We start from the raw sequence: 144,179 nt of genomic DNA on the forward strand, positions 1-144,179 counted from the left end.
CTCGCATTTGCGAGGTCTGGCTCGCAAATGCGAGCCTCAAATTTGTGAAGGAAACTTCATATTTGCGAGCATGGGAAGGGGAGGACTGATCTCGTATTTGCAAGGTCTATGTTTGCATTTGCGAGGTCCATGTTCCCCTTTGCGAATTTTTAGAATTCCTGTCTGGTTCTCATTTGCGAACCACTTTCTCGCATTTGCGAACCACTTCCTCGCATTTGCGAAAAAGGGCGAGGGAGCAAGGGATCACATTTGCGATTGATAGGTCGTATTTTCGAGGGGGCACAGTTCGCATTTGCAAACAAATCATCGCAAATGCGATGATAGCAGAGATGAAGCTTCTTCACAATTGCGAAGTATGTCTCACATTTGCGGGGTTCGCAATTGCGAACCCCAGGTCGCAATTGCGACATCTGCGCCTGGTCAAAGGCTGAGTTGGATGGGATGTTTTTTCCTTCTTTCAAATATTCAACCCTAGAAACCTTAGAGGCGATTTTTCCAAATGCTCTTCTTCCCCAATTCATTGGTAAATGATTCTAAACTACTTTCTTTCAATCACCCATTACATTTCATAAGATTCCAACCTAAATTCTAGGATTTTCATCGTAGAAAATTGGGGATTTGGGTAGAATTAGGGATTTTAGTAAAATAGGAATTTAGACCTCAAATTGAGGTCGGATTTCAAAACAAATTACATAACAGGGCTCGAGGGTGAATGGGTAATCGAGTTTTGGTCCGAATTGCGGGTTTTGACCAAGCACGCCCGGGAGTTGACTTTTGTTCACTTTTTCAATAATGACCTAAATTGAATCCATTTCATTGTTGGGTAGTTCCCAAGGTTTATTTTGAATCATTTGGTTGTTAAATTGCTAGATTTCATTGGTTCAGAGGTTTGTTCAAAAGGTAAAGTTGTGGTTGAGCTTTTTGTCGGTTTTGGAGCATGGTAAGTGTTAAGTTTAACCTTGATCTGAGGGAATTAGGAACCCTCGGACTATGTTCTATGTGAAATTCATGTGTTGCGGCGTATATGCAAGGTGACGAGTGCTTATATGCCACCAAATTAGTTGTTTCCCTGATTTTCCGTTTTTCCTTAATTATTTCCTTCCATGCCTTAAAATCCATTTGAGTTTACTTCGGTCAACATTTTAAGCAAACAGACCCGGATCTGTATTTTTGGAGGTCCCTAGCTCAGGTTATCGCATTTTCTCAAAAATTGGAGTTTAAAGTTTTAAAGAGTATAAAAATTTGACCAAGGTTTGACTTTATTACTATCGGGTCCGGAGTTTAGTTCCAGATCTTGGTATATGTTCATTACTATATTTATGACTTTTTTGCAAAATTTTGTGAAAAAATGGGGTTGGTTTGACGTGATTCAGACGTCCGGTTATTAAAATAGAAATTGTTAAGTTTCAACAATAATTTCATTTGGTTTGGTGTCCGATTCGTAGTTCTAGGTGTTATTTTGGCGATTTGATCGTGCGAGCGAGTTCGTATGATGTTGTTGGACTTATGTACATGTTTTGTTTGAAGCCCCGGGGGTTCGGGTGAGTTTCGCATAGGCTACGGAGTGGATTTGGACTTAGAATCATAGCTGAAGCCTTTTTGCTTCTGGTGTCTACTGCATTTCTCGCATTTGCGAGGTGTGGCTCGCAATTGCGAGCCTCAAATTTGTGAAGGAAACTTCATATTTGCGAGCATGGGAAGGGGAGGAATGATCTCGTATTTGCAAGTTCTATGTTCGCATTTGCGAGGTCCACGTTCGAATTTGCAAACTGTTAGAATTCCTGTCAGGTTTGCATTTGCGAACCACTTCCTCGCATTTGCGAAAAAGGGCCAGGCAGCAAGGGATCACATTTGCGATCGATACGTCGCGTTTTCAAGGGGGCACAGTTCGCATTTGCAAACAAATCCTCGCAAATGGGATGATAGCAGAGATGAAGCTTCTTCACAATTGCGAAGTATGTTTCACATTTGCGGGGTTCGCAATTACGAACCCCAGGTCGCAATTGCGACATCTGCGCCTGGTCAAAGGCTGAGTTGGCCGGGATTTTTGTTCCTGCTTTCAAATATTCAACCCTAGAAACCTTAGAGGCTATTTTTCCAAGAGCTCTTCTTCCCCAATTCATTGGTAAGTGATTCTAACCTACTTTCTTTCAATCTTCCATTACATTTCATAAGATTCCAACCTAAATTCTAGGATTTTCATGGTAGAAAATTGGGGATTTGGGTAGAATTAGGGATTTTTGTAAAATAGGAATTTAGACCTCAAATTGAGGTCGGATTTCAAAACAAATTACATAACCGGGCTCGGGGGTGAATGGGTAATCGAGGTTTGGTCCAAATTTCGGGTTTTGACCAAGTGGTCCCGGGAGTTGACCTTTTTTCACTTTTTCAATAATGACCTAAATTGAATCCATTTCATTGTTGGGTAGTTCCCATGGTTTATTTTGAATCATTTGGTTGTTAACTTGCTAGATTTCTGTGGTTCAGAGGTTTATTCAAAAGGTAAAGTTGTGGTTGAGCTTTTTGTCAGTTTTGGAGCGAGGTAAGTGTTATGTTTAACCTTGATTTGTATGAATTAGGAACCCTCGGACTATGTGCTATGTGGTCCAAATTCATGTGTTGCGGCGTATATGCAAGGTGACGAGTGCTTATACGTCACCGAATTAGTTGTTTCCCTGATTTTCCGCTTTTCCTTAATTATTTCCTTCCATGCCTTAAAATCCATTTGAGTTGACTTCGGTCAACATTTTAAGAAAACAGACCCGGATCCATATTTTCGGAGGTCCCTAGCTCGGGTTATCGCATTTTCTAAAAAAATTGGTGTTTAAAGGTTTAAAAAGTATAAAAATTTGACCAAGGTTTGACTTTGTTGCTATCGGGTCCGGAGTTTGGTTCCAGATCTTGGTATATGTTTTATTACTATATTTATGACTTTTTTGAAAAACTTTGGTGAAAAAAACGGGGTTGGTTTGACGTGATTCAAATGTCCGGTTATTAAAATAGAAATTGTTAAGTTTCAACAAAAATTTCATTCGGTTTGGTATCCGATTCGTAGTTCTAGGTGTTAGTTTGGCGATTTGATCGTGCGAGCGAGTTCGTATGATGTTGTTGGACTTATGTACATGTTTGGTTTGAAGCCCCGAGGGTTCGGGTGAGTTTCGTATAGGCTACAGAGTGGATTTGGACATAGAATCATAGCTGAAGCCTTTGTGCTTCTGGTGTCTACTTCATATCTCGCATTTGCGAGGTCTGGCTCGCAATTGCGAGCCTCAAATTTGCGAAGGAAACTTCGTATTTGCGAGCATGGGAAGAGGAGGAATGATCTCGTATTTACAAGTTCTATGTTCGCATTTGCGAGGTCCATGTTCGAATTTGCGAACTGTTAGAATTCCTGTCAGGTTCTCATTTGCGAACCACTTCCTCGCATTTGCGAAAAAGGGCTAGGCAGCAAAGGATCACATTTGCGATCGATAGGTCGCTTTATCGAGAGGGCACAGTTTGCATTTTCAAACAAATCATCGCAAATGCGATGATAGCAGGGATGAAGCTTCTTCACGATTGCGAAGTATGTCTCACATTTGCGGGGTTCGCAATTGCGAACCCTAGGTTGCAATTGCGACATATGCGCCTGGTCAAAGGCTGAGTTGGACGGGATTTTTGTTCCTTCTTTCAAATATTCATCCCTAGAAACCTTAGAGGCAGTTTTTCCAAGAGCTCTTCTTCCCCAATTCATTGGCAAGTGATTCTAACCTACTTTCTTTCAATCATCCATTACATTTCATAAGATTCCAACTTAAATTCTAGGATTTTCACGATAGAAAATTGGGGATTTGCATAGAATTAGGGATTTTTGTAAAATAGGAATTTAGACCTCAAATTAAGGTCAGATTTCAAAACAAATTACATAGCCGGGCTCGGGGGTGAATGGGTAATCGTTTTTTTGTTAGAATTTCGGGTTTGGACCAAGCGGGCACGGGAGTTGACTTTTGTTCACTTTTTCAATAATGACCTAAATTGAATCCATTTCTTTGTTGGGTAGTTCGCAAGGTTTATTTTGAATCATTTGGTTGTTAAATTTCTAGATTTCATTGGTTTAGAGGTTTGTTCAAAAGGTAAAGTTGTGGTTGAGCATTTTCTCGATTTTGGAGCGAGGTAAGTGTTAAGTTTAACCTTGATTTAAGGGAATTAGGAATCCTCGGACTATGTGCTATGTGAAATTCATGTGTTGCGGCGTATATGCGAGGTGACGAGTGCTTATACGCCGCCGAATTAGTTGTTTCCCTGAATTTCCGCTTTTCCTTAATTATTTCCTTCCATGCCTTAAAATCCATTTGAGTTGACTTCGGTCAACATTTTGGGCAAACAGACCCGGATCCATATTTTCGGAGGTCCCTAGCTCGGGTTATCTCATTTTCTCAAATATTTGAGTTTAAAGGTTTAAAGAGTATAAATATTTGACCAAGGTTTGACTTTATTGCTATCGGATCCGGAGTTTGGTTCCAGATCTTGGTATATGTTCATTACTATATTTATGACTTTTTTGCAAAATTTGGTGAAACTAATGTGGTTGGTTTGACGTGATTCAAACGTCCGGTTATTAAAATAGAAATTGTTAAGTTTCAACAAAAATTTCACTTGGTTTGGTGTCCGATTCATAGTTCTAGGTATTATTTTAGCGATTTGATCGTGCGAGCGAGTTCGTATGATGTTGTTGGACTTATGTACATATTTGGTTTGAAGCCCCGGGTGTTCGGGTGAGTTTCATATAGGTTACGTAGTGGATTTGGACTTAGAATCATAGCTGAAGCCTTTGTGCTTCTGGTGTCTACTGCAGATCTCGCATTTGCAAGGTCTGGCTCGCAATTGCGAGCCTCAAATTTAAGAATGAAACTTCGTATTTGCGAGCATGGGAAAGGGTGGAATGATCTCGTATTTGCAAGGTCTATGTTCGCATTTGCGAGGTCCATGTTCGAATTTGTGAACTATTAGAATTCCTGTCAGGTTTGCATTTGCGAACCACTTCCTCGCATTTGCGAAAAAGGGCTAGGCAGCAAGGGATCACATTTGCGATCGATAGGTCGAATTTTCGAGGGGGCACAGTTTGCATTTGCAAACAAATCATCGCTAATGCGATGATAGCAGAGGTGAAGCTTCTTCACGATTGCGATGTATGTCTCACATTTGCGGGGTTCGCAATTGCGAACCCCTTGTCGTAATTGCGACATCTGCGCCTGGTCAAAGGTTGAGTTGGACGGGATTTTTGTTCCTTCTTTCAAATATTCAACCCTAGAAACCTTAGAGGCTATTTTTCCAAGAGCTCTTCTTCCCCAATTCATTGGTAAGTGATTCTAACCTACTTTCTTTCAATCATCCATTACATTTCATAAGATTCCAACCTAAATTCTAGGATTTTCATGGTAGAAAATTTTGGATTTGGGTAGAATTAGGGATTTTTATAAAAATAGGAATTTAGACCTCAAATTGAGGTCGGATTTCAAAACAAATTACATAACCGGGCACGGGGGTGAATGGGTAATCGATTTTTGGTCCAAATTTCGTGTTTGGACCAAGCGATCCCGGGAGTTGACTATTGTTCACTTTTTCAATAATGGCCTAAATTGAATCCATTTGTTCAAAAGGTAAAGTTGTGGTTGAGCATTTTCTCGATTTTGGAGCGAGGTAAGTGTTAAGTTTAACCTTGATTTAAGGGAATTAGGAATCCTCGGACTATGTGCTATGTGAAATTCATGTGTTGCGGCGTATATGCGAGGTGACGAGTGCTTATACGCCGCCGAATTAGTTGTTTCCCTAATTTTTCGCTTTTCCTTAATTATTTCCTTCCATGCCTTAAAATCCATTTGAGTGGACTTCGGTCAACATTTTAAGCAAACAGACCTGAATCCGTATTTTCGGAGGTCCCTAGCTCGGGTTATCGCATTTTCTCAAAAATTGGAGTTTAAAGGTTTAAAGAGTTTAAAAATTGGCCAAGGTTTGACTTTATTGCTATAGGGTCCGGAGTTTGGTTCCAGATCTTGGTATATGTTCATTACTATATTTATAACTTGTTTGCAAAATTTGGTGAAAAAACGGGGTTGGTTTGACGTGATTCAGACGTCCGGTTATTAAAATAGAAATTGTTAAGTTTCAACGAAAATTTCATTTGGTTTGGTGTCCGATTCATAGTTCTAGGTGTTATTTTGGCGATTTGATCGTGCGAGCAAGTTCGTATGATATTTTGGGACTTATGTGCATATTTGGTTTGAAGCCTCGAGGGCTCGGGTGAGTTTCTTATAGGCTGCGGAGTGGATTTGGACTTAGAATCATAGCTGAAGCCTTTGTGCTTCTGGTGTCTACTGCAGATCTCGCATTTGCGAGGTCTGGCTCGCAAATGCGAGCCTCAAATTTGCGAAGGAAACTTCGTATTTGTGAGCATGGGAAGGGGAGGACTGATCTCGTATTTGCAAGGTCTATGTTCGCATTTGCGAGGTCCATGTTCGCATTTGCAAACTGTTAGAATTCCTGTCTGGTTCTCATTTGCGAACCACTTCCTCGCATTTGCGAACCACTTCCTCGCATTTGCGAAAAAGGGCTAGGAAGCAAGGGATCACATTTGCGATCGATAGGTCGCATTTTTGAGGGGGCACAGTTCGCATTTGCAAAAAAAATCATCGCAAATGCGATGATAGCAGAGATAAAGCTTCTTCACAATTGCGAAGTATATCTCACATTTGTAGGGTTCGCAATTGCGAACCCCAGGTCGCAACTGCGACATCTGCGCCTGGTCTAAGGCTGAGTTGGACGGGATTTTTGTTCCTTCTTTCAAATATTCAACCCTAGAAACCTTAGAGGCGATTTTTCCAAGAGCTTTTCTTCCCCAATTCATTGGTAAGTGATTCTAACCTACTTTCTTTCAATCACCCTTTACATTTCATAAGATTCCAACCTAAATTCTAGGATTTTAATAGTAGAAAATTGGGGATTTGGGTAGAATTGGTCCGAATTTTGGGTTTGGACCAAGTGGGCCCGGGAGTTAACTTTTGTTCACTTTTTCAATAATGACCTAAATTGAATCCATTTCATTGTTGGGTAGTTCCCAAGGTTTTGAATCATTTGGTTGTTAAATTGCTAGATTTCATTGGTTCAGAGGTTTGTTCAAAAGGTAAAGTTGTGGTTGATCTTTTTGTCGGTTTTGGATCGAGATAAGTGTTAAGTTTAACCTTGATTTAAGCGAATAAGGAACCCTCGGACTATGTGCTATGTGAAATTCATGTGTTGCGGTGTATATGCGAGGTGACGAGTGCTTATACGCCGCCAAATTAGTTGTTTCCCTGATTTTCCGCTTTTCCTTAATTATTTCCTTCCATGCCTTAACCGGTATTTGCTTTAAATGCCTCGCATGCTTTATTTGCAACTTGTAAATCATTGTTTCTCGTTTTAAAAATTTTAGACCTTTCCATGCATTCATGACTCGTTGCTATTTGCTTTAATTGACTTACTTGCACCGTTTAGTTGTCATCTGCTGGACTTGCCTTGCCGTGTAATAATACATATGTTCATTCTCAAGTTGGTACGAGACTTCCTTTCCGATTCAGCTTCATATTCATCAATCGTAGAGGTTTTTGTGATTTGAGTTATTGATTTTATTGTACTCATTGAATTTTTGATACTGATATGGTTGGATCGGGTTGCACGCCGCAATAGGTGAAATAACGGTGGATTGATATGGTGAAATAAGGGTGAATTTGTACTGATATGGTAGGATCGGGTTGCACGCCGCAACAGGTGTAATAGGGGTGGATTGATATGGTGAAATAAGGGTGAATTTGTACTGATATAATAGAATCGGGTTGCACGCCACAACAGGTGTACTAGGGGTGGATTGATATGGTGAAATAAGGGTGAATTTGTACTGATATGGTGGAATCGGGTTGCACGCCGCAATAGATGAAATAAGGGTGGATTGATATGGTCAAATAAAGGTGAATTATGATATTGATTTTGTTATACGATGCGCTCGGGTAGCGCGCCGCAACATATATTTATTTATGATTGTTGATATTGGTATGGTGGAATAAGGGAGGATTGTGTTATACGGTGGGATAGGGTTGCGCGCTACAACAATCTATGTGTTTCTATTTCCTTGTGGTGTGTTGGTTTTCGGTATTTATTTCATACAAAACTCTAAGGATTGATAATTCTGACCTTCATTGGTTTTCTTTGAGGATTTAGCTATTTTCTTCATTTAAATGCCTTATTTTGCTATGGAGTTTCCTTTCCTGTCTTTATTTTATATTGCGTACAAGTTATAGTGTAAATGACCCGCCTTAGCCTTGTCACTACTTCGATGAGGTTAGGCTTGGCACTTACAGAGTACATGGGATCGGTTGTACTCATACTACACTCTGCACTTCTTGTGCAAATTTTGGAGTCAGTCCCAGTGGCAGTCATTAGCATGCTTGGGTTGGCTAGCGGTGTGGAGACTTGAGGTACAACTGCTCGACGTCCGCATCCCCTAGAGTCCCCTTCCCCTTTTATTAGCTGTGTATTTTCCCTCAGACAACTTCATGTTTTGCCCAGACCTTTATTTGTACTATTCTAGTAGCTCGTGCACTTGTGCCACCGGGTCAAGGGTTGTATTAGATATTTTAGTTGTTATGATTTTCCGCACTATATTTTAGATTATGGTAGTTATTTCAGTTTCTTTCTTATTATTTAATTTGAATTGTTGAAAATGGATAAACTGTTCTAATGATGGCTTGCCTAGCAAGTGAAATATTAGGTGCCATCATGATCCCGAAGGCGGGAATTCCGAGTCGTGACATCTTGACCAAGCGAGTGCGGGGTTAACGTTTATTGACTTTTTCCAAAATCAGTAAAGATTGAATCTTTTTCCCTTGTGGGTAGTTTCAAAAGCTTATTTCGAATTGTTTGAACAATATTTGGCTCGATTCGATTGGTTTGGAGGAGAAGTTTAAAGGAAAGGCCCTGGTTGAGCTTTGACTTAGTTGCGGAGTGAGGTAAGTATTAGATCTAACCTTGACTTGAGGAAATTAGGAACTTGGGAACTATGTGTTGTGTGGATTATTTGAGAAAACGGCGTATATGCGAGGTAACGAGTGTATATATGCCTTCAAATTATTGGTTTCCATGTTTTCTCATATTTCATGAATTATCCCATTCCATGCCTTAATTGTTACATGATATAATTAATTTCTATGCCGCAATTTTGTTATTTGTCATTTAATTATTCTTGTACTGAATTGTTCGTCCCTTCCATTACTCCGTGTTTATTTGCTACTTACCCTAACTGTTTACTTGCACAACTTAAGTGTCACGTGCTTTACTTCTCCCGTTGTTTTTTTTTTTTTGTAATATTTGTTACATTCCTCTGATTACTACGTGGTTCCTTTATTGCCTTGCGTTCATACCCTTTAATTGTAGAAATTCTTGTAAATTGAGTTATTGGATTGTTTATGTTTATAAAAATTATTTGTGGATCGGGTTGCACGCCGCAATTGGAGTAAAAGGACAATAAATTGAAATGGTGGAACAAGGGATAATTATGATATAGATAAATAATGATATGATGGGATCGGGTTGCACGTCGCAACATTTTGTGTACGTAATACTTGATATTAATAAATGATGATATGGTGGAATAAGGGAGGATTATGATATTGATTATAATGATACGGTGGGATCAAGTTGCGCATCGCAACGGTCTGTATACGTGATTCTTGATATTGATAAATGATGCTATGGTGAAATAAGGAAGGATCGTGTGTGTACGGTGGGATCAGGTTGCGCGCCGCAACGAATTGTGTGTTGTACTTGTTGTTGTTGTTGTTGTTGTTGTTGTGTTAGTTTCAGTATTTTTATATAAGATGACGAGGTTTGTTATCTAGGCTTTTTGATGGTGAGGTTTGAGTTCATTTTCGTAAATTAACTGCTTACTTTCATTTTCTATTTCTTTTACTTGGTATTATTACTATTACTGCGTACAGGTTATTGTAAGTGGCCCTCTTTAGCCTCGTCACTACTTAGTCGAGGTTAGGCTCAGCACTTACAAAGTACAGAGGGTCGGGTGTACTCATACTGTACTCTGCACTTCTTGTCCAGTTACAGGAGTTGGTCCCGACAACGTTCAGTGAGGTCGCCCGAATTTGACTATAGGCGGAAACTTGAGGTATAGTTGCATGATGTTCACATCCCTGAAGTCCCCTTTCCTATCCTTTGAGTTGTTCAATTAATTCAGATAGTTATTCCTTTATTTAGACTATTATTTATAGTATTCTAGACGCTCGTGTATTCGTGATGTCATTCTTGGGAATTGTATTTGGATTACGTCATTTAATAATTTATTCACTCCATTTAAGACTATTCAGCTTTATTGTTTTTATTTGATTTGAATTGTTAAAAATGGTTAATAATTATATCTAACGTTGGTTTGCCTAGCTAGTGAAATATTAGACACCATCACGGTCCTGAGGGTGGAAATTTCGGGTCGTGACAAGTTTGTATGAGAGGCATACACCATCACGGTCCTTAGGTCTCACGAGTCATAAGCAAGTTTAGTAGAGTATGGAGGATAGGTACGGAGATGTGTGTACTTATCTTCTAGAGGCTATGGAGTTTTAGGAAAGAATTTCACTTCCTTCTTTCTCTATCGTTGATAATTGAACTATTCTACTCTTATCCTCTCGTAGATGGTGAGAACACACAAAACATCTACAGCCAGGCAGGAGCTGAAGCCCCTATCGTAGCAACTACCAGGGGTAGAGGCCGAGGTCGAGCCAAAGGCCGAGGCAGAGCTCAGCTTAGAGCTCGAGAAACATCACCCGCAGTGGAGCCTCAGATTGATCATGAGGACGAGGTTCCAACCCAGACCATACCCGTTGGACCAGCTCAGGTCTTGGAGGGATTCATAGCCACTCCAGTGCTTCAGGACGCTCTAGTGTGCTTGGTAGGTCTTATGGAGAGTGGTTCCCAGATCGGTGTATATTCGGTGGCACCAGCCGTCTCTCAGGCTGGGGAAAGAGCTTAGACTCCTACTACCCACACTTCAGAGCAGGTTGCTCATATATATCAGACTCCACCAGCCCAGCCAGTTGGGGTAGTTCAGCTGGTTGTTACGACATAGGCTAGGGATAGGCCCGCTATGTGTTTTGAATCCTTAATGAGGTTGGATAAATTTACCAAGATCTTTCCTGTTTATTTTAGTGGTGCACCTTCCGAGGACCGATATGATTACTTGGACCTTTTCCATGTGCTGATGTGCAACATGAGTATTGTTGAAACCAATGGGGTCAACTTTGTAGTGTTTCATATGACCGGTTCTGCCAAGGGATGGTGGAGGGATTATGTGTTGTCTAGACCAGCTGGTTCACCTTTACTTACCTGGGATCTTTTTTCATAGCTATTTATCGAGAAGTTCATTCCTTTCACTCTCAGAGAGGAGTATCACAAGCAGTTTGAGGGCGTTCAGCAGGGTGGCATGACCGTCATCCAGTATGAGACCCGATTTGTGTACCTAGCTCGCCATGCCATTGTCTTGCTCCCTACTGAGAAGGAGAGGGTGAGGATATTCATTGATGGACTCAATTTCAGTATCAGGCTACATATGACCAAGGAGACCGGAGATGATATTTCTTTCTAGAGGGACGTACAGATTGCTAGATGGATCGAGATGGTTCATGGTCATGAGAGGGAGCCGATATCTAATAAGAGGTCTCGTCATTCTAGGGGTTTCATTGGTGCCTCATTTGGAGCCAAGGGTACTTTTGGTAGAGGCCATCCTCCTAGGCCCTTCCAGTCAGCATTTCAGGCATCCCACGGTGCTTCGGGTAGTCGTGGTCCTTATGTATCTCCTATTGGGAAGCTAGACTACAGTGCATCATCAGCTCCTATTAGTGTGCCTCCGATCCAGAGCTACCACCGAGGTTATCCGGCCCGTTTGGGTCAGTTTCAGCTTCAGCAACCACAACAGCTGAAAGAGTGTTTTTAGTGTGGGGGTGCAGGTCATATCAGGAGGTACTTCGCTAGATTCTTGAGCATCATGCCACAATAGAGTTCTCGTGCCATGGTTCCGATACCGATTGCTTCACCACCCGCTCAACCAGCCAGAGGTGGAGGTCAGGCCATTAGAGGTGAAGGCCAGTGAGCTAGAGGTCGTCCTAAGGTGAAGGTCAGGGTGGAGGGTCCCAACCCCATTTTATGCATTCCCAGCTAGGCTCGAGGCCGAGTCATCTAACGTCGTTATGAAACATATTGTTCCAGTTTGCCATAGATATGCCTTAGTTCTATTTGATCCAGACTCTACTTATTCATATGTGTCCTCCTATGTTGCTTCAAATCTGGTTGTGCCTCGTGATTCTTTGAGTGCTCCTGTGTATGTGTCCATGCCCGTAGGAGATTATATTATTGTAAATCATGTTTATCGCTCGTGTTTTTTTTTTCGGTAGTCTTGAGACTAGGATAGATCTCCTACTTCTTGATATGGTAGACTTTGATGTTATTTTGCGCATAGATTGGTTGTCACATTATCATTCTATATTAGATTGTCATGCCAAGACGGTGACCTTAGCCATGCCGACCAGCCTAATTTCGATGGATTAAAGTCGGTCAAAAATCGATTGGTTTTTCTAGTTTTTTGACTGATTTCAGTCGGTATTTCTGGACGTTTTTAGGCAGTTTTCTAGTAGTGGGTATTCCCTATAGATCTTTCGGGAATGCCGCCCAACAAAGATATTGTGTCACGACCCAAACCGATAGGCCATGACGAGTGCCCGAGTTCTACCTGTCGAACACCCCTAAGCATACATCAAAGATATAAACATTAAATAACTGTAGTAACTACATAATGTCTATCAGTAAATTATTGAATCATATGAATAACATACGCGAGAAAACATGCCCAAAAGACATATATAAATATATATACGGAATACGACAGGGCGAGTCGACAAGGCCACATAGTATCCAACTATACATGACTATCTACAGGACTCTAATAGAGTGTAAAACTGTATAAAGGACGGGACTGGGCCCCATCATACCCTTATATGTATACAAAAGTATCGTACCAAAACCCAATAGCAGCTCCGTATCAAATGGAGCACACCAACTCTCGTTGAGCTAGGATCCTAAGGAGGGGGACCATAAGCCTGTCTACCTGCACATGCGAGCATGAAACGCAGGCCCCCAGGCAATAGGGGCGTCAGTACGAATAATGTACTGAGTATGTAATGCATAAAAATCTGTATATAAAAGACATGAATGAACGCAGTAAAGGACTCAGCCTGTAAGTATGAATATCTATGTGAATCATGAAACATTTATAATGTCATGCATATGCGTATAAATGTTATATCATGCATAGGTATACGCATGCATAATATCATCAAGCCTCTGAGGGCATCCCATTATATCATTTCGGCCTCAGTGGGCGAAATCATCAACGTATACACCTTGATCAGGTGGTGGAGTGTACATAATGCCTTAACCTTTCCCCATACCCTATATACATATAATATACGCGTATATAAGTCCATCTATTCATGGGTCAATGTACATGTATAAATTAATGCAATGCATAAGAAGTAAGTCAATAATATCGCTCGGGATGTCATAAGATCAATATGCCTTCGATTAATATCCCGAAATAAACTTTATCACTTATTTATTTTTTAAGATCCATGAATAGACGATATAATAATAGGGCATATAGGGAATCAAGAACATACGCAACCCTAGTACATCTAAGAATAGAGCCATTTATCAAAGTTGCGTGTTTGCTCGTTTTTATGTATCATGTGGATCATGCCAAAAGGAAAGAAGGGATAGACTTAACATACCTTATAGAAATCTGTCCAATAACAATGCTAAACTTATCTCACTACACCTTAATCTACAACAATGACAGTGAAGCTATTGTCAAGTTATAAATGACTCTCTCATTTATATAACTAAAGTAACTTAATCTTTAAAAAAAAAATGGGCAGCATTTCCCTTGATTTTATTTATCCCTCAAGACTACTATTGGTGAGAAAACAACACAATACAATCAGCAACTCAAAAACAACCTAACTACGATTCGGGACATTTAATACAACAAAAACCCCAAATATACCATAACACACTCAATCAACCAGTTATCAAGTAGCCCGAACCTGCAATGAAGAGCGACCAGACCATTACCCTATCACATGTGGCGTTTCTACATGCCTTTTACCCTTCAAAACTCCATAAATCAGCAAAACAATAGGCCAACACAAGTGGATTACAATACAATCCACTAAAAGGGGAATAAATCAAACTCACGACTGCCGATCACCGTCCCGTGAGTTCTAACTATTAGGAAATGAATTTATCAACCTTCCCTAATATTTAAAAGATTAAATACAGAAATTAGGCATTTTCTTTACTATGAATTACCTTCCAAAACTCAAACAACAAATAAAAAGAGAGGCGGTATAATGATACTTACGTCGTAGGGATCGTTCTAATATTATCGCTTCTTGATTTCGTACCCGGGATGTTAATTTTCTTTGAAACCCTTGTAGAGAGCATAAGGATAGGTTTATGGGAGAAGAGACCACAGCATTGGCCCTTCTTCATACTCTCTTATCGTTTTATCCAGACGTCGTATGAATGAACGGTTGAGAGTTTTGGCAACTAAATTACAAGACCTTCAATTTGGTATATAATATGTCCCAAAAGGACATTATATAACACACAAAATTTATTTCTCAAAAAGCTTCGTTACAAGGCAAATCCTTAGTCGATATTTCCCAAACTTTATAGTTTATATCCAAACATCATATATAATCATATTATGACTTTTCACTCATTTCAATCATGATTAACATGTCTCCTATTCATTATACGTCAGCTTAGGACGCACAAGGTCTACCAATCTTCCCCCCTTAGAAACATTCGTCCTTGAATGTTAAACTCATAGATATCTATAGAAATGTTTTGCAAAGTCTCCTTTGTAATGCTACTACTAATAATATGTCATGCAGCAAACCCAACAATACAAAGCCACATGGGGCTATAATCATTAATAATACCAATGGCCTCACACGACCAATGACAGTAATTAACATAAGAATCCAGTATCATATACGTACCTAAAGGCTGTGATGTATCAGTCTACTCCTCCTCCGGAAGTAGAAACAAGTGAGGATACATAGCCTTCATGTCTTCTTCAGCAACCCAAGTCATCTCGTCCACATTCTTATTTCTCCAAAGTACTTTAACCGAAGCTACGTCCTTAGTTCTCAATCTCCGAACTTGTTTATCTAGTATAGCAATGGGAGCTTCTTCATATGATAGCTGCTCTGTGACCAAGACATCGTCAACTGGAATGACTCTAGAAGGATCTCTGATACACTTACGGAGCATAGACACATGAAAGAGTAGACGTACTGACTCCAAGTTGGAAAACAAGTCTAACTCATATGCTACCTGCCTACTCTGTGTATGATCTTATAAGGTCCAATGTACTGAGGGATAATATTTCCTTTCTTACCAAATCTCACAATGCCTTTCATCAATGATACCTTTAGGAATACCCAATCGTCTACCTAAAACTCCAAGTATCGTCGTCGATTATCTTCATAGGACTTCTGAAAACTCTAAGCTACTAATAGCCTTTCCAGTATAAGCTTAATCTTCTCAACTGCCTGTTGTACCAAATCTGGTCCTACTAACTTAGTTTACCTAACATCGAACCATCCAATAGGTGACCTATACTTTCGTCCTTTAAGAGCTTCGTATGGATCCATCTGAATGCTGGAATGATAACTATTATTATATACAAACTCAATAAGCGGAAGATGATCATCCCTGCTACCCGTGAAGTCTATCACAGAAGCCCATAGCATATCCTCAAGTGTATGAATAGTACGCTCAGTCTGACCGTCTGTCTGGGCATGAAATGTTGTACTAATACTTACCTGAGTCCCCAATACTTTTTGGAAGGACATACAGAAATTAGTTGTAAACTGAGCACCTCTATCTGAGATAATAGATATAGGGACACCATGAAGTCATATTATCTCCTCAATGTAAAGCCTTGCATAATCCTCTGCTGAATACATAGTCCGACAGGCAGAAAATGGTATGATTTTGTAAGTCTATCAACAATCACCCATATAGAATCGAACTTACGCTGAGTACGAGGTAAGACTATGAAATGATCCATATTAATTACTTCCCATTGCCAAGACGGAATCTCTATAGACTATAATAATTCACCGGGTTTCTGATGCTCAATATTAACCTGCTGAGAATTAGGGCACAGAGCAACAAACTCTGCTATATCCTTCTTTATTTTGTCCCACCAGTATATTTTCCTAATATCATGGTACATCTTCGCCGCTCCTGGATGAACAGAATAACGAGAATAGTGAGTTTCTCTTATAACCTATCGGCACATCTCTGCCATATTAGGAACACATAATCGACCTCGGTATCTAAGGACTCCATCTCCTATAATCTCTAATGGTGTCTTCTCCTTTTGAGGGGTTGTATCTCTGTAATGAGCTACACAGGATCCTCAAACTGCGTTCCTTCACTTTAGTTACTAAAGAGGATGTTGTCGTGTCTTGAATGGTAACTCTGGTATCACCTTAATCTAGTAATCAAATTCCACGATTAGCTAGTTTATGAAGCTCACATGCTATTTCACTCTTCTCAAGCTGCAAATATGATAGGCTACCCATAGATATACGATTGAGGGTGTCGGCTACTACATTCACCTTCCCCCGATGGTAAAAAATATCAGCATCATAGTCTTTCAGTAGCTCCAACCATCGCTTCTGACAAAAATTCAATTCTTTTTGCTTGAAGACATACTGAAGGCTCTTATGATCCATAGAGATATCAACATGAATTCCATACAAATAGTGCCTCCACATCTTTAGTGCATGAATCACCGAGTCTAACTGTAAATAGTGGGTCGGGTAATTCTTCTCATGTTTTTTTAGTTGTCTAGAAGCATAAGCTACAATCTTACCATGTTGCATCAGTACACAACCCAATCCAATGCCAGAAATATCACAATAGATAGCATAACCATCGGTTCCCTCTAGGAGAGTCAAAACCGGTATTGAAGTCAATTTGTCCTTCAATGCCTTGAAACTTCCCTCAAAGCATCAGTCCACTGAAACTTAGTTTCCTTCTGAGTCAACTTTGTCAATGGTGGTGAAAGAGAAGAAAATCCCTCTACAAATCTCATGTAATAACCTGCCAAACCCATGAAGCTACGAACCACAGTCGGTGTTGTGGGTCTAGTCTAAGTCTTCACTACCTCAATCTTCTGTGTATCAACATAGATACCATCACCTGAAATAATATGACCAAGGAAAGCTACAGAATTCAACCAGAATTCTCATTTAGAGAATTTTGCGTACAACTTCCTTCCTTATAGAACTCTGAGCACAGTACGCAAATGATCTGCATGCTCAACATCTAAACGGAAATAAACCAAAATATCATCTATAAATACAATCCCGAACAGATCTAGAAAGGGTCTGAACACACGGTTCATCAAATCCATGAATATTGTTGGGGCAATGGTCAAACTGAACGAGATAACAAGAAAATCAAAGTGCCCATATCTGGTCCTGAATGCTGTCTTCGGAATATCTTTCTCTTTAACCCTTATCTGATGGTACCCAGACCTCAAGTCTATCTTCGAGAAACATATGGCACCCTGTAATTGATCAAATAAATCATCAAACGTCATGAGCGGGTACTTATTCTTGATCGTCACCTTATTTAACTGCCTGTAATTAATACATATCTGCAAGGAACCATCTTTATTTCTCATAAATAATACAGGTTCTCCCCATAATGATGTACTAGGCCTGTAAAACCTTTGTCAAGCAATCCCTCTGTTGTTCTTTCAACTCTCTGAGCTCTGCAGGTGCCATTCCATAAAAAGGAATAAATATTGGTTGAGTATCTGGTAATATGTCAATACCAAACTCAATCTCCCCCTCTGGCATAAGGCTTGGAATATCATCGGGAACAACATCGGGAAAATGATTAACCACCGGGATAGACTGAAGGGTAGGTGACTCTACTTTCACATCCTGTACCCAAACTAAGTGATAAATATAGCCCTTTCTGATCATCTTCCTTGCCTTGAGATAGGAAATAAACCTACCTCTTGGTGAAGCCCTTTCTAATTATCTTCTTTGCCTTGAGACAGGAAATAAACCTTCCTCTCGGCGATGCACTATTACCTTTCCACTCCAGAATAGGCTACCCTAGAAATTAGAACTGAACCATCTTTGATCTACAATCAATGTTAGCATAACAATAAGCCAACTAATCCATACCCATTATAACATCACATTTTATAATATCTAACTCAATCAGGTCTGCTACTGTAGAATGACTATGAACTACTACTATACAATCTCTATATACCCGTCTAGCTATCACTGGATCCCCAACAGGTGTAGATACCTCAAAAGGTTTAATCAACTCATGTTATATACAATCTAACTAGAAACCAACAGAGTGACATATGATAAGGTGGAACTTGGATTAATAAATGCATATACATCATATGAGGAGACTGATAATATTCTTATGACAACATCAGTTGACGACTCCTAATACTATTGACCCGCTAAGGCATAAATGCGGTTCTGAGGACCGTTAGAGCTAGATGATCCACTTGTGCCTCTAACACGACCAGATATTCCCTATGAACCATGCCTAGGGGCATAATAATGATGATAAACCCGCTACAGATCCCTCTGGTTGAGCTATACCTGCACCACCTCTCGTCGGACAATCTCTCATAACATGTCCTGGATAACCACAAGTATAACAAACACCCAACCCCACAAGGCACTACACGTCATGCTGCTTACCACACTTAGCACATCATGGCAAGGACGGCCTTATCTGACTTGGCTTAACCCTATACTGAGAACTAAAGGCCCTGGAACTCTGACTGGGCCCTGAATATATGGAACGATCAAATCTCCTATCGATAAATAGAGGGGGTGCACTAGCCGATGGCTGGGATGGATACCTAGGGTACTTTTGTCTCTGACCACCTCGAAACTTACCCAAGGACTTGGAGATCTTGTTCTCTTTACTCTGGCCCCTGTGATGCTCACGGTCGGCCCTCTTCTTTTGCTTACGCTCCTCTACACCCTGAGTGTACGCTTGAATATGAGAAATATCCATGCTTGGCTTAAGTGATACCGACATACAATCATTAAGAAGGTGCACCCATCACGAACCGGTGAACCCAATCCTTGATCTTAGCTACAATAGTGGGAGCATACCTAGCCAAAGAATCAAACTGAAGGTTGTACTCCCGAACACTCATATTACCCTGCCGAAGGGTCAAGAACCTATCAACTCTGGCCCATCTAAGCTCTGGTGGAAAATAATGATGAAGAAAAGCCTCTTTAACCTCTGTCATACGTCTGGAGGGGCATCATCACCTCTGGACAACTCCCAAGGCTCGTACCAATTAACTGCAACATCCTAAAGTCTATAAGAGTCTAGCTCAACTGACTTAGTCGCCGTGGCCTTCATTACCCTCAAAGTCCTCTACATGCTATCGATAAATACCTCAGGATCCTCGTTTAGATCTGCTCCAGTGAATACCGTAGGTCAAAATTAATGAAATCACGAACGCTCGCACTAATGGCCCTATCTACATGTCCAATACCTACCTCCCGGTGATGAGCCTGTATGGACACTAATCGAGTCAATAGTTGAATAGCATTTCTCATCTCCTGACCTGGTGCATCTGGATGAGGAGCTGGGGTACTGGGGCGGGCGCTGGAGCTTCTGCCCCTCGGATCTCCTCTAAGGGGAAGGGTATGTGAAGTCTGAGATAGATTCTCACTCTGAGACTCTCCCCGAGCCCTGGTAACTCGTGGCACTCGACTTGTAGTCTCATCAACCACGAACTTGTCTTTCTGGGCAGTTGTAGCCTTCTCGGGCATCGCTGAAAATAAAACATATCGTTAGGAAAATGAATCTTTTTATCGCACGATCTAAGATAAGAAGGGAGGATAACATCCTATAAGTCATGCAGCCTCCTGATTATAAGTATGGTGCACAACAGACTCATAAACAAGACTCTACTAGACATGGTCGGTAGACACCCTAAGGATGGAACTGCTCTGATACCATTTTTTTCACGACCCAAACCGATGGGCCATGGCGAATGCTTGAGCACTACCTGTCGAACACCCCTAAGCATTCATCTAAGATATAAACATGAAATAAGTGTAGTTTATTCATAATATCTGGAAATAAACTATTGAATCATGCGAGCCAACAAAGCCACATACTATCAAACTATACATGACTGTCTATAGACCTCTAATAGAGAGTACAACTGTATAAAGGACGGGCATGAAACGCAGGCCCCCAGGCAATAGGGGAATCAGTACGAATAATATACCGAGTATGTAAGGCATAAACATCAGTATATAAAAAATAATAAAGAAACATGGAGTAAAGGAGACAACCTGTAAGTCTGAATAGCTATGTGAATCATGAAATATTTATAATGGCATGCATATGTATTTAAATGTCATATCATGCATAGGTATATGCGTACATAATATCATCATGCCTCTTGAGGGAATCCCATCATATCATCTCGGCCTCAGTGGGTGAAATCATCAACGTACACCAATTGATCAGGTGGTGGTGTTTATATAACGCCGTAACCTTTCCCCAAACCCTATATATATAATATACACGTATAAAATGCCATATGGTCATGTGTCAATGTACTTGTATAAATGAATGCAATGCATAAGAATTAAGTCAATAAGATCAATATGTCTTCGATTAATATCCCGAAATAAACTTTATCACTTAGGTATTTTCTGAGACCCATGAACAGATAATATAATAATAGGACATATGGGGAATCAAGAACATAGGCAACCCTAATACTTCTAAGAGTAGAGCCATTTGTGAAAGTTTCATGTTTGCTCGTTTCGTTGTATCATATGGATCATACCAAAAGAAAATAAAGGATAGCATACGCGAGAAAACATGCCCAAAAGACATATATAAATATATATATGGAATACAACAGGGCGAGTCGACAAGGCCACATAGTGTCCAACTATACATGACTATCTACAGGCCTTTAATAGAGTGTGCAACTATATAAAGGACGGGACTGGGCCCCATCATACCCATATATGTATAAAAAAGTATCGTACCAAAACCTAATGGCAGCTCTGGATGAAATGGAGCACACAAATTCTCGCAGAGCAAGGATCCTGAGAAGGGGGGGGGGGGGCATCAAGTTGTCTACCTGCACATATGGGCATGAAACGAATGCCCCAGGAAATAGGAGCGTCAGTACGAATAATGTACCGAGTATGTAATGCATAAAAATCGGTATATAAAAGACATGAATGAACAGAGTAAAGGACTCAGCCTGTAAGTCTGAATATCTATGTGAATCATGAAACATTTATAATGTCATGCATATGCGTATAAATGTTATATCATGCATAGGTATAGGCGTGCATAATATCATCAAGCCTCTGAGGGCATCCCATCATATCATCTCGGCCTCAGTGGGCGAAATCATCAACGTATACACCTTGATCAGGTGGCGGAGTGTACATAACGCCTTAACCTTTCCCCATACCTTATATACATATAATATACGCGTATATAATTCCATCTATTCATGGGTCAATGTACATGTATAAATTAATGCAATGCATAAGAAGTAAGTCAATAAGATCTCTAGGGATGTCATAAGATCAATATGCCTTCGATTAATATCCCGAAATAAACTTTATCACTTATTTATTTTCTAAGATCCATGAATAGACGATATAATAATAGGACATATAGGGAATCAAGAACATACGCAACCCTAGTACATCTAAGAATAGAGCCATTTGTCAAAGTTGCGTGTTTGCTCGTTTCTATATATCATGTGGATCATGCCAAAAGAAAAGAAGGGATAGACTTAACATGCCTTATAGAAATCTGTCCAATAACAATACTAAACTTATCTCACTACACCTTAATCTACAACAATGACAGTGAAGCTATTGTCAAGTTATAAATGACTCTCATTTATATAACTAAAGTAACTTAATCTTTAACAAAAAAACGGGCAGCATTTCCCTTGATTTTATTTCTGCCTCAAGACTACTATTGGTGAGAAAACAACACAATACAATCAGCAACTCAAAAACAACCTAACTACGATTCGGGACCTTTAATACAACAAAAACCCCAAATATACCATAACACACTCAATCAACAAGTTATCAAGTAGCCCGAACCTGCAATGAAGAGCGACCAGACCATTACCCTACCACATGTGGTGTTTCTACATGCCTTTTCCCCTTCAAAACTCCATAAATCAGCAAAACAATAGGCCAACACAAGTGGATTACAATACAATCCAATAAAAGGGGAATAAATCAAAACTCATGACTTCCGATCACCATCCCGTGAGTTCTAACTATTAGGAAATGAATCTATCAACCTTCCCTAATATTTAAAAGATTAAATATAGAAATTAGGCATTTTCTTAACTATGAATTACCTTCCAAAACTCAAACTACAAATAAAAAGAGAGGCGGTATAATGATACTTACGTCGTAGGGATCGTTCTAATATCATCGCTTCTTGATTTCGTACTCGGGATGTTAATTTTCTTTGAAACCCTCGTAGAGAGCTTAAGGATAGGTTTATAGGGGTTCTCTATTCATGTTCTATGATAAATTAAGAGAAAAACGACTTAAGACTTATATATATCAACTTTTAAAAAGTTAAAGAGGAGCTAGCTTGGCACCATAGCATTGGCCCTTCTTCATATTCTCGTATCGTTTTATCCAGACGCCGTATGAATGAACGGTTAAGAGTTTTGGAAACTAAATTACAAGACCTTCAATTTGGTATATAGTATGTCCCAAAAAGACATCATATAACACACGAAATGTATTTCTCAAAAAGCTTCGTTACAAGGCAAATCCTTAGTCGATTTTTCCGCAACTTAAATCCAATTTTTCCCAAACTTTATATTTTATATCCAAACATCATATATAATCATATTATGAATTTCCACTCATTTCAATGATGATTAACAAGTCTTGTGTTCATTATACGTCAGCTTGGGACGCACAGGGTGTACCAATCTTCCCCCCTTAGAAACATTCGTCGTTGAATGTTAAACTCACAGATATCTATAGAAATGTTTTGCATAGTCTCCTCTGTAATGCTACTACTAACAACATGTCATGCAGAAAACCCAAAAATACAAAGCCACATGGGGCCAGAATCATTAATAATACCAATGGCCTCACACGACCAATGACAGTAATTAACATAAGAATCCAGTATCATATACGTACCTAAAGGCTGTGATGTATCAGTCTACTCCTCCTCCGGAAGAAAAACCAAGTAAGGCTACCTAGACTTCATGTCTTCTTCAGCAACCCAAGTCATCTCGTCCACATTCTTATTTCTCCAAAGTACTTTAACCGAAGCTACGTCCTTAGTTCTCAATCTCCGAACTTGTTTATCTAGTATAGCAATGGGAGCTTCTTCATATGATAGCTGCTCTGTGACCAAGACATCGTCATCTGGAACGACTCTAGAAGGATCTCTGATACACTTACGGAGCATAGACACATGAAAGACTAGATGTACTGACTCTAAGTTGGAAAATAAGTCTAACTCATATGCTACCTGGCCTACTCTGTGTATGATCTTATAAGGTCCAATGTACCGATGGATTATATTTCCTTTCTTACCAAATCTCATAACGCCTTTCATCAATGATACTTTTAGGAATACCCAATCGTCTACCTAAAACTCCAAGTATCGTTGTCGATTATCTTCATAGGACTTCTGACAACTCTAAGCTACTAATAGCCTTTCCAGTATAAGCTTAATCTTCTCAATTGCTTGTTGTACCAACTCTGGTCCTACTAACTTAGTTTACCCAACATCGAACCATCCAATAGGTGACCTACACTTCCGTCCTTTTAGAGCTTCGTATGGACCCATCTAAATGCTAGAATGATAACTATTATTATATACAAACTCAATAAGCGGAAGATGATCATCCCTACAACCCCTGAATTCTGTCACACAAGCCCGTAGCATATCCTCAAGTGTATGAATAGTAAGCTCAGCCTGACCGTTTGTCTGGGGATGAAATGTTGTACTAATACTTACATGAGTGCCCAATTCTTTTTGGAAGGACATCCAAAAATTAGCTGTAAACTGAGCACCTCTATCTGAGATAATAGATATAGGGACACCATAAAGTCATATTATCTCCTTAATGTAAAGCCTTGCATAATCCTCTGCTGAATACATAGTCCGACAGGCAGAAAATGGTATGATTTTGTAAGTCTATCAACAATCACCCATATTGAATTGAACTTACGCTGAGTACGAGGTAAGACTATGATAAGTTCCATATTAATTACTTCCCATTTCCAAGTCAGAATCTCTATAGAGATAAATAATGCACCGGGTTTCTCATGCTCAATATTTACCTGCTGAGAATTAGGGCAATGAGCAACAAACTCTGCTATATCCTTCTTTATTTTGTCCCACCAGTATATTTTCCTGATATTATGATACATCTTCGCCGCTCCTGCATGAAAAGAATAACGAGAATAGTGATTTTCTCTTATAACCTGTCAGCGCAGACCTAGCATATTAGGAACACATAATCGACCTCGGTATCTGAGGACTACATCTCCTGTAATCTCAAATGGTGTCTTCTCCTTTTGAGGGGTTGTATCTCTGTAATGAGCTACACAGGATCCTCATACTGTGTTCCTTCACTTTAGTTACTAAAGAGGATGTTGTCCTCTCCTGAATAGTAACTCTGGTATCACCTGAATATAGTAATCAAACTCCAACATTAGCTAGTTTATGAATCTCACGGGTTATTTCACTCTTCTCTAGCTGCAAATATGATAGGCTAAAATATAAGCATCATAGTCTTTCAGCAGCTCCAATCATCGCTTCTGACGCAAATTCAATTCCTTTTGCTTGAAGACATACTGAAGGCTCTTATGATCCATAGAGATATCAACATGAATGCCATACAAATAGTGCCTCCACATCTTTAGTGCATGAATCACCGAGGCTAACTGTAAATAGTGGGTCAGGTATTTCTTCTTGTGCTTTTTTAGTTGTCTAGAAGCATAAGCTACAACCTTACCATGTTGCATCAGTACATAACCCAATCCAACGCCAGATTCATCCCAATAGATAGCATAACCATCGGTTCCCTCTAGGAGAGTCAGAACCGGTATTGAAGTCAATCTGTCCTTCAATGCCTAAAAACTTTGCTCAAAGCATCAGTCCACTGAAACTTGGTTACCTTCTGAGTTCACTTTGTCAATGTTGCTGAAAGAGGAGAAAAGCCCTCTACAAATATCCTGTAATAACCTGCCAAACCCATGAAGGTACGAACCATAGTCGGTTTCATAGGTCTAGTCCAAGTCTTCACCACCTCGATCTTCTGTGTATCAACATGAATACCATTACCTGAAATAATATTCCCAAGGAAAGCTACAAAATTAAACTAGAATTCACATTTAGAGAATTTTGCATACAACTTCCTTCCTTGTAGAACTCTGACCATAGTACGCAAATGATCTGCATGCTCAGCATCTGAACGGGAATAAAACAAAATATCATCTATAAATACAATCCTAAACAGATCTAGAAAGGGTCTGAACACACGGTTCATCAAATCCATGAATATTGTTGGGGCATTGGTCAAACCGAACGACATAACACTAAACTCAAAGTGCCCGTACCTTGTCCTGAATGTTGTCTTCGAAATATCTTTCTCTTTAACCCTTACCTGATGGTACCCACACCTCAAGTCTATCTTCGAGAAACATATGGCACCCTGCAATTGATCAAATAAATCATCAATCCTCGTGAACGGGTACTTATTCTTGATTGTCGCCTTATTCAACTGCTTGTAATCAATACATATCCTCATGGAACCATCTTTACTTCTCACAAATAATACAGGTTCTCCCCGCAATGATGTACTAGGTCTGATAAAACCTTTTTCAAGCAAATCCCTCAGTTGTTCTTTCAACTCTCTGAGCTCTGCAGGAGCCATTCTATAAAGAGGAATAAATATCGGCTGAGTATCTGGTAATATGTCAATAGCAAACTCAATCTCCCCCTTTGGCGAAAGGCCTGGAATCTCATCGGGAATAACATCGGGAAAGTCATTAACCACCGGGAAAGACTGAAGGGTAGGTGACTCTACTTTCACATCCTGTACCCAAACTAACTGATAAATATAGCCCTTTCTGATCATCTTCCTTGCCTTGAGATAGGATATAAACCTACCTCTTGGCGAAGCCCTTTCTGATCATCTTCTTTGCCTTGAGATAGGAAATAAACCTACCTCTCGACGATGCAGTATTACCTTTCCACTCCAGAATTGGCTACCCTAGAAATTGGAACTGAACCATCTTCGATCTACAATAAATGTTAGCATTATAAGAAGCCAACTAATCCATACCAATTATAAACATCACATTCTACCATATCTAACTCAATCAGGTCTGCTACTATAGAATGACTATGAACTACTACTATACAATCTCTATATACCCGTCTAGCTATCACTGGATCCCCAACAGGTGTAGACACCTCAAAAGGTTCAATCAACTCATGTTATATCCTAATCTAACTAGAAACCAACAGAGTGAAATATGATAAGGTGGAACTTGGATCAATCAATGCATATACATCATATGAGGAGACTGATAATATTCATGTGACAACATCAGTTGACGACTCCTAATACTGTTGACCCGCTAAGGCATAAATGCGGTTCTGAGGACCGCTGGAGCTAGATAGTCAACTTATGCCTCTACCACGACCAGATGTTCCCTATGAACCATGCCAAGGGGCGTAATGATGATGATAAACTGGCTACAGATCCCTCTAGCTGAGCTATACCTGCACCACCTCTACGGACAATCTCTCATAACATGTCCTGGATAACCACAAGTATAACAAACACCCAACACCACAAGGCACTGCATGTCATGTTGCTTACCACATTTAGCACATCGTGGCAAGGGCAGCCTTATCTGACTTGGCTTACCCCTATACTGAGAACTAAAGGCCCTGAAACTATGGCTGGGCCTTGAATATGTGGAATGATCAAATCTCCTACTAGCAAACTGAGGGGGTGCACTAGCTGATGGCTGGGATGGATACCTAGGATAATGCTGTCTCTAACCACCTCGAAACTCACCATAAGGACTTGGAGATCTTGTTTTCTTACTCTGGCCCCTATCATGCTCACGATCGGCCTTCTGCTTTTGCTTACGCTCCTCTACACCCTGAGCGTACGCTTGAATATGAGAAATATCCATCCTTGGCTTAAGTGAGACCAAGTGAGACCAACATACAGTCATTAAGCAGGTGCAACTCCATCCCATCACGAACCGGTGAACCCGATCCTCCATCTTAGCTACAATAATGGGAGCATACCTAGCCAAAGAATAAAACTGAAGGTTGTACTCTCGAACACTCATATTACCCTGCCGAAGGGTCAAGAACCTATCAACTCTTGCCCGTCTAAGCTTTGGTGGAAAATAATGATGAAGAAAAGCCTCTTTAAACTCCTGTCATACTTCTGAAGGGGCATCCTCACCTCTGGACAACTCCCATGACTCGTACCAATTAACTACAACATCCTGAAGTCTATAAGAGGCTAGCTCAACTGACTTAGTCACAGTGGCCTTCATTACCTTCAAAGTCCTCTACATGATATCGATAAATACTTGAGTATCCTCGTTTAGATCTTCTCTAGTGAATCTCGTAGGTCAAAATTAATGAAATCATGAACGCTCGCACTATTGGCCCTATCTACATGACCAATACCTACCTCCCGGTGGCGAGCCTGTACGGCCACTAATCGAGTCAATAGTTGAATAGCATTTCTCATCTCCTGACCTGGTGCATCTGGCTGAAGAGCTAGGGGTATTGGGGCGGGCGCTGGAGTTGCTGCCCCTCAAATCTTCTCTAAGGGGGAAGGGTATGTAAAGTTTGTGATGGAGTCTCACTCTAAGACTTTCCCCGAGCCCTGGGAACTCGTGGCGCTCGACTTGTAGTCTCATCAACCACGAACTTGTCTTTCTGGGCGACTATAGCCTTCTCGGGCATCGCAAAAAATAAAACATATCATTAGGAAAATGAATCTTTATATCACACGATCTAAGATAAGAAGGGAGGATAACATCCTATATGTCCTGCAGACTCCTGATTATAAGTGTGGTGCACAACAGACTGATAAACAAGACTCTACTAGACATGGTCTGTAGACACCCTAAGAATGGAACTGCTCTGATACCATTTTTGTCATGACCCAAACCGATGGGCCATGACGAGTACTTGAGTACTACCTGTCGAACTCCCCTAAGCATACATCTAAGATATAAACATGAAATAAGTGTAGGTCATACATAATATCTGGAAATAAACTACTGAATCATGTAAATAACATACACGAGAAAACATGCCCAAAAGACACACACACACACACACACACACACACACACTATATATATATATATATATATATATATATATATATATATATATATATATACACACACACACATGGAATTCGGTAGGGAGAGCCGACAAGGACACACACTATCCAACTATACATGACTATCGACAGACCTCTAATAGAGTGTATAACTGTATAAAGGACGGGATTGGGCCCCGTCATACCCATAATGTATACAAAAGTATCGTACCAAAACCCAATAGCAGCTCCGGATCAAATGGAGCATACAACCTCTCGCTGAGCAAGGATCCTAAGAAAGGGGACCGTCAACCTGTCTACCTGCACCTGCGGGCATGAAACGCAGGCCCCCAGGCAATAGGTGCACCAGTACGAATTATGTACCGAGTATGTAAGGCATAAATATCAGTATATAAAAGACAATAAAGAAACATGGAGTAAAGGAGCCAACCTGTAAGTCTGAATAGCTATGTGAATCATGAAACATTTATAATGTCATGCATATGTATTTAAATGTCAAATCATGCATAGGTATATGCGTACATAATATCATCATACCTCTGAGGGCATCCCATCATATCATGTCAGCCTTAGTGGGTGAAATCATCAACGTATACCAACTGATCAGGTGGTGGTGCGTATATAAAGCCGTAACCTTTTCCCATACCCCATATATATAATATACACGTATAAAATTCCATATGGTCATGTATCAATGTACTTGTATAAATGAATGTAATACATAAGAATTAAGTCAATAAGATTAATAGGTCTTCGATTAATATCCCGAAATAAACTTTATCACTTATGTATTTTTTGAGACCCACGAATAGATAATATAATAATAGGACATATGGGGAATCAAGAACATAAGCAACCCTAGTACTTCTAAGAATAGAGCCATTTGTGAAAATTGTATGTTTGCTCATTTCGTTGTATCATATTGATCATGCCAAAAGGAAATAAGGGATAGCCTTAACAAACCTTATAGAAATCTTTCCAATAACAATGCTAAATTCGGCTCACTACTCCTTAATCTACAACAACGACAGTGAAGCTATTGTCAAGTTACAAATGACTCTCCCATTTATATAACGAAAGTAAGTTAATCTTTAACAAAAACAACAGGCAACATTTCCCCTTGATTTTACTGCTCCCTCAATCCTACTATAGGCAAGACAACAAAATACAATCAGCAACTCAAAAATAACCTAAATACAACTCGGGACCTTTAATACAACAAAAAATCCAAATATACCATAACACACCCAATAAACAAGTTTTCAAGTTGCCCGAAACTGCAATGACAAGCGACCATCCCACTACCCTGCCACATGTGGCGTTTCTCCATGACTTTTATCCTTCCAAACTCCATAAATCAGTAGCCCAATAGGCTAACACGTATGGACTACAAAATAGTCCACTAAAAAGGGAATAAATCGAACTCACGACTTTTGATCACCGTCCTGTGAGTTCTAACTATTAGGAAACAAATTTATCAACCATCCTTGACATTTAAAAGCTTAAATACAGAAATTAGGAGTTTTTTAACAATGAATTAACTTGAAAAACTCAAGCTACAAAGAAAAAGAGAGGCGGTATAATGATACTTACGTCATTGGGATCGTTCTAATATTATCGCTTCTTGATTTCGTACCTGGGATGTTAATCTTCTTTGAAACACTTGTAGGGAGCTTAAGGATAGGATTATAGGGGTTCTCTATTCGTGTTCTATGAAAAATGAAGAGAAAAACGAGTTAAGACCTATATATATCAACTTTTGAAAAGTCAAAGAGGTGCTAGCTTGGCACCCTACCATTGGCTTTTCTTCAGACGCTCGTATCGTATTATCCGGATGTCATATGAATTAACGGTTAAAAGTGTTGGAAACTAAATTCCAGGACCTTCAATTTGGTATATAATATGTCCCAAAAAGACCTCATATAACACACTAAATGTATTGCTCAAAAAGCTTCTTTACTAGGCAAATCCTTAGTTGGTTTTTTGGCAACTAAAATATGATTTTCCCAAACTTTATATTTTATATTCAAACATGATATATAGTCATATTATGTCTTTACACTTATTTAAATAATGATTAACAAGTCTCATATTAATTATACGTCATCTTGGGACGCACAGGGTGTAACATATTGACTTCTTTATTGATTTGGCTCCGGACACTCAGCCCATTTCTATCACTCCATACCATATGGACTCGCCATATTTTAAGAAATGAAGGATCAGTGTGATGATTTACTTAATAAATGATTCATTAGATCAAGTGTCTTGGCTTTGGGTGCGCGCGTGTTTTTCGTGAGGAAGAATGATGGTTCGATGAGAATGTGCATAGACTATCAATAGTTGAACAAACTCACTATAAAGAACAAGGATCCATTACCGAGGATTGATGACTTATTTGATCATCTTCAGGGTTCCAAAATACTTCTGAACATTAATTTAAGATCTAGCTACCATCAGTTTAAGATTAGGGTATCGGATGTCCCTAAGACAACTTTCTGGACTCGGTATGGGCATTATGAGTTTCTAGTGATGTCATTGGGCTTGACAAATACCCCATCAATATTTATGGATTTGATGAACAGGGTATTTATGACTTATCTGGATTCTTTTGTGATTGTATTCATGGATGATGTCTTGATCTACTTTTGCAGTCGAGAGGAGTATGGGGAGCATCTCCAAGTTGTACTTCGAACTTTGGGACATGTTGTATCGGCCGAGGAAATTAAAGTGGATCCTAAGAAGATTGAGGAAATTCAGACTTTCGTGGGTTTGGCTGGTTTTATCGCCGATTTGTGGAAGGGTTTTCATCCATAGCAGCCCCACTGACTAGATTGACCTAGAAGGGTGCTCCATCCAGGTGGTCCGATGAGTGTTAGTTGAGCTTTCAGAAGCTCAAGACCTCCTTGACTAGAGCCCCAATATTGGTGTTGATCACAGGTTCAGGATCCTACATAGTGTATTACGATGCATCACGTATTGGGTTCGGTGCAGTATTGATGCAGGATGGCAGGGTGATTGCATATACGTCGCGGCAATTAAAGGTTCCTGACAAGAATTACACTATTCATGACTTAGAGTTGGCGGCCATTGTTCATGTGTTGAATATTTGGAGGAATTACCTCTACGGTATGTCGTGTAAAGTATTCACGGACCATCGGAGTCTACAATATTTGTTCAATAAAAATGATCTAAACTTGAGGAAAAGGAGGTGGTTAGAGTTGTTGAAAGACTATGATATCACCATTTTGCATCATTCCGGGAAGGCCAATGTGGTGGTCGATGCCTTGAGTAGAAACACGGTGAGTATGGGTAGCGTAGCATATATTCTTGTTGGTGAGAGGCTGCTAGCATCAGATTTTCAGGTCTTGGCCAATCAGTTTGTGAGGTTAATTGCTTCAGAGCCTAGTCGTGTTCAAGCTTGCACGATTTCTCGATCTTCTTTATACAAGTGCATCAGAGAGCGTCAATATGACGACCCCCATTTTCTTGTCCTTAAGGACACAGTGCGACATGGTGGTGCCAAGAAGTTTACTATTATAGATGATGTGATGTTGCATATATAGGGTCGGATGTGTGTGCCTAATGAGGATGGGCTTTGTGAGTTGATTATTGAGGAGGCCCACAGTTCGTGGTATTCCATTCATCCGAGTTTCACCAAGATGTATCATGATTTGAGGCAGCATAATAATTGGAGAAGAATAAAGAAGGATATAGTTGCATATGTGGCCCGGTGTTTGAATTATCAGCAGGCAAAGTATGAGCATCAGAGGCCTGGCGAATTGCTTCAGAAACAAGAGATTCCCGAGTAGAAATTGGAGCGTATTACCATGTATTTCGTTGTTGGGATCCCACGGACATAGAAGAAGTTCGACTCAATATGGGTCATTGTGGACAGGTTCACCAAGTCGGCACATTTCATTCCAGTAGCAGTTACCTATTCTTCAGAGTGGTTAGTTGAGATTTGTATCTGCAAGATCATTTGTCTTCATGGTGTGCCGGTGTACATCATTTCTGATCGGGGTACGTAGTATGTATCGCACTTCTAGAGGGCCGTACAATATGAGTTAGGCACACGGGTTGAGTTGAGTACATCATTCCACCCCCAGACAGACGGTTAGTCTGAGCGCACCATTCACATATTGGAGGATATACTTCGCGCCTGCGTTATGGAAATTAGGGTTCTTGGAATCAGTTCTTGCCGCTTGCAAAGTTTGCCTACAACAATAACTACCAATCAAGTATTTAGATGGCTCCTTATAAGGCATTATATGGGAGGCAGTGTCATTCACCAGTTGGTTGGTTTTAGCCGGGAGAGGCTCGGTTGTTGGGTACCGATTTGGTTCAGGATGCCTTGGAAAAGGTCAAGATTGTTCAGGATCGACTTCGCACAACTTAGTCTAGGTTGAAGAGTTATTCCGATCCTATAGTTCGTGATGTTGCATTCATGGTTGGAGAGATGGTTTTTAGCTTCAGGTTTCATCCATGAAGGGTGTGATGAGTTTCGGAAAGAAGGACAAGTTGAGCCCTAGGTATATCGGACCCTTTGAGATTTTTGAGAGAGAGGGTGAGGTATCCTACAAGCTTGCATTGCCAGCAGCCCACCTGGTGTTCCATGTCTTCATGCTCCGGAAGTATCACAGTGATCCGTCTCATGTGTTAGATTTCAACTCAGTCCAATTGGACAAGGATTTGACTTATGAGGAGGAGTCAGTGGCCATTTTAGCCTAGCAGGTCCGGAAGTGGAGGTTTAAGAGTTGTCCTTTTGTTTGAATGCAGTGGAGAGGTCAGCTGATCGAGGTAGCCACGTGGTAGTTCGAGTCCGACATGCGGAGTAGATGCCTACACCTTTTCACCAGTCTAGTTACTTTTCTATGTCCGTTCGAGGACGAACGTTTGTTTTATAGGTAGAGAATATGATGACACGATAGGCCATTTTAGAGTTTTAGCCTTTATTTCTGTATTCTGAAACCTCGATTAGCTCCGTTTAGTTATTCTTAATTTGCCTGCGTAGTCCGTGTCTTTTTCTAGAAAATGTTTATGTGAGAAATTGAGGAAAATGTGTATTTTTGCATTAAAATGATTTGAGTTGATTACAGTTAACATTTTGTGTAAACGGACCCGGATCAATATTGTTATAAGCCATCTCGATACTGGATTGGTAATTATTGTTATAAGCAAACTTGGCCAAAGGCAAGAAACGATCCCACTAACCTACAAAGTCAATCACACATGCCCTGAGCATATCCTCCAAAATCTGAATTGTCCATTCTGAATGCCCCTCGGTCTGCGGATGAAAAGCTGTGCTAAGCTCTACACGGGTCCCCAACTCACTTTGTGCTGCTCTCCAGAAATGTGAAGTAAACTGAGGACCTCTATCTAATATGATGAAAATTGGCACACCATGCAACCGAACTATCTCCTGAATATAAATTTGGGCCAATTTCTCTGAAGTTTACGTAGTCACAACCAAAATGAAATGTACTGACTTGGTCAACCTGTCGACAATGACCCAAACTGCATCAAACTTCCGCAAGGTCCGCGGCAACCGAACTAGAAAGTCCATAATGATGTGTCCATTTCCACTCCGGTATAGTCATCTGCTGAAGTAGGCCACCTGGCCTCTGGTGCTCATATTTAACTTGCTAACAATTTAGACACCTAGCTACATGCTCAACAATGTCCTTTTTCATTTGTCGCCACTAATAATACTGCCTCAGGTCACGATACATCTTCGTAGCACCTGGATGAATAGAATACCGAGAACTATGTACCTCCTCTAGTATCTTTTTCCTCAGTCCATCAACATTAGGAACACATAGACGACCCTAGAGTCGCAGAACACCATTCACACCAATAGTAACTTCCTTGGCACCCTGCCCATCCAGCCTCGATCTTTATCCTCGTCTATACTCGAGAATAGAACCTTGGTAGCTTGACGTTGGAGATTTATTAACCCTCCTCGAAAAAGGCGAGGACGGTATATTCGGACAAGATGATCGAGGGTGAAAGGCATCCCCTCGATTTTCTCAAAAAATATCGGATCAAAATAACGATTCACCAAAGGGACAGATGTATCTAGCCTAGGGTTATTAGGTATTTATGACAAAAAGCTATGACAACAGGGTCGAGGGGACCTAACGTAAAAGGGTAAGTATACACACTTAAAAACCCTCTCACGTGAGTAGTAATATCCTCTTCAGGAGATGGCACTACCACTTCTTTGTTCTCCCAGTTACAATCTTTCTTTATCCGCTCGATGTGATCCCAGGTTATCGAACAAATATATCTCGATACGGGCTCATATCGGCCAGGAACCGGCAAACCTTTATCGAGTTTGAAATCAGAGGTAAGAACGCACGCCGCCGAAACGCACTCCTCAGGACGAGGATCCACCGGTGTTTTGTCAGCGGCGGATTGGGAAGAAAAAGCTTTTTCTTTTTGGGGGACGGTTTTAGATGTCTTCACTATTTTGGATTTAAAGAAGGTGACAAAGATATGGTAATTTGGAAGAAGAATTTTGCAAAGAGGAATCACAGATTTGCGAATAAACTCAGAGAATACGAAAAAGAACTTGGGAAATCTGGAAGATTGAAGATGTAAAAGTAATAAATGATAAAAGGAAGGGTTATTTATAGGTTAAAGCAATGGCGGTTCAGTATCAGCAGTGGCCGACCACCGTCTGACATGCATTAAATACCTTGAAAGACTAAATAGACGGGACAGCTATCACGTGCGTCATTGTTGAGCCCAATGTAAACGTTAGCTTATAATCCGATCGAGCCGTTGAAAAATCATATCGTTTCTCACCACATTATTCGTGAGAAAAGAGGTGACTATCTGTATACGGTCGAAATTAATTTCGGCCTTCGTACGATTGATCGAGTTTGAAATATAATGGATCGAAGTAAGACTTCGAGATGGGTTCCAAAGATGGTACAAACAAGCTTCGATCTAGAGGGGCCGATCAATGTCGAGCTCGATATCATTATCAAGCTCGAATCCAAATCGAACTATGATGCAAAATAAAGTTATCGAGCTGATGATCAATTGGCCAACCAACATTGACCCCGAATCAATTCAAGGATCCAAGTCAGACTCGAGCTCAAGCGAAGATCGAGAGCTCGAGTCAAGACCGAAAACTCTAGTCAATATTGAGCTCATAGACAAGAGTCGTTGCAATCCAACTAGAGGAGAGAATCTTGGCAGGAATTGTTGAAAAATTGATTTATCATGGGTCTCCCACTATGTATTTTTAATTATTTCTAAAGTAAGATCCCTCTACTATAAAGGGATGGTTATCATTTTTGTGGAGGAAAAGTTTTTACTTACATTGTAATTCAGGCACCATATTCTTCCATATTCGAGAACTGTTCTTTTAAGCTTTATTGGTTGATTCATTGTGTTGCGTCCTAAAAATTATTTTCTTTCCTACCTTGTTTATATCGCATTCTTTACAATCCATATTTGATAATTCTATTTATCCCTACTGTTTGTATCAAGTTATATCATATATCTTTAGAAGTACGTACAAATTCAACTCTATCCGTTTTTCGAGTAAACAATATCAATTTTGCTTTAATATAAAAGATGGATAATATATTACCACATTTTCTTTATGCAATTATAACATGGTAAAATGCAAAATTTTATTTTTCTAGAAAAAATGTTGAAGCGTTCTCTACTTAAAAAATCTACTCCTGTGTGATTGTTAGGGGAAGCCTTTGGTCCATGCATCGTCGTACATGCTCAGAAAATGACTTAAAGAATTGAAATATTTAGATCTCGCCATTTTTTTCCAGTCCTGCCCCAACCTCCTCCTTTATCTGCCTCATTTATTTCACTTTTACATTGGAGGATCATCAAGAGAAAGGAGGAAGGACTAGGACACTAATAATTGAACCCACGCCAATTATGTGATAGTTTCACATCGGTTATACTAACAGTATTCTAATTAGATAGTATGTAGAGGCTATTTAACAAATTTCTATGCTTTCTTCTTATAAATTTAGACCAATTCCTTCCCAAAATATTTGTATCCCATTTTCAAATGAAATAAAGTTGTTTAAGGAAAATTTTTAGTAGCTTGGAAGTTACTTAAATAACCTTGGAACATATTCACATCCGCATGCTCAAGAAAATAAAAGGACATTAATTAGTTTACAATATATAAGGTCAAGAAAAGTATGCTATTGAAGCTTGGAGCAATTGTAGTTATAGCTAGCTAGGGTGACCACTCCCAAAATGACATCTAATATAGCGATGAACTGTACGGTAACTTACATTTGATAAGAAAGCTAATTTTCAACTTACAGACAAAAAAATCAAATTGCAAGCTAATTCTCAACACAGACAAAACCAAGCCAAATTGCCTCTCCTGACTTCAATTTAGTTCATTCATATATACATGCAAAGGCATATAAGCCACTTCCACAAGTGGATTAGGGTTTTGAAATGTCAGCCACTAAATTTACTATCACTTCTCCAATAAATTGGTCATACAAACACCTAAGTTGAGCAACGCAATTTCCTACAACAACAGCTTAGTTATCACTTGTCAAAAAAATTGCCATGGCTTTCGCAAAAAATGTAATGATTTCTTTTTTGGTGACATAAATTGCAACCCTTGTTGCAGTAGCCCAGCTAGGAGGACTTCTCAGTGGCCTTCTTGGTCCAATACATATAGAAGGGGTTCTATTTTGCAGCCTTGACGGCAAATTAGATATCATTAATGGAACTACCACCCCAGTTTTCCCTAATAAGTTCATTATTTTGTACATAGATATGTACCAAATAGTAGATGCTAGTATTGTCACGACCCGGAATTTCCACCGTCGGAACCGTGATGGCGCCTAACATTTCACTTGTTAGGCAAGCCGACGTTAGAACAATTTATCCATTTACAACAGTTCAAGTAAATGATAAGAAAGAACTGAAATAACTGTAATAATCTAAAATAAAGTGTAGAAGCTATAAAAACTAAAATATCTGATACAACCCTGGATCCGGTATCACAAGTGCACGAGCTACTAGAATGGTACAAATGAAGGTCTAAATAAAACATAAAGCTGACTGAAGGAAAGTACACAACTAAATAAAAAGGAAAGAGGACTCTAGGAGTTGCGGACGCTGAGCAGCTGTACCTCAAGTCTCCACAAAGCTGGCCAATCCGAGCATGCTAATAACCGCCGATGTGACCGACTCCAAAATCTGCACAAGAAGTGCATAATGTAGTATGAGTACAACCGACCCCATATACTTTGTAAGTGCCGAGCCTAACCTCGATGAATTAGTGACGAGGCTAAGGAAGTTCACTTACACTATAGCCTGTACGCTGTATATAGTAAAGACAGGAGGAGAAAATACGGAACGAAATAAGACAGTTAAGTGAAGAAATTAGATAAATCGTCAAAAAAAAATCAGTGACGATCAGAATTACCAATCCTTAGAGTTCCGTAAGAAAATACCGAAAACCAACATAGCTCAAGGAAATAGAAACACATAGATTATTGCGGCGCGCAACCCAATCCCACCGTACAATACAATCCTTCCTTATTCTACCGTAATAATATAAATAATCATAAATAAATATATGTTACGGCACGTAACCCGATCCCACCATATAATAAAATAAGTATCACAATTCACCCTGATTTTACTGTATCAATCCACCCTTATTTCACATGTTACAGAGTGTAACCCGATCCCACCTATGATGACCTAAAATATCATCTTTAAATATAATAATTAATTATGTATTCTAAGACCTCAAAAAATATTATTTATCATTCCTTGACTTGCGTGCGCAGTCCGTTAAATTTTCCGAAAAGTTTTTACGTGAAAAATGGATTAAAATATGAATTATAGCTTTAAAACTCAACTGAGTTGACTTTGGTCAACATTTAGAGCAAACAGACTCAGATCAGTATTTTGACAGTTCCGGTAGGTTTGTATCGTGATTTGGGATTTGGGCGTATGCCCAGAATTAAATTCCGAGGTCCCTAGCCCGAGATATGGAAATTTGATAAAAAAAATTAAAAGTTTAAGTTTAAATAGTGACCGGATGTTGAATTAGGAGCAAACGACCCCTGAATAGAATTTTGATGATTCCAACAGCTCTGTATAGTGATTTTGGACTTAGGAGCATGATCGAAAATTTATTTGAAAGTCCGTAGTGAAATTAGGCTTGAAATGGCTAAAATGGGAATCTAAAGTTTGGAAGTTTGACCGGGGAGTTGACTTTTTGATATCGGGGTCGAAATCAAGTTTCAAAAATTTTTACAACTCCGTTATGTCATTTATGACTTGTTTGCATAAATTTAGGTCAATCGGACTTGATTTGATAGGTTTCGGCATCGAATGTAGAAGTTGAAAATTCTTAGTTTCATTAAGCTTGAATTGAGGTATGATTCGTGATTTTAGCCTTGTTTTGATGTGATTTAGAGGTTCGACTAAGTTCGTATGATATTTTAGGACTTGTTGGTTTATTTGGTTGAGGTCCCGAGGGCCTCGGGTGAGTTTCGAATGGTTAACGGATCAAAAATTTGACCTAAACAGCCGCTGCAATTTTTCTTTTGTGCTGGAAATTCTGGGATGTGATAGAGCCCAAGATCGAGCTCCCAAAATCGAGCTCCCAAGATCGAGCTTCCTGATCAGACTCCTTGATCGAACTCTCTGATCGAGCTCCCTGATCGAGCTCCCTGATCGGACTGGACAGATCTGTAAGTTATAAAAAACAGAGGCATTCGACCTATTTGCCATTTTTGACAAACTTGAGCTTGAGCAGAGGCGACTTTTGACAGATTTTCAAGGAAAGACAATTGGGGTAAGTGATTTCAACTCGGATTTGGTCTATATACACAAATATATCATTGTTTTCACCATTTAATTAGTGTTTTGAGATTGAAATTTGGAAAATTTTAGAAATATCAGAGAAATGAATTTTTGAGATTTCGGTATCGATTCGGAGTCGGATTTGAGTGAAACTGGTATGGTTGGACTCGTAATTGAATACGTTATCGGAATTCATAACTTTCGCTGGATTCTAAGATGTGGGCCCCAAAGACAAATTTTTAATTAATTTTGAGATTTTTATTGAAAATGTAGTATTTTTTATAGAATCGATTCCTATAAATTTTAGTGATTGTATCAAATTATTTATTGTTAGATTCTAGCCAATCAAAGTTGGATAATCGAGGAAAGGGCCTTCTAGTGGATTAAATTGGAGCAAATTGAGGTAAGTCTCTTGTCTAATCTTGTGAGGCGGAAATTTACCCCATAGGTGATTAAATTAAATAATTATTGCTAATTGCGGGGGCTACGTATGCACGAGGTGACCAAAGTCCGTACGTAACTACTATTAATGCTAAAGTCCGGGTAGTTTAGGACTCAAAGCATGAATTGCTTGTGTAAATTGTACTCTTTAAAAATATGAAATTTTCATATGCTTAATTGTTTTTTAATTTAATTAATTGTTGAAATAAATTATTATCCACTCGAATAAATTTAACAATAAATACTCTTATTACGGAGGTACATAAGAAAATGTCCTCCTTTCTTGTGGAACGGCCGAACGCCTCGGCATGATAGATGCATCTATGGATCATGCCGCACATCCCTCGGCAGTGTACATAATATTCTGGATTGGGCCGAACGACCTCGGCAGAAATCGTGCTTAATAATAATAATTACACTATACTTTGATAGTTTATTGTAGCTTGTGAAACTAATTGATAAATTTGGAAATCTTTGGAATTTAATGGTTATTATCCCTGTTAGCTAAGGAATTTTTGTTATTCCTGTAAATAAGATTAATTGATAAACTGAAAATTTATTGGAATTGAAGGAATTTAGTTAATATACTGAGAATTGTTGCATTTGAAATAATTTAATTATTTCTGTTGGTTAAATAAATTATTGTTATATTATGTGAATTATGTTGAATTATATATTTTAGTTTTATTTCAATTATTATTATTGACACGTAGTGAATGTCAAAGTTGGTCATCACGTCTCTACCACTTTGAGATTAGTCTTGATACTTACTGGGTACACGTTGTTTACGTACTCATACTACACTTGCTGCACTTTTTGTGCAGGACCTGAGGCAAGTACTAGTGGGGGACCTACCATCTTACACCCACGTTATCCAGGGGCATAGTGGTGACCTACCTTTCTGAGCCGTTCTGTAGCTACCAGTGTCTCTCCTTGTATTTTTTTTCATTCTGTCTATTTTTATTTCAAACAGTATTTGAGGTTTTGTATAATCTACTAGATGCTCATACACTTGTGACACCACGTCTTAGCACACACATTGGTAAAATTTGGTATTTTATTATTTTCTTGGATTAAATGTTTAATCAATATAGGTTTAATTTATCAGTTGGTTTGCCTAGCTGTAGTGTTGGGTGCAATCATGATCTATAGGTGAAATTGGCTAGTGACAACATGGTATCAGAGCACTAGGTTCACTTAGGTCTCATAAGTTATGAGCAGACCTAATAGAGTCTTGCGGATCGGTACGGAGACATCCGTACTTATCTTCGAGATGCTATAGGGTGTTAGGAAACTACCTTTCTTCATATTCCATTGTGCAGTTAATGTAATACTAAATATCCTTCTCTTATTCTCTCACAGATGGTGAGAACGCGCTCTAATGAGGTTCCAGACCAGGGAAGGGCTACCCCCCAAGTTGCTAGAGGTCGAGGGAGGGCTCCAGCCCATGGTAGAAGACGAAGACGTCCCCGGACTGTTCCAGTTATGCCACCAGTGGGTCTAGCAGAGAATCCCATTATTGAGGAACAGGGTGAGGTGCCAGTAGCAGAGCCAGCTCTGGTGGATTTCACATATGCACCAGGATTTCAGGATGTCATGGGTCATATGCTGCAGTTCATGGACAATATGACTCAGGCCGATTTATTTTTGGCAGACCCAGCCACATCTCAGGCGGGCGGGGGAGCACAGACCCCTACCGCATAGGCCCATGGATAGGCAGTTGCTGTATATCAGACCCAGGGTACACTACCCGTGGGTGGAGCCCAGCCAGTGGCAGCAGCTACACCTGAGCCCAGGCCAGTTGTAGCCGCTGACCCTCAGAAACTATTGGACAGATGGACTAGACTACATCCTCCTGTCTTTGGGGGTGAGTGACACGAGGATCCCCAGGATTTCATTGATCGGTACAAGGATAGACTGTAAAACATAAGGATATTGGAGTCTCATGAGGTAGACTTTTCTACTTTTCAGCTAGAGGGCAGAGCCTGTAGATGGTGGCAGTCTTATGTTCTTGGCAGACCAGCAGATTCTCCTCCCATTACTTGGGACAAGTTCACCCATATCTTCCTTGACAGGTATATTCCACCCTCCCAGAGGGAAAAGTTGAGGTTTCAGTTTGAGCAGCTCTAGCAGGGTCAGATGTCAGTGACCGATTATAAGGCGAGGTTTTCTGAGTTATCTCGCCATGCACTTATGATACTCCTTAGTGAGGTGAAGAGAGTGCGGAGGTTTGTTGCGGGTTTACATAGTGGCATTCAGGCCACTATGGATCTAGAGTTTGAGATGGGTAGTTCTTACGAGCTACTCATGAAGATAGCCCGCAGGATTGAGGGTCTACGTCAGCGGAGCCGAGAGCAGGGTACGAGAGATAAGCGGTTCAGGTATTCTAGAGAGTTTAGAGGTGCTCCGTTTGGGGGCAGAGGTCAGTTCGTGAGAGGGCAGTCCAGCAAGCCCCCATATGTAGCATCATCACCTCCTCGGGGTGCTCCAGTATGACTTTATTTCAGTGCTATACCAGAGAGTTCTTATCGCCCACCAACTATTCAGGGTTCTTCCCGTGGGTATTCAGGTCGCTAGGGCCAGACCTCTAGTTAGCGGCTTATTGCACCGCAGCGTTATTACGAGTACGGTGATCCCAGTCACATACGGAGATTTTGCCCTAGGCTTCGGGGTAAACTAGTGCAATAGGGTCAGCAGCCTATGATTACCGGACCAGTTGCTCCACCAGTCATCTGACCACCTAGAGGTGGAGGACAGGTGGGTAGAGGCCGTCCTAGAGGTGGAGGTCAGCCAGTTGGCGCTCCAGCTCGGTTCTATGCTTTTCGGGCCAGACCAAATGCAGAGGCCTCAGATGCCGTGATTACAGGTATTATTTCTGTTTGCGACAAAGATGTCTCGGTATTATTCAATCCAGGATCTACGCATTCATATGTGTCATCTATATTTTCTCCATTCCTGGGTGTTTCTTGTGAGTCCTTGAGTACTCCTGTTTCTGTGTCCACTCCTGTGGGAGATTCTGTTATTGTGAACCGGATCTATCGGTCCTGTATTATTACATTCTGTGGTTATGAAACTAGAGCAAATATTCTACTGCTTGAGATGACCGATTTTGAAATTATTCTGGGTGTGGACTGGTTATCTCCATATCATGTTATTCTAGATTGCCATGCCAAGACTATTACCTTGGCTCTTCCAGCATTTCCTAAGCTGGAGTGTAAGGGTTCGTATGTTAGTTCATTTAATCGATTTATTTCTTTTATAAAGGCTCACCATATGGTTAATAAGGGTTGTTTGGATTATCTAGCATATGTTTGGGATACTACTACAGAGAATCCGGCAATTGATTCAGTGCCTGTATTTCGGGAGTTCTCCGATGTATTTCCTTCAGATCTTCCAGGTATGCCACATGATCGTGATATTGATTTTTGTATTGACTTGGCTCTAGATACCCAGCCTATATCTATCCCACCGTATTGCATGGCTCGGAATGGATTGAAAGAACAACTTGAAGAGTTACTAGCCAAAGGGTTCGTCAGATTGAGTGTATCGCTTTGGGGTGCACCGGTATTATTTGTGAAAAAGAAGGATGGAACAATGCGGATGTGTACCTGATCCCAACCAAAAAGATGCCTTTTCCCGATGAGTGGAACATGAAGCGTAAGTGTATTTCTGTTGTTATCTCCTATTATTTTGTTCTTTCATTTCTTTTCTCACCAATATTCTCCTTTTGTGATGCAGCAGTTCCCTGGATGCCCAACGCAGTGCCCGATCTCAATAACTGGGTACGTGATCTGGTTTCGACCTCCTCATACGCCGAGCGCTCATGGCACGACTTGTCAAAGGGCCGATGGGAGGCTAAAAATCATGGTAAGCACCTCTCTCTTATCTTTTGGTAAATCGAATAAGATACTCTTCACACACTTCAATAAAATTTTCCGTATGTAGGTGTGAGCAAGGATGTAGTTTTGAGGCCTTCATCCGTCGAGGAAGAGGCTTCGGCCTCTATCCCAAAGCCGGTGAAATATAATAAGAGGAAAAGGGCCCCCGTGAAAACCGAAGAAGAGGACAGCTCATAAGCCGAACAAGAATACCATTCTTTTGACCCTAGAATTAGTTCTGTGTTTGAGGGATGATGAAGAAGAAGAGAACGATGGGTCGGCACTGGCGGTCCGAACAAAGAAGACCACCGACGTTCCACAGGCAGCTGGATCGATGGTGGTTATAAGGCTCCGCCTCGAACTGAGGATATATCGGAGAGAGATTCGGGCAGAGTCCCCAAATTACTGGAGATCAAAGCCGACAGATGGGGAATATGTCCGAAGGGGCTCTTCCCGAATCTTTTCAAACCGAAGAGAATGCCCCAGGTGATTCATTTGGGACAGTAGCAATTGAAGACTCGCCCACCTTCCCTGCTTTTTCCGCAGGGGCGATTCGGGAAGCCCAAGCTTTGGGGGGCCTCGAATTAGATAGGCCTCATGATAGAGAGGATCCTTTTTGGGACCTGTTTATCGGCGTCGAAGACACTACCAGTACGAGTGATGCATCCGATCTTTTTCACAGAGTGCAGTAGGCTTTGAATCAGGTAGACCTTAAATCATATGGCGTTACCTTTAAGTTTGCTTTTCTTTTCTGACTTTGTTTCTTCTTTTTTTGCAGGCCACGATAGTTCATCGAGAATCATGTTCTCGATCCCGAACCGAGCTGCGTGGATACGAGGCCGAGCTTCAACGGGTTACGGAGGAGAGGAACTCCTTAAAACTCCTCTTGGGACAAAGGGAGAGGAAATAAAAGACCTCCAAGCTAAGTTGGCCAGGGCTCACCAAGATCAGATCGATCTATCCGAGCAGGTAATAATGCTTTTAAAAGCCTATGGGATTGATACCAGAACGATGGCCAATTTTTCGGTCTCACAGCTGCAGCATAAAATCGAGATGATCAAAAAACTCTGTGAAGAAGTCGATGTGATAAGAGCGGAGTCTTTGAAGTGGAAAGAAGGAATGGACCGCTTTGCTGCAGAGAAAGAAACTGCTCGAGCCCAATTGTCATCGGCCGAAAACCAACTTCAAAAAATGAAGGAGAAAAGCTCGGTCCAAGCAAGAAGGATAGAGTATCTCGAGGCTCGGTTGGCCTCTGAACTTGCCAAGGCTGAATCTAACGCCGAAAAGGCAAAGGCCGATGCGGATGCACTCGTAGCCGTCTATCAGGCCGATGCTGAAGCTGCCTAGGTCCAAGCAAGAGAGGCAGCCGAGACCGGCGATATTCGAGCACATTCGGTCGCTGGACTTGCTTAGTGCCGATCTCGTAGGGAGACCCTCGAGGAGATCCATGCTCGAGGTTTCGACCTCGCTGAAGAGATAAAAAGGGCCAAAGAGCTCGAAGCCGATGATGATGACAATGATGATGATGGGAGTAAGAGAAGATTCGAGAATGGGGGGAGCCCGATAGAGAAGAGACCGCTCTTAGGGATAACCAGGAAGCTTAGTCCTTAATTTTTATGTTGTAATCAATCATGTAAATAATTTTGTATATAACAAATATCCCTTTTTGCCGACTTGCTTCTGTTTTGTTTCCTGTCTTGTGAAGATTTTATTCACGCCTTATGAGTATTTTCACAAGGATTTAAGCAACATAATCAAATTTGGACTTCGTAGCCTCTATAACCGAGTGAGCGCTTACTCAAACTTGAAATAAGGTAGGTCGTATGATTAGAGGTCGAGTTGAGTGATTATCTGAATATAGGCTTACTCAAACTTGAAGTGATGTAGCCTTTAGGCTTATTAGTTGTCAGTGATTCGAGATTGAAGTAATGTAGCCCATAGGCATGATGGTCGAGTGAGTGCTTGCTCAAACTCAAAATAAAAGTGGCCCGTAGGCTTAGTAGTCGAGTGAATGTTTTGAACTCAAAGTAATGTAGCCCATAGGCATAATGGTCAAGGGAGTTCTTGCTCGAACTCGAAATAAAAGTGGCCCGTAGGCTTAGTAGTCGAGTGAATGTTTCAAACTCGAAGTAATGTAGCCCATAGGCGTAATGGTCGAGTGAGTGCTTGCTCGAACTCGCAATAAAAGTGGCCTGTAGTCTTAGTAGTTGAGTGAATGATTCGAACTCGAAGTAATGTAGCCCGTGGGAGTATGGTCGAGTGAGTGCTTGCTCAAACTCGAAATAAAAGTAGCCCGTAGGCTTAGTAGTCGAGTGAATGTTTCGAAATCGAAGTAATGTAGCCCGTAGGTGTAATAGTCGAGTGAGTGCTTGCTCGAACTCGAGTAATAAAAGTGGCCCGTAGGCTTAGCAGCCGAGCGAGTGATTCAAAGTTGATGTAATGTAGTCCATAGGCATAATGGTCGAGTGAGTGCTTGCTCGAACTCGAAATAAAAGTAGCCCGTAGGCTTAGTAGTCGAGTGAATGATTCGAACTCGATGTAATGTAGCCCGTAGGGCATAATGGTCGAGTGAGTGCTTGCTCGAACTAGAAATAAAAGTGGCCCGTGGGCTTAGTAGTCGAGTGAATGTTTCGAACTCGAAGTAATGTAGCCCACAGGCATAATGGTCGAGTGAGTGCTTGCTCGAACTCAAAATCAAAGTGGCCTATAGGCTTAATAGTCCAGTGAATGATTCGAACTCGAAGTAATATAGCCCGTGGGTGTAATGGTCGAGTGAGTGCTTTCTCGAACTCGAAATAAAAGTGGCCCGTAGGCTTAGTAGTCGAGTGAATGATTAGAACTCAAAGTAATGTAACCCGTGGGCGTCATGGTCGAGTGAGAGTGCTTACTCGAACTCAGAGATTTATCTCAATCCTGTTTGCATAATAAATCTCAAAATAGAGGAATCGTTCTTGGATATAAGATATCGGTAAAGAGGAGAACTTTCTTTTCAAGTCATTATACATGTGTTCACGTTTTTCATCAGGGCTCGGGCCAACTACATGAGCATCGTTCGTTTTGACCATTTGGCTCATACAGCTTTTCCTATTGGAACCCTGTTGTTACGAAATAACTCTCTTGCATTAGAACTTGATATATTTAAGGGCTAATGTCCCCTCCAGTATTCGAGGTCGATTGTAAAGAGGCCTCGGATACTGTCGAATTGTTTCCAAGTACATCACGATCATTGTTTGCCTCATTAAAAACCTTACCAAAAAACCGATTTGGGATAAAACCTGTCTAAGGAAAAAAGAGTGCAACGCGTGCTTTCAGACTTAGGGCTTCGTATTGAAGAATCTATCCTAGCTCCTGATCGAGACTCCTGCAGGGGTTAATTTCGAAATGTAAATGAATGTGGGATGGTCGTACCTTAACAGTAATATCATTTTAGGTATGACACATTCCAATTGCTTGATAGTTGTTTGCCGTTTGTAATACCGAGCTTGTATGATCCCTTTCCGACGTTTTTGAGAACCAGATACGGTCCTTCCCAGTTCCATCCTAGTTTTCCTTCATTTGGATTTCGGGTACTGGGGGTGACTTTCCTTAGCACAAAGTCCCCGGGTTTAAAATGGCGAAGCTTGGTTCTTCGATTGTAGTATCTTTCGATTCGTTGCTTTTGGGCGGCCAATTGGACGAGAGCAGCTTCTCGCTTTTCATCCGATAATTCGAGGCTAGTGTTCATAGCCTCGTTATTTGACTCTTCTATTGTATATCAAAACATGGCACTGGGTTCCCCGATTTTAACTAGAATCAAGGCTTCGAAGCCATATACTAAGGAGAATGGGGTCGCCCCCGTACTATATTTTGATGTTATTCGATATGCCCAAAGAACTTCGGGTAGGATTTCTGTCCATTTTCCTTTAGCGTCGTTCAGCCTCTTCCTTAGGTTTTGAATGATAGTTTTGTTTGTTGATTCAGCTTGTCCGTTCCCACTGAGATGATATGGTGTTGATAATATCCTCTTTATTTTATGGTCTTCGAGAAATTTCATCACTTTGCTGCCTACAAACTGTTTACCATTTTCACACACTATTTCGGCGGGTACCCCGAATCGACATACGATATGATCCCAGATAAAGTCTATAACCTCTTTCTTTCTTACTTTTACGAAAGCCTGTGCTTCAACCCATTTAGAGAAATAGTCAGTCATAAATAAAATGAATTTAGCTTTACCTGGGGTCGATGGCAGAGGGCCGACGATATCCATTCCCCATTTCATGTCCATGGGGATAGGACGGAGTGAAGTTGCTCTCCTGGTTGATGGAGCATTGGTGCAAACCTTTGACATTTGTCACATTTCCGAACAAACTCCTTTGCATCTTTGCCCATATCGATCCAAAAATATCCTGCCCTGATTACTTTTCGGACTAACGAATCGGCATCGTAGTGATTCCCACAAGTTCCCTCGTGCACCTCACGTAGGATGTAATTAGTGTCTCCTGGACCTAAGCATACTGCCAATGGTCCATCGAATGTACTTCGGTATAGTGTTCCATCTGTGGTTAAGGTGAATCGAGTAGCTTTGGTTCGTAGGGCCCTCGAATCTTTAGGGTCCGATGGGAGCTTTCCATTATTTAAGTATTCAATATACTTATTTCTCCAATCCCAGGTTAAGCTCGAAGAATTTATCTCGGCATGACCTTCTTCGATCACAGATCTCGAGAGTCGAACGACAGTCCCCGAGCTTAACTCACCTTCTTCGACCGATGATCCCAAATTCGCAAGTGTATCAGCCTCACTGTTTTGCTGTCGGGGAACATGTTGTAAAGTCTATTCTTTAAATTCGTGCAAAGTGACCTGTAGTTTGTCCAAATACCTTTGCATTCTATATTCTAGAATTTCAAAGGTTTTGTTCACATGATTACCACCAGCAAAGAGTCCCACTTGGCTTCAATGAATTCTGCTCCCAAGATTTTAGCTAGCTCGAGACGTGCACTCATTGTTAGTCAATCTAGTAGTTTTGATAGATTGCCTAATAGTGCTACCCGTAGGCGGCTTTAAAACGATGCCTAGCCCGGACCCCTTCACGTTCGAAGCCCCGTCTGTGAAAATTATCCATACCCCTGATGATGTACTCGATTTCAGCAAGAGTTCCTTTTCGACTTCGGGTACGAGGGTTGGCGTGAAATCGGCCACGAAGTCCGCTAAAATTTGAGACTTGATGGCCGTACGGGGTTGATATATGATATCGTACCCACTGAGTTTGATGGCCCATTTGGCCAATCGGCCTGATAGTTCGGGCTTGTGCAAAATACTACGAAGTGGGTAAGTGGTTAATACGCATACGGGGTGAGATTGAAAGTATGGTCTTAACTTTCCAGAGGCACTTATTAGTGCAAGTGCCGATTTTTCTAAGTGTGGATATCTAGTTTCTGCTTCTCCTAAGGTTCGACTTATATAATAAACGGTAAATTGCGTACCTTGCTCTTCTAGAACTAGGACACCACTTACTGCAATTTTCGATACTGCCAAGTACACGAAAAAATTTTCGTCTGTTTTTGTAGTATGAAGTAGTGGTGGGCTCGATAGATATCATTTTAATTCCTCTAATGCTTGTTGGCATTCCGGCATCCAAACGAAATCGTTCTTTTTTAGTAGAGAGAAAAATTTGTGACTTCGATCTGACGATCTCGAAGTGAATCGGCCTAAGGATGCAATCCATATCGTTAGCCTCTGTACAGCTTTCACGTTGTCCACGATGATGATGTCTTCAATGGCCTTGATTTTATTAGAGTTAATCTCAATTCCCTGATTTGACACCATGAAGCCGAGCAACTTGCCCGAACCAACCCCGAAAGCACATTTCTTGGGGTTGAGTTTCATGTTGTATTTCTTTAAAATCTAGAACGTTTCCTGCAAATGGGTTAAATGGTCCTCTGTGCGCAGGGACTTAGCTAGCATGTCATCAGTATAAACTTCCATTAATTTACCTATTTGTTCTTCGAACATTTTATTTACTAGGCGTTGGTAAGTAGCTCCTGCATTTTTTAGCCCAAAGGGCATCACATTATAACAATATTTTCCATACTTGGTGACAAATGAAGTCTTTTCCTGGTCTTCCGGGTTCATCTGCATTTGATTATACCCGGAATAGGCATCGAGAAAAGTAAGGATCTCATAGTCGGCCGTGGCATCGATCATGCGATCGATGTTGGGTAGCGGAAAGGAATCTTTGGGGCATGCTTTGTTCAACACCTTATAATCCACACACATTCTATGTTTGTTCCCTTTTTTAGGCACTACAACTACATTGGCTAACCATTCGGGATATTTCACCTCCCGAATGGACCCTATCTCGAGACGTTTGGTTACCTCGTCCTTTATGAATGCGTGTTTTACCTTGGACTGGGGTCTTCTCTTTTGCTTCACTAGTCTGAACCTAGGGTCCAAGATTAGCCAAAGCATCGTTATGTCCGGTGGGATACCTGTTATATCTAAATGGTACCAGGCAAAGCAATCAATGTTATCGATAAGAAATTGATTAAGTTTCTTCCTGAATTCGAGGGTCAACCCCGTTCACAGGTATACCTTCCATTTGGGGCAGTGCTCGATTAGTGTGACTTGCTACAATTCCTCAATCATTGATTTGGTAGCGTCGGAATCATCGGGAATCACGAAGGATCGAAGGATTTTTTGATCATCATCTTCTTCGATCTTCTAGTTATCTGGTTGGGTTAAACCCGATGTCTGCGATTGTTATTTGGTATCTCGTTCCCCTTCTCACCCCGATCCCTTTACTGGCGAAGGCGAGGATATCGGTTTTGCTTCCTCGACAGAGAACATTTCTCTTGTGGCCGGTTCGTACACTGCTTTGACTCCTCTCGATATTGGGAATTGAAGGACCTGGTGTATGGTCGAAGGTACAACTCTCATGTTGTGGATCCATGGTCTTCCAAAAAGGGCGTTGTACCTCATGTCTCCTTCGGTTATGTGGAACTTCGTTTCTTGGTTGGTCCCGTCCACATTTGTTGATTGAACTATCTCGCCTTTGGTTGTTTCACATGCCATATTGAATCCCTTTAGAACCAGGGTTACAGGTATGAACTAGTCCCGTAAACCGAGCTGTTCTACGACCTTCAATCTAATGATGTTGGCCGAGCTACCTGGATCAATTAACACACGCTTAACTTTAGTTTTATTCATGAGTACGGATATTACCAGTGCATCGTTATGAGGTTGTATGACTCCTTATACATCTTCATCATTGAAGGACAAAGTTCCTTGGGTGTGTAATCCTGAGTTCGAGACCACTTTTCTCTCACAATCGATGTCTTAGTGCGTTTAAGCACCAGTCCCTGAGGGGTACCGGTGCCGCCGCCGATCATGTGAATGATGTGTTGGTTCTTCTTGTTCGTTTTGCTTGCCGAAATCCCTATTTTTAAATGGTTCTTCGCCCTATCGCTTACAAATTCTTGAAGGTGACCTTTGTTGAATAACCAGGCTACTTCCTCTCCTAGTTGCTTGCAATCTTCCGTTCTGTGGCCATGGGTGCCATGAAATTTCATATTTGATTGGAATTCCTCTAGGAAGGATCGGTCTACATGGGTCGAGGCCATTTAGTGTCTTTGATGAGTCCGATAGCTGACACGAGGCGCTTCCTTAGATTCGGCAGGCCTGTCAAACCTACTTTTGTTCATCAGTCCTCGGGATCCTTGACCTCGATCACTTCTCTTGTTATTTTATCCGAGGTTATGTCTCGATTCACTGATTCTATGATTTCCATTATACGGCCGGTATTTGTCCCCGATCAGACCTTATTCTCGATTAATATCCCTTCGAACAACGGATTCAGACCCCAATTGATCATCTTCGACCCTAATTTTTGATTGGTACTGATTGTGCACGTCGGCCCACGTGATGGCTGGGTATTTTATTAGGTTATGCTTCCACCACCGTGAAGTTGTTGAACTTCGTTCGTTCAAACCTTGAGTGAAAGCCTGAACAACCCAATCATCTATGACTGGTGGCAGGTCCATTCGTTCCATTTGAAAAATGAGATACGAACTACCTCAGCATATCGTTATCCTTTTGTCATACCTTGAAGTAGGTCAGATTTTCTTGTTGCAACTTTTATGGCGCCGGCATGTGCTTTCCCAAAAGAATCTGCTAACATGGCGAACGAGTCGATGGAATTTGGTAGTAGGTTATGATACCAAATCATTGCTCCCTTCGAGAGGGTCTCTCTGATTTTTTTTTAACAACACAGATTCGATTTCAGCATCTTCTACATCATTGCCCTTGATGGCACATGTGTAAGAAGTGACGTGCTCGTTGGGATCGGTCATTCCGTTATATTTGGGAATTTCGGGTTTGGGGATTGGTTTTGGGGCTGCGCTCAAGGAAAACGTTTTTGCACGAATATTTTTGAATCCAACCCTTTTATCATTGGTGGAGCTCCCGGGATCTGATCGACCCTATAGTTATACATTTGTAATTTTTTATCGTTGGCTTCGACTCCCTTTGTGAGTTCCTTGAGCAATTTAGCAATTTCGGGAGTAGTCCCCGATTCTTGCTCGTTTGACTTCACTATGGCTGGCTCCATTCTATGGGTGATTTCTCGAGGTGGATTGGGCTCCGGCCTGCTTTGTAGCTGGGTTTGGCTCTGCAATTGAGCTATTGCTTCCTGTTGAGCTTGCAACATTTTGAAAATCATACACAAGCTGATGCCGTTTTCCTCGATGTTATGGGTACCTTGAGCTGCAGACCGAGTGCCACCATGAATACTATTTTTGGGTTCAGAATGTAGGTTCGCCTCAATGGCCACATGCGAATTGATATCCATCAGCGCTCCTATTCGAGCTCCAACGGCGTTGACAAGTGGTCTTTCGATACTGGGTGTCAAGTTATTGTTCTCATCTTGAAGGGCGGCTTCGTTGTCGATTGGTGAGGCCATTTGATTGGTAGTTAGTCATTGCTAATCTGAAATCAAAGATATCTTCGAAACAAGCACAAAACACAATGGTGTGTTTTTGCAGATTCGTATCAAATAACCATTGTTATCCTTAGCCCCACGGTGGGCGCCAAACTTTTTAGCTGAAAAACGGATAGAGTTGAATTTATACGTAGTTCTAAAGATATGTGACATAACTTGATACAAATAGTAGGGATAAATAGAATTATCAACTATGGATTGTAAAGAATGCGATATAAACAAGGCAGGAAAGAAAATGATTTTTAGGACTCAACGCAATGGATCAATCAATAAAGCTTAAAAGAATAGTTCTTGAATATGGAAGAATATGGTGCCTGAATTACAATGTAAGTAAAAACTTGCCCTCCACAGAAATGATAACCATCCCCTTTATAGTAGAGGGATCTTACTTTAGATATAATTAAAAATACATAGCGGGAGACCCATGATAAATAAGTTTTTCTACAATTCCTGCCAAGATTCTCTCCTCTAGTGGGATTGCAACGGCTCTTGTCTATGAGCTCGATATTGACTGGAGATTTTGGTCTTGACTGGAGCTCTCGATCTTGGCTTGAGCTTGAGTCTTAGTTGGATCCTTGAATTGATTCGGGGCCAATGTTGGTCGGTCTCTGGATTATCAACTCGATAACTTTACTTTGCATCATAGTTCGATTTGGATTCGAGCTTGATAATGATATGGAGCTCGACATTGATTGGCCCCTCAATCTTGAAGCTTGTTTGTACCAGCTTCGGAACCCATCTCGAAGTCTTATTTCGATCCATTCTGTTTCGAACTCGATCAATCGTACGAAGGCCAAAATCTATTTCGACCGTATACAGATAAGTTTTATCAGACCGACTTAACTGTCTAAATGCCTTGTTATAGAATGAATGGCCATGTCAATTTTGTTATTTGCTAGGGATCTACCTGATATTTATGTCGAAAATGCAGGATTTGGGGGGAAAAAGAAAATAAATGTTTTTTGAAAGGTGTTTACCCGAAAAATTGGATAACGTTAAATTTAGATATGATTCTAAGGGTATGCAAATTTTTTTGATAAAAAATGACAATACAGGTATTTTTTGGTATGAAATGGGAAATGATGGATGGGGAGACTGAAAAATATTAGAAGAACAAGCACAATGAAATCTTAATGTATCTTGGAGGACCTCCTTCTATTGCAGTCTATCTCCCTTTTTATAGTAAAAGGTCACTACTTTGTCTATAACAACATAATAAAATAATACATATAGTGGAGAACCCATGATGGTTTGTCTCTCCCTTGATTATCGCCAAGATTCTCTCCCTCGGTGCGGTTGTAACGGCTCTTGTCTGCGAGCTTGGCACTGACTCGAGCTCGGTGCTAGATCGAATCCCCAGTCTTAGTTCGAGCTCAGTTCTGCCTTGGAGCATCGATATTCGGGGCCTGTGTCGATCGGCATTGCCCCGTAGTCCGATTCGGATACAGGCTCAATAATGATATCGAGTTTTGCCGTTGATTAGTCTTATACTTCGAAACTCGACGTCTCTACTTCGGAATTCATCCGAGCTTGCCATGTGGATACCCTTCGATTGAAACATCATTGGCTCGACCGGTCTTTATGACTGAGAATCGGTTTTGACCGTACATAGATAGTCCCCTCATTTCTCAGAAAGGATGTGGTGAGGAACGATATGATTCCCCTGCAGCTTGATCAAATTTATGCCGACATTTCTATTGAACCCGATCTCGATGTATGTGATAGCTGTCCCATCGGCTCAGTTTTATTGAGGTATTTAATGTGTGTCAGACGGTGGTCGGCCACCGCTGATACCGAACTGTCAAGCCTTATTCTATAAATAGTCTTTCCACACAACTTTTACCACTTTTGCGCCTTCTCTTCTTCCAAACTTTGCTATTTATCCTCTCTACTTCGCTGCTACGGGGCCGTCCATACTAGAATTTTGGTGCTGTCTATTTCTTTCTTTGCACTCTTTCCTTTCATATCAATGGCAAAAACTTCTAAAACCGTACCTCAGAAGGAAAAAGCCTCTTCCTCACGGCCGTCTGAAGATAAGGCCTCGGTGAAGCCATCAGTTCATGACTATGTTCCTGGCCTTTGCATTTTGAAAACCGATTTTAAGGTGGAGAACCCTTCCTCCGTTCCGGGTCGATGCAACACGTATCGATGTATACATGCTTTATAATGGAGGATAACCTCGAGGCCGTCCGAAAAGACTGCAACTGGGGTTCTGAGGTCGTATTGCAAATTCCGTCTTCCGATGAGGATGTTACCACTTACGTGGAGGGGTTTTTAAGTGCTTACACTTATCCCTTCATACTGGACCCGTCGACCCGGTGATTATTGATTTCTGCAAAAGGTATCAAGTCACCCTTGGCCAAATCCATCCCTCTTTATGGCGTATAGTGATCTTATTGCGCTTCTTCTCTATCAAAGCCGGGGGGTTGGATTTTTCTCTGAACCAACTCGGGGACTGTATCGGCCTCAGATCTTTCGAGGAGTAATCAGACTTCATCGCCATCGATGGCATTGATGTCGAGTATCGATGAAGACAAGGATCGAGGTTGGATGGGTCGTTATATCCGAGTGAGGACCCGTGATCTCATTTCGGAGGAGAAGATGTCATTCCCTGAAGAATGGAATTTTGACCGTAAGTGATTTTTGTTCACTTTTCAGGTGCTTTTCTGATTTTTCATATGTCCTTCCCTGATGTTCAGCTACCCCTTGGATGCCACAATCGGTGCCCGACCTCGAGGACTGGGTTCGGAAGTTGGCCTCGACCTCCTCTTACGCCGAGCGTGCTTGGCGTGATTTGGCAAAAGGCAGATGGGAGACCAAGAACCATGGTGAGGTTTGCTATTCGTTATCGATTTCTTCTTGTGCAGGCGTAACCAGGGATGCCGTTTTGAGGCCTTCGAGCGGCGAAGAAGGAAACAAGTCCCTAGTCCCTAAATAGGGGGAAGATAAGAAGCGAAAAGCTTCCTCTCGGTCAGAGGATCCCAAGCCCAAAACTCGCAGGGTGAAGAGAAAAACAATTGCCTTTTCGATTGACTTGGTCCAACGACTGAGAGAAGAAGAAGAAGAAGAAAATAGCTCCTCGGCTTTGGTAGTTCGGTCTACGGAGGCCATCGAGGTTGCCAGATCTTCCGAGCTGATGGCGGTTGTGCCTGTCGGGGCTGTTTCCAAAGACGAGAATCTCGACCGAAGTACTCCGAGAAATTTTCTCGGGGCTATGACAATGGGTGATTCGCCTTCTCTTCCATCTTTTTCTGAGGAGGCGCTGAAGGAAGCTCAAGAATTGACGACTCCCGATATCGGCGCAGGCTCTGGTGCATGGGATCCTTTTAGGGATGGTTTTACTAGAGTCGATGATGGTTGCGATATCGGTGACGTTTCTCTTTTATTAGAGGAGGCTCAGCGTTTCATTACTCGGGTAATGATTCTTCCATACTTGGTTTCTTTGTTCTTTTCCATACTTGACTCGTGTTTCTTACTGTGCAGGCCATTAGTAGGTTTCGAGTCGATCTTAGCCAGTGTGAGGCCGAGCTCCGGAAGGTCTCAGGTGAGAGAGATGCCATGCGGCTTCTTTGCAGCCAAAAAGACGAGGCTATAAAGGACCTCCAAGCGGATTTGGCTAAGGTCCGTGAAGAAGGGGTCGAGCTCGATAAGTAGGTGAGCCTCGTTCTGTTAAAGTATGGGTCTGACTCAATCGTGGAAGTTATCCCTTCGTTGTCTCAGTTGCAGCAAAAGATCGAAAAGATCGGGTTACTTCGAGAAGAAGTCGATCAAATCCGAGCTGAATGCAATCGGTGGAAGGAAACCCTCGACCGCTTGGCAGCGGAAAAAGAAACCATCATAACAAAATTATTATCGGCCGACGTTCAACTTCGAAGTGTCAAGAAAAAGGGGTCGGTTCAAGCTAAGAAGATTGAGGAGCTTGAAACACGACTTGCTGAGGCTAAGGCGGAGGTTGAGTCATCGAAAGTCTTGGCGGATAAGTCCATTGCTGTATATCGGGCTGATGCTGAAGCTGCTCAGATGGAGGCCCGGGTAGCGGCGAAGGTTGCCGATACTCGAGCTCATTGGGTTGCCGAACTTGCTAAGTGTAGGTCTCGGAGGGAGACCCTCGAGGAGATACATGCTCGAGGTTTTGACCTTACCGAAGAGATAAAAAAAGGCGAAACAGCTCGAAGCGGAAGCTGAAGCCTTGGCTTCTGATGATGATGATGATGATGATGGTAGCGAAAGCGGATCCGAGGACGGGGAAGAGCTCGACCAGGAAGCTTAGTTTCTAATTCTTCATGTTTGTACATTAATCGCGTATGCAATTTTCGTATATATATGTATAATCAGGTCGACTTGTTTTTGTTGTGTGAAGACTTTTAATCGAATGTTGACCTTGTAGTCTCTTTGATCGATCAGATTTGTAGCCCCTGGGATTGCTTGTTGAGTCGATGATTCAAACTTTGAAGGAACATAATCCGTAGGTGTAATGTAATGGTTGATTAGTCGTCGGGTGAATGTTTGGGACTTGAAATATTGTAGCTCGTAGGCGTAATGGTCGAGTACGTGCTTGCTCGAACTTGAGATAAAGGTAGCCCGTAGGCTTAATATTCGAGTGATTATTTCGAACACGGAATGTAAGTAGCCCATAGGCATGATGGTCGAGTGAGTGCTTTCTCAAACTCGGAATAACTGTAGCCCGTAGGCTTTAATAGTCGAGTGAATGTTTCGAACTCGAAATGTAAGTAGCCCGTAGGCATTGTAGAGTGAGTGCCCTATTCGAACTCGGAATAATAGTATCCCGTAGGCTTAATAGTCGAGTGAATGTTTTGAACTTGAAATTTAAGTAGCCCGTAGGCTTAAATGGTAGAGTTAGTGCTTTGCTCGAACTCGGAATAACAGTAGCCCGTAGGCTTAATAGTCGAGTAAATGTTTCAAACTCGAATTTTAAGTAGCCCGTAGGCTTAAATGGTAGAGTGAGTGATTTGCTCGAACTCGGAATAATAGTAGCCCGTAGGCTTAATAGTCGAGTGAATGTTTCGAACTCGAAATTTAAGTAGCCCGTAGGCTTAAATGGTCGAGTGAATGCTTTGCTCGAACTCGGAATAACAGTAGCCCGTAGGCTTAATAGTCGAGTAAATATTTCGAACTCGAAATTTAAGTAGCCCGTAGGCTTAAATGGTTGAGTAAGTGCTTTGCTCGAACTCGGAATAACAGTAGCCCGTAGGCTTAATAGTCGAGTGAATGTTTCGAACTCGTAATTTAAGTAGCCCGTAGGCTTAAATGGTAGAGTTAGTGATTTGCTCGAACTCGGAATAATAGTAGCCCGTAGGCTTAATAGTCGAGTGAATGTTTCGAACTCGAAATTTAAGTAGCCCATAGGCTTAAATGGTCGAGTGAATGCTTTGCTCGAACTCGGAATAACAGTAGCCCGTAGGCTTAATAGTCGAGTAAATGTTTCAAACTCGAAATTTAAGTAGCCCGTAGGCTTAAATGGTTGAGTAAGTGCTTTGCTCGAACTCGGAATAACAGTAGCCCGTAGGCTTAATAGTCGAGTGAATGTTTCGAACTCGTAATTTAAGTAGCCCGTAGGCTTAAATGGTAGAGTGAGTGCTTTGCTCGAACTCAGAAGAACAGTAGCCTGTAGGCTTAATATTCGAGCGAATGTTTCGAACTCGAAATTTAAGTAGCCCGTAGGCTTAAATGGTAGAGTGAGTGTTTTTCTCGAACTCGGAATAACAGTAGCCCGTAGGCTAAATAGTCTAGTGAATGTTTCGAACTCGAAATTTAAGTAGTCTGTAGGCTTAAATGGTAGAGTGAGTGCTTTGCTCAAACTCGGAATAATAGTAGCCCGTAGGCTTAATAGTCGAATGAATGTTTCGAACTCGAAATTTAAGTAGCCCGTAGGCTTAAATGGTAGAGTGAGTGCTTTGCTCGAACTCGGAATAATAGTAGCCCATAGGCTTAATAGTCGAGTGAATGTTTCAAACTCGAAATTTAAGTAGCCCGTAGGCTTAAATGGTAGAGTAAGTGCTTTGCTCGAACTTGGAATAACAGTAGCCCGTAGGCTTGATAGTTGAGTGAATCTTAATTCTGGTTCCACAATAAATCTCAAGTCATTGCACATGTGTTTATGTTTGGGCCGATCTATATGAGCATGGTTCATTTTGACCATTTGGCTCTTACAATATTTCCTGTTGGAACCTTGTTGTGAGATGACTTTCTTGCATCTGAACTCGATGTATTTTAGGGCCTTGATGTTCCCCCGGTATTCGAGGTCTGTCGGAAAGAGTCCTCGGATATTGTTGAAAGTGCAGCACGATCGGTGGTTGCCTCACTAAAAACCTTGCCGAAAACCCCATTTGGGAGAAAACCGGTCTAAGGGAAAAATAGTGCAACGCATGCTCTTGATAGAAAGATCTTCTTCAGCTCTTGTTCGTACTTCTGCATGGGTTAGTTACATGAATATGGAAAGGTCGTACCTTAGCAGTAGTACCGTTTTAGATGTGATACATTCCAACTGCTTGATAGCTATTTACCGTTTATGATGCTAAGCCTGTATGATCCTTTTCCAACGTTCTCGAGCACCTGGTAGGTCCTTCCCAATTTGGTCCGAATTTTCCTTCATTTGGATTCCGAGTATTGATGATGACTTTTCTTAACACTAAGTCCCCGTGCTTGAAATGGCGAAGTTTAGTTCTTCGATTATAGTACCTTTCGATTCGTTGCTTTTGGGCGGCCAATCAGATGAGGGCAGCTTCTCGTCCTTCGTCCGATAATTCAAAACTGGTGTTCATAGCCTCGTTATTTGATTCTTCCATCATGAATCAAAATCTGGGACTAGGTTCACCGACTTCGACTGGTATCAATGCTTCGGAACCATATACTAAGGAGAATGGGGTCGCCCCCATACTGGATTTTGACGTTGTTTGGTATGCCCAAAGGACTTCGGGCAGGATTTCTCTCCATTTTCCCTTTGTGTCGTTCAATCTATTCTTCAGGTTTTGAAGAATAGTCTTGTTCGTTGATTCGGCCTGACCGTTCCCACTGGGGTGGTATGGTGTTGATAATATCCTTCTTATTTTGTGATCTTCGAAGAATTTAGTGATTTTGCTGCCAATGAATTGCTTCCCATTGTCGCATACTATTTCGACAGGTATCCCGAATCGGCATATGATATGATCCCAAATAAAGTCTATAACTTCTTTATCTCTTATTTTCTCGAACGCCTACGCTTCAACCCACTTAGAAAAATAGTCAGTCTTAAATAAAATAAATCTGGCTTTACCTGGGGTCAACGGCAGAGGGCCGACAATGTCCATCCCCCATTTCATGAATGGCCACGAGGATAGGACCGAGTGAAGTTACTCCCCGGCTTGATGGATCATTGGCGCAAAACTCTGACATTTATCACATTTACGAACAAATTCTTTCGCATCTTTGCCCATATCGATCCAATAATACCCCGCTCTGATCACTTTTCGAACTAATGTGTAGGCACCAGAGTGATTGCCACAAGTGCCCTCGTGTACTTCTCGGAGGATGTAATTGGTATCTCCCGGACCCACGCATACCGCCATCGGTCCATCGAATGTTCTTCGATATAGTGTTCCGTCCGCAGCTAACGTAAATCAAGCAGCTTTAGTCTGTAGGCCCCTGGAATCTTAAGGGTCCGAAGGGAGCTTTCCATTTTTTAAGTATTCAATATACTTGTTTCTCCAATCCCAGGTTAAGCTAGTAGAATTTATTTCGGCGTGCCCATCTTCGATTACCGATCTTGAAAGTTGGACGACAGTCCCCGAGCTCAAATCACCTACCTCGACTGACGATCCCAAATTTGCGAGAGCATCAGCCTCATTATTTCGTTCTCGTGGAACATGTCTTAGGGTCCATTGTTTGAAATGGTGTAAGGTGATAAGCAGTTTGTCTAGATACCTTTGCATCCTACCTTCTCGGACTTCGAAGGTTTTGTTTACTTGACTCACTACTAGCAAAGAGTCACTGTGCACCTCAATGACTTCTGCTCCCAAGTTTTGAGCTAGTTCGAGACCTGTAATCATGGCTTCATACTCGACCTCATTGTTAGTTAACCTGATAGTTTTAATAGCTTGCCAAATAATGTTACCCGTAGGGGGTTTCAAAACTATGCCTAACCCGGACCCCTTTATATTCGAAGCACCGTCCGTAAAAAGGATCCATACCCCGGACGATATACCTGATTTCAAAAGGAGTTCCTTTTCAACTTCGGGTATGAGGGTTGGCGTGAAGTCAGCCACGAAGTCTGCCAAAATATGAGACTTGATGGCCGTGTGGGGTTGATATTCGATATCGTACCCACTGAGTTCGATGGCCCATTTGGCCAATCGGCCTGATAGTTCGGGCCTATGTAAAATATTACGGAGTGGGCAGGTAGTTAATACGCTTATGGGGTGACATTGAAAGTACGGCCTTAACTTTCTAGATGTGCTTACCAGGGCAAGTGCCAATTTTTCTAAGTGCGGATACCTAGTTTCCGCTTCTCCTAAGGTCCGACTTACGTAATAAATGGAAAATTGCGTACCTTGCTCATCTCGCACTAGGACGCTGCTTACGGCGAATTCTTTTACCGCCAAGTACAGGTAGAGCTGCTTGTCTGCTTTCGGAGTATGAAGTAGTGGCGGGCTCGAGAGGTATCGTTTCAATTCCTGTAACGCTTGTTGGCATTCCGGTGTCCAAGTGAAGTCGTTCTTCTTTTTGAGTAGGGGGGAAATTTGTGACTTCGATCCGATGATCTTGAAATGAACCAGCCTAAGGCTGCAATTCTTCCCGTTAACCTTTGTATAGCTTTCACGCTGTCCACGATGGTGATGTCTTCGATGGCCTTGATTTTGTCGGGGTTGATCTCAATTCCCCAGATTGAGACCATGAAGCCGAGGAACATGCCCGAACCGACCCCGAAAGCACATTTTTCGGGGTTGAGCTTCATGTTGTTTTTCCTTAGAATCTTGAATATTTCCTGTAAATCGGCCAAATGGTCCTCTGCGCGCAGGGACTTAACTAGCATGTCATCAATATAGACTTCCATCGTTTTACCTATTTGTTCTTCGAACATTCTATTTACTAGGCGTTGATAAGTAGCTCCTGCATTTTTTAGCCCGAAGAGCATTACGTTATAACAATATGTTCCATATCGGGTCACAAATGAAGTCTTTTCCCGGTCGTCCGAGTTCATCTGAATTTGATTATACCCAGAATAGCCATCGAGAAAGGTGAGGATCTCGTTGCCGGCCATGGCATCGATCATACGATCGATGTTGGGCAGTGAAAAGGAATATTTGGGGCATGCTTTGTTCAAATCCTTATAGTCCACACACATTCTAAGTTTGTTTCCTTTTTTAGGTACAACAACCACATTGGCTAACCATTCAGGGTATTTTACTTCCCGAATGGACCTTATCTTGAGAAGTTTGGTTACCTTGTCCATTATGAATGCGTGCTTTTCCTCAGACTGGGGCCTTCTTTTTTGCTTCACTGGTTTGAACTTAGGGTTCAAGCTTAACTGGTGTGTCGTTATGTCCGGCGGGATCCCTGTTATATCTATATGGGACCAGGCAAAACAATCAATGTTATTAATAAGAAATTGAATGAGTTTCTTCCTGAGTTAGGGGCTCAAACCCGTTCCCAGGTATACCTTTTGTTCGGGCCAGTGTTCGATTAGTACGATTTGCCCTAGTTCCTCAATTGTTGATTTGGTGGCTTCGAAATCATAAGGGGTTACGAAGGATCAAGGGATCCATCGATCATCATCGTCTTCTTCAACTTTCTGCTTACCTGGCTGGGTCGAAGCCGATGTCTGTGATTGCTATTTGGCGCTCTACTTTGAACCTCATCCTTTTATCGGTGAAGGCGAGGATATTGATTTTGCTTCTTCGACGGAGAACATTTCCTTTGCGGCCGGTTGTTCCCTGTACACTATTTTGACACCTCCCGATGTTGGGAATATGAGGACCTGGTGTAGGGTCGAGGGTACGGCTCTCATGTTGTGGATCCACGGCCTTCCGAAGAGGGCGTTGTATCTCATATCACCTTTGATCACGTGAAACTTTGTTTTCTGGATGGTTTCGGCTACGTTTATCGGTAGGGTAATCTCGCCTTTAGTAGTTTCACAAGCCATATTGAATCTGTTTAGAACCGGAGTTGCGGGTACGACCTGATCTTGCTGGTCGAGCTGTTCTACAACCCTCGATCTGATGATATTGGCCGAGCTACCTGGATCAATTAACACACGCTTAATCTTAGTTTTATTCATGAGTAAGGATATTACCAGTGCATCATTATAGGGTTGGATGTTTTCCTCTGTATCTTCATCACTGAAGGATAAAGTACATGTGGGTGTATAATCTTAAGTTCGAGATCGCTTCACAATCGACATTTTAGTGTGTTTAAGCATCGGTCCCTGGGGGTCATCGACGCCACTGACGATCATGTGAATGACGTGTTGTGGTTCTTCTAGTTCGTTTTGCTTGCCGAATTCCTTGTCTCTAAAATGGTTCTTCACCCTATCGCTCAGAAATTCCCCAAGGTGCCCTTTGTTAAATAAGCGGGCCACTTCCTCTCTTAGTTGCCTGCAATCTTCTGTTCTGTGACCATGGGTGCCATGATATTCACACATTCGATTGGGATTCCTTTGGGCAGGATCGGTTTGCATGGGTCGAGGCCATCTGGTGTCTTTGATGCGTCTGATGGCCGATAAGATGGCGGATGTACCAATGTTGAAGTTATACTCTGATTGTCGAGGCACTTCTATAGGATCTGTATATTTATCAAAGCCTCTCTTCCTCATAAGTCCCTGAGAATTTTGCCTCCGATCAATCTTTCGGTTGTTCCGAACCGTATCACGTGCTGAACCGTTGTTCATCCGATCTGTGCCATACGGTTGGTATCGATCTCTGTTGGACCTTTGTTCTCTGTTGGTTTCCCTTTGATTTTTAGTGGTTGTGTGGTTCTGATGTACGGGCCCATACAGAGCTCCCAATTGATCATCTTCGACCCTGATTTTTGATTGGTACCGGTTGTGTACACATGCCCAAGTTATGGCTGGGGACTCGATCAAATTTTGTTTCATCCGACGTGATGCTGTCGAACTTAGCCCGTTCAGCCCTTGGGTGAAATCTTGTATGGCCCAATCGTCTGTGACCGGTGGAAAGTCCATACGCTCCATTTGAAATTGGGATACGAATTCCCTCAGCATTTCGTTACCCCTTTGTTTTACTTTGAAGAGGTCCGATTTCCTTGTTTCAACCTTTATGGCACCAGCATGTGCTTTTACTAACGAGTCTGCTAACATGATGAACGAATCAATGGAATTTAGTGGTAAGTTGTGATACCAGATCATTGCTCACTTTGCGAGGGTCTCTCCGAACTTTTTCAACAACACGGATTCGATCTCATCATCCTCCAAATCATTGCCTTTGATGGCATATGTGTAGGAGGTGACGTGTTCGTTAGGATTGGTTGTACCATTGTATTTGGGAATTTCGGGCATACGGACTTGTTTGGGGATTGGTTTTTGGGCCGCGCTCGAGGGAAAAGGCTTTTGTATGAATTTTTTCGAATCGAGCCCTTTTATCATTGGCGGAGCCCCCGGAATTTGATCGACCCTAGCATTATACGTTTCCACTTTTTTGTCGTTAGCTTCGACTCGCTTTGTGAGTTCCTCGAGCAATTTAGCAATTTCAGGAGAGGTCCCCGATTCCTGCTCGTTTGATTTCACTACGGCAGGTTCCGTTCTGGGGGTGACTTCTCGAAGAAGTGGATTGGAGTTCGGCCCGCTTTGCGTATGAGTTCGGCTCTGCAACTGAGCTATCACTGCTTGTTGGGTTTGTAACATTTCGAAGATCATACGCAAGCTGACCCCGATTTCCCCCGTGCTGCAGGTGTCTCGGGCTATGGATCGAGCACCGCCATGAACGTTTCTCTCCGGTTCAGAACGCTGATTCGCTTCTAGAGCTATTTGCGAATTGATATCCAGTGGTACTTCGGCTTGAATTTCGGATTCTTCGATTCGAGCCTCGTTGCCGTTGTCAGGTAGCCTTCCGGCCCCGGGCACCAACTTGTTGGTTTCATCTTGAAGGCCGGCTTCGAGGTCGATAGGTAGAGCCATTGCTGATTCGAAGTTGTAAGCTGGAGTGTACTGTAAATTTATATCAAACAATCACTGTTACCCTTAGCCCCACGGTGGGCGCCAAACTGTTTACCCGAAAAATCGGATAACGTTAAATTTAGATATGGTTCTAAGGGTATGCAAATTTCTTTAATACAAAATGACAATACAGGTATTTTTTGCTATGAAATGGAAAATGATGGACGGGGAGACTGAAAAATATTAGAAGAACAAGCACAATAAAATCTTAATGTATCTTGGAGGACCTCCTTCTATTGCAGTCTATCTCCCTTTTAATAGTAGAGGGTCACTACTTTATCTATAACAACATAATAAAATAATACATATAGTAGAGAACCCATGATGGTTTGTCTCTCCCTTGATTCTCGCCAAGATTCTCTCCCTTGGTGCGGTTGTAATGGCTCTTGTCTGCGAGCTTGGCACTGACTCGAGCTCGGTACTAGATTGAATCCCCAGTCTTAGTTCGAGCTCGGTTCTGCCTTGGAGCATCGATATTCGGGGCCTGTGTCGATCAGCGTTGCCCCGTAGTCTGATTCGTACACGGGCTCGATAATGATATCGAGTTTTACCGTTGATTGGTCTTATAGCTCGAAACTCGACGTCTCTACTTCGGAATTCGTCTGAGCTTGCCATGTGGATACCCTTCGATTGAAACATCATTGGCTCGACCGATCTTTATGACTGAGAATCGGTTTTGACCGTACACAAAAGGACAGTAAGTATTCGTGTGGTCCATCGAGATCTTGACCTTGGATTAAATACCCGTAATGATTTGAGTAAACACATGCCTTATATGGTGGAGTACTAAATAACTTATTCTTATGAAAAGATGAGTATATGATACATAAGTTTTCATACCTTTGGACATGATACTTGTTCAATTGGAAAAATGTTACTACTATGTTTCAATTTATGTGAATCTATTTTCGTTTTAGTCCGTGCCAAAAAGAATGACCTCTTTCTTTATTTGGAAAAAATTTACCTTTATGCAATGATTTATAGCCACACAAAATATATGTGTTTACACCACAAGTTCAAAAGTCTTCTCTCTCCTTTCTTAAACTCCGTGCCCAGTCAAATGTGTTCACATAAATTGAAACATAGAGAGTATTTAACTAGAACAAGTGTCACAAATCCAAATAAGAACTTGAGAATAAGGAGAGAACTAAAAATGGAGAGGAGCCTCGTCCGGAAAGATGAGAGTACCTTTTGGGAACCTTTTCTATGAAAAAAGAAAAGGTTGCTAGCAAGACTGAATGGCGTCTAGAATTCTAGTAATATTCCTATTATTATATTCATTCAACAATTAAAAAAATCGATTTAGTATATTACAGTAATATCCTTAAGAAGAAGATTACTAGAGTATTAGATCTAAAATCATTTGGCTTAATAATAGTGATCTTAACATTGAAATTTTTCACATCACGGCCACCAATAGAAAAGAAGAAACAATATCACTTTCTTTAAAGTCGACCAAAAAAACTGAATTGATAACTAATCATCGATAATGTCTCAAACCTTAAGTTTTATTCAAGATACTAGATGTGTGCTGCCCGGGCTGAGCCCGTGCCCGACATATTGGTCCATGAAATATGAAATATATTGGTACATTTTATTTTTACTTAATAAAAAGTGAAGAAACCATGTAAATCCAAGTACGACAAAGCAATACAAGAACGTCGAAAAGTAATAAAGGAATGTCAGAAACATGAGATTTTCTTCAAGGAATGTGCGTCGGTAAAGAGATGCGGCACCCAAAGTATATGTTCAGCAATTCTTGATTTACGTGGACAATACGTATCTTTTTTCTCGAAAAGTTTTTAAGTGAAAACCTGAAGATAAAGTGAATTTTAGCCTTAAAAAAATAATTTTAGCTTACTACGATCAATATTTTAATGTAAACGGACCCTGATCGGTATTTTGATGATTATAGTGGGTATGTATCCTGATTTGTGAGTTGGGCGTATTTTCAAAATTGGATTCGGAAGTCCCTAACATGATTTGTTGAAAACTAGTAATTTGAAGGTTTAAAGAATTCCTAAGTTTGACCGTATGTTGACTTTGTTGCTACCAGATTTGAATTTCAGTTTCGAAACTTGGTATAGGTTCATTTTACTATTTATAACTTGTCTGAAAAATTTGGTGTAAAACGGAGTTGATTTGGTATGATTCGGATGTTCGGTTGTGAATTTGAAAGTTCTTGAGTTCTTTGAAAATTTCATGCATTAATTTTGATGTCCGATTTGTAGTTCTAGATGTTATTTTGGTATTTTGATCGTACGAACGAGTTTGTTTGATGTTATTACATTCATGTGCATGTTTGGTTTGGAGCTCGAGGGGCTCGGGTGAGTTTCAGACGTCTTTCAGATGAGTTTGGTTGAGGTTGGAATAGCTGGTGCACTCCCGTTGCTGGTGTTTTGTTACAAATCTCGCAATTGCGAGCCTCGCTTTTGCAAACAAGTGTTCGCATTTTCGAGCATAGGTAACCTCGCATTTGCGAGAAAGATGTTCGCATTTGTAAACTATCAAAGGCCGCATTTGCGATCTCAGAGTCGCATTTGCGTTTTCAGAGTCGCATTTGCGACTCAGTGTGTTCATGAGTTATCTTCGCATTTGCGAAGGCTGGGAGTTTGCTTTTAAGAGCTAAATATCGCAATTGCGACATCTAGGGCCTCTGTGACAGGGTTCACATTTGCGACCCTTGTCTCGCATTTGCAGTGTTCGCAATTGCGACACATGCAACGGTGTAATAGAGGGAAAAACATGACTTAGCTCATTTCACACCATTTCTCAACCCTAAATACTTTAGAGGCAATTTTTCAAGAGACTTTTCTTCCCAAATTCATTGGTAAGTGACTTTAATCTATTTATTTTCAATTACTCGTTAAATTTCATGAGATTTCAACATCAAATCTAGGATTTTCATGGTAGAAATTAGGGATTTGATAGAATTGGAAGTTTTTGTAAAATTGCTATTTAGACCTCGAATTGAGGTTGGATTTCGAAATAAATTACATAATCGGGCTCGGGGGTGAATGGGTAATTGGATTTTGGTACGAATCTCAGCTTTTGATCAAGCGAGCCCAGGGTTGACTCGTTACAAAGTCAGGTAAGTATTGGATCTAACCTTGATTTGAGAAAATTATGAATTTTTTAACTATGTGTTGTATGGATTATGTTAGAAAATATCGTATAAGCGAGTTAACGAGTGTATATACGCATCAAGATATTTGTTTTCATGCTTCTCGTTATCTCATGAATTATCTTGTTCCATGCCTTAATTGCTACATGCTTTATTTGACTTCTATGTCGTAATTGTTATTTGTCATTAATATTCTTGTATTAAATTGATCGTCCCTTCCATGACTCCATGCTTATTTGCTACTCGACTTTAATTATTTTACTTGCATACCTTGATTGTCACATGTTTTAATTATCCTACATGTTTCATTTGCGTGAGTTGTTGAGTTTGTTGGACTGATAAACTTGTAAAGTAGAAACTTCAAATTTTAAAGATTATTTTATTATTAGGTGGTCCTTTATTGCCTTGTACTTTTACATTATTGATGTAGTAATTCTTGTAAATAGAGTTATTGGAATTGTTTATATTAAGCAAGTAGGTAACACACCTACTTGTCACCTAGCAGTCTGCATAGTCTCGCAAAAATGCATATATCTCTCTACTCTTACGTCGTATTGATAAACGGTTTAATGCGTTGGAAAATAGACTCATAGATCTTCTATTTTATGGGTGGAACACCCCGTAATTAAAAGTATATTGGGATAAAAATGCATTTACACTTGACCCAAATTTGAATAAAACTTATGAACGTAACATATGATGACTTTCATCGACTTTTGTTCCACAACTCGCTTGACCTCAAAATTTAATGCATGACTATTATAAAACTAAAATAAATCACAGCATAACCCTCTTATCATATTAAGATCCCTAGTCTTATACCAAAGGTACGGGTTATAACATTCTCAATTTGTCGACTATCGACGAACCATTATTTTTTTCAATTTCTTTAGCTTCTGAACCTTCAAACCCTCTTTTTATTTGTTTTTCATGATCTTCAATATTTGTAACCTCCGAGGTAGCATTATAACTTAATTTATTGTGGCGCTCCGAACCTGGGGGGCGAGACCGGCACCCGGTGCCTTACCTATCCTTGCGTACCAACTTGCGACTGAGGGACTCTGAACATATAATGTCGTACTTTGGCCATGGGCCACATTGAAAAACAATTACGAATGCTGACTAAACATCAATATAAAGCTGGGACGACAAGGCCGTCATAACTATTACGGCTGGCAAACCAACAAAATATACATAAAAGGCCTATAAGCCCAACATGCTGCGCTAACGGACAGGATATGTCTACAAGACTCTACTGATGGATATACTATGATCGGAACAGGGCCTCGACGTATACATAACATATATACATATATAAACAAGATGCACATAAAGCTTTAGACACGGCAACTCCGAAGGGCATGGAGCTTACCGATCAAGCTGAACTCAGGCAACACCTAATGAGGAGGTCTACCCGTCTATATGTATGAACCTGCACGAATGAAATGTACCGCCCTAAGAAAAGGGACGTCAGTACGAAATAATGTATCGAGTATGTAAGGCAATATACTGAAAGCTGAAACTGAACTGATAATATAATAACTGAAAGTAACTAGGAGTCAAAGATAATCTAAAGATATGCTCACCTGCTGATACTGACTCAACTTTCTCAATATAGTAAGTAAAATAGTTGTCCGGCCTTACAAGGCTCGGTATATATATGACTGATCTTCCGTAGTAGGCTCGCTCATAGGCGCTCGTCAATACTAGGCTCTGTATCTCGGCCAACAAGGCTTGCTCATAGGCGCTCGGCCACAGTAGGCTCGGTATATAACTTACCATATGATCAGAGGTTGCCCAATAGGGGCCTGCCCATCAATTATAGCTCGATGGTAATGAAAATACTATAATACTGTATATATAGGCTCTCTGCTCTCTTGACTGGAAGAAAATAATACTCAATTGAATATGAAGTCCAGATAAGGAGAATACTGTAATTTAAGAGACTAGGATATATATATATAAATTCGGGAGTATGAACTTCTCTTTATGCCTCGTTATCAAATACATGTAATTACGAGATCATGCCAAAATGAAGGAAGGACTTAGCCTTAACATACCTGAGCCGATTCTCTTGACACCCCTCTAACACACAACAATTGCGATAACACGTAATGGTGGATCAAAGTAGGGAAACATCCGTACGATATTCTTGAGAAGGATTGCACCGTACTTCCTTAGAATTGCAAAATTCCGTTGCTACATTTTCATACGAATTTGTTGAGCATTTATCCGTTACTTTTTGTAGTGTAGTATGAACTTGATGAAGTAATTCACATTACTATTGAAAAATATGATCATTGTAAGTGTGACCCTTCTTTATTTGATGATATTAGAAAAGATTTTTGTATTAGTGGGTGTGGACCCCACTTGTGGCTTAGTTGGCCGAAGACATCTCCATGTTTTGCCACCTTTTATTTGAATTCAAGAGTCATGTTTATGTAAGGTATTTGGATGCCACGTTAATCTCCATTAGGCTTATCCAAAATATTTTAATTAATTACCAATCCCTTAATTAACTTGATAATTTCTCACTAATCTAATAATTAACCAATTACCCACATAATTAATAATTATCTCAAATTACTTAAAATACTACTCACTTTTGATACACTTTGTACACCTTACTATTATGGTCATGTGGTACCTTGTATCGCACTAGTCCATAAATATCGAATATTATTGCTTGGACCGTATTTTATCTCAAAATGACAAACTTCGACAAAACTCATTTTTCTTCAATCCGCTTACCTTCTCACCTTCACGAACTTACTAATCACATGTTTGAAATTGCATAATGCTTATAATCTCACAATAATCACATTCCTGAGCTTACGTCGATTTAAAACGAAACTTTAACATGCAAAAATACGGGATGTAACATCTCATTTCCGAGCTTCTATCAATTTACTTATGGCGTACTTTCACGTATGAAAATATGCGGTGTAACATCATTCCCCCCTTTGGAACATTCGTCCTCGAATGTTGACTAATGCACTTATCATTATCATAACCTATAGCTCTTGCAAATATTTTAATACTCTCCTTGCCATCTAGGCAATTGTTCTGTGAATAAATCCAAAGTCCAGGGTATTCCCACCTGTAGGCCTCTTTGTCACACCACGGCCTGTGGTCGGAATTCTTCCAATTTCGTAACTCTTGCTACTTCGGTCATGTAGCCTGTACGACTTTTTCCTTATATGTGCGCCTATGTGACTCTCCACTCCATCTTTTAGCCAATCTCTAGGCCTCACTTTGTAAACATATATAGAGCTTGATAAGATGTCCCTCTGGGCATCTATAGGTATACTAAATTTCTTCTCAGTACTTTGTCGAACTTACGAATATTGCTATATATTATTTCATAGGCCCGGTTATCTATCCGTATGATTTACTGCATCTATGTAGGTCATAATATACCATAACTCTTATGTCAATTTATTGTTACTGAGGTCTACTACCAAACTCCAACTTACGTTCGTTGTTCGTCCCATATGTATAAATCTATGTCCTTTAATGCTTCCTCATGACTGTTAATCTTAAGAATGATAGCCTAATCTCACCTCATACTTTGTGACTTTTTTTCATTCATTGTTGATTCACTTTAATGTTGATCTATCATCTACCATTGCTAACTTGATCTCTTATGTAGCACTGCCGCTAGGGCTCATGTCTCATCATGTAAGGGCGATACTATACTTTCATAACCGTATTTTATAGAATCCCAATATGACTCACCTTATAGGGGTATTTTAATCCCGTACAATTCATGAAATCCTCTTCAAGTCATTACTCAATCGAAGGCCCAACTTCATCCTTTATCTATCACAATCACACCCTCACATTACTACCAGGGAAACATTCCATTTCTTCTAGATGCTATTAGTCTTAGATTCTTTTTGAGTTCATTCAGGCTATACTAAACTTTCTATAACTTAGAGAAATCATTAGCACTCTTGTTTTCATGGGCTTAATCCTGAGGACTTATCCATTCTCGTCCCCTTCTCACTCGCCCTTTCTCATCCTTACTCCTGTCATAAAACCTTGTCGCTTTACTATACGTTATCTTGCGACCTATACGTATCTATTTATACTATTCGCAACCTTCCTTCAACTTGCTTGCACCATAGATTTCCTTATCTTATTTTGGAACATCAAGCGAGACATCACATCGTCTCTAATTCTTCTTTACTTTCTTGGCTAGATCTCTCGTCACCTAGAAACCATAGGCTGGAAGATATGCTACTGACGATGCCGCTATTATTCCTGGATACTGAATCCCTGCGCTTCTAGCCTTTTATCCGAAGTATCGACTATTCACAACCTTCTGCATCTGAGTATTTTGTACGTTGTTCACCTTTACCTTACTACCTTAAAATCTTGCATCGTATCTTCTATTTCTTTCATGACCTCTCTTCCACATAGGTATAATTAACGTCCATAACATGAAGCTCTATTATAATACTTGCAACTTTAGTGCATACACAATCCGGTGGAAGCTTCGTACTAACTTCCTATAAGGCTGAAACTTTTCTAACTGGCTTTATCGTAGGGCCGTTATGGAATATGGTTGTTGTACTTTCTCTCTTGTACCTCTGATATTAAGAATGATCCTGCAATGTTCTCATTCACGATTTCCATAATTTTTTGGGTCCAATAATTAGACTCCTGATTTACTTGGTTGATGTAATTTTTTAGTTTCCTCTTCCTTTTGATCAGCCTTTATGTAGGCTTAAGCTTCTTCCGATCTGCGGCTCCTGGTATTAGTTATTACTTTAGCCTTTCATGAGCGTTATGGAATATTCATGATACAATCTTCTAACAACTCAATCCTGTATCTATGCCCTGGGCTCAATTCTTTCTTTTAACTTATACCGAAGTCTTCTATGTCTGTATAATTGTAACATATATGCTGCATGTATAAAATTCCGAACTCTTAATTGCGTTCATAACGTACTCTGGGTCATTAATGGAATAATTCTTTCTGTTCCTTCTCGGATTTTTTTTAAAAAGAAAGCAATTACTTTTTTTGGTCTTTCTGCCCCCTTGTTGTGTGCATACTTAGCTTACCTTAGTGCCCACACACATTGTAATTCCATACAACTCATATGATCTTGAATATCACTTCAAATTTTACTTCTCGTTCATTATCCATGGTAGGTGCCATTTTCTTATAGAGTGCATACAATGTTGTTGTGGCACTGTTGTTATACAACCATTTCCTCCTTAGGTTACTGTACTTAGGTTGAAGCCTTCTTCCTTATTTCCTCAGCTAGTCTTTCGATATAGTACTTAGGGAGACCTTCTGCCTCTTGTAAATTTACAAGATTATTATATCGTTTACCCGACAAAATGTTTTTGATGTTTCTACTCACCTATAATCATCCTTGGTTACTTACCTCCACATTCATGTGCTCGTATGGTTGCTTCTGTAATGAAGTTTTGACTGTCTTCCCAGTGGGACTCTCTTTTATTCCCATAACACACATACGGTATCCTTAACTACCCCAACTCCTATCCGAATATTTCTCAAGGATCACGATATCATATCTGCGAGATTGAATTCCCCATGTTGGGGTTTACTATGTTTATTTTGCACGATCTGTTGATTTGTCCGTATCCTCTTATCTAGCCATGACTATGCTTTTCCTAGATCAACTAGTAACTACTCGTTGGCCCATTCTTATATCAATATTTCGTGTAATCCTTCTTGGGTCATTTCCTTTGTCTTAACTTACATCCCGCCCTGGCTCCTTATCTATCAAGAACATCTCAGGCAGGAACCCTTAATTCCTCTCCTTGACATCATGTTTGCATAATGTTCTGGAGTCGTAGCATATCCGTAGGATTTAAATAAGTGCAATATCATTCCTTTCTCATATTTATCGCATTCTTCCTTTACCATTCCATAGTCACTAGAATCACTTAATTCTAACTTAATGCCACATCACACCATATTCCCTCATTTAGGGGAGTACTAAGATTTAGAGCCACGACGATCTACCTAAAGATGTTTTACCTCTTCCTCTTTGGCATCTTTTCACATCATCAATGACCTTTTCCTGGCTTGCGGTAATCCTTCTATACTAAGGATAACAAAATTCTTTATCCAGGAGGGTGACACTTAGTGTAACTGGCACATATAGTCCCTTAAGCTTAACTTTGCTCGCATTGCTTGCTTTAGGGAAGCGTCTTCCTGAATGACCTTTAAAGGTTATTCTTCTATCGTCCATTCTATTATCGCCGGAACGCAATCTCTGAAACTTTCACGATGCCGACTATTATCAAATCACTCAGTCCCTAATTCATGCTTAGTTTATCTTGTTCACCAGTCCATACTGATTTCTATTACTCTAGGGTCTAACTTTTCTTCCTGGTAATCACGTTAGAGTCACGAACTTATTTCTCAAAATGAGGATATGACATTATGGCCTATACTCTTTTGTTGTCTCAAAGACTAGTTCCTCTCGTCTTTTCCTTCACTTGACTATATATTCTGTAATACTGTCATTTTGTCTCTACCGTTGTCATCCATACATCACATCTTACTCATAATGCTTCATTAACTCTCTTCTCATTTCCTGCTAATATTTCTGTCTATCACTTTAGTTTGAAAATTTCAACAAGACATTCTTTTGCTTTAAGCTCCCCTTGCTACATCTACTGGCTCTTCGGGTTGCCTAACATTCTTTCTTTACTAGGGATGGGAGCCACACTAAGATAATATTTATCCCTTCCAGGCTTTCAGTGCCTATCTTTGTAATATCCTTCAAAAATGTCAACTAACACAAACAATCCATCCACCATTTTGGGTTACTCTAACCCCAGCCGGATCCTGATATCCTGTCCTTTTCATAAACTACACCTATTAGCCTCCATAGGGCATAACTGAGATAGGTGTAGCCAATTATACATACCTCTATTACTGTTGAAGGTAACTCACAATGCTTATATTTTTCTGCCTGAGTTGTAAATACCGATAATCTTCATTAACTGGGAACCTCGTACCCTTCTCATCTTGCTCCTTTTACTTGTTGAAGCTTGTATCTACCTTCTGAATCTCTCATTGCTTTTTACCATATGGGTGGATAGATATTCATGCCTTAGGGCTCCTTTTCTAGAAGCTCACACGTCTTAGTACACACATGATCTGCTGGAGACCCTACATTTACTCATCATAAGCATGATGCAAATTCGAGTTCCTCCAACTCAACTCTGCCACAGCCGCATTCAATCCCCTACCAACTGTCCTTCTGGATGTAGGTATCATTGTATTACGAATAAAATAGAATTTAGGAATGTGAATTCTTATAAGTGAGCTCTACCACACGATCTAGAGCAAGAAGAAAAAGTGAGTCCTAAATGCCCTATAGCCTCCTGCTTATAAATGTGGTGCATGACATACCCATAAACAAGACTCTACTAGACAAGGCTTGTAGACTCCCTAGGATAGAACTGCTCTGATACCACTTTTTTCACGCCCCAAACTTGGGGGGCGAGACCGGAACCCGGTGCCTCACCTATCCTTGTGTACCATCTTGTGACTAAGGGACTCTGAACATATAATGTCATACTTTGGCCATGGGCCACATTGCAAGACAACTGCGAATGCTAACTAAACTTCAATATAAAGCTGGGCCGACAAGGCCGTCATAACTACCACGGCTGGAAAACCAACGGAATATACATAAAAGTCCTACAAGCCCAACATACTGTACTAACTAACATGATATGTCTACAAGCCTCTACTGATGGATATACTGTGATCGGAATAGGGCCTCGACCTACTCATAACATATATACATATATACACAAGATGTACATAAAGCTCTAGACCCGACAACGCTGAAGGCATGGAGCTTACCGATAAAGATGAACTCGGGCAACACCTAATGAGAAGATCTACCCGTCTGTCTGTCTGAACCTGCACGCATGAAATGCAGTGCCCCCAAAAAAGGGACATCAATACAAAATAATATGCCAAGTATGTAAGGCAATATACTGAAAGCTGAAACTGAGCTGATTATATAACAACTGAAAGTAACTGGGGGTCAAAAATAATCTGAAAATATGCTCACCTGCTGATACTGACTCAACTTTCTCAATATAGTAAGTAAAATAGTTGCCCGACCTTATAAGGCTCGATATATATATATATAACTGCTTTGCCGTAGTAGGCTCGCTCATAGGCGCTCGGTCATACTAGGCTCTAAATCTCAGCCAACTGGGCTCGCTCATAGGCGCTCGGCCACAGTAGGCTGGGGATATAACTTACCATCTGATCAGAGGTTGCCCAATAGGGGCCTGCCCATCGATTATAGCTCGATGGTAATAAAAATACTATAATACTGTATATATAGGCTCTCTGCTCTCTTGACTGGAAGAAGACAATACTCAATTGAATATGAATTCTGGATAAGAAGAATACTGTAATTTATGAGACTAGGATAATGTATATATATTCGGGAGTATGAACTTCATTTTATGCCTCGTTATCAAACACATGTAATTACGATATCATGCCAAAATGAAGGAAGGACTTAGCCTTAACATACCTGAGTCGATTCTCTTGACAATCCCTGTAAAATACGTCAATTACGATAACACATAACGGCGGATCGAAGTAAGGGAAAATCCGTACGATATTCTTGATAAGGATTGCACTGTACTCCCTTAGAATTGCAAAATCTCGTTGCTATATTTTCATACGAATTTGTTGAGCATTCGTCCGTTACTTTTTGTAGTGTAGTATGAACTCCATGAAGTAATTCACATTGCTATTGAAAAATATGATCATTGTAAGTGTGACCCTTCTTTATTTGGTGATTTTAGAGAAGATTTGTGTATTAGTGGGTGTGGGGCCCACTTGTGTCTTAGTTGGCCAAAGACATCTCCATGTTTTGCCACCTTTTATATGAATTCAAGAGTCATGTTTATGTAAGGAATTTGGCTGCCACGTTAATCTCCATTAGGCTTATCCAAAACATTTTAATTAATTACCAATCCCTTAATTAACTTTGTAATTCTCCACTAATCCAATAATTAATCAATTACCTACATAATTAAGAATTATCTCAAATTACTTAAAATACTACTCACTTCTAATACACCTTACTATTATGATCATGTGGTACCTTGTATCGCACTAGTCCATAAATACCGGGTATTATAGCTTGGACCTTATTTTATCTCAAAATGACAAACTTCGACGAAACTCATTTTCTTTGATTTATGATGAAACATTAACATACGAAAATACGGGATGTAACATCTCATTTCCGATCTTTCATCAATTTACTTATGGCGTACTTTCATGTACGAAAACATGGGGTGTAACATTTATATACTTCCAAAAATGGTCTTATTTTTGGTCTTAAATAAGTTTGCTTACGAGGCACTTTTACATACGAAATATGTGGTGTAACATCATTCCCCCTTAGGAACATTCGCCGTTGTCATCTCTTCCACGTTTTTGCTTCTCCAAAACAACTTTCACGGAGGCTAGCTCCTTATTTCGTAGCTTGCGGATTTGTCGGTCTAGGATGGCAACTGGAACTTCCACATACGATAAGTCCTTCGTGATCTGTACATCATTAGTGGGCACTACTCGGGTAGGATCCCCAATGCACTTATGTAACATAGATACGTGAAAAACCGGATGGACAGACTCCAATTCCGAGGGAAAATCTAACTCATAAGATACTTGGCCCACTCTTCGAATAATCAAATAAGGCCCAATATAACATGGGCTAAGATTTTCTTTCTTGCCAAACTTCATCATGCCCTTCATAGGCGACACCTTTAAGAACACCAAGTCAGATATGCACTTACGCCCATACAAAGCCTCGTTTGGATCCATCTGGATACTGGAGTGGTAACTGCTATTATATGCAAGCTCATGAGCCTATCGATTATCACCCATATAGAATCGAACTTATGATCAGAACGAGGCAAACCAATGATGAAGTCCATGTTTATCACCTCCCATTTCCACGTAGGGATCTCTATAGTCTGCATTAGCCTTCTGGGCTTCTGGTGCTCTACCTTCACCTGCTGGCAACTAGGACACTGGGTGACAAACTCAGCAATGTTCTTCTTCATATCGTTCCACCAGTGCATATCCTTAATGTTATGATACATCTTCATCGACCCATGATGAATGGAGTACCCCGAATAATATGCCTCTGACATAATCATGTCTCGTAGCCCTGCTACATTTGGGACACACAAAGACTCTTATATCTGAGTACCCTATCTTCATTTATCTCTAACAGCCGCTTCTTCTACTACGGAACTCGCTCTCTCAACGAGACCAACTCTTGGTCCTCGTACTGCCTTTCCTTGACTTCAACTATGAGAGATGATTTTTCAGTGTTTTGGAGTACAACTAGACCATCATCAGAATCTACTAACTGAACTCCCAAACAAACTAATTGATGAATCTCTCTAGCTAATTTTCTTTTCTCAGCCTCTACATGTTCTAAGCTTCCAGTAGATCAGCAACTTAAGGCATATGCTACAACATTAGCTTTCCCTGGATGGTAGAGAATGTTAACATCGTAATATTTTAATAACTCTAGCCATCGCCTCCGTCAAAAATTCAATTCTTTTTGCTTGAAGATATATTGCAGGTTTTTATGATCTGTAAATATATACACATGAACACCATATAAATAATGCCTCCATATCTTAAGTGCATGGACAACCACATCTAACTCGAGGTCGTGGGTCGGATAATTCCTCTCATGCTTCCTCAATTTTCTTGAAGCGTACGCAATTACCTTCACATGTCGCATTAGGACACATCCTAACCTAATACCTAAGGCATCACAATACATGGCATAATTGTAAGGCCCCAAAAATTTCGCAAAGGAAAAATAATGTTTCATTGTGCCGAACTGGGCTTACGTGTTTGAGGATTGTATAAATTCTTCGCAACTCGCAAGCTCGCCGTGGCTCAGACTTTTTGAGTTAAACAATGCACTAGAAAGTAAAGGAAAAATTTGGGTAGAGGAAATGCACTTCATCATCCCACAATGCGGCCGCAAAATCACTCTGCGAACCGCATAATGGCCGCATAGTGAGGCAGGCAACTGGGGAATTTTTTATGTCATTTCGCGGTCCATTATGTGACCGCAAATCAATTTCACGGGCCACACTCTGATCACATATCCAGCTTTGAAATTTCTCCAAGGGAGGTTCTGCGGTGCATTATACGACCGCAGAACAATTTTGCGGTCCATTATGCGACCGCAGAACAGGTCTGTGGGCCGCATAATGACCGTAGACCGAGTCATATTTGCCCAGTTCCGGAGGGCAATTATGCGGCCTATTCTGTGGACCGCATAAGCAGTATGCGGTGGCATATGCGACCACATACCCTGTTTCAGAGATTCATTTTTGGTTTTTTATAACCTGGCCCTACTTCGTTAAATAGACGATTTGTACCATTTTGAGCTAAAATCTGATATTTTGAGGGTGAGAGAGTGCCCTAGAGTGGGAGAGTGATCTTCAAAAAATTGTCCTTCAATTCTTGCTCAAATATTTGAGGATTAATAAGGAAAACTCACTAGGTTTTCATCCTAGAGGAATGATTTACACCCTAGCCCTTAATTTAGAAATTTATCTAAGAATGGGTAATTAGCAAGACAATTCTTGGGTATGGGAATTGTTTATTTTGCTTGCATGTGTTATCAAAAGGTGTATGAATATTGTGAGCCAAAAATAGTAAAGAGTGGGTTGTGGGATGATGGAATCCTCCATAAAAGGACCTTGAAACCTTAATGCATACATAGTGTTTGATAAAATGCTCAAATGAGCTAGAACGATGATCATCTTCCTAATTTTGGTTCAACTTGTTACATTTCAAAAATAGATTGAAGTTTCTAAGAATTCCGGAATATTTTTGAGTTTAAGGAAGCTCAATTGAGGTATGCTGGCTAAACTCTTCTTTAAGAATTGGAACCCCAATATCCTTGTAAGTTCCAAGATATTTATTACAAATCAAGTATCCCGAATAAGTTTTGTGAAAAAGATATGTGTTCAATTCGTGTTTCAAATGCTCTTATTATATTGAATTATAAATTGTGGATCTATTCCAAACTATAGATTGTGTATCTACATGTCATAATTCCAAGTCGTGATTTATGGGAAAAGTATTATGCAAAATCGTGTAGAGATAGTGATTGGGTTTACACCTCCACCCGCATACAGTAGGGTGAGGCGGCAACGCCGCTTTGTGTATGATTTTGGTATTGTTGTTGCACTACCACCCACCTATATATATTGGGGTGAGGTGGCATGGCCGTTTTGTGTAGGTATTGGTATCGTTGATGCATTTCCACCCGCATTTATTGGAGTGAGGCGGCAGGGCCATTTTGTGTGAGAATGGGTATTATGTTTACACCTCCACCCGCATACATTGGGGGTGAGGCGGCAAGGCCGCTTGAGTAGAGATTTGGTATTGTGCTTATATCTCCACCTGTATACATTAGGGTGAGGCAACGGGGCCGCTTTGTGCAAAAATGGTTACAGAGAATCTCACTTTAAATTCTATACATGTTAATGACAGCTCTTGATAAACTTGCTTTGGTTTAAACAACTACCTATTCTATTCTATTGTCACCTTGATTCATCATGTTCATACTGTATTTCTAATTTCTTAAGTTGGTGTTTGGTTTTCATACTAGTATTATTCAACATGTACTAACATCCCTTTTGCTGGGGGCGCTGCATCTTTAATGGATGCAGGTGGTTCCACAACGGAGGATACTGACCAGTGATAGCAATACTCATTCTTCCTAGCTGACTTGGTGAGGCCCATCTCATTCTGGGGTTGTACATAGTTTATTTCGTATGTGTTATCGTGTTTTGAGGTTTAGCCGGAGCCTTGTTGCCGACACTATCATTGTACTCTTTGGTATTTTTAGAGGCTCCGTAGAGTAAGTGTGGGTTGTGTATGGGTGTTGGAAATATTAAACAAGCGGTGTTGTGATTAAATAACTTGTTCCATTTTGAACCATAAAGGTGCGTGTGTGTGTGTGTGTTTTGAGACTTATTAATGGAGTAACTAATGGTAATAAATTAGTATTGTAGACATGGTCACCATATTGTCTAATTAACGAAAATATGTATTATCCTTATTCATGGATGAGTTTGGGTAGAAGAAAATCTAACAGGCTTGCTCGGATGGGTTCACTTAGTTGAGTGCCGGTCGCGCTCCCCGATTTTGAGGTGTGACAAACTTGGTGTTATGTCCCGCAGTATTACATCGATGTTACGCTCTGTAGTATTATATTACGACGATGTTATACCCTGTAGTATTGTATGTTGAATTTGTCGTAAGATAATTGACATCAGTTCACGTTCAAGATTATTTGGAGATTATAAGTATTATGCTATTTCAAACAAGTGACGAGTAAATTCATGAAGGTGAGAGGGTAAGCAAATCGAAGATAATGAATTTCATCGAAGTTTGAAATTTTGAGATAAAATACGGTCCAAGCTACAATACCCCATATTTATGGATTAGTGGCATACAAGGTACTACATGACCATGATAGTATGATGTATAAGGTGTATTGAAAATGAGTAGTATTTTAAGTAGTTTGAGATAATTCTTAATTACGTGGGTAATTGGTTAATTATTGGTTTAATGGAAGATTAACCATATAATTAAGGATTTGTGGATAATTGTAGGTGGGGACAAAGCCCCCCCCCCCCCCCCCCCCCCGCGTGGCAGCAAGTGGAGGAAGATTTGATAATGACTGTTGACCTTAGACAATCAATTAAGAGGACACATGGATAATATGCTAAGATATTTCTTTCAAACACGTAGAAAGGGAAGTCATATTAGTCATCCCTACACTTATCTTCAATTAATATCAAAATTCATTTGGTAAGGGAGTTATACAGAAAGGCAAAGCCAAGAACGAAGGTGAGGGAATTTGGAAATTCATACGAGACTCCATATTATAATAGCAATAGGATTTTGCAATTCTAAAGGAGTACGGTGCAATCTTTCTCAAGAATATCATACGGATTTTTTCCTACTCCAGGTATGTTTAGGCTAAGCCCTTCCTTCATTTTAGCATGATTTCATAATTATACGAGTTTAATAACGAGGCATAAAGAGAAGTTTGTATTCCTGAACTTATGTACATTATCGTAGTCTCATAAATTACAGTATTCTCCCTTATCGGGACTTTATATTCAATTGAGTATTATCTTCTTCCAGTCAAGAGAGTTTTTTTTTTATATATATATATATATATATATATATATATATATATATATATATATATATATATATATATATATATATATTATCACACTATTTTCACCACCATCGAGCTATAATCGGTGGGCAGGCCCCTATTGGGCAACTTCTGATCAGATGGTAAGTTATATATACCAAGCCTACTATAGCCGAGCGCCTATGAGCGAGCCCAGAATGGCCGAGATACAGAGCCTAGTATGGACGAGAGCCTATGAGCGAGCCTACTATGGCAGAGCAATTATACGTACCGAGCCTTATAAGGTCGGACAACTATTTTACTTACTATATTGAGAGAGTTGAGTCAGTATCAGTAGGTAAGTATATCTTCAGATCATCTTTGACTCCCAGTTACTTTCAGTTATTATATTATCAGTTCAGTTTCAACTTTCAGTTATTCTGTTGCCTTACATACTCGGTATATTATTTCGTACTAACATCCCTTTTGTCGGGGACGCTGCATTTTATGCATGCAGGTTCAGACTGATAGACGAGTAGACCTCCTTAGTAGGTGTTTCCCGAGTTCAGCTTGATTGGTAAGCTATGCATCCTTTGGAGTTGCCGGGTCTAGAGTTTTACGTACATCTTGTGTATATATGTATATATATGTTATGGATAGGTCGGGGCCCTATTCCGATCATAGTACATCCATCAGTAGAGGCTTGTAGACATAACATATCAGTTAGCGCGGTATGTTGGGCTTGTAAGCCTTGTATGTATATTTTGTTGGTTTGCCAACTGTAGTAGTTATGACGGCCTTATCGGCCCAGCTTTATATTGATGTTTAGTCACCGTTCACAAATTGTCTTGCAATGTGGCCCATGTCCAAAGTATGAAATTATATGTTCAGAGTCCCTTAGTTTCAAGTTTGTACGCAAAGATAGGTGAGGCACTGGGTGCCGATCTTGCCCCCGATTTTGGGGCGTGACAAACTTGGTATCAGAGCCTAAGGTTTTAAATGTCCTAGGGTGTCTATGAGTCGTGCCTAGTAGAGTCCTTCTTATCGGTGTGTTGTCGACCACATCTATAATTAGGATGCTACTTGGGCATTTAGGAATAATACCCTTCTTTCATGTTCTCGATCGTGCGATAAAGCTGATTGTAAGATTGTTCCTCCTTTAACTCGTGCGTTGTTCTAATTTTCAGTACATGGCACCTAAGAAGAAGGCAAGATTTGGCCAAAGAGCCAATGTCACCCCAGGTGTGGTAGTTGATCCTATATTTGATGATGCGGGTGAGCACCCGATGGGTGAAAATATTTCCCCAGTTACTACGCTGCTTGCTTCTACCGTAACTGATCAGACTGCACCTATCCCTACGCCTACTGAAGGTGCAACAGTTCCTCCAACTGATATTCTACTTCCATCTCTAGCTCCAGCTTCCGATTCAGGTGTTTCTGATGTTGATCTTAGGGGAGCCATACAGATGTTGGCACAGATAATGGCTTCTCAGGCCCAGAGATCGAGTGTTGGGCCTACTTCTTCAGGCCCAGTCAGACCGGTACGGATTTCGAGGAAGACCCCCAGGACTTCATTAATGAGATGCACAAGACTATCCGGGTTATGTATGCTACAGAGACAGAGGGAGTGGAGTTGGCCTCCTAATGCCTGAAAGGTGCGGTCTATTCTTGGTTTGAGTTGTGGGAGGAATCCCGTGAGGAGGGAAGCCCTCCTGTAAGGTGGGGTGAGTTCACAGATGCCTTTATCCATCATTTCTTGCCTTCCGAAACTAAGGCAGCCTATGCTGCTGAGTTTGAAAGCCTGAATCAGGGTAATATGAAGGTGGGGGAGTATCATATGAAGTTTGCACGCCTGTCCAAGTATGCTATTCACACGTTTCCCACTATGGAGTTTGTACAGGGCCTTAGTCCCTTGGTTATCAATGAGGCCTCTACAACTGCCTTGAATTCCTATATGAACTATGGTAAGTTGGTGGCATTTGCTCAAACCACAGAGACCCGCAAATTGAAGAATAAAATAGAGCGTCAGAGTAACAGCAAGGCCTGATCTGTGGGCAACTTTGGTGGTTCTTACGGTGGTAGTGGTAGTAGGTCGGAATTCAGGGGAGGGTCATCAAGACCATCTCAATCATTCGCTTAGTCCTCAATGAGTGCACAGTCATCTAGACCCAGTAAGGGCAAAAGGGGATCCCACCAGCAGGGTCGGCCCGACTTAAAGTTTCAGTAGCGGAGGCTCCCATTCCCTAAGTGTGGGAGGATGCACTTTGGGGCATGCTTCATGGACCTACCTATATGCTATGGGTGCGGTGTGAGGGGTCACATTCAGAGGGATTTCTGCTTGTCCCTCCGAAATATGGGCAGAGGTGCGGCGTAGCCAGGTAATACTGCAGCTACTCCATCCACAACACCTCCAGCTTGAGGCACCCGCAGTGCATGGTGCAGCTCAGGGTGGTGCACAAAATTTGGGAGGACCCATTAGATTTTATGCTATGTGGAGGTTTCGGGATTTAGAGGCTTCTCCAGATGTTGTCATAGGTATATTGTATATCCAATCATATGATGTATATGCTCTTATTGATCCTGGTTCCAATTTATCATATGTCACTCCTTATGTTGCTATGGAATTTGGGATAGAACCGGAACAGCTTCATGAGCCATTCTCTGTATCTACTCCACTTGGTGAATCTATTTTGGCCTCGTGAATTTATAGGGATTGTGTTGTCACGTTGCGTGGTCGGGACACCGTGGCCGATCTTATTGAATTGAGAATGGTCGATTTTGATGTGATAATGGGGATGGATTGGCTTTATTCATGCTGTGCCAAGCTTGATTGCCTAACCAGAACTGTTAGGTTCGAATATTCAAATGAGTTAGTTATTGAGTGGAAGGGTGATGATGTAGTGCCGAAGGGTAGGTTTATTTCTTACCTTAAGGCCACGAAAAGGATCAACAAGGGGAGTATTTACCATTTGGTCTGGGTTACGGACACCGATGCTGAGGCACCTACACTTGAGTTTGTGCCTGTTGTGAATAAATTTCCAGGAGTCTTTCCGGATGAACTCCCTGGGATCCCACCAGATAGGGAGAATGATTTTGGGATTTATGTGATGCCAGACACGCATCCTATATCTATTCCACCCTACAGAATGCCACCGACAAAATTGAAGGAGTTAAAGGAATAATTGAGAGATTTGTTAGAAAAAAGGTTTTATCCGGCCGAGTGTGTCGCCTTGTGGCGCACCGGTCCTTTTTGTCAGAAAGAAAGATGGGTCATTGAAATGTGTATTGACTATCAGCAGCTTAACAAGGTCACAATCAAGAATAAGTACCCATTGCCAAGGATAGATGACTTGTTTGACCAATTGCAGGATGCAAGGTAATTCTCCAAGATTGATTTAAGATTCGGCTATCACCAATTAAAGATCAGGGAGCAAGATATTCCAAAAACAGCTTTTAGAACCCGATATGGGCACTTTGAATTTTTGGTAGTGTCTTTTGGGCTAACAAATGCCCCAACAGCTTTCGTGGATCTTATGAATCGAGTCTTCAAGCCTTTTATTGACTCCTTTGTGATAGTGTTTATTGACGATATCATTGTATATTCACGCAATCGAGAGGACCATGTCGATCATCTCAGGGTAGTTCTGCAAACCCTATATCAGCACAAGTTATATGCAAAGTTTTAGAAGTGTGAATTTTGGCTTAAATTTGTCACATTCTTGGGTCATGTAGTCTCTAGTGAAGGAATTATGGTTGATCCTCAAAAGATTGAGGCTGTGAGGAATTGGCGGAGGCCTACAACTCCAACAGAGATTCGTAGTTTCTTAGGCTTAGCTGGGTATTACAGAAAATTTGTGGAGGGGTACCCTTGCCTCTCCGTTGAATAAATTGACTAAGAGGGCAGTTAAGTTCCAATGGTCAGATGCTTGTGTAAGGAGTTTTCAGGAGCTGAAATAAAGATTGACTACGACACTGGTGTTGACCTTACCATAGGGTGAAGATGGATATGTGGTATATTGTGATGCTTCAAGAATTGGGCTTGGGTATGTATTAATAAAACAGGGCAAGGTGATAGCTTATGCTTCTAGGAAACTCAAGAATCATGAAAAGAATTATCCAACACATGACTTAGAACTTGCGGCAGTGGTATTTGCATTGAAGATTTTGCGTCATTACCTTTATGAGGTCCATGGGGATATATTCACGGACCATAAGAGCCTTCGATATATTTTCAAATAGAAGGAGTTTAATCTGAGGCAGAGAAGATGGCTTGAATTACTCAAAGATTACGACATCGATATCCTATATCACCCGGGAAAGGCCAATATTGTAGCGGATGCTCTTAGCCGAAAATCTATGGGTAGTTTGACTCAATTGGAGGCATATCAAAGGCTATTGGCCAAGGAAGTTCACCGATTGGCTAGTTTGGGAGTTCGCCTTGCGGAATCTAGTGAAGGAGGGATAATTGTGCAAAATAGGGTTGAATCATCACTTGTTCTGGAAGTCAAAAAGAGCAATACAATGATCCATTTTTGGTGCAATTGAAGGAGGGGATTCATAAACATAAGACTATAGCTTTTTCACTAGGCTTGGATAATGGTACGCTAAGGTACCAAAGGCGGTTATGTGTTCCAGATGTGGATGGTCTCTGGGAAAGAATCATGACCGAGACTCACACTACTAGGTATTCTGTGCACCCGGGCTCTACAAAATGTATCATGATCTCAAAGAAGTCTATTGGTGGAATGACATGAAGAGGAATGTAGCGGACTTTGTGGCAAGATATCTGAATTATGAGCAAGTAAAAGCCAAACACCAAAGGCTCGGTGGGTTGGCACAGAAAATAGAAATTCCAATGTGGAAGTGGGAAATAATGATGATCTAGGTAATATGAAATGGCACGGCATCACCCTTCCTACTTTTACTCTCATATCTCACCATGCAACAATTAATAAATGAGATGAATGGCACGGCATCACCCTTCATGTTTTTAATGTGTTCCTCACCATGTAATAATTAATAAATGAGATAAATGACACGGCATCACCCTTCGTGCTTTTACTCTCTTCCTCGCTATGTAATAATCAATAAATGAGCTAAATGCAATGGCACGACATTACCTTTCATGCTTTTACACTCTTCCTCGCAAAGAATAACAAAAAGAATGGATACCAATCTTCAATTTCCAAAATACTCAACAATTATGAAATAAGCAATAATTATGAAGTGGATAATCAAGAAGTAATTACCTAACCTAAACATGGATATTATAATTAACAATGCAATAAAACACAAGGAAACAAGTTTCACCTGCATGTTTTAACCCAATAACAACGTATAGGTACTCTTCACCTCACTTAGATGTTGTTCCCACACATAAAACACATAGCAAATAGACTAACAAATCTTAATACATCAAGTCCATGTTAACCACGACACTTACCTCGTTGCGCAATCAAATCAAAGCTCAATCGTGGCCTTTTCTCTAAAATTTGCCTCCAAACCAATCAAATATAACAAAATATAGTTTCAACCATTCAAATTAAGCTTTAGAAACTACCCACGAGTGAAAAAGATTTAATCTTTAATGATTTTAGAAAGAATCAACATAAGTCAACCTCGGACGCGCTTCGTCAAAACCTATGATTCAGACCAAAACGCAATTACCCATTCACCCTCAAGCCTGATTATGTGATTTGTTTCGAAATCCGAGCCCAATTCGAGGTCTAAATATCAATTTTAAAAAAATCCCCAATTCTACCCAAATCTATAATTTCTACCTTGGAAATCCTAGACTTTATGTTAAACGTTAAGGTATATTGATGAAATTTGATTAAAAATAGATTAGAATCACTTATCTAAAATTTGTAGATGAATATCCCTTTTCAAAATCGCCTCCTACGAAGCCTAGGGTTCCAAAATATGAATATGAGGCTAAAAATCTCGTCCCTCAACTTTTTGTCCATTCACATGTGTCGCAAATGTGAACCCTGCAAATGCGAAGAAGTCATAGCAAAAGTGAACTGCCCACATCCATGTTGTCCTCGCAATTGCGACGAATGGTTCTCAAATGCGATCATTCCGAAAAGCGATCAAATGATTGCATATGCGATCTCAGTTGGTCCCAGTCCACCTTCGCAATTGCGAACAAAATGTTAGCAAATGGGACCATAACAAACTAGGTCATACATCGCAAATGTGACTTCCAATCTCTCATTTGAAAGGCCTGCAACACCAGTTCACACCAGAAACACCAAAACTCTCCCAAACACTCCGAAATGCATTTGAAACCCACCGAGCCCATCGGGTTCCAAATCAAATATGCACATAAGTCTAAAAATATCATACCAACTCTCTCGCGCGATGACAAGTTGGTATTTTACCAACTTATTTCTTCTTGATACTTAGGCTTTTGTATGATTTTATTGAGAAACTAAGGAATTTATTGAGGTTTATTGGCATATTTCAGGTATCAAGTGATTTAGAGAAGATACGGAAGAAACCAAGTCAAAATGTATTAAAATGAGAAACAATGACTGCTGCTAGATAATGCTCTTCGCGATCGCGAACATTGACATGCAATCGCGGAAGGCCAAGAAAATATACTTCGCAAACGTAGTGAAAATTTTGCAAACATGATGAGGAAGCTAATCAGCGGCTGTCAAGTACCCTACGTGAACGGGGGTTCTGGTTTGCGATTGCAATGCTTTGCAACATTACTCTTCGTGATCGCAGGCCTATTTTCGCGAACACAATTCACAAATCTAGGCAGAAATCTTGGCATTTTTGGCATTTCACCTTTTTGATCCCAAAACTATTTAATACACAACCTAGCTTATTGGAAATACATCTTTGGCAAATCTTTGGACATTTTTGACACCTCTTGACGAGAAAACACAAGTTTTGGAGCTAGGGTACTTGCACACATACTTGAGTCTTGAATATTTGAAGCTTTAGGTTGAGAATTTCTTTCCTATTTATGTTTATTTCTTCATTTTCTTGATTTGTATTGAATATATAAGTGTGTAGTATGTTTTTTCCAGCACTTACATCTTGTTTATGGGAATATTCAAATTTAAAGTGTGTAGTAAATATCTTGTTGTGCTTATGTATTGAATGATTTTTAGTTATATTAAAGTGAGTTATTGCTTCTTTAATTATTATTGTTCTTTAATGTTTCCAAAGGGATTAGCTAACCTTAGGACTCGCCCATGTACTTCGAATTAATTTTGAGAAAGATAATTTGGTATGGGGGAAGATTAATTAACAAGAACTTGAGGCTTTAACTCTCATTTTATAGATTCTACCTAGGGATAGAATTGAACTACTTGTAGCCATATTCGGCTTTTCTTAATCTTTTAATTATTTTAGGGATAATTCAATTAGGATGTCTTGTTAGTGTTCAAAAGAAGCTAATATAGAATTATTACCCGAGGCTAATTAATATAAACTCGCTCATATTTCCAAAATCATGAAATAAATTGGATCATTACTTGAGTGTAATTCCCATTGCATCCTTGCTTGTAGCCATTGATCATTTTACTTGCTTTCTAGATTAGTTTACATTTTCACAATTAGTTATAAATATTTTCTGAATACCATTCTAAGTGTTTGGCATTGCATAACAAGTGATAATCCTCTTACACGCCTAATCGCCTTGGCTGTGGGATTCAACCCCTACTCATAGTTGGGTAAATTATATTGCATGCGACCGTGTTCATTTACTTTTTAGTAGTGGATTTAGACGTCATCAAAATTGGCGCTGTTGTCGGGGAACAATTTGGCGTATTTAGGTTGTTTGAGAAGTAAGCGTACGTACTTTGGTCCAAACTTGTGAATATTTGTGTAATTATTTTGTTATCTTTGTTTGTTTTCTTGTATATTTTCTTAGTTTTTAAAAAATGGCATCATGTAATGAAAATTGGTCGGATGGTAGTTGTTCATACTTTGATGATACTTGTCCTTATTGTGGAGGACCACACCCATGGCAAAATTATCTAAATTCTCCCAGGGGCGGATTGTGCGCACAATATCAAACCCATGAGTAAAGTATTTGTGATAAGTATAGTGGTCAAAATGGCCATTGGAATAATTATTCTTATTTTTCCTTCCCTTCCCCTATGATGATTCTACTTTTTGTGATGATAAGTATAGGAGTATGAAAGTGGAAGAAGTTGAGCATGGTCAAAATGAAGAGTTCAAGCTCATGGTGGAATGCCTACTTGAAGGAGGAAACAAAGAGCAAAGTGCCTTGGAGGAGCTTTTGGAAACTAGTCTCCAAAATAATTTGGCGCTTGAAAGATTGAACTTATAAATGAGAGGTCCAAAAACCCTCGGAAGTGAATGATAGCCAAAAACCTTCCTTAGAGGTTGAAGCCAAAATCCTTCCTTGACACTTGATCAAAACCAAGAAGAACTCTCAAATGCTTAAAATGAGAAGATGATGCTCATGTTGGAGGCCATTCTTGAAAATGAGGAGAAGCACAACTTTGCACTCGAGGACTTGAAACAAGTACTAACTCTAAATGATGATAATTTCCGCACCTTGGAAAATCAAATAAAAATATTGGTTGTGACTCACTATGCCCACCAACATGAGAGTGTGGAATGAGGTCAAGAAGAGTCCAACTTCGAGGAAGAAAGTGAGCTTTATTTTTAGGAATCAAGTATTGAACATCCGCCAGCCGACTTTATGCTTGTTACTGATGCCAAGAAAAATATGGAATTAGAGTGAACTAAAAAATTTAAAGATGTGGTTGAAAATGACTCTAGTTCGGGGGACCAAGAGGATGTCAAAATCATGAAAGAATTGCAATTTGGAGGCTTGATGTCACATTCCAAGCATTTCTCAACATTGGAATTGTGTGGTGATATTGGAATTGAACTACACGAGTCAATGGGGGATTGCGCAGAAGAAAGACAAAGTCCATACATTTTACAATTTGAAAGTACAAGAAGGCAAAAATGACATTCCTCACATGAAAGCTAAGAAATGCAAAATGAAGCAAATGGCATTTGGCTTGATTATCTGCTTACCACCTCCCACCGCTCGTGGTCACAAAATTGATTCCAAGTTAGGTTCCAAGTGCATATCCTCCAAGTGAGAGAAAAGTAATAAAGTTTATTCGCATCGTGCCACGACGGTAAATGCGGGGCATGGTGGGACGCAACACATCGTTTTAAAATTTTTAGTCATTTTTGAATTTTTCCTTTTTTAGAATAACTTAATATATTATTTTTGACTAATCTGTCAAGTTTCATATTTTTGGAGTGGTTTAGAGTAAGTTGCATGGTTCGGGCAGTCCACACCAATAGCTGAAGAAAAATCCAGGAAACTGTTGAACTTCGCGATCGCATAAAACACCATGCGTTTGCGCATAACAAAAATTTTCAATCCTTATGCGATCGCAGAAAAACAAACGCGGTCACATCTTTTTGGTAAGTTTGTTTTACGCGAACACTGGTATTGTCTCACAAATGCACCCACTTTTCCGTAGAAGCGGGGGTCGCAGGTGTGACCTCTTGACCGCATCTGCGAAGGTGCTAGGCAGAACCCTTTTAAGTTCGGGGTTTCGCCATTTTTCACCATTTTCGGATTTTGGAGCTCGGTTTGGGCGATTTGGGAGAGGAACTTTTTCACACAACTTTGGGTAAGTGTTCTTGACTACCTTGTGATTATATTCCATGAATTAATCCTCGTTTTCGGCGTTAGAATATTGATTTTTTGAGAGAAACTGGAGAAAATTTCTATAATTTCATAAAATAAATTTTTGAGATTTGAACACCGATTCAGAGTCGGATTTGAGTGAAATTAATATGGTTGAACTAGTAATTGAATGGTTCGTCGGATTTTATAGTGTAATTTCGGATTTTGTGAAAAACATCAAAATTTTTATATGGAATTAATTCCTATAAATTGTGTGTACTGAATCAAATTTATTGTGGCTAGATTCGAGTCGTTCAGGAGTTGATACGCGCAGAATGGAATTTCTAGAGCATTGTTTAGCTTGCTCGTCATTGGATTTGTTCTGTTCGAGATATGTAACAGTTTTAAATATGGTCCTGAAGGTATGAAACCCCGGATATTTTGTGTCATGTAATTATTTTGGAAGTGACGCACATACTAGGTGATGGGCGTGCACCGAGAGGATTGTGACTTGGTCCGTCCTGTGAAACTGTAAAGTTGAATAATCTGTTGTCATCTGTCCATTCTCCATGTAGTAGAGAAATTGAACCACAAATCATGTTTAGATTATTTGTTAGCATTGTAGGGACCCACAGAGGTCGTGTACATGTTGAACTATCTACTTAATTGTTGTTCTGTACTCAATCACAGTTTACTTGGTTATTTTATCTCAGTCCCTATTGTTCATTATTGATGCATCATATCATTGTTGTTTGGGCTGATTTCATGATTTCTGAGAGCCTGAGCTCGTGGTCACAAACTTGATTCCAAGTTAGATTCTCAGTGCATATCCTCCAAGTGATAGAAAAGTGGTAAAGTTGATTTGTGTCGTGCCAGGACGGTAAATGTGGCGCTTGGTGGGAGTCAACACACTGTTTTCAAACTTTTATTCATTTTTAAATTTTTCCTTTTTTAGAATAACTTAGTATATTATTTTTGACTAATCTGCCAAGTTTCATATTTTTTGCAGTTGTTTTGAGTAGGTTGCATGGTTCGGACAGTCCACACCAGTAGCTGAAGAAAAATGCAGGAAACTGTTGAACTTCGCCATCGTATAAAATACCATGCGTTCGCACAAAACAAAAAATTTCAATCCTAATGTGATCGCAGAAAAACAAATGCGGTCACGTCTTTTTGGTTAGTTTGTTTTACGCGAACACTGGTATTGTTTCGCAATCACGGTTAACTTGTAATTTTCTTAATTTTAAAAGACTGGATATAAAAACAAAATAAATCTACTTCTTCCCAAAACACAGTAGCGGCACTCTCCTACTCCCCTAACCCCAAAATCATCTCCAATTCTGATCTTGCTTCAATCCCATCGCAATATTCACTACTCATTCTCAAGGTATGTGGATTTCTCTCATAACTATCACTTTTCCCCAAGTCTTGTTGTGAAATAGTTGAAAGGCTGTCATATCTTCAAGGTTTTAGGGATTACATTTTATTTTCTTTCTCAAATGAGAATGTTATGTGTTTTGCGTGCTTGTTTGCTGTGAGAGATTGGTTGAGAGTTTGAGTGATGTTCTGTGAAATTTTGGGGTAAAAATGAATTAGTGAATGGTGTGAAGTTGCTAAGAAAAATGGTGCACACGAACTGTTTGATGAAAAGCCCAAACGAGTTGTTACTGGGTGAGGAAGAAGACCCTCGCGATCGCGATGCCCCATTTCGCGATCACATAGGTCTAATTCTGCTGAGAACCAAAATTGCATATCGCGATCGCGTATTCTCCTCTACGATCGTGTAGCTTTGGATCTGCTGAATATGAAAATGCTCTTCGAGATCGCATTCCCGCTTTCGCGATTGCGATTCAATGAAGCCCGGGCAGGAAAATAGTAGCTTCGCCAATTCTGATCCTAAGGCTTTTTGATCACTTTCATTGCCCTAAATACCTCCTAATACAATGCTTTAAGTGTCCATACAGGTGTTTAATATGTTTACTCCTTTTATAAGTACTCTGATCTTGAAAATGGATTCAACATCAAATGAAATGTTCAAGAATTTGTCGAACAAGTTTTCGAAGAGGAGTACTTTGATCGGGACATATACTCAACACTAAGATGTTCCCACCGCAACGACAAACAGCTATGTAGAAGCATGATTAAGTAAAAAAGCATTTTCTTAACCGACCTTGAAGGTTGATGGCACGAGTTCAAAGAAAAATTAGTATCGAGTGGATGGATTTGCTTTGCGGAAGAACCAAGAAAAGCCAATCATGAAGTGATAAAAGAATTTTATGCAAATGCTGTGGAGACTGACTTCAAGAATGATTTAGTTGTTACTATCAGGGGCAAGCAAGTCCGCTTTGATACAGAACTAATAAATGCATATTACAATCTTCCCAATGCTGACAACCAGGTGTATAGGGATAGAGCTAAATACTTAGGCACATAGTGGTTTGTGGACCATTTGTATGGTGGAAATATGCTGAACCGGATAAAAAATCACTCAAGTATCGAGTCTTCTGAGTTCACTACTAAGGTCAAGACTTGGCTCTCCATTATCTGTGCTCGAGTCATGCCTTCACGTAATGAGACAGAGGTTACACTTGAGAAGGCATAGGTGATTTGCGCGATCATAGAGGGCACACCAGTAAATGTGGGATAGCTTATTATTGATGAGATAGCAGAGGTTGTTGCGGAGAGGACTAAGAGTTTATTCTTCATATCCCTGATCACTCATTTATGCTATGAGGCGGGGGTGGAGAAGAGGTCTACTGAGAAGGAAAATAACCCAGAGAAGCTCATTCATCCATTGATGAGAAAGGGAGCAGGGAATGCACAGAAGAAAAGAAAGATTGATGTAGCATCTCCCTCATTTGGCCACTTTCCTAACACTATCATTGAAATGGTATTGTACCACTTGAGCAGGGACCCCTCACACTCAGGTATCTCTCTCTCCAGGTCTATGGCATGGAGACACAGGTCTGCTAGCTTGTAGCTGGTCTCCCTTCTAGACCATCTGGATTTCTCTCTTATATATGATGGATGAATGTGGAGAATGACTCACTATGCCCACCAACTCGAAAATGTGGAAAGAGGTCAAGAAGAGTCCAACTTCGAGGAAGAAAGTGAGCTTTATTTTTAGGAATCAAGTATTTAACATCCGCCAACCGACTCCATGCTTGTTATTGATGCCAATAAAAATATTAAATTAGAGTCAACTAAAAAAATTTAAGATGTGGTTGAAAATGACTCTATTTCGGGGGACCAAGAGGATGTCAAAATCAGGAAAAAATTGCAATGTGGAGGCTCGATGTCACATTCCAAGCATTTCTCAACATTGGAATTGTGTGGTGAGATAGGAATTGAACTACACGAGTCAATGGGGGATTGCAAAGAAGAAAGGTAAAGGTCATACATTTTACAATTAGAAAGTGCAAGAAGGCAAAATGACATTCCTCACATGAAAGCTAAGAAATTCAAAATGAAGCAAATGGCATTTGGCTTGATCATCTACTTACTACCTCCCACCGCTCGTGGTCACAAACTTGAATCCAAGTTAGGTTCCCAGGGCATATCCTCCAAGTGAGAAAAAAGTGGTAAAGTTGATTCTCGTCATGCCACGACGGTAAATGCGGTGCTTGGTGGGAGTCAACACGTCGTTTTAAAATGTTTAGTCGTTTTTTAATTTTTCTTTTTTTAGAATAACAAGGTATATTATTTTTGACTAATCTGCCAAGTTTCATATTTTTTAGAGTTGTTTTGAGTAGGTTGCATGGTTCGGGCAGTCCACACCGGTAGCTGAAGATAAATGCAGGAATTTGTTGAACTTCGCAATCGCATAAAACACCATGCGTTTGCGCAAAACAAAATTTTCAATCCTTATGCGATCTCAGAAAAACAAACGCGGTCACGTCTTTTTGGTCAGTTTGTTTTACACGAACACTGGTATTGTCTCGCGATCAAGGTTAACATGTAATTTTCTTAATTTTAAAACACTGGATATAAAAACAAAAGAAATCTACTTCTTCCCAAAGCACAATAGCGGCACTCTTCTACTCCCCTAACCCCAAAATCATCTCCAATTCTTATCTTGCTTCAATCCCATCACAATATTCACTACTCATTCTCAAGGTATGTAGATTTCTCTCATAACTATCACTTTTCCCCAAGTCTTGTTGTGAAATAGTTGAAAGGCTGCCATATCTTCAAGGTTTTAGGGCTTACATTTTATTTTCTTTCTCAAATGAGAATGTTATGTGCTTTGCATGCTAGTTTGCTGTGAGAAATTGATTGAGAGTTTGAGTGATGTTCCGTGAAATCTTGGGGTAAAAATCAATGTGTGAATAGTGTGAAGTTGCTAAGAAAAATGGTGCACACGAACTGTTTGATGAAAATACCAAACGAGCTGTTAGTGGGCGAGGAAGAAGACCCTCGCGATCGCGATGCCCTGTTCCGCGATCGCCAAGGTCTAATTCTGCTAAGAACCAAAATTGCATATCGTGATCGTGTATTCTCCTCTGCGATCGCGTAGCTTTTGATCTGCTGAATATCAAAATGATCTTCGCGATCACGATTCAAAAAGTCCGGGCAGGAAAATAGTAGCTTCGCCAATTATGATCATAAGGATTTTTGATTACTTTCTTTGGCAAAAATACCTCATAATATAATGCTTTAAGTGTCCATACAGGTGTTTAATATGTTTACTCCTTTTTTAGGTACTTTGAGCTTGAAAACGGATTCGACATCAAATGAAATGTTCAAGAATTTGTCGAAGAAGTTACCGAAGAGGAGTACTTTGATCGGGACATATTCTCAACACTAAGATGTTCCCACCGCTATGGCAAACAGCTATGTAGAAGCATAATTATGGAAAAAGGCATTTTCTTAACCGACCTTGAAGGTCGATGGCACGAGTTCCATGGAAGATTAGTATCAAGTGGATCGATTTGCTTTGCGGAAGAACCAAGAAAAGCCAATCATAAAGTGATAAGAGAATTTTATGCAAATATTGCGGAGACTGACTTCAAGAATGATTTGGTTGTTACTGTCAGGGGCAAGTGAGTCCGCTTTGATACATAACTAATAAATGTATATTACAATCTTCCCAATGCTGACAACCAGGCATACAGGGATAGAGACAAATACTTGGGCACACAGTGGTTTGTGGACCATTTGCACGGTGGAAAGATGTCGAACTGGATAAGAAATCACTCAAGGATCGAGTCTTCTAAGTTCACTACTAAGGCCAAGACTTGGCTTTCTATTATCTGTGTTCGAGTCATGCCTTCACGAAATGAGACAGAGGTTACACTTGAGAAGGCATAGGTAATTTGCGCGATCATAGAGGGCACAACAGTAAATGTGGGACAACTTATTATTCATGAGATAGCAGAGGTTGTTGCGGAGAGGACTAGGAGCTGGGGTGGAAAAGAGGCCTACAGAGAAGGAAAAGAACCTAGAGAAGCTCATTCATCCATTGATGAGAAAGGGAGCAGGGAATGCACAGAAGAAAAGAAAGTTTGATGTAGCATCTCCATCATTTGGCCACTTTACTGACACCATCATTGAGATGCTATTGTACCACATGAACAACGACCCTTCACACTCAGGTATCTCTCTCTCCCGGTCTATGGCATGGAGACACAGGTCTGCCAGCTTGTAGCTGGTCTCCCTTCTAGACCGTCTAGAGAGAGCACATCTGCAGGTCTAGCTGGCCAAGGAAAGGTTCCAACTTTCTCAGATCTTGCTACGAAGGAGCGAGCCATTAAAGCCAAATTAGGTAAGATTGAGCGGAGGCAGTTGAAGCAGAGAGAACATGAAAAGAAGAAAAGCAAGTTCTTGACATAGATGATGAGCACATTGAGGAAATTTTGTTTAGTTTCATTGAGGACAGTGCAACACTCTAGGTTGGGGTGGCTCTCTTATATATGATGGATGTATGTGGAGCATGACCATTTTTGTGAGCATGTGTATATTGGTTAACGTTATAGTTTATTAGTGATATTTTATAGTTTATTTCTAGCATGTTAGCATTAGTTTTACTTTTCTTATTTTGTTACTTTATTTACTTATGTTAGTATTAATTAAACTCCTTGGTTTTTTTTTATGCCGCGGTTCATTTCCAAGGAAATAATTTGTGTCGAACCGGGTGACTTTTCCCTATGATGGATGGCGTGACAACTTTCTTAAGGGATTAGTCTTATCTATTTTTTTAAAATTTTTTAGGTAAATATATTTTTTTCGTTAGTTTAGTAGCTAGTAGTGAATAAATTGGTTATTGGGTATGATCATTTTGTCCATAAACATTGGTGTGGCTTGTTTGGTACGAACATAATTTAAACTTTGGCATATGAAGTCTTGATCTTTAAAATGAAAAATGAGTAAAGTGATAATCCTTGTAGTGACTTTTAGGTTCTATCTTTGGCTCTTTGATTCATTAGATAGTCTTTTAGGCTATATGTGATTTTCTTTTGGTTCATTGGTTTCAATTGGATTTTGGATTTATATGTCACTCGAGTTTGCATGTGCCATGTGTGGTGAGATTTGTTGTGAGTTCTTTTGCATTATTTGTAGTCTAGAACTTGCCCAGAATGTGCTTCAAGGAGAAATCCTAGACTAACTTGGTTTGAAAATGATGTTAGTATTTCCTTGGATCGTTATTGTACCTTAAATTTCCTACCCTTGCATATTTTCCCTAGTCAACCACTTTTGAGCCTTTAAACTTTTTCTTTGGCAACCATGTTACAAGCTTTAACCCTTTGTTCTTTATTGATCTATCTTTTGGAATCCTACCTCTCTAAGTACTTTAAAAGTATAAACATAGGCTAAAAGCCTATGTTTGGGGGGGTTCTGGGAATTTAAAACCCGATTTCCTCCATAAATTCTCCGATCCAAATGGCTGAGAAGTTTCCATATTTATACCTTTTCTTGTTGGAGGTGCGACCGTACGTTAAACTACCAAAGAAACTAGGGTAAACCAATGTGATCATGACATTGTATCCTCTTTGAAGTTACATCCCTGCCTCTCGTCTAACTCAAGTTGCCCCGCTCCTTTGGCAGTTAAAGTAGCTCGCTTCAAGAAGTAAGATTATATCCTAGGGGTATGTTACGAGCAGAAGTTCTCTTGCTAGTGGAAGTAAGAGTGTGGAAGTTGCTTAAAAGGTGAAAGGTAATAAAAAAGTAGTGGAACCTTCCTTGATTTTTGAAAAAATAATGATGAGTAAGAAAGAAGAAAAAGAAAAGAAAAATAAGGAGTTGCGAATAAATGGAAGATTAGGTATAGAATGAAAAGTGAAGTAAGGATGGAAAAAGATTTTTGAAGGAAGTGTGTGTTATTTATTATAAATTGTAGTGCTTAGGGAGGTTTTGAGTCACTCTTACCAAATTGTGCCCTACCTTAACCAAAAACCTACATTATAATCCTTTAAGTCCTACTTGATTTTGAACCAAGTGTGTCTACATTAGTGGAGAAATACATGAAGGGCAAGCCTATGACACTACTTTTGTGCATTTGAATATCTATATGAGAGAGAGAGAGAGTTAATTCTTTCCATTTGATATCCCATTTGGGTTTAAATTGTAAGTTATAAGTTGGGATTCTCTCTTAAGTGTGAGGGCACATGAAATTTTGGGTTGTGAACCTAATCCAATCTCCAATTGGGAGGAATGAACAAAAGAAAATTGTGGTGATAATGAGGCAAATTTTGAACCTTTAGTGTCATGACTTGATTGCTACTTTGATTAATGTAGTGTTTGAGCACTTGAATTGAAATGAGAAGTTGTTGGCAATTCATATGCTTTGGATTAATTATTGGTACCAACCGATGTCACTAGATTGTGCTTAATTTGAACCATTTGACTTTAAATGATGTTTGGTATGCCATTGAGCTTAATTGATGATTCTATTGAAGGATGTTCTTTGTTCTTCAATTGCTTGAGGACAAGCAATAGTTTAAGTTTGGAGGTTTGATAAGTTGGTATTATACCAACTTATCTCTTCTTGATACTTAGGCTTTTGTATGATTTTGTTGAGAAACTAAGACATTTATTGAGGTTTATTGGCATATTTCAGGTATCAAGTGATTTAGAGAATATACGGAAGAAACCAAGTCAAAATGTGTTAAAATGAGAAACAATGATTGCTGTCAGATAATGCTCTTCGTGATCGTGAACATTGACATGCGATCCCGGAAGGCCAGGAAAACATACATCGCAAATGCAAGGAAAATTTTGCGAATGCGATGAGGAAGCTGATCAGCGGTTGTCAAGTACCCTACGCGAACGCGGGTTCTGGTTATGATCGCAATGCTTTGCAGCATTACTCTTCGCGATCGTAGGCTTGATTTCGCGAATGCGATTCAAAAATCTAGGTAGAAATCTGGGCAGTTTTGGTATTTCATGTTTTTGACCCCAAAACCATTTACTACACAACCTAGCTTATTGGAAATACAGCTTTGGCAAATCTCTGGACAGTGTTGACACCTCTTGACAAGAGAACACAAGTTTTGGAACTAGGGTTCTTGCACACACACTTGAGTCTTGAATATTTGAATCTTTTGGTTGAGAATTTCTTAGCCATTTATGTTCATTTCTTCATTTCCTTGCTTTGTATTGAATATCTAAGTGTGTATTATTTTTCCAACACTTGAATCTTGTTTATGGGGATATTCATATTTAAAGTGTGGATTAAATATTTTGTTATGCTTATTTATTGAATGATTTTTAGTTATATTGAAGTAATTTATTATTTCTTTAATTATTCTTGTTCTTTAAGGTTTCCATAGTTAACCCTAGGACGTGCCCATTTACTTCGAATTAATTTTGAGAAAGATAATTTGGGATTGGGAAAGATTAATTAATAAGAATTTGAGACTTTAACCCTCATTTTATAGATTCTACCTAATGATAGGATTGAACTACTTGTAGCCATATTCGGGTGTGCTTAATCTCCTAATTGTTTTAGGGATAATTCAATTAGGAAGTGTTGTTGGTGTTCGGAAGAAGATAATATAGAATTATTACCCGAGGCTAATTAACATAAACTCGCTCATATTTACAAAATTGTGAAATACATTGGATCATTACTTGAGTGTAATTCCTATTGCATCCAAGCTTGTAGCCATTGATCATTTTACTTGCATTCTAGGTTAGTTTATATTTTCGCAATTAGTTATAAATATTTTTTCAAAACCATTCTAAGTGTTTGGTATTGCATAACAAGTGATAATTCTCTTACACGCTTGATCGCCTACATATTGTTCTCTGTGGGATTCGATCCCGACTCATAGTTGGGTAAATTATATTGCATGCGACCGTGTCCATTTACTTTTTACTAGTAGATTTGGACGTCATCACGTGATCAAAATGCCAAAATAACAGCTATAATCACGAATCGGACATCAAAATATATGGAATTTTCAAAGAAACTCAAGAACATTCAAATTTACAACCAAACATCCGAATCACGTCAAATAAATTTTGAATTGAACCAAATTTTGCAGACAAATTTCATATAGTAAAATTAACCTACATAATGTTCCAAAACCGAAATCTGAACTCGGTAGCAACAAAGTCAACTGACGGTCAAACTTAGCAATTCTTTAAACCTTCAAATTACTAGTTTTTAACAAATCAGGTTAAATCAAGTTAGGGACTTCTGAATTAAAGTCTGGGCATACGCCTAAGTCCCAAATAACGATACAAACCCACCGAGACCGTCAAAATACTGATCCGTTTATATTTATATAAAATATTGACCATAGTCAACTTAAATTATTTTTAAAATAAAAATTCATATTTTCTTTAATTTTTCACATAAAATTATCCGGACGCAAAACGAGGAAGGCTAAACAAAGCTTTTCGAGATCAAAATAGCCTATCGAGTCATCACATTATTAATACCAATATATATTTTAAAAGAACTTTGTCCTCTCTTTTAGTCATACCAAGCTTATCGAAAACCTCGGTACAGAATTGCAAGATTCACTTAGCCATTCATCATGAAGTGTTAGTAGTATAAATCCATCTGTCGAATAGCTACACCTAGCCATTTCATATGATTATACAATTAGTTCGAACTCTCAATGAGGAAGGATTGTTGAATTAAAAGTTAATTCACTTTTCACCTTTATTATAGCCTATAGGAATTGATTAAATCAAGTTTGCATCAGTCACTTGTATCACAAGAGGAGAGCCACAATAATACTTACCATATATCAAACAATATTCCAGAGAAAGAACATAGGGATATCAGAACATATTTCAATAAAATGTTTACTTTTTGAGCAGATTCATTAAGCAGGTTGCCCACAAGTTATTCCGAAGCAGTTACAAGTGCCTATATGTACCAATGAGGACGCTCATAAAATAAATGAAAGAAAATTATGACTAGTTAAGGAACAAAGGGGTCTCATAATGCCATTCAATTTCTTGGATTCATCCAATTCACTTCATCAAGCATGCGAGCAATAACTTACCGAATATAAATGAGTTGCCCGAGTTCTATTGGAGCAATTGAGTGAAATAAAGGAGACTCAACAACAAAATCTAACCTAGCAGACTTTAAATATACACAAATTAAAAATAGGAAAGAGAGATAATTTTAGCTTCATTACACTCTCTACGGGAAGTGTCGTTTTCCTTCTCTTTTCTTTGGGCCATAATTTAATGTGCTTGTGAATTATTTTATCATGTAAGTAGTCCGGCAACAAAAGCTCCAACTACAATTTATTGTTAGTACCTATGGCTATAATGTAAATGTAAATAATAAACTCCAGGTAGTACACCGGATGAATTAAGCCATTGATCATGCGAAGATGAAAAAATAAGCAAATCTTTTATTCCTCTTTGTTTTCTATAATAACAAAAATATGAATAACTTACCACAATGTCATTTTCTTATTTGTTGAGCGTTGGATCCAAAGGTACCTCTGTGAGAAATGTGAACATCAAATATGAAGCTTTAAAACTGTAAATTATAGTTCAAATCCATGTGAAATGAGATGGCCATATAGTTACTAACATAAGACAAGATTTAACAAATATTAGATGCAAAAATGATAATGTATACGCGTAAAACCGAGCTCAAGATTTTTTCTATAAAACTCTAGAAGCCTCTTTACTTTTGGCCATACTTATTATTTTCTCAATATGACTCTCTCCTTGATCAACATCTTCTTGTTGTTACTGATCATACCCCTTAACCTTTCAATAGCAAAAAAATGCATCTTTACAACGAAGTTTCAGGTACATGTTATCAACAAACTTCCTTTTGACTCCCCACAACTAAAAATTCATTGCGCGTCAGGAGATAATGACCTTGGATACCATTGTCCTGCCATAAGTGAAGACTTTAATTGGTCATTTTGCTAGGCATTTTTCGACAATTTTATTTTTTTTGTCACTTTTGGTGTGGTTCAAAAGAAGAAAAAAAATGAGGTATTTAACGACCCATATGGTTGTGTCTTTGATCAAAAAATTTATAATTTTCTAGCCTACTGTAAATGGGAGGTGATGCCAGATGGGTTGTATTTGGAACAGTATAATAGAACTGATAGATCATATTATATGTATCATTATTTGGATTGGTCTTAGGGAATAGGATTGATATTTGTGTTCTTGTTTAAGTTAAGTGAGAAGGAAAAAAGACTAATTCCTAAACTTTTCGTCTTTGTGAACACTCGAATATCATTGTTCTTCTTATTTATTTTCGATGAAGTAAACGGAGTAAGAAACGAGAAGGCAAGGTGTAAGGCCCCGTTAAAATTTTCTAATGATTTAAGATTTTAAAGTGCGCCAACGGTATTTGAGAATAACATGTTCGAGTATTAACGGAGACCCATGGGATAGAACCACATTATTTTGAAATGAAAATATATATTTAAGGTGTGTTGGAACATACTAAAGAGTTTTGTGAGTGACAAGAATTCGTGTGGAACAAGTTGGATACATTAGGTGAAAAGGTTGTCTCAATTCGCACAAGATCCTACTTCAAACGCATGCTTCTACCAAAATATAACTACTTAGGAGGTGACCTACCTATAAAATTAAATTCCTTTGAGTATAGTTTCTAACGCTTCAAACCGTTCATCATTTGGACACTCCTAAATGAAGTTTTGACCAAATTCACAAAGGCTAGAAGAATGTGACCGTGCTATAACCCTCGCTAAGCCAGGTCTGTAGCGCGCTAGACCGTGATATAACCCTCGTGAAGTCAAGTCTATAGCGCACTAGACCGTGCTAGATCCCTCACGAAGCCTGGTCTGTAGCTTGCTACAGAGCTCGCGAAGGCTGGTCTGTAGCTCGATATAGACCGTGCCTAGCCTGGTCTGTAGCCCGGTCCGGATTTTTGAGGGTCCATTTTTCTAATTTCATAACCCGGCCCTAGTTCCTATAAAACGATCTTAGGGTCATTTTGGATGGATAATCTGATATTTTTAGACAGGGGAAAGTCCCCTAGAGTGAGAGGAGGAATTCCTAATCCCTTGTTCATCAAATCTTGCTCAAGCCTTGAAATCCAACAAGAAATCCCTCAAGTTCTTTATCTAAGAGGTAAGGTTCCATACCCTAGTTTTTAATTTTAAATATGGGTAGAAGATGGTTGATTAGGAGTATGAATCTTGGGTATGAGAGTATTATTTATACATGCATGTATCAATAAGGTTTGTGGGAAGATTGTTGAGCTCAAATAAGTAAAGATTAGGTTGTGGAATGAAGAAAATCTTGTAGAAGAATCTTGTAACCAATTTGCACATTTAATGTTTGATAAAATATCTTCCTAATTTATGTTCAATTTTGTTATGTCACAAAATAGATTGAAGTTGCTAGGATTTCTGGAACGTTATGGATTTGGATTCAGATTCAGTCAAAGATCGATTGATTGATTAATCTTTTAGGAATAATTTCTTTTAATTATTTAATTAATTAATGAAATTTCAACCCAGAATAACCCAGGACCCGCGGCGCGACCCGATCCAGTTTGTTTCTTTCTCGGATTATTTTAAATCTATTTTCCCGCAATATTTCAAACAGAAATATTCTCACATGTTCCAACAGCCATGGCTGTTTCATCAGCGTTTTAAGTACCAATACACCGGTGAGTTAAAATTATTCTATTCTGGAAGGATAATATTCGAGCATCTCGGGTACTTGAGGGGAATAATTTCCTTAACGACACACTGTGCATTCAGTGGGCTCGATTTATTCCAAAATTATTGTCAAATATTATTTTGACATTGTGTTGCTATTAACTTTCTGTTTTGGTTTCTATTTCAGAAATTTTACTATTTTATTATTTATTACGGTAATACAGATTGACTAACAGTTCCCAAATCTCCTCGTAATTAAATCTCAATTATAAGGATAGGTCAAAAATAAACAAAAAGCAAAAAAGCTAAGTGAAAATAAGAAGTGATGATCTGGAGCAATGCATGCACTAAGTCACATGCCATCGAAAATTGATGTAAATTCAAAGGACATACAAAAGACCTCATAATTTTGGAGCTTTCAGGAGCATCCTTTCACGACCCGAAATTCTCACCTTCGGGACCATGATGGCGCCTAATATTTCACTTGCTAGACAAGCCAACGTTAGAATATAATTAGCCATTTAACAAAAAATTTAAATTAATTAATAACAACACAAATGCGGAAATAAAGTCTGAAATAAAGTGAATAATCCATAATAATGGCGATATCTAAATATCATCCCAGAATTGAAGTCATAAGTGCACGACCTTCTAGAATAATACAAATAAAGGTCTGTATAAAATTCAAGTGGTTTGAAATATAATACACAACTGAGATAATATAGAAGGGGACTTCAGAACTGCGAACGATGTGCAGTTATACCTCAAATCTCCACTGGTAGCTGTATCCAGAAAAATCTACAGTACGTCGCTGGGACCAACTCCGAAATATGCATAAGAAGTGTAGAGTCTAGTATCAGTACAACCGACCCCATGTACTATTAAGTGCCGAGCCTAACCTCAACGAAGCAGTGACGAGGCTAAGGCAGGTCACATATATTAACATGTACGCAATATTAATAATAACAACAATAATAGAAATAAAGCAGGTGTCTCTTTTCAACAGTTGAAGCCAACTCGACAGTCATAACCAATTATTATTTCAATCAGTTTCCGTTGCGGCATGCAACCCGATCCCACAATATATTCATATTCAATTCTGTTGCGGCGTGCAACCCGATCCTCCAATATATTCATTTCAAATAATTCTGTTGTGGCGTGCAACCCGCTCCTCCAATATATTCATTTCAATCAATTCTGTTGCGGCGTGCAACCCTCTCCTCCAATATATTTATTTACCAATTCTTATAAAAAAAATTACTCCAATAAATGCAACAATTAATATGAAATTATAAGACAATAAATATATAATAATTATGATTTATTAGAAATAAGTGATGACAAGTAGCAATTAATTGTGAAAATTAAGGATGTAATAGGTATTTTAATAATTACTACGCTAGACGTCAAGTGGAATTAAGTCACTTAAATCAAATAAGCATGTAGTAATTATAGCATGGATTCAAGGCATGATATTGAGCAAAGAACACGAGAGAAACAATTAATATAATAATTAATTCATAATTTAAAATGATATATGATTTCTCAAGTAATTATGCAAACAACTAATTTGATGACATATAGACACTCGTCACCTCGCCTATACGTCGTTCACATGCATTTCACATAACAAATAATTTAAGAGTTCTATTCCCTCAAGTCAAGGTTAACCATGACACTTACCTCGCTTTGCAAACAAATTCAAGATTTCAATAAACCTTTGCCTCGCGAATTCGTGTCTGAAATCCTCAAATCTAGTCATAAACATTTCAATATACTCAATACAAATCGTAAGAATCAATACCGAATGAAATTGCAAATTTTTCGGATTAAAAATCCGAAATTTATCTGAAAGATCAACAATGGGACCCACGTCTCAAATCCCAGAAAAACTCACGAAATCCGAACACCCATTCCGATACGAGTTCAACCATACAAAAATTATCGAATTCCGGCATCGGATTGACCTTCAAATCTTAATTTTATATTTTTGGAAGATTTTATAAAAATCTAATTTTTTTTCCACAAATTCACGGATTCATGATGTAAATGAGTATGGAATCATGAAATATAATTAATATAGGATAAGGAACACTTATCCCAATGAATTTCTTGAAAAACCCACGAAATATAGTCACAAACCGAGCTCCCAAAGTCCAAATGTGAAATAATACCCAAACCCTCGGTTTTATAATACACAATCTGACCCCTCATTGTGCTGACCGCACATTCCAGGTTCTGCGGTCGCACTCCAAATTGTGCGGCCGCACTTCAACACTCTACACTTCAATAGTGGCTGCACTACCAGGCTTCGGTAAATTATCCATAACTTTCTCTACAAATGTCTAAATGATTTGCTATACCTTTCGGGAAACTAGATTCAAAGCGTTACAACTTTCGTTTTTGAATCATCTCCAAATTCGTTGTGGGTTAAAGGATATAAGCCTCCAAAGTCGGACCATCGGACCTGCAGAACCTCTGATTCGCTCAAAACTCACCCCGAAACTCATCGAGCCACTCGGGATCCCGTTCAATTATACCAACCAGTTCCGTAACATAATACGGACTTACTCAGGGTCTCAAATCACATCAAATAACATCGAAATTACAATTCACACCTTGATTCGGACTTAAGAGTTTAAAACTTTTATTTACAAAACTTGTGCCAAAATATGTTAAATAAATCCGGAATAACTTCAAATTTGGCACACAAGTCATAAATGACATAAGGAGCTATTCCAATTTTCGGAATCGGATTCCGACCCCGATATCAAAAAGTCAAATCCGTGTTCAACTTTGGAAATCTTTAGCCTTTAAATTTTTAGTCCATAACTTGAGCTAGGGCCCTCCCAATTAAATTTCGGGCATACGCTCAAGTCCCAAATCACGATACGAACCTACCGGACCTGTCAAAACACCGATCCGGGTTTGTTTGCTCAAAATATTGACCAAAGTCAACTCAGTTGAGTTTTAAAGCTCTATTTCACATTATAATCAATTTTTTATATAAACACTTTCCGGAAAATTATACGGACTGTGCACGCAAGTCGAGGAATAATAATTAGTGCTTTTCGAGGTCTTAGAACACCGAATTAACTATTAAATTTAAAGATAACCTTTTGGGTCATCACATTCTGCACTTCTAAAACAAACGTTCGTCCTCGAATGGAATTAGAAAAGTACCTGAGCTAGTGAAAAGGTGTGGATATTTACTTCGCATGTCCGACTCGGACTCCCAGGTAGATGCTTCTACCGGCTGACCTCTCTATTGCACCCTAACTAAAGGATAACTCTTCGACCTCAAATGTCGGACCTGCTGGGCTGGAATAGCTACCGACTCCTCCTCATAAGTCAAATCCTTCTCCAATTGGACTGAGCTCAAATCTAACACGTGGGACGGATCACCATAATATTTTTGGAGCATAGATACATGGAACACCAGATGAACCGCTGATAAACTAGGTGGTAATGCAAGCCTGTAGGATACTTCGTCCACCCTTTCAAGAATTACGAAGGGTCCTATATACCTAGGGCTCAACTTGCCCTTCTTTCCGAACCTCATTACACCTTTCATAGGTAAAACCCGGAGCAATACTATTTCTCCAACCATGAATGCAATATCACGAACCTTACGGTCGACATAACTCTTTTGCATAGACTGAGCTGTGCGAAGTCGATCCTGAATAATTTTGACCTTATCCAAGGCATCCTGTACCAAATCGGTACCCAATAATCGAGCCTCTCCCGGTTTAAACCATCCAACTGGCGAACGACACCGTCTCCCATATAATGCTTTATATGGAGCCATCTGAATGCTCGACTGGTAGTTGTTATTATAGGAAAACTCCGCAAGTGGCAAGAACTGATCCCAAGGACCTCCAAAGTCTATAACACAAGCGCAAAGCATATCTTCTAATATCTGAATAGTATATTCTGATTGTCTGTATGACTGTGGATGAAATGTTGTACTCAACTCAGCTCGCGTACCTAACTCACGATGTACAACCCTCCAGAAGTATGAGGTAAACTGCTTACCTCGATCGGAAATAATAGACACGGGCACACCGTGAAGGCAGACAATATCACGAATGTAAATTTTAGCTAACCGCTCTGAAGAATAGGTGACTGCCACTAGAATGAAATGTGCTGACTTGGTCAACCTGTCCATAATGACCCAAACTGCGTCAAATTTTCTCTGAGTCCGTGGGATCCCAACAATAAAATCCATAGTGATACGCTCCCACTTCCACTTAGGAATTTCTAACTTCTGAAGCAAACCACCAGGTCTCTGATGCTCGTACTTGACTTGTTGACAATTTAGACACCGAGCTACATATGCAACTATATCCTTTTTTATTCTCCTCAACCAATAAAGTTTCCATAAATCTTGATATAATTTGATGGCACCTGGATGAATAGAATACCTGGAACTGTGGGCCTCTTCTAGAATTAATTCACGAAGCCCATCCATATTAGGCACCCCAAATAAGACCCTGCATTCATAAAACTCCATCTTCCCCCACAGCAATCTGTTTGGCATCACCGTGCCACACAGTGTCCTTAAGGACAAGTAAATGAGGATCATCATACTTCCGCTCTCTGATGCGCTCATATAAAGAAGACCGAGCGACTATGCAAGCTAGAACCTGACTGGGTTCTAAAACATCTAACCTCATGTACTGATTAGCCAAAGTCTGAACATCTGCAGCTAACGACCTCTCACCAACCGAAATATACGCAAGATTGCCCGTGCTCTCAGCCTTTCTACTCCAAGCATCGGCCACCACATTGGCCTTTCCGGGGTGATACAAAATAATGATATAATAGTCCATCAACAGCTCCAACCATATTCTCTGCCTCCAATTGAGATCCTTTTGTTTGAACAGATATTGTAAGCTACGATGATCAGTAAATACCTCACACGAGACACTGTAAAGGTAATGCCTCCAAATCTTCAGCGCATGAACAATGGCTGCCAATTCTAAGTCATGAACAGGATAATTCTTCTCGTGAACTTTAAATTATCGTGACGCATATGCAATCACCCTGCCATCTTGCATCAATACTGCACCAAGCCCAGCGCGAGATGCATCACAATACATCGTATAAGATCCTGAACCTGTGGGTAATACCAACACTAGCGATGTAGTCAAAGCGGTCTTGAGCTTCTGAAAGCTCAACTCACACTCGTTTGGCCATCTAAATGGGGCACCCTTCTATGTCAATCTGGTCTTAATAGTTGTCACAATCAATTACAGAATTGCCAATTAACCTCATGTTAACAAAAATCTCGTTGCAAACCTTCACAATACTGATAACGAGATGCGAGGCATGAAGACCTCATAATTATTTACCCGAATTAACGAGTAACATCTAATGCCACCTGGGCGAGAACCTACCTCGTAGGTTAAAACTCAATATTACAACACGAATTTGGCAAGTATGCACAGAGAATTTCAAACAAAAATTTTCAAATAAGCCTAACACGCATGACTCCCTATTAGTACTATAGTACAAATTTAACTTCACAAGGGAGAATGTAAACACAAGAAGTTTTTATCACAAGGATCTTGTCCTTATATAACTTCCGCCGCAGCTCGTAGCCCGGTTTAAACATATCAATTTATTTTAAAATACGAGGATCTCGTCCTCAGTTCTGAATCCCAAGTAATATGCACATCGTGCCAATCGAAACTTTCCATTTTCTCCTTTTAAATAATTTCTGTTAAACAGAATCATAACACATAATGTACCCCACACCGGTAAGGCATATAATTCACAATTTGTAATTAATTATCCGGAAATTACATCAAAACTTACCTAAATGAGTACCAGAAAGCCACCTTTAGCCTCACAACTCTTATTAGAGTCCAACATGAAATGATAGGCGTAGTTACCTCCATAGAACCTCCCAACAGGAGTAAACACATAAGTAGATTATAGAATTATGAAGCTCACTCAAAAGTGGAGCACAATAGGAGGAATCGCCTTGATACTCGAAACCGGATCAAGTTAAAGAAATTATTCCTTTATATTAAATCGAGGTCCTACCTGTAGCGACACCATCTGATGTAGCGACCTCTACCATACCATAAAACAAATATATCAACGACTGGGCCTCCACCTCTAGGACGCTTTCTACCCATCTGTCCTCCACCCCTAACTGGTCATGTGGGTGGTGTAGTAACTGCAATGAGGCACGTAGCCTGAGTGCTTTGATGGAATATGTCTCTCCCAAGTCTGGGATAATTTTCTCATGATGTGCCTAGTATCACAACATTGATAACAACCCCTTTGCAGGTTTGGCTACTCATACTGAGTCTGCGCCAGATAACTGAAATAACCGTTGTAGGAAACTCATGTCAGTGATGATTAAAAGAACTTATTGGAGCACCCCAAGTAATCTGATGTGCGAACTGAGCTGGCCGACTGCCCGAGCCCCCGCCATAATGATTTATACTCGTAGAAGATAATCCACTGAATCCCCCAGAACCTCGAGACGTCTTGGTCTCCTTAGTTCCCTTTTTCCTCACTCCGAACACGTTCTAATATCTAGGCAATTTCTACCACTAGTGGAAATGAAGTATCAGCCTGTAACTTCTAAGTCGTACAAAATTTTACGATCATAATTGAGTCATTTAATGAGTCTGTGGACTCGCTCCCTGGCTGTAGGAAGCAAAGTAGGAATATGACTGGCTAACTTATTGAACCTGATGGCATGTCTGAAACTGTCATGGTGACCTGACTCAACCATTCAAACCATATGTGCCACGCATTACGGATAGTCCGGGAAACAAACTCTTTCAAAAGAATTTCTGAGAACTGAGCCAAGTGGGTGGTGTTGCATTGGTTGGTCTACCCTCTTCATAGGCTTGCCAAGAACACCTATGGAGAATTATCTCTCCCAAGGCCAATTTCTTCTTTTGTTATGTTAACTCAACACTGCTCAGCTGACCCATTTCTTAATATACTCTTCGATTCTTCTTTGGGGTAACCTTTACCCCTATTTATATACAACGATCACAAAAGTAGAGCTCCATACAAACAATTTTTAGAACGAACCACATAGTCCAAAATCTCGTCAACCACTGTACTGTAACGACCCAGTCGGTCGTTTCGGGAGTTATAGTCCCGTTTCCCCCATTTTTGTTTCCTTTATTCTCTTAAGCTATATTATGATATGCTGGGTTAGTTGGTTTGGGTCCGGAGTGGTTTCGGAGTGGAATGAGACACTTAGTCTCTAAAGTAGAAGCTTAAGTTAGAAAAGTCAACCGGATGTTGACCTATGTGTAAACGATATTGAATTTAAATTTTGATGGTTCCGTTAGCTCCGTTAGGTGATTTTGGACTTAGGAGTACGTACGGAATGTGACTTGGAGGTCCGTGGTAGAATTAGGCTTGAATTGGCAAAATTGGAAATTTGGTAATTTTTGGTCGGCAGTGAAAAATTTGATATCGGGGTCAGAACGGAATTTTGGAAGTTGGAGTAGGTTCGTAGTGTTATTTTTGACGTGTGTGCAAAATGTGAGGTCATTCAGACGTGGTTTGGTTGGTTTCGGCATCAGATGTCAAATTTGGAATTATAGAAGTTCTTAGGCTTGAATCCGAGGGTAATTAGGTGATTTGGTGTTGTTTTGAGTGATTCAAAGATCCAACTAAGTTTGTATGTTGATATATGACTTGTTAGTATTTTTGGTTGAGGTCCAGAGGCCCTCGGGGTGATTCCGGGTGGTTAACGGATTTGTTGAAGTTGGAAAATACAGCTGAAGCTGCTGCTACTGATATTTCCGCACTTGCGGAAGGAGGAGTCGCAGACGCGAGGTCGCAAGTGCATTTGGGGTAGCCGTAGATGCGGAAATGGAAGGCCTAGGCTGCGAACGCAGGTGTGAAGGATTTTTCGCATCTGCGAGCCCGCAGGTGCGAGGTCTTGAGCGCATATGCGGAAAGGAAGAGTTGAGCCGGTTCCGCAGAAGAATCAACTCTCGAAACCCATCTACATTAGGCACACCTATCCGGCCCTGCATCCTCAACACGCCATCATCACTAATAGTCACATCCCTAGCATCATCTCTCCGAACCATGTCCCGAAGAACGAGCAAGTGGGGATCATCATACTGACGCTCCCTGATACGATCATAAAGAGAAGACCTGGAGACCACACAAGCCAACACCCGACTCGGCTCCGAAATATCCAATCTCACAAGCTGTCCCGCTAAGGCCTGAACATCCAATGCCAAAGGTCTCTCTGCTACCGGAAGATATGCTAAACTCCCCAAACTCTCCGCCCGGCGACTCAAAGCATCGGCCACCACATTGGCCTTCCCCGGATGGTACAAAATAGTGATATCATAGTCCTTAAGAAGCTCCAACCATCTCCGCTGACGCAAATTAAGATCCTTCTATTTAAACAGATGCTGCAAACTCCGGTGATCAGTATAGATCTCACAATGAACCCCATACAAATAATGACGTCAAATCTTCAAGGCATGAACAGTGGCTGCTAACTCAAGATCATGGACAGTATAGTTCTTCTCATGGGTCTTCAACTGGCGCGAGTCATAGGCGATCACCCTACCCTCCTGCATCAAAACACAACCAATGCTTATCCTCGAAGAATCACAATACACGGTATAAGAACCTGAATCTGATGGCAGAATTAACACTGGAGTTGTGGTCAAAGCAGTCTTGAGCTATTGAAAGCTCTCCTCACACTCATCCGACCACGTGAATGCAGCACCCTTTTGGGTCAATTTGGTCAAGGGCTATGCAATATATGAAAATCCCTCCACAAAGCGACGATAATAACCCGCCAAACCAAGGAAGCTCCTAATCTCCGTGGCTGAGGACGGTCTAGGACAACTCTGCACCGCCTCTATCTTCTTCGGATCCACCTGAATACCTTCACTGGACATCACGTGTCCCAAGAATGCTACTGAACTTAGCCAAAACTCACACTTGGAGAACTTTGCATAAAGTTTCTCCTCCATCAATCTTTGTAACACAATCCTCAAATGCTGAGCATGCTCCTCCTAGCTATGAGAGTACACCAGGTTGTCATTAATGAATCCAACAACGAAGGAATCCAAATAGGGCTGGAATACATTGTTCATCAAATGCATGAACGCTACTGGGGCATTGGTCAGCCCAAAAGACATCACTAAGAACTCATAGTGGCCATATCGGTCCTGAAAGCTGTCTTAAGAATATCCGAATACCGAATCTTCAGCTAGTGATAACCGGACCTCAAATCAATCTTGGAGAACACCCTCACTCCCTGAATCTGGTCAAATAAATCATCAATACGAGGCAAAGGATACTTGTTCTTGACTGTGACCTTGTTCAACTGCCTGTAATTAATGCACATCCTCATGGAACCATCCTTCTTCTTTACAAATAGAACTGGTTCACCCAAAGGGGACACACTAGGCCGAATAAACCCCTTATCAAGGAGTTCCTAAAGCTGTTCTTTCAATTTCTTCAACTCCGCCGGTGCCATACGATGCGGTGGAATAGAAATGGGCTGAGTGCCCGGCACCAAATCAATATCGAAGTCGATATCCCTGTCAGGCAGCATGCCCGGTAGGTCTGCAGGAAACACATCCGGAAAATCACGTACCACCGGAACAGAATCAATGACAGGACTCTCTGCACTAACACCCCTCACAAAAGCCAAATAAGATAGGCAACCCTTCTCAACCATGCGTTGAGCCTTCAAATATGAAATCACCCTACTTGGTACATAATCTACAGAACTGCTCCACTCAACCCTCGGAAATCCCGACATAGCCAACGTCATCATCTTAGCGTGACAATTTAGAACATCATGACATGGAGATAATCAATCCATACCCAATATCACATCAAAGTCAACCATACTGAGCAGTAAGAGGTCTACTTGGGTCTCCGGAACCCCAATAGTCACCACACATAACCGATATACGCGGTCCACAACAATAGTATCGCCCACACTAGTAGACACATGAACAGATGAAACTAAAGACTCACGAGAAAAATCTAGAAAATGGGTGAAATACGAGAAAACATATGAATACGTGAAACCAGGGTCAAATAATATTGAGGCATCTCTGTGACAAATTGAGACAATACCTGTAATCACAGCATCTGAAGAAATAGCGTCTGGTTTGGCAGGGAGGGCATAGAAACGGGCCTGCCCCCCCTTCCGATCTGCCTCCCCCTCTAGGGCGACCCCTGGCTGACTGACCTCCACCCCGAGCTGACTGGGTGGGTGGTAAGGTAACTGGTGCTGAAGTCGGAGGCTGACTCCTCTGCTGAGATAGACCTCCATGACGACGAGGAAAATGCCTCCACATATGCCCAAACTCCCCACACTCAAAATAACTCTTGGTTCTAGTGGTGGGAACTGAAAGGAACCCCTAGCACCGGGATAACTGGTAGAAGAACCTGGCATAGAGGAGCCCTAAACTGGTGAAGCACGGGATGAACTCTGAGCTGGAAGGGCACTAAGTGATGAGTGGCCCTGATGAGAACTGTGAGAACCATGGCCAGATGATGCACTACGGTGAAATGGCCGAGCTGACTGAGCCTGTTTGAAATAACGACCTCTACCACGCTGAAACTGACCCCCAAAATGAGCACCGTTGAATCCACACTGTCCACGAGGACTCTTGGCCTTCTTCTCGACCCTCTCATGTCCGCGAAGCATCTCAATCTATCGAGCAATGTCGACAACCTCATCAAAGGTAGAACCAGACACCCTCTCTCTGGTCATAAGAAACTATAGCTGAAAAGTGAGACCATCAATAAACCTCATGATCCTCTCCCTGTCTGTGGGAACCAACCAGATCACATGACGGGCCAACTCGGAGAACCGCATCTCATACTGTGTCACAGACATATCACCTTGGTGAAGCCGCTCAAACTATCTGCGCAACTCCTCTGTGTGGGATCGAGGCACGAAATTCCCCAAAAAGACCACGGAGAACTGCTGCCAAGTAAGGGGTGTTGCGCCAACAGGCCTACGCCTCTATTAAGTCTCCCACCATCTGAGTGCAGCCCCAGAAAATTGAAAGGTAGTGAGTGACACCCCACAAGTCTCCAGAATACCAGCAGTACGGAGTATCCTCTGACATCTGTCCAAGAAGTCCTGGGCATCATCTCTCTCTGTGCTACTGAAAGGTGGTGGTTGGAGTCTCCCAAACCCATCCAACCTATATTGATCATCCTCAGGCATAGCCGAAACCACATAATCCTATGCAGCTGCAACCGGTTGGGCTGGTGGTGCCCCCGGTGTCTGAAGTCCCTGAACAACCTGCTCGGGTGTGCGAGCAACGGGAGTCTGAGTGCCTCCCCCGACCTAAGAAGTAGTTTCGGCCATCGAGATAGAGATCCCAGAGTAGAAGTGGGAGCGGATCACCATGGACTTTGTAGTTGGGCTCCCACGGACTTCGAGGAAGTTCGATGCTATTTGGGTTATTGTAGATTGGCTGACCAAGTCCGCGCACTTCATTACAGTTGGTACTACTTACTCTTTAGAGCGGTTGGCTGAGATTTACATCCGAGAGATTGTTTGCCTGCACGGTATCCCAGTTTCCATTACTTCAGATAGAGGCACTCAGTTTACATCGCAGTTTTGGAGGGCAGTGCATCGAGAGTTTGGTACTCAGGATGAGTTGAGCACAGCTTTTCACCCTCAGACGGATGGGCATTCCGAACGCACTATTCATATATTGGAGGACATGTTGCGCGCTTGTGTCATTGACTTTGGGGGTTCATGGGACCAGTTTCTGCCACTCGCGAAGTTTGCATGTAACAACAGTTATCAGTCGAGTATTCAGATGGCTCCATACAAGACTTTATATGAGAGGAGGTGTAGATCTCTGGTTAGATAGTTTAAGCAGGGTGAGGCTAGGATCTTGGGTACAGACTTGGTCCAAGATGCATTAGATAAGGTGAAATTGATTCAGGAGCGCCTTCGCACGGCGCAGTCTAGGCAGAAGAGCTATGAGGACAGGAAGGTCCGTGATGTATCTTTCATGATTGGGGAGAAGGTTTTGCTGAAGGTATCACCCATGAAGGGTTTTATGAGGTTTGGGAAGAGGGGAAAGTTGAGCCCCCGGTTCATTGGGCCTTTTGAGGTGCTTCAGAGGATAGGGGAGGTGGCTTATAAGCTTGCCTTGCCACCCAGTTGTCGAGTGTGCACCCAGTATTTCATGTTTCCATGCTCTGGAAGTACATTGGAGATCCGTCCCATGTTTTGGATTTCAGCACGGTTCAGTTGGAGGGTGATATGACTTATGATGTGGAGCCGATGGCTATTTTGGATCGGCAGGTTCGAAGGTTGAGGTCAAAGGATATAGCTTCAGTGAAGGTGCAGTGGAGAGGGCAGCCTGTGGAGAAAGACACCTGGGGTGCAGGTGCGGAATTTGGAGACTTAAGTGGTTCTCGCAGGTGCAAGGATTCGATTATAGGTGCAGTTCTGCAGGAGCGAACATTTGGCGGTGCGAATGTGCTGGGCAGAAAAGCCCCAGCTCGTGGTTTGTCTTCATTTTTCAATTTTGGATTTGAGAAACTCGGGAGAGAGGCGATTTTTCGAAGGTTTTCAAGGAGCAACGTTGGGGTAAGTGAGCCTAACCCATAATGGTATAAATTTCGGAATCTATGGCTTTGTTCATCATTAATTAGTAGGAGTTTGGAGTGAAAATGAGGGGTTAGTGCTTGGGATTTTTGGGAGAGTAGTTTAAGGATTTGAAGGACCAAATAATGCCGGATTTTGATAAAATTTGTATGTATGGACTCGTGAGTGAATGTGCTTTCTAGTTTTGTAAATTTTGTCAGATTTCAAGACGTGGGCCCGGGGGCCGGGTTTGAGCCAATTTCGGGTTTTGGGCTAATTTGATAGTTTTTCTTGTGGAATTCACTCCATTAGCGTATATTGATGGTATTGTACTGATTGTGAATAGATTCGGAGCATTTGGAGGCCGAATCGAGAGGCAAGAGCATTGCGGGGTAGAGATTTGGCCGATTTGAGGTAAATAACGATTGTAAATCTAGTCCTGAGGGTATGAAACCCCGGATCTTGTATCATTCTACTATTTTGAGGTGACGCACATGCTAGGTGACGGGCCTGTGGGCATGAACTGTTAGGGATTGTGACTTGGTCCGTCCCGTAGCAACTGTGAAGTTGCATATTTTGTTGAAACTATATGATACTTATATGTTTTAGAAAGAGTTTCTGTAAATTTGGGCTGAATGCCATGTTTTGGGCCTTGTGCAGTGTTGTTTGGACCCTTAGGGGCTTTTCTTACTATCCTCTCACTATTTTCGATTGAAAATTTATACTCAGTCATGGTTATACTTGTTTACTGCATAACTCAGTTTTATTACTCTATTTTGATGCATATAAATGTTGTTTTGGGTTGAATGCCCTATTTTTACTGAAATGCCCGGGTAGCTTGAGAGGTTTATGACTGAGTGAGGCCGAGGGCCTCATTTGTGAGGATATTTATGGGATCGAGCTGCACGCCGCAGCATGTTTGATATAGGCCGATGGCCTAAGTGATTTATGCCATGATTTGGCTTGATATAGCGCTTGGGCTGAAGGATCCCCTCCGAAGTCTGTACACACCCCCAGTGAGCGCAGGTACCTACTGAGTGCGAGTGCCGAGTGCTGAGTGATTGTGAGGCATGAGTAATTGTGAGGTATGACCGAGTGGCGCGAGTGATTGTGAGGTTTGCTCGAGGGGCTGTATATGAGTAATGCTTTGCCCGAGGGGCTATTTATGGTTTCATCATTTTTGCTCACCTGTGCATTTTTCCTCTGTTTGAAAAACTGTTGAAAAATATCTTTAAATGATTTTTATTGGAACAGGGTTTAAATGAGATGTTTTGATTCAAATCCTGATTTTTAAAGCATATGGTATTTTACTGAGATTTCATGATATGAACGTTATATGCTTTATTACTCGTCACTACTGCTCAGTCTTTATTTATTGTTGTTACTTACTGAGTTGGCGTACTCACGTTACTCCCTGTACCTTGTGTGCAGATCCAGGTGTAGCTGGACACGGCAGCCGTTGTTGATTATTCTGGTTGCAGATCTTTCTCAGGGATAGCAAGGTAGCTGCCTGGTGATCGCAACCCTTCTCTTCTCCCTCTTATTTTCCTTTAGTTGTATTTGGCTATTTTCTAGGCTGAGTTAGCCTTGATATTGTTAGACAGATTGTAGTAGATACTCATGACTAGTGACACCCCGATGTTGGGCTTTTCATTTTCGCACTTCTGTTTTGATTTGAACTCCTTTACGAAGGTTTTTATGTTAAATGGCCTTGAATTTTTTCCTTGAAATAAAAATATCGGTTTGTTTTGGAAATGAGTCGGCTTGCCTAGTTCCACGATAGGCGCAATCACGACAGGGTTAGTTTGGGTCGTGACATGTACTTCTTCCGAAGCACCCCAAATTCCCCAACCATGACATCCACGCTGAGTAGACCTTCTGTAAATTTAAAGTTGTTTCTCTAACTCCTTTGTTACTGAAGTATAGGATTATTAAGTAGGCGGACATACCGCAAGTACCAACCTTATCCTCTACAAAATCTCAGGCCTTAAACATGTGTAAATTTTTGGGGTACCTTTCAGTACCACTTATATACATTTCAGGCCAAAACTGATAAAACACATGACCCCGCAATCCATCCATTGATAGTGGACTCCCCCCACTCGGCGTGAAGTCATAGTTCACCACGTCCGATGATCCACAATATTAACCTTCAAAGCTCGTATAAATCAACAAGATGCCAAGGTCCGTTGCACCCCCCACATGATTCACTGGATGATCTCTCAATGCGTCCGCATCTTCAGTCGGAACCACACGTTGAGGCAATATTTGAGCATCTATGGCTCCCTCGTAGTCCATTTGCGGCATCAAAAACCATCGATGCACAACTGATACCGAGTGCACAATGTCATACACGAGTGGATACAAAGGAATACGAGATATATGTTTCAAGCTAAATCAATGTCGCACGATAAGGAATGAAAGAAGTGATATTGTTCCTAAACTTCATAGCCTCTGAGAGATAAGTACAGACGTCTCCGTACCGATCCTTCAGACTCTACTAAGCTTGCTCGTGACTAGTGAGACCTATGTAACCTAATGCTCTGATACCAACTGTCACGACCCGAAATTTCCACCTTCGGACAGTGATGGCGCCTAACATTTCACTTGCTAGGCAAGCCAATGTTAGAATATAAATAGCTATTTTAACAAAAAATTTAAATTAATTAATAACAAGAAAAGAAATGCTGAAATAAAGTCTGAAATAAAGTGAATAATACATAATAATGGCAATATCTAAATATCATCCCAGAACTGGAGTCACAAGTGTACGAGCTTCTAGAATAATACAAATAAAGGTCTCAATAAAATTCAAGATGTTTGAAATATAGTACACAACTGAGATAATATAGAAGGGGACTTCAGAACTGCGAACGCTGTGCAGTTATACCTCAAGTCTCCACTGGTAGCTGTATCCGGGAAAATCTACAGTACGCCGCAGGGACCAACTCTGAAATCTGCACAAGAAGTGCAGAGTGTAGTATCAGTAAAATCGACCCCATATACTGGTAAGTGCCGAGCCTAACCTCGACAAAGTAGTGACGAGGCTAAGGCAGGTCACATACATTAACTAATAATAATAATAATAATAATAATAATAATAATAATAATAATAATAATAATAATAATAATAATAATAATAATAATAGAAATAAAACAGGTATCTCTTTTCAACAGTTGAAGCCAACTCGGCAGTCATAACCAATTATTATTTCAATCAGTTTCCGTTGCGGCGTGCAACCCGATCCCACAATATATTCATATTCAATTCTGTTGCGGCGTGCAACCCGCTCCTCCAATATATTCATTTTAATTAATTATGTTGAGGCGTGTAACCCGCTCCTCCAATATATTCATTTCAATCAATTCTGTTGCAGCGTGCAATCCGTTGCGGCGTGCAACCCGCTCCTCCAATATATTCATTTCAATCAATTTTGTTGCGGCGTACAACCCGCTCCTCCAATATATTCATTTCAATCAATTCTGTTGCGGCGTGCAACCCGCTCCTCCAATATATTCATTTCAATTAATTTTGTTGCGGTGTGCAACCCGCTCCTCAAATATATTCATTTACCAATTCTTATAAAAGAAATTATTCCAATAAATGCAACAATTAATACGAAATTATAAGACAAGAAGCATACAATAATTATAATTTATTAAAAATAAGTGATGACAAGTAGCAATTAATTGTGAAAATTAAGGATGTAATAGGCATTTTAATAATCAGTATGCTAAACGTCAAGTGGAAATTAAGTCACATAAATCAAATAAGTATGTAGCAATTATAGCATGGATTCAAGGCATGATATTGAGCAAAGAACACGAGATAGACACTCGTCACCTCGCCTATACGTCATTCACATGCATATCACATAACAAATAATTTAAGGGTTCTATTCCCTCAAGTAAAGATTCAAGATTCTAATAAACCTTTACCTCGCGAATTCGTATCCAAAATCCTCAAATCTAGTCATAAAAATTTTAATATACTCAATACAAATCATAGGAATCAATACCGTATGAAATTGCAAATTTTCCGGATTAAAAATTCGAAATTCATCTCAAAGATCAATAGTGGGACCCACGTCTCAAATCTCAGAAAAACTTACGAAATCCGAACACCCGTTCCGATACGAGTTCAACCATACAAAAATTATCGAATTCCGACATCGGATTGACCTTCAAATCTTAATTTTACATTTTTGGAAGATTTTATAAAAATCTGATTTTTTCCCACAAATTCACGGATTCATGATGTAAATGAATATGGAATCATGAAATATAATCAATATAGGATAAGGAATACTTACCCCAATAAATTTCTTGAAAAGCCCACGAAACATCGTCACAAACCGAGCTCCCAAAGTCCAAATGTGAAATAATACCCAAACACTCAGTTTTATAATACACAATATGACCCCTCATTGTGCTGACCGCACATATTTTTGTGCGGGCGCACTTCAATAGTGGCTGCAGTACCTGGTTTCAGTAAATTAGCCATAACTTTATCTACAAATGTCCAAATGATTAATGTTATACCACTCTACAAATTAGCCATTTACAAAACTTGTGTCGAAACATGTTAAATAAATCCGGAATGACTTCAAATTTGGCACACAAGTCATAAATGACATAACAGAGTTATTCCATTTTTCGGAATCGGATTCCGACTCCGATATCAAAATCGTGGTCAACTATGGAAATCTTTAGCCTTTAAATTTCTAGTTTCCGTCAAATGGCCATAACTTGAGTTAGGGACCTCCAAATTAAATTGCGGGCGTACGCCCAAGTCCCAAATCACGATACGGACCTACCAGAACTGTCAAAATACTGATCCGGGTTCGTTTGCTTAAAATGTTGACCAAAGTCAACTCAATTGAGTTTTAAAACTCTATTTCACATTTTAATCAATATTTCATATAAACACTTTCCGAAAAATTATACGGACTGTGCACACAAGTCGAAGGATTTTAATTAGTGCTTTTCGAGGTTCTAGAACACCGAATTAACTATTGAATTTAAAGATAACCTTTTGGGTCATCACACATCCAAACTATTATATTGATTTCAACTATCACAAACTACCCTATTATCTCCGGTTTCAAAATAAAAAATTTAGTTGTCTTTGAAATTATCGATATAAAGAAAATAATTAAATAACTATTCACTAATATTAGTAAAATAGTTAAATAACTCTTTTGTTCAGTGTTTATATTTGTAGTAGCTGAAACTTTATACTTCAAAACGAAAGCTATCCATCTTTTCGGTGATGAAGACCGTATAATAAGGTTTCTTCTATAAATGTGTTTGCCTATATAATTCGGGAAAAAAAGTTTAAATAAGGTAAAATTGTATAATTGAAATTGAAAAAAGTAACATTCCTAACCCGAAAATAATAAAAAAGAACTCTAACTAAAGGAATAGAAAGTGCTCGAAATAAGAAATACTCCTAAACCTTAAGGTTGTATAAGTTAAAAGGACTCCTAAAAACCGAAAAGAATTGCAATTTTTACGTTTGCCTTATGTTTAGTTTAAATGTCACGACCCAAAATCCATAAAGGTTGTGATGGCGCCGGACTTCACTGTCAGGCAAGCCAACACTAAATAGTAATTAAATCCTCATTTTAATATTTTTAAAATCATAAATTTACTTCAATTTATCTAGTAAAAGATGAATTTACAGAATAAATAATAATGTTTTCCAATTTCAAAAGTGAACATCCCATAATAATTCCAAAACCCGGTGTCACAAGTGTATGAGCCTTTTCTAGATATTTAAAATAAAATACAATAACTGTCCGGAATACAACTTGAACAGGAAAGAAAATACAATACTCTGAAGAAGACTCTGCTGGTTGCGGTGCGTCGTATAGAATGTAGTTCACCTAAGTCCCTACCATAAATGCGTCTTTGCGCCCACAAGGCCGCCTAACATATGTGTACCTGTACAAAAATGTGCAGCAAGTGTAGTATGAGTACGTAAATCAACGCGTACCCAGTAAGTATCCCGCCTAACCCCGAACAAGTAGTGACGAGGGGTCGACTTCGACACATACTATGGGCTATAAGTAAATGGAATAATATCATTAAATTAGATATGGATTAATTAATACGGTTGCAAGCCTATTATTCTGAAGTAAGTAAACAGTTCTTTCATAATTAACGAATCTCCAAATTTTATCTCAAATTATTTAACGATTATATCTCCGGCCAATGAGGCCATATCAAATTATCAGATTCAAAGGGCTATAACTTTTTGGAAACTAGATTCAAAGGGCTACAACTTTCGTTTTTGAATCATCTCCAAATTCATTGTGGATTAAAATCCGAAGTCAGACCATCGAACCTGCAGAACCCCTGAAGTGCGGCCGCACACAAAATTGTGCGGTCCGCACTTCTCCTCTGAAGTGCGGCCGTACTCAAAATTGTGCGGTCCGCACTTTTCCTCTTTGGTCCGTACTTTTCCAAAAGTTTCAGAACAACATTAGAGTGCTGAAAAGCCTGGATTCGTTCAAAACTAACCCCAAAACTCATCGAGCCACTCGGGATCCCGTTCAAGTATACCAACCAGTTTCGTAACATAATACGAACTTACTCGGGGTCTCAAATCACATTGTCTCAAATCACATCAAATAAAATCTAAATTACAATTCACACCTTGATTCGGACTTAAGAGTTTCAAACTTTTCCATTTACAAAACCTGTGCCGAAACATGTTTAAAAAATCTGGAATGACTTCAAATTTGGCACACAAGTCATAAATGACATAACGGATCTATTCTAATTTTCGGAATCGGATTCCGACCCCGATATCAAAAAGTCAAATTCGTGGTCAACTATGAAAATCTTTAGCCTTTGAATTTCTAGTTTCCGTCAAATGGCCATAACTTGAGCTAGGTACCTCCAAATTAAATTACGGGCATACGTCCAAGTCCCAAATCATGATACGGATCTACCGGAACTATCAAAACATTGATCCGGGCTCGTTTGCTCAAAATGTTGACCAAAGTCAACTCAGTTGAGTTTTAAAGCTGCATTTCACATTTTAATCAACTTTTCATATAAATACTTTCCGAAAAATTATACAGACTGTGCACGCAAGTCGAAGGAGGATTCACTACTTTCAGCCCAAAGGTTTAGTCTTGTTACTTATTGAGTTGGTTATACTCATACTACACTCTGCACCTCGTGTGCAGATCTAGGTGCTTTTGGACACGGCGACTATAAGATCTCAGAGTGCTATCAGTTGGAGACTATCAAGGTAGCTGCCTGGAGTCCACTGACCTTGACTCTCTCTTTCTTTCATATATTGTACTGTTCTATACTTTCAGACAGTGTTTTTATCAGTCAGACTTTGTATTTATTTAGATGCTCATGTATTCAGTGACACCGATTTTTGGGAGTGTTCATATATGTATTTGTGAGATTTATTCCGCTGAATTTGAATATTATGTTTTCAAACTTAAAAGATATGGTGGTTTATAGAGATTGTCGGCTTGCCTAGTATTGGGATAGGTACCATCACGACAGGTGAGATTTTGGGTTGTGACAAGTTGGTATCAGAGCCTAGGTTACATAGGTCTCACGAGTCATGAGTAGGTTTAGTAGAGTCTTGCCGATCGGTACGGAGACGCCTGTATTTATCTTCGAGAGGATGCCGAACCTTTAGACAAAATTTCACTTTCTTGTATTCTATCGTACGAATTTGTTGATTCCGGAAATTAAATTTTTGTTATTCTATTCTCTCACAGATGGTGAGGACACGTACTACCGGATCAGATGATTAGCCACTAGTTCCACCAGTTAGGGCGCGAGAGATCGGGGCCGTAGTAGAGGCCGGGGCCGAGGTAGAGGTTGAGGTGCGGCTTGTACAACAGTTGGAGTAGCACCACCAGTTGCTCCACCACCGACAGGACTAGCTCAGGCACCAGCTGTGCCTATCGTTATTCTAGGCCACCAGGAGGCTTTGGCCCAGATATTGACATTTTGCACTAGTCTTGCTCAGGTGGTTTTGGCTCAGGCAGCACTTGGCACTTCTTAGGCCGGGGGAGGTACTCATACCCCGGTTACCTGTACTCCATATTAGGTAGAGCAGGGACTTCAGATACCGAGGGCACTACCAACCCATTCGGCTGCAACTGCTCAGGCCCCGGTAGTCCCCGTTATGGCAAAGGATGAGCAGCGGAGACTTTAGAGATTTGGGAGACTTCGACCCCCATCATTTAGCGGTGCTAAGTCAGAGGATGCTCAGGGTTTTCTGGATAAGTGCCAGCGGATGCTTCGAAATGCGGGTATTCTGGAGACCAGTGGGGTCTCGTTCACTACTTTTCAATTTTCTGGGCTTCTTTCAGTTGGTGAGAGGCTTATGAGAGGTGCAGGCCGGTCGGTGCAGTACCACTTACATGGCAGGAGTTCTCTGTTCTCTTTTTAGAGAAGTTTGTGCCGTAGTCTTGTAGGGAGGAGCTGCGTAGACAGTTTGAGCAGCTTTTGCAAGATGGCATGTTTGTGACCCAGTACGAGATGAGGTTTTCTGAGTTGGCTCATCACACAATTTGGTTGTTCCCACTGATAGGGAGAGGATTAGGAGGTTCATTGATGGCCTCACATATCAGCTACGATTACTTATAACTTAGGAGAGGGTATCTAATGCTACTTTTGATGAGGTGGTTGATATTGCTCGGCAGATAGAGATGGTCCGTAGCCAGGAGCGTGGAGAGATGGAGGCCAAAAGGCCTCGTGGACTGGGTAGTTTCAGCGGTGTTCCTTTAGGGGGTTAGATTTACCATGGCAGGGGTCGTCCTCACAGGCACGCTCAAACGGGTCGTCCAGTTCACCATGGTGCATCATCCATCCATGGTTCATACAGTTCCCATCAAGGCCAGTCATCTCTTAGTGATCTTCCAGCCCAGAGTATGTCCTGTGCTCCTTCAGTTCAACGTTCATTTGAACTGGGTGCTTCTAGCAGTTATTCTGGTTCTCGAGGTCCGCCTAAGAATGTACCAGCATTTTCAGATAGGGGTTGCTTTGAGTGTGGAGACTTGGGCCACATAAGAAGATATTGCCTTCGCCTTATGGGAGGTTCAGTTCAGCAGAGGAGTCAGGATACAACTTCTACACCAGTTGCTCTACCACCCGCCTAGCCATCTCGAGGTGGGGCTCAGTCATCTAGGGGTCGCCCTAGAGGGGGAGGCCAATCAGGTGGCGGTCAGGCCCGATTCTATGCTTTTCTTGCCAGGCCAAATGTTGTTTCTTCAGATTCAGTGATCACAGGTATGGTCTCCGTGTGCCACAAGGAGGCTTCTATATTATTTGACCCCGGTTCCACTTATTCGTATGTATCATCGTACTTACTAATTATCTGGATATGCCCCGTGAGTCCTTAGTTTCACCTGTTTGTGTATCTACGCAGGTGGGCGATACTATTATTGTGGACCGTGTATATCGGTCGTGTGTGGTAACTACTAGGGGACTGGAGACTAGAGTTGATCTTTCATTGCTCAATATGGTTGATTTCAATTTAATTCTGGGTTTGGATTGGTTGTCTCCATGTCATGTTATTCTGGACTGTCATGCAAAATCTGTGACATTAGAGATGCCGGGGTTGCCGGAGGTCGAATAGAGAGGTTCTCTGGATTATGTTCCCAGCAGGGTAATTTCTTATTTAAAGGCTCAACGTATGGTTGGGAAGGGGTGTTTGTTGTATTTGGCCTTTGTGAGAGATGTTGATCCAGATGCTCCTCCTGTTGATTTAGTACCGGTAGTGCGAGACTTTCCGGATATATTTCCTGCAGACCTGCCGGGTATGCCACCCGACAGGGATATTGATTTTGGTATTGACTTGGTGCCGGGCACTCAGCCCATTTCCATTCCTCCATATTGTATGGCACCAGCTGAGTTGAAAGAATTGAAAGAGTAACTTTAGGAACTCCTTGATAAGCGGTTTATTAGGCCTAGTGTGTCACCTTGGGGTGCACCGGTTCTGTTTGTGAAAAATAAATATGGTACTATGCAGATGTGCATCGATTACAAGCAGTTGAACAAAGTTACAATCAAGAATAAATATTCTTTGCCGTGTATTGATGATTTATTTGACAAGCTACATGGAGTGAGGGTGTTCTCTAAAATTGATTTGAGGTCCAGGTATCACCAATTAAAAATTCGGGATTATATATTCTAAATACGACATTCAGGACTCGTTATGGTCACTATGAATTTCTCATGATGTCTTTTGGATTAACCAATGCCCCAACAGTATTTATGCACTTGATGAATAACATATTCTAGCGGTATCTTGATTCATTTGTCATAGTATTTATTTATGATATCCTAGTGTACTCACGTAGCCTGGAGGAGCATGCACACCACTTGAGTATTGTATTACAGAGGCTGAGACAAGAGAGACTTTATGCCAAATTCTCCAAGTGTGAGTTCTGGCATTGCTCGGTGGCATTTTTGGGACACATAAGGAATTAAGGTGGATCTGAAGAAGATAGATGTAGTTCAGAGTTGGCCCAGGCCATTTTCAGCTACTGAGATTCGGAGTTTTCTCGGCTTGGCTGGTTATTATTGTCGCTTTGTGGAGGGTTTTTCGTCTATTGCATAGTCGTTGACTAAATTGACCTAGAAAGGTGCTCCATTAAGGTGTTTGGATGTGTGTGAAGAGAGCTTTCAGAAGCTCAAAACTATTTTGACCACAACTCTAATTCTAGTTTTACCTTCAGTTTCAGGCTCTTATACAGTGTATTGTGATACTTCTCAGATTGGTATTGGGTGTGTCTTAATGCAAGAGGGTAAAGTGATTGCTTATGCTTCATGTCAGTTGAAGCCACATGAAAAGAACTACCTTGTTCATGATTTAGAGTTGGCAGCTATTGTCCATGCATTGAAGATTTGGAGGCACTACCTCTATAGTGTCTCTTGTGAGGTATTTACAGATCACCGGAGTCTTCAACACTTATTTAAACAGAAGGATCTAAATTTGAGACATCGGAGATGGTTGGAGCTGCTTAAAGATTATGATATTAATACTCTGTATCATCCCGCGAAGGCCAATGTGGTGGCCTATGCCTTGAGTAGGAATGGGTAGCCTTGAATTCATTCTTATTGGGGAAAGGCCTCTTGTGGTCGATGTTCAGGCCTTGGCCAAACAGTTTGTGAGATTAGATGTTTCGGAGCCCAGTCGGGTTCTAGCTTGTGTGGTTTCTTGGTCTTCTTTATATGATCGCATCAGAGAGCGCCAGTACGATAATCCCCATTTGCTTATCCTTAAGGACACAGTTCAGCACGGTGATGCCAGGCATGTTACTATTGGGGATGATGGGGTATTGAGGATGCATGGTCGTATTTGTGTGCCAAATGTAGATGGGGTGCGTGGATTGATTCTTGAAGAAGCCCATAATTCACGGTATTCTATTCATCCGTGTTTCACTAAGATGTACCAGGACTTGAGGCAGCACTATTGGTGGAGAAAAATGAAGAAAGATATAGTTGTGTTAGTAGATCGATGTTTAAATTGTCAACAGGTGGAGTACGAGCATCAAAGACCGGGCGGATTGCTTCAAAGATCGAAAATTCCGGAATAGAAATGGGAGCGTATTACCATATACTTCGTAGTTGGACTCCCACGGACTTTGAGAAAGTTTGATGCTACTTGTGTAATTATGGATAGGTTGACTAAGTCCGCGCATTTTATTCCAGTAGGTACTACTTATTCTTCGGAGCGGTTGGCTGAGGTTTATATCCGCGAGATTGTTCGCCACGGTATGCCAGTGTCCGTCATTTTAGATCAGGGCACGTAGTTTACGTCACAGTTTTGGAGAGCAACACAACGAGAATTGGGCACACAGGTTTAGTTGAGTACAACATTTCACCCTCAAACGGACGGATAGTCCGAGCGCACTATTCAGATATTGGAGGATATGCTACGTGCTTGTGTCATTGATTTTGGGGGTTCTTGGGATCATCTTATGCCACTCGCGGAGTTTGCTTATATTAACAGCTACCAATCGAGCATTTAGATGGCTCCGTATGAGACTTTATATGGGAGACAGTGTCGGTCTCCGGTGGGTTGGTTTAAGCCGGGTGATACTAGGATACTGATTTGGTTCAGGATGCTTTGGAGAAGGTTAAATTGATTTAGGAGCGGCTTCGCACGACACCGTCTAGACAGAAGAGTTATGACGACATGAAGGTTCGTGATGCTGCTTATATGTTTGGGGAGAAGGTTAGGCTCAAGATTTCACCCATGAAGGGTGTGTTAAGGTTCGGGAAAAAGGACAAGTTGAGCCCTCGGTATGTTGGACCTTTTGAAATACTTAAGAAGATTGGAGAGATGGCTTATAAACTTGCCTTTCCACCTTGTCTACCAGGTATTCATCCAGTATTTCATATATCCATGATCCAAAAGTATGTCGGGGATCCGTCTCATATTTTGGATTTCAGTACAGTGCAGTTGGACGGTAATTTGACTTATGATGTGGAGTCGGTGGATATTTTAGACCGGTAGGTTCGAAAGCTGAGGTCAAATAACATAGCGTCAGTGAAGGTACAGTAGAGAGGCTAGCCAGTCGGATAAGCTACTTGGGAGATTGAGTAGGAGATGCGGAGCAAATATCCACACCTATTTAAGACTCCAGGTATGATTCTAAACCCGTTCGAGGACGAACATTTGTTTAAGAAGGGGAGAATGTAACGATCTAGCCGATTGTTTTGAGTATTATAACCCCGTTCCCCTATTTACTGCTCAATTTATGCTTTACTATTATTTTATGACTTACCGGGTTAGTTGGTTCGGGTCCGGAAGGATTTCGGAGTGAAATGATATACTTAGTCTCATAATTGAAAACTTAAGTTGGAAAAGTTGATCGGATGTTGACTTATATGTAAACGACCTCGGATTTGAATTCTGATGAATCCAATAGCTCCGTATAGTGATTTTGGACTTGGGAGCATCTCTGGAAAATTATTTGGAGGTTTGTAGTGGAATTAGGCTTGAAATGGCTAAAGTTGAATTTATTTTGGAAAGTTTGACCGGGGGTTGACTTTTTGATATCGGGGTCGGAATCTGATTTTGGAAATTTGAATAAGTCTGTTATGTCATTTATGACTTTTGTGCAAAATTTGAGGTCAATCGGACATAATTTGATAGGTTCTGGCGTCGTTTGTAAAAATTGGAAGTTTCAAAGTTCATTAGGCTTGAATTGTGGTATGATTCATGGTTTTAGCGTTGTTTGATGTGATTTGAAGGATCGAATAAGTTTGTATGATGTTTTAGGACTTGTTGGTGTATTTGGTTGAAGTCCCAATGGTCTCGGGTGAGTTTCGGATGGTTAACGGATCAAATTCAGACTTAGAGCAAAATTGAAAACATGCTGCCATCTGATGCAATCGCACCTGCGGAAATTGGCTCGAAGGTGCGAACTTGGTTGCATAGAAGCGAAATTGGCTTGGCAAGGGCAGGGGTCGCAGGTGCGTACGCAAGACCGAAGAAGCAGACTCGCACCTGCGACGAGCTGATCGCAAAAGCGGAAGTGAGAGGGGAGGGGCCTCTTCACAGAAGCGGTTTTGCGACCGCAAACGCGAGGCCGCAGAAGCGGGCCTCTTGTCCGCAAAAGCGAAAGAAGTCATGGAAGAGGGAACCCCTGGACAATATACATTTCAAAGGGGTTCCGAGTTTTGCCATTTTTGGACTTTCAGGCATGGTTTTTGGGGCGATTTTCAGAGAGAATTCACAGAAAAATTGAGGTAAATCACTTGTGATCATTGTTAGTCAATAATATTGGACTATCATTGAGTATTTCGACTAGATTACCTGTTTTTGAGGCGAAATTAGAGGATTTGGGCCTAGGGATTTAAAATAAGATTTGGAGATTTGAGGGTCAAGTTAATGTCGGAATTTGGTAAAAATGGTATGGTTAGACTCGTGGTTGAATGGAATTTCGGATTTTGCAACTTTTGTCGGGTTCCGAGACGTGAGTCCCACAAGTGATTTTTGGGTGAAATTTCGGATTTTAATGGAAAAATTTGTATTTTCATATGGAATTAATTCCTACAATTTGTTTTGACTGAATCAAATTATATATGACTAGATTCGAGGCGTTTGGAGGCCGATTCATGGGGCAAAGGCATTGCAGAATAAATAATTACACGGGTCGAGGTAAGTAACATTTCTAAACTTGGTTCTGAGGGTATAAATCCCTGAATTTTGTGTTGTATGAATTGTTTGGAGATGACGCACGTGCTAGGTGACATGCGTGTATGCGTGCATCATGAAAATTGTGACTTAAATTGATTCAGTGGAGTTGCATACCTAAATAAATGTCATTATCCGTATATCCTCCACGTGTTAGAGAAATTGATCTGAGACTCATATTAAAGATCATGTTTAGGCAACACGCCGATATATTTTGGGACCCACATGGGTCGTATTGTTGTTTAATTATTGTTTAAATTTACAATTTTGTACTCAGTCACATCTATAACTTGCATATCATATCTCAGTCTCTCTTGTTATTCATTGATACTTCATAACATCATGTCGGGTTGATTCTTCATATTATTGAGAGCCCGAGAAACTGGAGATTCTGAGTGATAGTTATGTTTAGTTATTTATGCTTGGATCTGGCTATTATAGAGCTTGGGCTGGGAGCCCCTTCGGAGTCTGCACCGCCCATAGTGAGCGTAGTTGATATATATATATATATATATATATATATATATATATATATATATATATATATGGGATGGATCTTCCCTGGGCATGGATCTTGCCATAGATATATATATTAAGGGATGGATCTTCCCTGAACATGGATCTTGTCCGAATCATTGATATTCGGGGATGGATCTTCCCCTCGGCTGGATTGGCCTTATACAGTACTGAGTAACTGACTGTCAGTTGATGGATATACATATATACTTGGGATGGATCTTCCCTGGGCTGGATTGGCCATATACAGTACTACGTGATTGAGTATTTTGAGATGTTGAGTACACGAGATTTTCTCTGAGGTGCATCACATACAGTACGTACATTGTCATGTAGATACAGAAATGTCATATTCCTCATATTATTCAGAATTGATCTATTTTTACTTGTATTGAGTTTAACTTTTGAAATTGAAAGCTGTCACGACCCAATATCCAACAAGTCGTTATAGTACCTAACCCAACCCACTAGGTAAGCCAACTTTCAATTATCCAATTCCAATAATAATTATTAAAGTAATTTAAGTGAATAAATATCTTAATCTTATACATCCCCCAAGAACTAGTAGTACAAATCATGAGCTTCTAAGAATAGAGTATACAAAGCGAAAATGAAATAAATACATAATCTGTTTGAATAATACATAAACAGAGCTTTTATAAATCTAAGGCTACCCTGAACAAAAGGCCGCTACAACAGGAACCCAGGTACATCTTCAAGTCTCGCAACCATCGAGCACAGCAACAACAACAACCAACATCTGCACGCAATATGCAGAAGTGTAGTATCAGTACAACCGACCCCATGTACTGAGTAAGTAACAAACCTAGCCGTAGGTTGAAAGTAGTGACGAGCTTCCACCAAGGTCGGGTCCAAAACCAATAGTCCACAATAGTCCATAACAACAATAAGCAAATAATACCAGAAGTAACTCAGAGATAAAATGCTCAGCCAAATCATGATTTCAAAATAATAGTTCTTCCTTTCAAATCCATCAGTGAAAACTCAAATCTTTTGCCGGAGTTGCCAAAAATGTGAATAGTTTGAAAACATTAAATTCCTCCCAAAATTTTGTCAAAAATAAATAGATGTTTCATTTTCCTTCCGGATAACCCGTGTAAAAACAAATGCATCACTATGCCCATCTGTCAAAAATGTGTAAAAATCATGAATGATGTGATGCCGTACAGCATGAGGAAAAATACATCTCTATGCATGTATGTCATGTGTGCATGCCAATGTGATGCAACTCAATGATAAAAATCATAAACAGCCCCACGGGTAAAACATCACTCATATACAGACCCTCGGGCAAACCTCACAGTCACTCGTGCCACTCGGGCATACCTCACAATCACTCTTGCCACTCGGGCATACCTCACAATCACTCATGCCTCCCAGTCACTCAGCACTCGGCACTCGCACTTAGTAGGTACATGCACTCACCAGGGGTGTGTACAGACTCCAGAGGGGCTCCTTCAGCCCAAGCGCTATAATCTACACGGACAACTCATGTGCTATTATAACAAAGTATGCTGCTGGCGGGTAGCCCCGATCCACACTCATCCTCACAAATCAGGCCCTTGGCCTCACTCAGTCATTAACCTCTCAAGCCACTCGGGCATTTCAGTAAAACAGGGCATTCGGCCCAAAGCATTTATATGCATCAAAATAGAGTCATAAAACAGAGTTATGATATGCAATGAAATGAATATGACTGAGTATGAATTTTCAATTTAAAATAAATAATTCACAGCAATATGACCTCTGTGGGTCCCAATAATACTGGCCCATAGTCTCAACATAATTTTTAATATGCTTTTCAGCTCAATTTCTTTAACACATAAAACCGCATGGAAAATGCCAAGATTATTTAACTATAAAATTCCACAGAAACAATTATGTCAAAATTTCTATAGTTCACGCCCATACGTCCGTCACCTAGCATGTGCGTCACCTCCCAACAATTCACAAAATACATATATTCGGGGTTCATACCCTCAACTCCAAGATTAGAAGAGTTACTTACCTCGAACAAGCCAAATCCAATGTCGAGCAAGCTAAGCAATGCTCCAGAAATTCCATTCTGCGCGTATCAACTTCCAAACGGCTCGAATCTAGTCACAATTAATTTGATTCAGCTCACAAAAATTATAGGAATTAATTTCATATCAAAATATTAATATTTTCCAAAAATCCGAAATTTAGCTCAAAAATCACCCGTGGGGCCCACATCTAGGAATTCGATAAAACTCACAAAATCCGAACCCCCATTCAACCACGAGTCCAATCATACCAAAATTACTCAAATCCGACCACAACTCGGCCTTCAAATCCTCAATTAAAGTCAATGAATTTTTCTACTATTTTCAACCCAAAACACTAATTTGTTGATAAAAACAATAATAGATTTGTGTAATTTAACCAAAACCGAGTTAGAATCACTTACCCTAATCCATATGGTGAAAATCGCTTCAAAAATCGCTTCAATCCGAGCTCCATAGCTCCAAATGTGTTAAAATGGCCGAAACCTCAAAATATATCTTCTGTCCAGTCATTTACTCTTCACGATCACGAAAAATGCTTCGCGATCGCGAAGAACAAAAATTTTCAGTCCAAAATTTGCCTTCCGCGATCGCGATGAATAAATGCCCAGCTCTTCTAGACAGCCTCTAGTATAATGGTCATAACTTTGTGTACAAAACTCCAAATTGCAATTCGTTTAGCTTTCTGAAAACTAGACACCAAGGACTATAACTTTCATTTGTTTCTCATCTCTCAATTTCTTTACAGATTTCTAGATATAAGCTTCCAAAGTCAGCCCTGTGCAACAAAAATTTTCAAACTCTTCTCGGACAGCCTATAGTGTATCTACCATACCTTTTTGTACACAACTCCAAATCAAGGGTGGCTCGACATAATATGGGGCCTAAGGCGAAAATAAAAAGCGAGGCCTTTATTTTTTTTTAATTATTATTATTTACTCTTAACATTCTGCAATCATTTTTGTTATCATCTAACTCAACTAAGTTAGTGACTTGTTCATCTACAGAACATTCTCCTCCATTTTGGGATTTAGTTTTTTCATTGTTTGTCAAAAATTTGTCAAGAGCTCCCTTTTGAGATTTTATTAAATTTTCAACTTTTCTTTTCTTTTGGATTTTTGAATAACCAGATTCATATTTTCTTATTGACATATTTATATTCTAAAAAACATTAAACAATATGTATGGAGTAAAATTAATAAAATAATAAATAATAAATGAAAATAGTACTAGAAAGTTAGAATGATATTACCGTGATTCAAGAAGTTTGAAGACTTTGATTCCAAAATATCTAGTTGTTGGCTTGTGGGAGAAAGAAAGAAATCTAGTAGAATTGTAGAAAGAATATGAGCATGAATAAAGAGGAAGGAAGAAGGTATGTCTAATATATGGAATATCATATATGAGGAGTGAAATGAAATTATAACGTTGAGATTTACTTGGGAAGAGTAAAAAATAGAATTGTCAAATCAAATCAAATTGAAAACTATTTTTCTACTATAAAAAGTATATATATATATAAAAACCTATAAAATTATTCCTAAAAAATGGGGGCCCCCAAAATTGGGGGCCTAAGGCACTTGCCTTACCCCATATACTGTTAGAGCCGGCCCTGCTCCAAATGATAAACGATTTACAATTCTGAAAACTAGAAATCAAGGGCAACAACTTTCATTTTTTGATCATCTCCAAATTCCTTATAGATTGCGAGATATAAGCTTTCAAAGTCGGGTCAGTGCAACAGGATTTTCCTCTATGCGATCGCGAAAAGGCGTCCGCGATCGCGATTCACAGTGCCTAAACAGCAAAATTGCTCTTCGCGATCGCGACCATTTGTCCGCGATCGCAATGCATACCTCTGTGGCCAAAAACCAGCAACTAAGAATGGCCTAGAAATGGTCCGAAACCACCCCGAAACTCACCCGAGCCCCTCGGGACCTCAACCAAATATACCAACAAGTCCTAAAACATCATACGAACCTAGTCGAAGCCTCGAATCACATCAAACAACGCTAAAACCACGAATCATGCCACAATTCAAGTCTAATGAACTTTGAACTTTCAAATTCTATATCTTGTGCCGAAATATATCAAATCAATCCGGAATGACTTTAAATTTTACACACAAGTCATAAATGACATAACGAAGCTATTCCAATTTCCAGAATCGGATTCCGACCTCGATATCAAAAAGTCAACCCCCCGGTCAAACTTCCCAAAAATTCAACTTTCGGCATTTCAAGCCTAATTCCACTACGGACCTCCAAATAATTTTTCGGACACACTCCTAAGTCCAAAATCACCATACGGAGCTATTGGAATCATCCGAATTAAATTCCGAGGCCATTTACACATAAGTCGACATCCGGTCACTATTTTAACTTAAGCTTTAAACCTTGGAACTAAGTGTTCCAATTCATTCCAAAACCTCACCGGACCCGAACCAATTACCCCGGCAAGTCACACAACAATTGTAAAGCCCAAATTGAGAAGTAAATGGGGAAACAGGGTTGTAATACTCAAAACGACCGGCCGGGTCGTTACATTCTCCCCCACTTAAACATACGTTCATCCTCGAACGTGCCAAGAGTTATTTCCAAGCCATCAAACCACTGTTCCATCTTACCACACACGTACCCAGGGGTGAAACCGCATCACCCTATTCCATATAGGCTTGACAACACAATCCAACTGAATTCATTAATTTAACTCTAGCCCATAAACCTTGGAATTTAATTTCCAACCTTTAGAATTTCTTTCAAGACACAAGTCTAACATTTACACACCGTATAAATCCGAACAAGTTGCATCGAGCTATAACTATAACCACGGATATAATCAATCAACATATTACACAACTCGTATGCTCGTAGCACCATTCCTAATCGCAGTGACTACTCCAAAACCAACCGCATACTAGTATTAAACCCATATTGAACCAAAACTCATCCCAAAGCCTTCATACACTGTTGATAATAAAAGAAACACGCGAAATTTCATAACCCCTTACCAGATCAATATGTCACGGAGCCCTCTCGCCCCAACCAGAACCATAATCCTTTTCTGAGCCGACTTTCAATATTATACTCCCGAATATACCGAAATCATACCTGATAGTACCCATTCTAGGTCCAATGACCTTATATTACTAAACACAATTGTTCCATAGACATGCCTCACCAATATAACTCAGAGCCACAACTCGTGCCATCCGTGCACCTATACGCAACAATTCAAATGTACCCAGTCATGGAAAAAATGACTCAAATGAGAGAACTGCCCCGTCAAATTAACAAGTACCTCCACAACGAAACACTGAAAATTCATCACACACCGTAGAACCATCACCCGATTTTAACACGAGGTTCATATTATATACTCTGAGCCACCCTGCTCCGAATCAATTACCACAGAGAGGCAAATGACAAAAAAAAAATGCCACACAAAAACTTGAAAGAACATAACCATTATGCAATCGATCATGCAATACCCAAATACTCATCACGCTCAACTTCCACTATAAAGCTCAAATAGAACCACACCATTTGTGCACATAACCAATGAATCACAACTCCTCGTAGCATAAAGGAGTAACTCACAGATCATTTGAGAACATGAATAAGTTCAACATCAACCAAATGACACATCCCTCAACAATAGCAGTATGGAGCCAACCATTCTGGCTCGGTGTAGAATACACATCTTAATTGGCCTACCTATGGACCCCCAAATCAACTCGGGTTACCCACAAATAGATAAAAATTCTTCCGAAAATCCATAATGACTGAATCATAACACATTCTATCACCTAGCTAGCTCCGGCCACAACTTCACAGTCCACAACCGTGAAACAATCTGCTCCTGGGAACTCCCAATCTCCGAATCCATAGAACACGCGAATCACCATATTTGATTCCATCTCCACCGCCCGAATGCCTAACACTTCTCTCATACACGATCATCCCACAAGAAATACTTTAAAAGTTCTTCCGGGTCAATTGACAAAATTTGAATATCAGCAGTCTATTAACCGTGTGAGTACCGCAATTCTAATTTATACATCCGTAAGTAAAAATACAATGCGCCTTCTGAAGTCTGCCCCTTTCTCATACAACACCAAGTAGTAATAGTATTCATCTAGTTATTGGAAACCGTCCATGTTGTCCAACATTCGTTACCTTCTCTTCAAGACTGTACTACCACATTGTACATGAAAATCTAGCTTTCGTACAACACATAACATCTATATTGCCATCATGTGAAAAGCACAAGAATATTATTATCAACTTTGAGTCACCAATAATTTACATACCATTTTAGTTAGAAACCTTTCTCTTGCTTCTTTCCACGAGAAAATCACAATACACAACATGTTCTCCACACCGGTAGAAACCATCAAGAATACTTTGGAATTCATTTACATATAATCAAGCCCTTAAAACTAAATTCCTATAACTCGACCAAGCCACGCAGGTCGCCAAGTCCAGGTGTATTGCCACAAAGCACCTGTAGAAAACCCCTACATCATAAGCACTCAAAGAACCGATCATATCCATTACCATACTGATCCAACCTACTACCCAGTTGTCCTATTTTTCTTCGAGTACCTTCCGAATATATCTTCAGATTGATACTTCTTCTTGCTAAAATATCATGATCTTTAATTACAACTCACCCTACAAACCTTAGTATAGAACCACAACGCCCTACGGCCTATAAGCAACTGTATTTTTCTTAAGCACCTTCAAAAAAACCACAACTATAACACTCACTCTCAGAATACATTATGTGAATTTGAAATTATTCTTCTTACCTTTCTTATACAAAAATATAGAATCCTTAGTCATATAGAATTTCCGCAAGTCCAGGCACCATCAAACGCAAATCTCGGATTTTATCCATACACAAGTCCGGAAACATTCTCAATTGCTACATATAATTCTCAAACCCACTGGAATCTTTTTCTTGGGAGTCACCCACTTTTCTCAAATCTAATTGCACCGCCCAAATGGGACAAAAGACACGTGCCCCATTAGCACTACAACACTCAAAGAAGTAACTCAATTTTAACACCGCATATCGAATTCATACTCTATGCGCACTACATCATTCACCAATAACAACTCACTCATCCCGCGAATTTCATTTACTTATACGTGCAATATAATCCTTAACCAGGAATTTCCTTATTCGAGTCATCCTGGATCTCAACTTCTACAAGTCATAGCTAACCCACAAGTATGCCTCAGACCAATATTAAAATTTAATATATAACCATGAAATTAAGCCATCTGCAGCAGGCTCCCCCACTTGGCTCAAAGACATAAATTTAATCACTCCATAACTCACAATATCCATACTCTACCATTGCCCTAATACTTCCGTCGGTTTTACAAAAAATTCTTCTCAAGCTCATACAATGCCAACCATAAAAATACCCCGAATCATCCGCTAAGCTCGCAATCCTTCTCTTGACACTCAAGTCAACTTTCTCAGCCAGATTCAAATTCAACTCTCCACACATACACCCCACTGGCATAAAAGAAACCCTCGACTCACATTACAAGAAACACACTTACGTAGATTACTCTCCAGGAGATAACCCACCTCCCTAGTCTCAAATTGGCACCTTGTTATATCTTTTCGCAGCCACAATTTCTACGCAATCACTAAATCTTGCTAAGTCCAAACACGTTAACCAGACCCGAGAGTTTAATTTGTCCCACAATTTTAAACACGTGAAAGATCTTTCAAAACATTCACACTCGAGACTGTACGTCACATCAAATCGAAAATCAAGCACCCAATGGCCTTTTCCTTTATATTTCAAGGAAAACACTTCTCGTTATGTTCAAATTGTCTTAACACATCCCGCATTTACATCATACTCATCACAAAGCCATTCCGCCGCTCATCGAGCCACAACTTTCACTCATAAGGATATTATCGGACATATGAGTCCCAATGTACAGGTTACAACTGAAGCTACCGAGCCTAAGCTGCTGTCTAAACCTGGCCTCAAGTCCTCCAGACTGGCCCATCACCAAAACACAGAATACTCACCTCGAACCTCGTTCATAGAATCATAAGTCGGCGATGCACAGCTGATACCGAGCGCTCATGTGCGCATACGAATACGTGGAAGGAATTCAAAGAGTTATGTCTCAAGCTGAATCAATCTCGCACGATAAGGAAAGAAAGATAGGAAGTATATATCCTAAATGCCCTGTAGCCTCTCGAAGATAAGTATGGACGCCATCATACTGATCCGCAAGACTATACTAGACACTTGCTCATGATTTGTAGAACCTATGAACCTAGTACTCTGATACCACCTTGTCACGACCCAAAATCCAACTAGTCATGATGGCACCTAACCCAACCCGCTAGGTAAGCCAACTTTCAATTATCCAATTCCAATTCCAATTATTAAAGTAATTTAAGCGAATAAACATCGAAATCTTATACATCCCCCAATAACTGGTAGTACAAATCATGAGCTTCTAAGAATAGAGTATACAAAGCGGAAATGAAATAAATACATAGTCTGTTTGAATAATACATAAACAAAGCTTTTATAAATCTAAGGCTACCCTGAACAAAAGGCAGCTACAACAGGAACGCAGGTACATCTTCAAGTCCCGCAACCATCGAGCACATCAACAACAGCAGCAAACATCTGCACGCAATGTGCAGAAGTGTAGTATCAGTATAACCGACCCCATGTACTGAGTAAGTAACAAACCTAGCCGTAGGTTGAAAGTAGTGACGAGCTTCCACCAAGGTCGGGTCCAAAACCAATAGTCCACAACAGTCCATAACAACAATAAGCAAATAATACCAGAAGTAACTCAGAGATAAAATGCTCAACCAAATCATGATTTCAAAATAATAGTTCTTCCTTTCAAATCCATCAGTGAAAACTCAAATCTTTTGCCGGAGTTGCCAAAAATTTGAATAGTTTGAAAACAATAAATTCCTCCCAAAATCTTGTCAAAAATAAATAGATGTTTCATTTTCCTTCCGGATAACCCGTGTAAAACCAAATGCATCACTATGCCCATCTGTCAAAAATGTGTAAAAATCATGAATGATGTGATGCAGTACAACATGAGGAAAAATACATCTCTATGCCTGTATGTTATGTGTGCATGCCAATGCGATGCAACTCAATAATAAAATCATAAACAGCCCCTCGGGCAAAACATCACTCATATACAGACCCTCGGGCAAACCTTATAGTCACTCATGCCACTCGGGTATACCTCACAATCACTCTTGCCACTCGGGCATACCTCACAAATGCTCTTGCCTCCCAGTCACTCAGCACTCGGCACTCACACTTAGTAGGTACCTACGCTCACCGGGGGTGTGTACAGACTCCAGAAGGGCTCCTTCAGCCCAAGCGCTATAATCTGCACGGACAACTCATGTGCTGCACGGACAACTCACGTGCTATAATAATAAAGTATGTTGCTGGCGGGCAGCCCCGATCCACATTCATCCTCACAAATCAGGCCCTCGGCCTCACTCAGTCATAAACCTCTCAAGCCAAAACATTTATATGCATCAAAATAGAGTCATAAAACTGAGTTATGATATGCAATGAAATGAATATGATTGAGTATGAATTTTCAATTTAAAACAAATAATTCACAACAATATGACCTCTTTGGATCCTAATAATACTGGCACATAGTCTCAACATGATTTTTAATATGCTTTTCAGCTCAATTTCTTTAACACATAAAACCACATGGAAAATGCCAACATTATTTAACTATAAAATTCCACATAAACAATTATGTCATAATTTCTATAGTGCACGCCCACACGCCCGTCACCTAGCATGTGCGTCACCTCCCAACAATTCACAAAATATATATATTCAGGGTTCATACCCTCAACTCCAAGATTAGAAAAGTTACTTACCTCGAACAAGCCAAATCCAATGTCGAGCAAGCTAAGCAATGCTCCAAAAATTCCATTTTGCGCGTATCAACTTTCAAACGGCTCGAATCTAGTCACAATTAATTTGATTCAGCTCACAAAAATTATAGGAATTAATTCCATATCAAAATATTAATATTTTCCAAAAATCCAAAATTTAGCTCAAAAATCACCCGTGGGGCCTATATCTCGGAATCCGATAAAACTCACAAAATCTGAACCCCCATTCAACCACGAGTCCAACTATATCAAAATTACTCAAATCCGACCACAACTCGGCCTTCAAATCCTCAATTAAAGTCTATGAATTTTTCTACTATTTTCAACCCAAAACACTAATTTGTTGATAAAAACAAAAATAGATTTGTGTAATTTAACCAAAACCGAGTTAGAATCACTTACCCCAATCCATATGGTGAAAATCGCTTCAAAAATCGCTTCAATCCGAGCTCCATAACTCCAAATGTGTTAAAATGGCCGAAACCTCAAAATATATCTTCTGTCCAGTCATTTACTCTTCGCGATCGCGAAGAACAAAAATTTCCAGCCCAAAATTTGCCTTCCGCGATCGCGAAGAACAAATGTCTAGCTCTTCCAGACAGCCTCTAGTATAATGGTCATAACATTTTGTACAAAGCTCCAAATTGCACTTGGTTTAGCTTTCTGAAATCTAGATACCAAGGGCTATAACTTTCATTTGTTTCTCATCTCCCAATTCCTTACACATTTCTAGATATAATCTTCCAAAATCAGCTCTGTGCAACGGAGATTTCCAAACTCTTCTCGGACAGCTTATAGTTTATCTACCATAACTGTTTGTACACAACTCCAAATGACAAGCGGTTTATATTTCTGAAACCTATACATCAAGGGCTACAACTTTTATTTTGGATCATCTCCTAATTCCTTATAGATTGCGAGATATAAGCTTCCAAAGTCGGGTCAGTGCAGCAGGATTTTCCTCTACGCGATCGCGAGAAATCTTGGATTTCCAAACTCTTTCCGGACATGCTCCTAAGTCCAAAATCACCATACGGAGCTAATGGAATCATCAGAATTAAATTCCGAGGCCGTTTACACATAAGTCGACATCTAGTTACTATTTTAACTTAAGCTTTAAGCCTTGGAACTAAATGTTCCAATTCATTCCAAAACCTCACCGGACCCGAACCAATTGCCCCGGCAAGTCACACAACAACTGTAAAGCCCAAATTGAGAAGTAAATGGGAAAACAGGGTTGTAATACTCAAAACAACCGGCCGGGTCGTTACAAAAGCATGCCTACAATTATGTACTGTTATTTCTATTATGGATTGTACCTGCTGAGCTCGTCACTACTTTCAGCCCAAAGGTTAGTATTGTTACTTATTGAGTTGGTTGTACTCATACTACACTCTGCACCTCGTGTGCAGATCTAGGTTCTTTCGGATACGGTGACTATTAGATATCAGAGTGCTGTCAGTTGGAGACTATCAAGGTAGCTGCTTGGAGTCCGCCGACCTTGACTCTCTCTTTCTTTCAGATATTGTATTTTTCTATACTTTCACACAGTGTTTTTATCAGTTAGACTTTGTATTCATTTAGATGCTCATGTATTCAGTGACACCGGGTTTTGAAAGTGTTCATATCTGTATTTGTGAGATTTCTTCCGCTGAATTTGAATATTTTGTTTTCAAATTAAAAATATATGGTGATTTATTGAGATTATCGGCTTGCCTAGTATTGAGATAGGCGCCATCACGACAGTTGAGATTTTGGGTAGTGACAAGAAATAAAGTGAGAGACACACAGGATACGACAACGACTACAAGTCACATAGAAAACATAGTTACACAATAACAACTCAAGATAAAGGCATGGATGTATACACAACAAAACGATATCACAATATAATGTATGTCTCTTGTCCT

The sequence above is a fragment of the Nicotiana tabacum genome, chromosome 14 (genome assembly GCF_000715075.1).
Source record: "Nicotiana tabacum cultivar K326 chromosome 14, ASM71507v2, whole genome shotgun sequence".
In the NCBI taxonomy this organism is placed as follows: Eukaryota; Viridiplantae; Streptophyta; class Magnoliopsida; order Solanales; family Solanaceae; genus Nicotiana; species Nicotiana tabacum.